Source organism: Acomys minous, assembly GCF_964271855.1.
Source record: "Acomys minous genome assembly, chromosome: 15".
NCBI classification, from domain to species: domain Eukaryota; kingdom Metazoa; phylum Chordata; class Mammalia; order Rodentia; family Muridae; genus Acomys; species Acomys minous.
Window position 1 is genome coordinate 99,474,115 of NC_140497.1, and position 113,028 is coordinate 99,587,142.

The window sequence follows — 113,028 nt, forward strand, 5'->3', positions numbered from 1 at the left end:
AGTTGAAGTGGCTCAGTTGTATAAAAACCTTGTTGGTGTGTGTGTATGTGCGTGTGCGTGTGCGCGCGTGTGTACATGTCCGCATATCCATTGAACTCTTGTCTCTGACCAGTGAGCCTCTAAGGACTGATATGCGGAAGCCACCGTTTCACTAAAGATGTCACCTTCTTGCCTCTAGAGGCTGGGCGTTGGTGTATTTCCTGAGCTTGCAAGATGCTGCAACCGTCAGAGATGACAGTGCCAAACAACTGAGTTAGGAACTCACTGTCATTCTCAGTCCTGGCTCCTACCCAAGCCTCGGCCTCCGTCACCATGGTCCTGAGGCCTCCTATGCAGCTCTGGACTCCTTCCCTTTGGTTCCCTTAAGCGTCAAGGCATGTGAGTGGTGGAAGCCCAGCTCAGTTGATTTCTGGCGGTTAGGACTTGTTTGTCCAAGCCACCACGCTCTTACCCTTGCCCCATAGTGCCTAACTGACCCTAGGCACTGGCCAATTTCTGATGGAAGGCCTCCACCCCCTCCTGCCTTCTCCCATCACCCCGCTCCTCCCCTTGGCTGAAACCTCAACTCCTGCAGCCCAGCTCTCTGATGGCTAGCAGAGGCCGTGACATTGAAAAAAAAAATCAATTTGACCAGGCCTTGGTGTTTCTGTTCAGGGCTGCAGTGGGAGAAAGGACAAGGGTTTGTCTCTTTGTTGTCTGTCTGTCTGTCTGTCTTTTTCCCTGATCAGGATATTGGGAGAAGAAAAGAAAGGCTTGAGAAAGGACTGGGGACGCTATCCAAGGGAAACTAGGGCAGTAAACACACACACACAGATATCTGAGATTTGAACGTCGCTGTTTGCCCTGGAAGATCCTCACACAGTACCCCTGGCCTTTTGCCCCAGTCATCCCTTTCCTCAGGCTGTCAGATTCCCTTTCTCTTGCAAAAGCTACTCCCAGCCCCAACGTTAGAGGCCTCATTGAGAACTCCGTCTGCCTGTGAACGCCGATGGCCTAGAAGATAGCTTGGCTTTCGCTCCACTTGGGGACCTGACTATCACCAGACTGTAGCACTTTTTGTGAAGAAAGGGAGGGAAGTAGGCTAGACCTTCCTGCCCATTCTCCATGGCGCGGGACCTGGACACCACTTCCGTAGATGCACACCTATGAAGGCTGACTGGCTCATTGTACATCTGAGGAGGGGAAAGAGCCTGGGAGAGGAAGAACGACAAGAGTGGTTTAAATATGGAAAGAGGAGTAGAATGGGCTTGGGAGATGTTCTGGAATAAAGGGAGTAGAAGGCCGCTTGGTTTCCCCAGGCAGGCGACAGGCCCACCTTAGTCTCCTTATCCCCGGTCCTGTAGGTGGAGTCTGAGGAAGAACAAATGGGTCGCGAGTAGCGGAGTGAGCTGTGTGGGGAAGGGGCGAGGACACGGTTATCCGCAAGCCTTAAGATCGTGGAACCAGGTGAGCAGAGGCCAAAAACCCCACGACCTTTTGGTGGTCGCTGTCCAGAACATCATCCCCCCCCCCTCCACGCCCCGACCTCCCGCGAAGGAAACCCCGCCCCCGCTGCTCCTGCGCGCCCCGCCCAGGCCCGCAGCGCCGCTGCAGCGCGAGGGGCGGAGAGGCTCTGCGCGGCGAGAGGACCAGACGCCCAGGTCGCCCGCATCCAGTGCCGCAGGAGACCCAGAGTGCACCTTCGCCGGGGCGTCCCAGCTGCTCCCTTGGCCCCAGCGACAGATCACCTGTCCTCCGCCTGGACCCCAGCTCAGCGCTCCCTTTCTCCGGAGCACACGCTACCCCTTGCAGCCGGAGACGCACCCCAAGCCCCTCCCCGGCGACCACCATGGCGGAGACCAACAACGAATGCAGCATCAAGGTGCTTTGCCGATTTCGGCCCCTGAACCAGGCCGAGATTCTGCGCGGGGACAAGTTCATCCCCATTTTCCAAGGGGACGACAGCGTCATTATTGGGGTGAGTGCTTCATCCGAAGGAAATTAGAGGAGGGGTCGGGATGCAAACATCTTTTCACCTCCGAGGCTCAGCCACTCCGCCTGTCATTCTGCAGCGGCTCCGGCTGCTCATCCTCCATCCTCTCCCGCCGCAGCCCCTCCTCTCCCCTGCATCAGGATGGCTGGGTGTGGCCTGCCTAGGCCTGCAGCCAAGTCTCTGCAGAGTGAGAGGGGGCGCCTTCCCCGTCACCAGGAGCCCCAAGTTGTCTTTGCTACTCTCTTGCAATGTTCCCACCCCTTAGAGCCAGCTCCCTGCTTTTGTGATGTTTTTCCCTCTCCCCTAGAGAAAGCGCGTTTTCTCTTTGTTATTGGCTCGCATCAATACCCCAACCTCCACAGAGGGAGGGGAAGGTTAGTGGATGAGCTAGACGTGAAACGGAAAGACTAGGGTCTCTGTGGATGGGGGAGTGGGTTCTAGGACCAGCCCGTCATTCTCGCCTGAAGTAGTTGCTGCCTGAACTTGGAGTGGGGGAAGGGGCACAGGTCTGATGAAAGGTTTTCTGGGAAAGAAATGCATTGATGCCACACCCAACTGGGCAGTTAGCCTCTAGAATCCTAAGGCCATGCCTGCCTTTCTGTCCCAAGTGGATTTCTGACTCCCTAAACCCTCCCAAGACAGAACCCCGTGTTTGTTCATACTTGCTTATTCATCTCGGTCTTAAAGAACTAATACGATGTAATTCTGAAGGCTACCTGGTCACTGCAGCCCTTCCCTGTGGAAATCACCGGAGAAGCAGTACTTGCTGTGTACTTGGCTTTCCGTGCTTAGGACTGAATTCTCAGGACTGCAGTCTGAATTAAGTAGTGTTCGGATTTCCATTCTGCAGATGAGGAGGTTGAGGTCTGAGGAAGTTGAATGACTTTCTCAAGGTCATGCTGAGAATCCATCAACTGGTTCAGTCTCCAGACCTGAAGTGGAGTCTGTGACTCCCAAACTGCCATGTTTTTCCTTTAGGCCACCTTGCCTCGCCAGATTTCTGTTCCAGACCGTTACCTGTGCTGGCCTAAGGGGACTCTAGGTCTTGTCCCTTCTGCCTTTCTTAGGGTGTTATGGACTTTCAGGCTGTGAGTTAGGTGAGAGGTCTGGGGTGGCGTTCTGTAATGCTTTGGGGTACTGAGCTAAGACACCCGTGTTAGTTTCAGAAGGGAGGGGCATCTGTGAGGGCAGTTCTCAAGGTCAGGGTGATTCCTATGTGTCCGTCCACAGTGCTTGGCTTAAAGCAGCTGGAAAGGAGACACCTGGGCCTTCTGAGTTGGGGAAAACAGGACCTTTGGTAAACACACCTTTGAGAAAGCCCCAGGCTCCAACACCCAGCATCTCATGTGGAGAGCTTGGCTGGTGCTTCTGCAGTGTGAAGGAGGGCATCTCTGTTCTGTTTGCCTTAGGGACCCTAGGGACCCCGTTTGGTTAGTGCAGCCAGGCTAAAAGAAAGCCCTGAGCAACCCTGGGGGGGACCCCTCTCCCTTTGAGTAACCTGGCTGGCTGGGTTTATGTGGAGGATTTGCAATTTGAGGCCCCTTTAAGTTATAAAGGCTGAAAACCAGGAGGGGGTGACCACAGGAAGCAAATCCACTAAGGGGTCTGCCTTAAAGCTAAACTTCCTTCTTTTAGATTTTATACAGAAGATGGACTCCTTTTAAGCTCTGTGGACCATCCTGGTGTATGGGATGGGTCCTGGCTGGTGAGACAGCAGAGGAGACAGGGAGAGAGTCGGGGTGAAAAGAAGTCCCTTGTCTGTCCATCCCGGTCCCCTGTCCCCCTCTTCCCCATGCAGACTCTATCTCAGCTCTTATCTGTCCTGCTAGTACTCCTGGGCTACACTTGTCTCGCTCCGGATCTTCCCTTGCCCAAGGCCTCCTGTTAATCTCTTCCGCCAGATGTAAATTCTTACAGGGGCCATTTTGTCTCAGGCAGCATCCTTAAAGCTGGCTGCCTCCTGGACTTTCAGCCTTCGCTCAGGCGACGGATGGCTAGAAGATTTTGAGGAGATCTTTGAAGGTTCCCGTGGGGCAGTGGCAACTCCTGTCTCTTGTTGTCTGCTCCGGCGCTCTTTGGGAGCCAGTGTGTGAGAACTGCCTTGCCGAGCAGTGGAAGCTACCACTGCACAATGTCTGGGAAGATGAGAGAAGACAAGCTGGGGCTGAGTGGCAGATGGCAGCCAGCAGCCCCTGCTCCCTCCTGTCATGGCTCTCCCCTCTCCTCTCAGCACTGGAGTCGCTCTGGCTTCAGAGGCCCTTCTGTTCCTGGGCTGCGTGTGGCTTGCAGAGGGTAGGGCAGCGAGATGGAGAGACAGCTCTGTAGGTCTTGTCTTTTGCCTCAACTCTCTGACTTCTCTCAGAAATGTAAGGGGGTCGGATTCTACAAAGTCAACAGCCTGAGTCATAGCAGAAAGGATGCCTGGGGTGTGGTCTGTGTGTGGTGTTGTCTCGGTTTGCTCTTTTTATTTTACATTTAGAATCTGGTCTGACTTTTTCACTGAACTCATTTAAGTGTTTGTCTTTTCTCATCCATGTTCCGGCCTGGCCCGCTGCTTCTCTGCCAGGTGTCGGGGAGGAGTGACAGCAAGGAATCAATCAAAATCAATCTCTCTCTCTCTCTCTCTCTCTCTCTCTCTCTCCTCCCTTAATCCCTCCATTTCCTTTGCAGCTGTCCAAAGCTTCTTTCCTCAGATCTCCCAAAAGTTAAGTGAATTCTGTTTTTTGGTGTTTTGAGATGGGGTTTCTCAGTGTAGCCCTGGCTGCCCTTGAACTTCCTCTGTAGACCAGGCTGGCCTTGAACTCACTGAAATCCACCTGCTTCTGCCTCCTGAGTTCTGGGATTAAAGGTGTGCGCTACCACTGCCCAGTTTATTATTTTTTTCATGACGTTTATTTATTTGTTTGTGTGATGTGGACGGTGGGTATGCATATGCCACAGCACACGTGTGAGGGCCAGAAGACAGCTGTCAGGAGTCAGTTTCCTGGGACTGAACTAAGGCAGGCTGCACCTTCACCCACAGAACCATCCCTCTGGCCTGGTTCTGTTCTGTTTTTGAGACAGGTCTTCCCAGGGCCTCGGCTAGTCTGCAACTCTGTATTCCAGGCTGGACTCAGGGCCTCTCCTCCTATCTCAGCCTCCTGAGTGCTGGGAGCGCCAGGCATGTGCCACCGTCATGACTTTAAGGGTCCTGTGAGAGCTGAAGGGAAAACAAGAATCTCTTTAGCTTTGAGGGGAGTGATATAAAGGAAAACGCAGGGCCGAGGCAGTGTTCTGTGGCTAGTATCTCTCAAGCGTTACCATGGCAACAATCCCCAAGAGGGTCACCATAGATGAGGGCCTAGTCCTTGAAGTTAGGGTTCTACCAAGTGCTCCCTTGACAACTGAGCAGGTCTCTGGACCCCTAGTCCTGTGCTCCCCACGAGCATCAGCCAGCACAGGTGATGGAAAGCCATAGTGAGGTTGTGAGGCCTTTCCTGAGCCAATGGACAGACTGATAGAAGGAGGCTCAGAGTGGGTTCAAAGACACGGTGGCTCTGGGGCTTCATGGAGAGAGCCTCTGAAGAAGGCTAGAAGCAGTGTGGAACTTGCAGGGCTGGGAGGGAGCATCTCAGACGTGGAGAGATTTGCAGGGGCTTCTTTCTCTCTTTCCTTCTGTCTTTCTTTCTTTCTTTTTTTTTTTTTTTTTTGAGACAGGGTTTCTCTGTATAGCCCTGGCTGTCCTGGACTCACTTTGTAGACCAGGCTGGCCTCGAACTCACAGAGACCCTCCTGCTTCTGCCTCCCCAGTGCTGGGATTAAAGGCGTGCGCCACCATGCCCAGCGCAGGGGCCTTTCTAATGGAACTTCTGCTTCTGAAGCTTTGCTGTTAGCTGGTGTCCCATTCCCTGGGAGAGGAGAGGATGAACCAGTCTCTCTGGAAGGATTCAGGGGAGAACCACCTCTGAAATGGGGGATTGAGGTTAGACAAGAGGCTAGGTCTACTTGAAAACCTTCTGAGACATGCAGAACAAGGAGGCCATGAGGAGGCTAAAGCAGAGCCGCGAGGAGGATCTGATGCAGGGTTGATATGTGCAGTCCCTTGCTCACTTTGGGAATGGGGTTGCAGTCAGGGCCTCTTGGGTTTGAAACTGTGCTCACTGTAGACCACATTTATGACATGAGAACAGTAACACTTAGGCCCTAGGATAGTGCATCCGTTACATGGGATAATGTGTATAGACTGCACCGCAGCGACAGGCAAACAATTACTAATCTTGTTTTTAACTGTTATTTGGGGAGTTCTAGTGCATGTAGTGTATGCATATGTATGTGCACATATGTGTGCGAGAGAGTGAGCCTGCACATATCCCCACATACAGAGGCCAAAGGAGGACGTCTGTGTCTTCTTCTCCTGTTGGCCATTGTTCCCCTGAGACAGCCTCTTACTGAACCTGAAGCTCACTGTTATGGCTCGTCTGGTGGCCAGGGATCCCCTGGAATCCACCTGTGTGTCTGCATCCCAGTACTAAGGTTTCAGGCACACACACACACCCATGCCCAGTTTTTGTATGGGTGCTGGAGACTGGATTCAGGTCCTCATGTGTGCACAGCAAACGCACCTCCCCAGCCTCTGTTTTTATCTTATTTTAAAATCACATTTATGGCCGAGCGTGGTGACGCACGCCTTTAATCCCAGCACTCGGGAGGCAGAGGCAGGCGGATCGCTGTGAGTTCGAGGCCAGCCTGGTCTACAAAGCAAATCCAGGACAGCCAAGGCTACACAGAGAGACCCTGTCTCGGAAAAAAAAAATCACATTTATTTATTTGCTTGTTTGTGGGGGTGAGGCACACATGCCACAGCACAGCAGTATAAGTTAGAGGACAGTTCTTTCCTCCCACCTAACGAGTCCTGCAAACAAGTCAGTCAGCTTGGCCACAGACAACGTTACCTGCTGAGCCATCTCACCAGCCCATGCTCATTATTTTTTTAGACAAGGTTTGGCTGTGTGACCCTGGCTGGCCTATAACTCACTGTGTAGTCCAGGATGGGTCACATTCAAACTTGAGGCAACCTTCACACTTTAGCCTCCTGAGTGGGATTACAGGTGTGTGCCCCACCCCACCCCCACCCCGAGCACCGCCAATCAACTCCCGGTAACAGTTAAGTAAGCTGATTGCTGTGGTGCACACACTGTAAATCCTAGCACTCAGGAAGCTAAGGAAGGGGATTGGTCTTCTCAGAGAGACTATGTCTTTTTTTTTTTTTTTGTAAATTATATTTATTATTTTTAAATAATTTATTCAGATTACATCCCTATTGTTATGCCCTCACTTGTGTCTTCCTGTTCCCCTCTCCCTCCCTCTTTTACTCTATTCCCCTCTCCTAAGCCTGTGACAGAAGAGGACCTCCTCCCCTACCATATGATCACAGATTATCAGGTTTTATCCAGATAACTTGCTTCCCCTTCCTCTGAGAGCCACAGGCCTCCCCACCAAGGGGAAGTGATCAAATAGGGGGCACCAAAGTTCATGTCAGAGGCATTCCTGCTCTCCCCACAACCATGGAGAATGCGCTGTCCGTTGGCTAGATCTGAATTTTTTGGTTTTTCAAGACAGGGTTTCTCTATGTAGCCCAGGCTGTTCTGGACTGGCTTTGTAGACCAGGCTGGCCTACAGAGATTCACAGAGACCCACCACCACACCCGGCTTCAGAGACCATGTCTTAAAAAAAAAAAAAAAGGCGAGGAAGCCAGGTGGTAGTGGGACACGCCTTTAATACTAGCATTTGGGAGGCTGAGGCAGGGGGATTTCTGAGTTTGAGGCCAGCCTGGGCTACACAGAGAGACCCTGTCTCAAAAAACCAAAACAAACAACAAAAAAGTGGGGAAGGGGTTACTGGAGACACGGGTCAGAGGTTAAGAGCACGGCGCTCAGTTCCCAGCACCCTCGTGGGGGTTCGCGGCCATCTGTAACTCTAGTCCCGGACGTCAGCTACCCCCTTCTAGTCTCCACAGGCACTAGGCATGCACGTGGTACACATACATACACACGCATAAAGAAATGCTCACGGGCTGGAGAGATGGCTCAGCGATTAAGAGCACTGGCTGCTCTTCCAGAGGTTCTGAGTTCAATTCCCAGCAACCACATGGTGGCTCACAACCATCTATAACGAGATCTGGTGCCCTCTTGTGGTGTGCAGGTATACATGAAGGTAGAATACTGTATATACACAACAATAAATAAATCTTAAAAAAAAAAAAGAAATGCTCACACACATAACATAAGTAGAAAATGTTACCTTTATACATTTTGTCTCTGAGCAAGTATAATTTGGAAGAGCGAGACACTCGCCCTCTTATTAATGGTTTCATCCAAACCTTAGGCCTCTAGCATCTCTTTCTCATCAGTATGTTTAGTCAACAAACCTGAGGAGGAGCTGTGTTTCGTAGACTCTGGTGTTGGGGGTCTGGAGGGATAGTGTCTTTGGGGGAAATTCTAGTTCTGGGTGGCGATCGCAACTCAAGGAGAAGCCTGGGCAAAGGCAGAAGTGGGCCATCAGACAGAAATGCATTGTCCGGCAGGTCATGGCTGCTATGGTTCCAAGGGCAGCCCTTGGAAGAGTGGAGGTAACAACGAAGACTGGGTCTCAGGCTAGCCTGGGCTACCTAGCAAGGCCTGTGTTAATTTCCTTACCTTCCAAAAGTTATCCTTTATAAGACACTACAAAGCAGGGTATGGCGGGGCACCCCTTTGGTGCCAGCACTCTGGGAGCGGAGACAGGTGATTCTCTGTGAGTTCCAGGCCAGTCAGGGTTACACAGGGAAACCCCCACTTCAAAACAAACAAACAAACAAACAAACAAAAAACGAAAACGAGACCCCGCAACATACAAACAGAACAAAAATGACACGTTGCCTCAGACTGACTTCAGACTCTTGGTGATCCCAACGGTCAGCTGCCTAGGTGCTGAGATCACGGGCGTGTACCACCATGGCTAGCTCATGTGTCTTAGGATACATCATTTAGAAGATGCAGGCAGGGAGATGAGGCTGCTGGCTACACACAAAACGAAACAACCAAGCACAAAACAAAACAAAAAGCTAGAAATTGGACTTGGAGTTGACGGGCCAGCCAAGGATAGGGAAGTAGTGAGGTCAAGAATGGTAACTGCTCCCACTACTTAGCTCTAGAATAGCTTTACCCTCCTCAGAGGCCGAGAGCCCCACCTATCTCCCCACCCGGCTCCACTCCTTCCCAGCCTGGGCTAAAGAAGAAGAGTTCCCAGGCACCCCTTAGCTTCAGCATTTGGAGAGCACCCTCCATTTTAGCCAGCGCTTTCTGGATTCCTCCCACTGGGAATGTTTTGAACTTGAGTGCAGTGCTGTGTGTGTGTGTGTGTGTGTGTGTGTGTGTGTGTGTGTGTAGATTTGGGTGTGTTGGTGCCCTGTTCCCAGGAGGGCAGGCGGGAGGGGCCAGGCTGGCTGGAGAGTTATATTTAACCCCCTCTGGCTGGGTGCCTGGCTCTAGGCGACATGGCTGGAGATCACTGGTAGAGAAAAGAGGAGCATCCTTGGTCTGACGTGCTGTGTTTGTTTCTGTTTCTGGCTGCTGGGTGGAAGAAACATGGCCATGGATTACGGGCTAACGAATTAAGTCCGACTTTTTTTTTTTTTTTTAAATAACATTGGAAACAATATAATTATAAACCTAATACATTTTAATTCTTGGGGAATTAAAGACAAAAGAAAGCACATAAACAGTAACAAAGAATTGTTACTTGGTGTTTGGTGTTTGTTTCTCTTTTTGTTGTTGTTGTTCTTTGTTTCCATGGTAGTGGTGGTGTTTTAGCTTTTTTTTTTTTTTTTTTTTTTTTGAGACAAGGTTTCTCTGTGTAGCCCCAGCGGTTCTGGATTCTCTTTATAGACCAGGCTGGCCTCGATTTCACAGAGATCTGCCTGCCTCTACCTCCTGAGTGCTGGGATCAAAGGCGTATGCCACCATATCCAGTTCATTTTATAGTTGTTAATCTAACCCTTCAGTAAGATCTACAGAAGCATGTAACAAAATTTAAATAATAGAAATTTACAATGAAAAGCAATTTTCCTTCTTTTCCTTAGCTGCTGCTTATCCTCCTCCTCCTCCTCCTCCTCCTCCTCCTCCTCCTCCTCCTCCTCCTTTTCCCTTTCTCAGAAAAACACTATTACCTGTTTCTGTGGCCACTTCCAAAAACATACACACTTACAGTCAAGTACCTACATACATTATATCCACTTAGAGTTAAGTACGTAAGCACAGGCAAACAGTATAAGCATTTACAGCCAAGCACATATGTCCATGCATCCTGTCTGAGTTAGAGTTGCAATTTCTGGGATGAAAAAGCAACTTGGGGAGGAAAGAGTTTATTTGGCTTACACTTCACATCCACAGTCCATCACAGAAGGAAGTCAGGACAGGAACCTGGAGGCAGGAGCCCTTGCAGAGGCCGTGGAGGGTGCTGCTTACTGCCTTGTTCCCCGTGGCTTGCTCAGCATAATTTCTTATGGAACCCAGGAGCACCAGCCCTGGTATGGCTCCACTCAGCATAGGCTGGGCCCTCTCCATCAATCGTTAATTAAGAACATGTCTTACAGGCTTGCCCACAGCTTGCTCTTGTGGAGGCATTTTCTCAGTTGGGGTTCCATCCTCCCAGATGACTATAGCTTGTGTCAAGTTGACATAAAACTGGCCAGCACACATACATTTTTTGAAATATATTGGATTGGGGATTTAGCTCAGTGGTAGAGCACTTGCCTAGGAAGCCCTGGGTTCAGTCCTCAGGTCTGGAGAGAGAGAGAGAGAGAGAGAGAGAGGAAAAAATATATATATATATATATATATATATATATATATATATATATATATATATATATATACTATACATGCTATTTGTGCTTTAAAAAAAATTTCCCTTGCACCTTGGAGACCTTTCTGTATAAGCACATGAAATTCATTTCACCCAGCATGTAAGCATCTGTGTAATTGTCTGTGCTTAGTGTGGGCAGTCTCTCTTCTGTGCACTGATCCCTCTCCTACGATGCAAAACAAGGATATTAATTTCTTTGTTTAAAAACTTCAGATTTTCTGGGCTGGTTGTGGTATATCATGCCTTTAGCTGCAACACTCAGGGTCTTTGAATTCAAGACCAGCCTGGTCTACAGAGTGAATTCCAAGCCACCCAAGACTACTTAAGTGAATGTCTCAAAACAACAACAAAACAAAACAAAAACCAAACTAACTAACCAACGAACACAAAAGAAAACAAACAAGAAAAAAAAACCAGTAGATTTTTCAAAAGAGGCTTTCTTATTTTGAAAAAAGTTGTTATTGTTGCTTAAATAGGGTCTCACTATGTAGAACAGGCTGGTCTAAAACTCACAGAGACCTACCTGCCTCTGCCTCCCCGAGTGCTGGGATTGAAGAGATGGCTCAGATTTAAAGACTAGGCTCACAGCCAAGAAGACAAGACCTGGGTTACCATGGCTGTAAGAAAGTTTTAAGTACAAAACAAAACAATCAAAGCAACATTGTGTCCACCCCTGGAAGCCCCAGGCTTCTGGAGGCTGAGAGGCTGAGGCAGGGGGCTGGGCATGAATTGCTGGTTAGCCTGAGCTACAGTGTGAGGTCCTGTTCCCTAAAAACAGTCAAAGGAAATAAAAAAAACCATACTAACCAAGATAACTACTATTAGCATGTTTTCCATATATATGTGTGTATGTACATATATATCTCCATATATACAGCATTTTTGTTTATACATATATACATTTACAGAAATAGAACCATCCTTGTATACTCTTTATTCTGCAGTAGTAATTTTATTTTCTTTCCTTTTTTTAATTAAAAAAATTTTTTTTTAGTATTTTTACTTTCACATCATACCCTCCCTATTATTTGCCTAGCAGTATTTTGTGCTTCCCTTCTCCCATCACTACATATTCTTCTGTGACGTCACCTATACTACTTTATATTTTTTAATTTAACCTGGACAGTTCACCAGTAACAGTTCCACATCTGGTTCTTTTCTTTCCTCCTTCTCTTCTTCCTCCTTCTGCTCCTCCTCTAGGGACAGGGTCCCCTACAGCCTAGGCCAACCTCGAACATACTATGTAGCTCATGTGAGCCTCGAACAGGCATCCTCCTGCCTCCTCCTCCCCCGGCGCTGGGATCTGTATCTGTTTTCTAAAGCTGCTCTATCCATACACTCCTCACCCCCCAAGAGACCCAGTTTTTATTTCTATACAAAGGGCACAGCCTCCCCACATTTTGTTTTTTCCACCTTCTCTTCCCCGACCTGAACTGAACATGGAGTTCAGGCAGTGGCCAGGAGGCCTTTGTCCTCCCCACCTTGCCCAGGAGCTGATCCCCAGCTCACACACAAGCGCTGGTAGAATTCAGCTTGGTGTAGGAGCCAGGTGCAGAGCTTAGATTTCACCACCAGGAGCAGAGCAAGAGAGCAGTTGCCTCCCGGGGGGACCGGAGCAGATGCCACCTGCCCAATAAAGGTGGCCGGACCAAACTCCGAACTTAACATTCATGAGGGTCGGAGGATTCGGATGACTGTTCTAGAGGATGCTACCAAGGCAGTGAAGCCTGCTAAGATGGAAGCAATGCCTCCAGCCATGGCCCTATGGGTCTTCTTCACTGTGTCCCCCCCCACATCAGGTGCATGTCTCTCACACTGTGGCCACAAGCATTGCCAGGAAGCCTACTCCCTTCTGGGCTCAAGTGGACTTCGTGGCCATCAGCAGGATGTGCAGTTCATCCAGCAGGCGCTCTGAGACACACTCCATCCACGGCCCCTGAACGCAGCCACATATGAGCTCATCTACCATATGTGTTATAAATGTAATCACCATAGACTCTGTGTGTGCGTGCATGCGTGCGGCGTGCATGTGTGCGTGCATGCGTAGGTCAGAGGACAAGTTTTGGGAATCGGTTCTCTCCTTCCACCGGGTGAATCTATCAAGCTTAGGTCAGTTTGGGCAATAAGAAGTTTCACTTGATGAGCCTTCTTGTCAACCTGCCTTTTAAAAAGTTATTACTGGGGGGCTGGAGAGGCAGGTCAGTGGTTACGCGTGCCGCCTGCTCTTCCATAGGTCCTGAGTTCAATTCCCAGCAACCACATAGTGGCTCACAACCATCTATAATGTGATCTGATGCCTTCTCCTGAAGATAAAGCATTCATGTACAGTAGATAAAATAAATCTTTTTTTTTTTTTAAAGGTTTAGTTATTATGAGCCAGGCCATGGTGGCGTATGCTTTTAATCCCAGCACATGGGAGGCAGAGGCAGGCAGATCGCTGTGAGTTCAAGGCCAGCCTGGTCTACAAAGTGAGTCCAGGAAAGCCAAGGCTACACAGAGAAACCCTGTCTCAAAAAACAAAAACAACAACAAAAAAAAAATTAGTTATATGTATACAGTGTTCTGCCTGCATGCACACTTGCACACCTGCAGGCCAGAAGAGGGCACCAGCTCTCATTACAGATGGTTGTGAGCCACCATGTGGTTGCTGGGAATTGAACTCAGGACCTTTGGAAGAGCAGCCAGTGCTCTTAACCTTTGAGCCATCTCTCCAGTCCAATAAATTTTTTTTAAGTTATTGCTGGACTGACAAGATGGTGCAGCAGTTATGAACACTGGCTGGTGTTCCAGAGGTCCTGAGTTCAATTTCCAGCAACCACTTGATGGCTCATGACCATCTGTAAGGAAATCTGATTCCCTCTGGTGTGCATGAAGACAGAGCACTCATATATTAAAAACAAAGAAATAAAATTTCAACAATTATTCCTTTTGCTCTCCCATCCCCATCCCATCTTCTTTCTTTCTGTGCTGAGGCTGATGAAGGCTCAGGGCCCCGAGCATGCTACACACTCACTCTGCGCCACAATCCAACTTGTTTCTGTGGGTGTTTGACTTTGTTCTGGTTTTCCTTAATACTGAAATGAATGTTTTGATATCCATCTTTTATCACTTCAGTAAGTGTTTTTGCCAACTGCACCCTTAGCACCGGGATCTTGGTACAGAGCACAAATATTTAAATACTTAATGAAATAGAATGACTCAGTAAAATAAGCTCACCACACCCTACTAAGGAGTTCCCTCTGCAGCTCCATTGTGAATTCTGTTTCCCCGGCTTTAAGTGTATGTTTTGGTGCTGGGATCAAACCCAGGGTCTTGCCATAGGACAGCAGGTGTTCTGCCACGAGCTTCCCCCTGATCCCAGCCAATTCCTGGGCGTCGGATGCAATGATTATGGAGAGACCAAATAAATACTGCCGTCTGGTTTTAACCAAACGCCTGATTTAATTTAAAAGACATTATTTTGGTCTAGTCTTTGGCCTTGAAGTCCTTGTGCAGCTGAGGGTGGCCTTGGGTTTCCGAGCTTCCGGCCTCCATATCCCCAGGGCTGGGTTTACAGGAATGAGCTGCCACACCTAGTTTATCCAGGATCAAATCCAGGAAACAACAGTACATTTCCAGCCCAATTTGAAATTTAATTTTATGATTTTTCGACATGCATAGGTGTTTTTCTTGCATGCCTGGTGCACACGGAGGCCAGAAGAGGTCATCAGGTCACCTGGATCTCGTGTTACAGATAACCGTGAGCCACCAAATAAATGGGTGATAAACTATCTCTCCAGCCCCAAAGACTGGCCAGGAGTTCACTTTGTAGACCAGGCTGGCCTCGAACTCATAGTATAGCAATCTGCCTGCCTCTGCCTCCCAAGTGCTGAGATTAAAGGTATGCACCACCACCGCTGGGCCTGATTAATTATAAATCTTTACATTAACTGATAACCACCGCAAAAAGAAGACTCCCTGAATAAGGTTGGGGGAAGGCCAGCTCTATAAATACAAATCTTTAGAATGCAGTTGAAGACATCCATTGAATACTCAGGGCCTTATCATGTAGCCCTGACTGCTCTGTTATGTACGCCAGGCTGGGTTTGGAGTGACAGAACTCCACCAGCCTCTGCCTCTGGAGTGCTTGGGTAGCAACGAGCTTTGTTGGTTTGTTTGTTTGTTTTGTTTTGCTTTGTTTGTTATTTCGAGACAGGGATTCTCTGTGTAGCTTTGGCTGTCCAGGACATGCTTTGTAGACCAGGCTGGCCTGAACTCACAGCGATCACCTGCCTCTGCCTCCTGAGTGCTGGCATTAAAGGCGTGCGCCACCCCTGCCCAGCTGCAATGGGCTTTTGATCAGAACTACAGCACCAGGTGTGAAATCTCCTCCTGTGGGGTACCTGATAACAGCTGTGCCATTATTGCCCCAGTAAGCACAGGTCAAATTTGTAACTTTCTGTAACATTGTACAATTGCAACATTGTACAAATACTGGCTAAGACCACTGACTGTTTTTTCTCCCCCAAAAGCAGGAATAGAACCTTCTGGCACTATGCAAGCTAGCTAGCAGGAAGGAAGTTTTCTGGTCAATTTGAGATTGATCTCTCTATGTCCTGCAATCAATGTGAGTGGTGTCTTCAGTAATACAGTCTTAGTGTGTAGTTATGAGACATTAAAACATTTTAAATGAACAGGGCAATGGTGGTGCACACTTTTAATCGCAGCACTCAGGAGGTAGAGGCAGGTGGATTCCTGAGTTCAAAGCCAGCCTGGTCTACAGAGTGAATCCAGGACAGCCAGGGCAACACAGAGAAACCCTGTCTTTCAAAAAACCATATATAGCAGGCTGGAAAGATGGCTCAGTAGTTAAGAGCACTGTCTGCTCTTCCAGAGGCTCTGAGTTCAATTCCCAGCAACTACATGGTGGCTCACAACCATTTATAATGTGTTCTAATGCTCTTTTCTGGCGTTCAGGTGTACATGCAGATACACAAAATTAATAAATCTTTTTTAAAAACATATAAGCTGGGCGTGGTGGCGTATGCCTTTAATCCCAGCACTCGGGAGACAGAGGCAGGTAGATCGTTGTGAGTTCAAGGCCAGCCTGGCCTACAAAGTAAGTCTAGGACAGCCAAGGCTACACAGAGAATCCCTGCCTCGAAAACAAAACAAAACAAAACAAAACAAAACATACATATTATATTATTTAACAATATAATATATATTATATACTGCACACATAATAATATATTATATTATTTAACAATATATATTATGTATATGCACACATACATATATACATAATTTAAAATAAAAATAAATCGTATTTATTGATTTACTTTCAGACAAGGTTCCTCTTTTTATTTTATTTTTTTGGTTTTTCAAGACAAGGTTTCTCTGTGTAGCCTTGGCTGTCCTAGACTCACTTTGTAGACCAGGCTGGCCTCGAACTCATAGGGATCTGCCTGCCTCTGCTTCCCGAGTGCTGGGATTAAAGGCATGCAAACTAAGCCTGGCCAGAGACAAGGTTTTTCTATGTACCTCTAGCTATCCTGGAATCCACACTGTAGAACTCAGAGATCCATCTGCCTTTGCCTCCCTCAAGCTGATAGTAAAGACATATGCTACCACACCCGGCTAAAATAGATCTTTTTAAAAAATAATTTAAATTATTTTGTTTTTATTTATTTTTTATTTTATGTGATGTTTCCTCCAAGTGTATGTCTGGAAAGGGTCAGATCTATTAGAACTGGAGTTACAGGTGCTGGGAATTGAACCCAGGTCCTCTGGAAGAACATCCAGTGTTCTTAACTGTAGAGCCATCTCTCCAACCCCTAAAAAAGAATTTAATCCAGTCCATGCCTTGTAATCCCAACACTTGAAAGGTAGAGGCAGGATTGCTGCAAATTCAAAGCCAGCCTGGTCTACATCATGATTTATAGGCTAGCCAGAGCTTCACAGTAAGACTGTCTCAAAAAATATGTGTCAAGCAGGCGTGGTGGTGCACGCCTTTAATTCCAGCACTCAGGAGGCAGAGGTAGGCAGATCTCTGTGAGTTCAAGGCCAGCCTGGTCTACAAAGCAAGTCTAGGACAGCCAAGGCTACACAGAGAAACAAAAAGTGTCAAAAGCCAAAACAACAAATAAACACTTGATAAAAAGTAACCGGTGCAGGATTCACAATACAAAGTATCATCTTTCCTGGTTTCTCTCTCCAAAGTAACCACTGCTGACACTTGTGAAACTCTTCCTAGACAAATAGTACGGTGCACATGGGGCAGAATTGTGGAAGTGCGCTTAGCACAGCTGCCGTCTAACCCTGGTCAGGTGGACGGGGTGGGGGCTCTCTTTAGTTTTTTAAAGTTCATCTCCCAAGCTCTGCTGTGGGTGGATCCGGAGGCTCATCTTTCAGTTGGACACGTGTGGACTCTAGTGAAATCATTCACAGAATGGTCTGACGGATAGCGAGACACAACCCAGGAATCTGCCACTCACGACAGCGTATTCCCTGGGTCTGATGATCTTTTCTGTTTGCTCTATTGTTGTTTCTGTGCTTGGCTTCCTGCTCGGGAGACAAGTGCTCCCCCACTGAGCAACAGTTCCTTAAGGGGCATCCCCGTTTCTGATTTCATATACTTCTTTCAAACTGAGGGAACTGTGCCAGGGTCTGTGCAATGTCTCTCCATGCCTGATTCCCTCACGCCCCAGGAGCATTCTACACCTGTCACCAATTCTGCATCTTTTAGTAAACACATCTTTTTTTTTTTTTAATTATGTGTAAGAGTGTTTTGTCTGCATGTGAGTGTACTGCATGTGTGCCTGGTGCTGTTAGAGCCCAGAAGGGGACACTGGGTCCTCCGGACCTGGAGTTAAGGGCTCTTCTTTTTGTTGTTGTTTTGAGACAGGGTTTCTCTGTGTAGCCCTGGCTGTCCTGGGCTCACTCTGTAGACCAGGCTGGCCTTGAACTCCCAGAGATTCACCTGCCTCTGTCTCCCAGGTGCTGGGTTTACAGGCATGCGCCACCACACCTGGCAAGTTAAGGACTTGAAAGCTACTATGCGGGTGCTGGGAACTGAACTCAGATCCTCTGCGAGAGCAGTACATGCTCTGGGCTGCGGAGCCACCTACCTCTCTCTCCAGCACCTTTCTTAGTACATCTTAAAGAGGTTCAATACCACTGGGCGGTGGTGGCGCACGCCTTTAATCTCAGCACTCGGGAGGAAAAGGCAGGTGGATCCCTGTCAGTTCAAGGCCAGTCTAGTCTACAGTGCAAGTCCAGGACAGCCAAGGCTACACAGAGAAGCCCTGTTTCGAAAAAACAAAAACAGAAACAAACAAACAAACAAACAAACAAAAAGAGGTTCAATACCTGCCATACAGCTTGGTAGGGGAAAAGATTTTTAAAATTTTTAGGTTCTTTCCACTGTTAATGAATGGTTCCTCGCTTTCTAGTTTTCCTTTGTCTTTTTCTGTCTGGTTTCCCAGGAAGGTGTTTGGGCTTAGCGGAAGAGCTAGAACCTCACACCCAGACGAGGACCCCTTACCAACCTCACTGCGTGACAGTCCTTAGTGACAGTCCACCACAGCACACTCCTGCTGTCAAGCGTAAACTCTGTGGCTCCGGCCAGGCGCCCTCATCTCCCGACCAGCCCATGTGTTTTCAGGGCCCTAGCGTGAGATGCCTTTTGCAGGCTGATGGAAAGATCCGTGGCATTCGTCTTTGTCTCTCACTCCCGGCTGAGGTCTAACCTGTATTCTTTGCCCTCCAGGGAAAGCCATATGTCTTTGACCGCGTGTTCCCCCCCAACACGACTCAGGAGCAGGTTTATCATGCGTGTGCCATGCAGATTGTCAAAGGTAAGAGACTCCTCTTCACAGTGTATTTTCCCATGTTCACCATTACACACACACACACACACACACACACACACACACACACACACACCAGATCTCTTTCTCTGTCTTCTCTTCCAGACGTCCTTGCTGGCTACAACGGCACAATTTTTGCTTATGGACAGACATCCTCAGGGAAAACACATACCATGGAGGTGAGTGCTCTGACCTGGCGGTTGAGGGATTCAAAGACCGTTCGCAGAAGAGCAAAGAATATCCATAGGGGAAACTCCAGGGGTCAGTGCGGGTGGGTCGGGAGCATGGGATGAGGAGCACGGCAGCAGGGGAGGGTGGGATCCCTTTAGCCTGCTCACTTTCCCTCATTGGATCTAGAAAACCAGCAGCAACGGAGGTCCGAACACTGCTGACTTATCAGCTTCCGCTCACAGCAGACATGGCGGGGACCATCTCCTGAGAGCACCCTTAAGTCACTCAGGCCCCTGCCTGCCTGAGTCTCAGCCTTACTCTGCTGTGCCTTCACTCCTCAGGGGAAGTTGCATGACCCTCAGCTGATGGGGATCATCCCTCGGATTGCTCGAGACATCTTCAACCACATCTACTCCATGGATGAGAACCTTGAATTCCACATCAAGGTGACCAGCATATATGGCTTCCGGGGCCTCAGATGGGATCTGAGAAGGAAAGACCTAGAATGAGCCAGCTAAAGCTTTACTCTTCCCTCCAGTCACCTCAGCCTCTCACCAAGATGTCCTTGCTGGCGCTTTCCCAGCCACTGCCCTCCTTGAGCCAGTCCTATTGCTTTGGGATTCCCATGCTAGGTTTAAGATCAGTCTCTTGGGGATGGAGAGAGAGATGGCTCAGAGGTTAAGAGCACTGGCTGCTCTTCCAGAGGACCTGAGTTCAATTCCCAGCACCCACATGGTGGCTCACAACCATCTCTACCTCCAGTTCCAGGGGATCTGCTGGGCTCTTCTTGCCTCTGTGGGCACCATGCATGCACATGATACACACACATTCATATAAACAAAACATTCAGATGCATAAAAATAAATAAAATGAAAACAACAGACCATCTCCTCACATTGTCCCCTTTCTCCCTAACCAGGTCTCTTATTTTGAGATTTACCTGGATAAGATCCGGGACCTTTTGGATGGTGAGTACTTGGATGGTAAAAGCAGGTGTAGAGGCTGAGGACAGAGAGGGACTTTACCCAGAGATTGGTTGCAGCTGAGCATCGGGGGCATGCCTCTTCATACCAGCATCCTCTGGCTCTACTCCCTACAGACCTTGCCTGTAAGCCTAGTGACTTAGAAAGCTGAGGCAGGAGGATTGTGATTTTGAGGTCACCCTAGGCAAGATTGTGTCTCAAAAGGAAAAAAGTAAAAAGGGATGGGGTGGCGGTGAGTGGTAGAGCCTGTTGGGAGTGAGGCCTTGGTCTCAAACCCTAATTAACATGGGGAAAAACAGGGCAAGGAGGAGGAAGAGAGATAGGAAATGTAGGCAGGAGGGGGGTGTGAGGGTCTGGGCTCAGGCTCCAGTGCTGAGTGCTCAGTGCTTCGGAAACAAAAAGGAAAAAAATATCCCCAAGTCTGGAAGAGTCATGGGATGAGCTCAAAGGCTTAGTCCTTACAGAGGCTGAGAACAGCTACAGTCCTGTCAGGGGGGTTGGGGTGGGGCCTTCCTGTGACCGTGGCATTCTGGTCCCCCCCTCCCCCGGAGCCCCTGGGAGTCTCCCTACCCTTGTACTGCAGGGTTCCTAGGGGTGGGAGTACTGTCTCTCTTAGCCTGCTCTATCTTGATTCAGTGACCAAGACAAACCTGTCTGTGCATGAGGACAAAAACCGGGTGCCATTTGTCAAGGTGAGAGTGGGGTGGGTTCTCGTGTGCGGCTGGGGCATCAAGAAGAGTGTGTGTGTGTGTGTGTGTGTGTGTTGGGGCAGGGAAGGGGCAGTGACCCAGAAGGTGGGTGACGGAGATGTGCCAAGAGGGGTTTGGAAGGGACCCCTGGCAGGTCACCTGGGTGGTGTGTGGCCAGCTCAGTCTGAAGATGAACGTTTATGGTGCTGCTGTTTGCCTCCTGCAGGGCTGTACCGAACGCTTTGTGTCCAGCCCAGAGGAGATTTTGGATGTGATCGACGAGGGGAAGTCCAACCGTCACGTGGCTGTCACCAGTGAGTGGGGAGAGAAAGAGCTCCTGGGTCTGGAGGTCTTACCACTCTTCTGTGCCCACTGGGGGACGAGCGACAGAGGAGGAGGGGCCCTTAGGAGATGACACAGTAGGGACGGTCCTGGGTGGAGTGGCAGCTAGCAGGCCGTGCGCCTGAGGACCGCAGCTCTGCAGGGGCTGTAGGTAGAGAGGGCCCTGTCTCCTGCAGATATGAATGAACACAGCTCTCGGAGCCACAGCATCTTCCTCATCAACATCAAGCAGGAGAACATAGAGACCGAGCAGAAGCTCAGCGGGAAGCTGTACCTTGTGGACCTGGCTGGGAGCGAGAAGGTTGGGGATGTTTGGAGCGAGGTGGGGTGGGGGTGGGGGTCAAAAAGTAATCCTTTGGTGGGGGGGGAAGGTTTGCCTTTTTTTTTTTTTTTGGTTTTCCAAGACAGGGTTTCTCTGTGTAGCTTTGACTGTCCTGGACTCCCTTTGTAGTCCAGGCTGGTTTGCCTTTTTAAAAAATTAAATCTGGAAGAAAAAAAAAATAAATCTGGCCCTGTGTTTTGGCAATGCACGGTTCATTCCAGCACTTGGGAGCGGCAGGTGGACAGTGTGAACCCCAATAGTAAGCAAATGTTTCACCATTAAAATAATAATATTGCAGGGAAGTGGTTCAGTAGGGAAAGGATTTGCTGTGCAACGCCCGAGGACCCGAGGTCAGACCTCCAGAAGCCACATAAAACTGGAATATGCTGGTTCGGCCTGTAATTCTAGTGCCCCTACAGCTGGAGGGAGGTGGTGTGAGCGACAGTGAACAACAAAGGGGCCACCCTGAAACAAGGCAGGAGTCGGGGACCAACGTGTGAGGCTGTCTCTGCCCACACACGTGCTATAACATACTCACGCCCTGCCAGCACCTCTCTCTCTCTCTCTCTCTCTCTCTCTCACACACACACACACACACTCACAAGCACACACACTCATGCATATACACACAAACACATACACGCACACACACACACACGCACATACAAACATAGGCACACACGCTCGTGTGCACACACATGCGCATACACACACACTCACACAGACACACACTTATAATCCAAGGTGGGGGACACAACTCATTTGGTTGAGTGCTTACTTAGCAGGTGCGAGAGCCTGGGTTTAATATCCATCTCCCACTGCATGAGCTGGCACATGCCTGTTATCCCAGCACCTGAGAGACGGAGGCAGGAGGGTCAGCCCATTCAAGCTCATCCTTAGCGGCAGAGGGAGTTCAAGGCCAGACTGGACTAGTCACCTTGGAGAGAGACTGGGGGAGAGGAGAGGAGAAGGCTGCACCATGGGTTAGGTGGAGGAGAAGCACGTGGCCGGCATGGATGGAGATTTGGCCCAAAGTATGTGGGATTATGGAAGGGAGGTAGCTTGACAGAAGTTATTAGAAGCAGATGGCATGGGATTGAGGCAGGGATCCCATGCCTGAGGCCCTACTATGAAAAGTAGTTTAGAGGATTGATATCTGCCCTGCCCCAGGATAACTAAGGCTATTTTAAAATATAACAAGTGTCTGTGTCTTGATTGATTGCTAGCCGGGCCTACTGGTAATACAGATAATTTTAAAAACAACAGAGACACTTCCCACCCTTACTCCCAAATAATCCAGTCAATTTAGTTTGTTCCCGAGCTCATACAGGCTCATTACTGCCAGATCCCACTTCCCGCTCTCCCTGCCACCTATCCCCCGGCAACCACAGGCTTACCCTCCGGCGCTGGGTTTGCTAACCAGGGATATGTCATATAAATGATAGGCTATCAAGGGTGGGGGGAGGGAGGGACTTCAGCAAGAACTTTCAGGGCAGTAGGGGAAGGGTCCCCACCCTGGCCAAGCCCCGCTCTGTCCTGTTCCCCGGTCCCTTCAGCCTCCCTGCCATACTTGTCCTGTAATTCTCCGACAGGTCAGCAAGACCGGGGCAGAGGGAGCTGTGCTGGACGAGGCCAAGAATATCAACAAGTCTCTGTCCGCCCTGGGGAACGTGATCTCCGCTCTGGCTGAGGGCACTGTAAGTGTCCCTAGGTCACCCCAGCCTCTTCCCTGCCTCCCCGATTTCTCATTGTCTAGTCTAATCGTTCTAATCAACCCCCCATTGCTATCCTGCGTTACCTGGTTGGCATACTTTTTCTCATTCATGGCCTGCCTCCTAGAAAAGCTACGTGCCATACCGTGACAGCAAAATGACCCGGATTCTCCAGGACTCGCTGGGTGGGAACTGCAGGACCACCATGTTCATCTGCTGCTCGCCGTCCAGCTACAATGACGCAGAGACCAAGTCCACCCTGATGTTTGGGCAGCGGTCAGTGTCACAGTCCCCAGAGGGATTCCGGAAGCCCTGCCCAGTCTCATCCCTTGCTAGTCACATGAACATACGTGTGCACATGCACACACACCACATGCATACACATGCACACACCACATGCATGCACACACACGTACACACACACACACACACACACACACACACGAACACACACACGTATGCCTCATATCAGCAGAGACTGACTCGTGTTTCATCTCTGCTCTTCTTTTCACTCAGGGCAAAGACCATCAAGAACACTGCCTCTGTGAATCTGGAGCTGACTGCCGAGCAATGGAAGAAGAAATATGAGAAGGAGAAGGAGAAGACCAAGGCCCAGAAGGAGACGATTGCGAAGCTGGAGGCTGAGCTGAGCCGGTGGCGCAATGGTTAGAGAAGGACCACTTGGGAGGTCCTGGCTAAGGGATGGCGCCCCAGGTGGATCAGTCTAGAAACCCCCCCACAGATACCCAGAGGTTTGTCTCATAGGTGACACCTGATGCGGTCTTTCCTCCCCTCCGTCAGGAGAGAATGTGCCTGAGACTGAGCGCCTGGCAGGAGAAGACTCAGCTCTGGGAGCCGAGCTCTGTGAGGAGACCCCGGTGAACGACAACTCATCCATTGTGGTCCGCATCGCACCTGAAGAGAGGCAGAAATATGAGGAAGAGATCCGCCGCCTGTACAAACAGCTTGATGACAAGGTGAAGGCAGAGGCTGGGCGGGTGCTGAGGGCTGAGAGGCTGAGGGTACAAAAGCTGGCTTGTGACTGGTGAGCTGGGGGGGCGGGGGGCGGCGGCGGTGGCAGGGGGGCGGGGCTTCCTGCCAAGCCTGACCGCCTGAGTTGCTTCTCCAGGGACCCGTGTGGTGGAAGGAGAGAAGTGACTCCCACACTGTCTTCTGACCGCCACACAAGCACTGTGGCGTGCACATGCACACATCACACAAACACATGCACACTGTCATTTTGTTGTTGTTTGTTTTTTGAGACAGGGTCTCTCTGTGTAGCCTTGGCTGTCCTGGACTCACTCTGTAGACCAGGGTTGGTGTCAAATTCACAGAGGTCCTCTCGCCTCTGCCTCCCGAGTGCTGGCATTAAAGGCCTGCACCACTGCACCCAGCCACGCTGTCATTTTTTTTTAAAGTTGCTTTATATAACCACTATGTTGTGGAAAATAAGTTGTTGGGTTTTTTGGGGTTTTTTTGTTTTTGTTTTTGTTTTTTTTTTTTTTTTGGTTTTTTGAGGCAGGGTTTTCCTGTGTAGCCTTGGCTGTCCTGAACTCCTTTTGTATACCAGGCTGGCCTTGAACTTAGAGAGATCTACCTGCCTCTGCCTCCCGAGTGTCTGGATTACAGGTCTGTGCCACTCGGCCTGGCTTGGAAAGTAAGTTTTAAAAGTAAAAGAACATGAAAGACATCAGTCAAGTGTCACCTAGAGACAACAGTGTTAATATTTTACTGGTTTTTTTTTTTTGGTTTTTTTGTGTGTGTGTGTCATGCAACTGAGGTATACGGTTGAGTAATTTGCATCTGGTTTTTCTTGCTTTTAGATAGTCTCATATTTTAGGGGAGCCTCAGACTCTTGCTTCTCCTGCCACAGGCTCCGAGGTGCTGGGGTGACAAGTGTGGCCACTCTGACCAACTCTAGATTTTTCAGTCAGGGTTACATTACAAGTAGTTTTCCACCTCAGTAACGGCTCTTCGTAAACGTACCTGTTTGGAGCGAAGGCTATAGCTCAGTTGGTAGCGTGCCTGCCTGGCAAGCCCAGGGCGTGTAGTATGATGCAATGGCAGGGATGGGGGCACAGGCCTGGAACCCCAGCACCTCACGTGGAAACGGAAATATTGGAAGCTCAAGGTAGTCCTTAGCTATACAGGAAGTTTGAGCCTGCACACCCTGTCTGGGGGGAAAAATCATTTAAATGGATGTCTGAGAGCTCAATTGTCAAAATGTATTTGGTTGTCATGCACAAGCATTTGCTCTTGAGGCTGGAGAGATGGCTCAGTGGTTACGAGCACCGCATGCTCTTCCAGAGGTCCTGGCCTCCATTCCCAGCACCCAAATGGCGGCTCACAACCACCTGTAACTCCAGTGTTAGGAGATCTGATGCCTCTTCTGGCTCTGAAGGCATCAGGCATACATGTGGCAGAAAGACATATAGGCAGACAAAACATCCATATGCATAAAATAAAAAAATATTTTAAAAGTAAGATATATATATATATATTCTTCCTATAATCCCAGAACATAGAAGGTTGAGTCTAAAGGCTATGGATGTGTAGACCTCTGCTGTATAGTGCCAAGGTTGTCTCAAAGGCATTGAAAAAATGTGTCCCATACCTGTAAGGAAGCCAGGGACAAGCCTCCTTTCAGTGTGTGAGCTTTCCAACCTGAAGCAGCAGTCGGAGTTTGAGGGGATCTGGCTTCTCCCTCAAGTGGGAGAAGTGGCCCCTCAGCACCTCTTCCATCTCTGACAGGATGATGAGATCAACCAGCAGAGCCAGCTCATCGAGAAGCTGAAGCAGCAGATGCTGGACCAGGAAGAGGTAACTGTGGGGGGGGGGGGGGCGGGAAGGGAGCAGCCAGAGGGAGGCAGGGCTCAGCCAGAGGCAGGGCTTCAGCTCCTTCCTTGCAAATAAAAAACCGCTTCTTTAGCCCGGGGTTGGGTGTGGCTGAGGGTGTGGCTGTGTAGGCCGACTGTGAGCCTGGCTGAAGCCCTATGGTTGATCTCTAGCATAGTGTAGCCCAGTTGTGGTGGTGCACACCTGGTGCACACCTGTAATCAGGATGGAAGTCAAAGGTCATTCTTGGCTGCAAAGCCTTGGATACAGGAAACTTCATCTGAAAACAAACAAACAAACAATGGAAGAATGGGCATTCTACTTATCGACCTATGAACACTGTGCAATATGGAAACTTCACTTAGGAGGTTGAGTCGGGAAGAGCAAGAGTTCAAGGCTAAGCTGGGCATGGTGGCACATGCCTTTGATCCCAGCACTCAGGGAAACAGAGGCAGGTGGATCTCTGAGTTTGAGGCCAGCCTGGTCTACAGAGTGAGTTCCAGGACAGCCAGGGCTACACAGAGAAACCCTGTCTCGGAAACTAACTGAAAGAATCCGGCTCTATTTGCCATCAGCCAGGTGTGTCACTATCCAGGCTGCGCAGCAACCAGCTAGGTTGTTCTGAAAGCCCAGGTGATGGAGTCCCGTGCTTTTCCTGCTGGTTAATGTTTGTGTGTGTGCTAGGCGGGTGTCGAGACTTAGCTCACACAGGCCTAGGGGCCAGAGGCGATCATCGCTGACATCCTGCGGTCTCGCATGCCCACCTTTTCCTTGAAGCTGTTAGTGTCCACTCGGGGGGACAACGAAAAGGTCCAGCGGGAGCTGAGCCACCTGCAGTCAGAGAACGATGCCGCGAAGGATGAGGTGAAGGAAGTGTTGCAGGCCCTGGAGGAGCTGGCGGTCAACTACGACCAGAAGTCCCAGGAGGTGGAGGAGAAGAGCCAGCAGAACCAGCTGCTGGTGGACGAGCTGTCCCAGAAAGTGGTAAGCGGCTGGCGAATGTCCCAAGGGCCCCCAACCTCTGCTTCCTGCTGCTGCATACCTCCTGAGCTGACATTCAGTGTGTTGAGACGCCCTGCCCCAGCCTGCCTCTGCAATGTGCCCTTCTTTCTTCCAGAAGCTTCTGCAGGGTCTGTGTTCTGTCCATAGCAGCCCTCAGAGTCTTGCATGACATGAGAGGCTCTGCTCAAGCTGGGAAGGGGAGCAGGAGGTTCAGGAGGCTGGCAATGGGAATGACCCTAGGGGCTGTCCCTAGGCCACCATGCTGTCCCTGGAGTCTGAGCTACAGCGGCTCCAGGAGGTCAGTGGACACCAGCGAAAACGGATCGCTGAGGTACTGAACGGGCTGATGAAGGACCTGAGTGAATTCAGTGTCATTGTGGGCAACGGTGAGATTAAACTGGTAAGTGGGAAGATGGAACAGTGCTGTTCCGGTTATTCCTGCTCTGGGCACTGGAGGGAGATGCATGGTGGGACAGTCCATCCTTTGTGGAAGGAAAGAGGACATCCCTTCCAAGAGCCATATTGGGAGACTAAGGCAGGGGAAAAAACCGAGTTCTAGGCCAGTCTGGCCTACATAGCAATATCCAATTTTTGTTTGTTTCTTTGTTATTTTGTTTTTAAGGTAACAAAAAAGGGATTGTGCCTCAGATTAGACACATAAAAACGTTGAGAATTGCAGGTACAACTAAGAAGACGTGTTCTAAAGGTTTCACACAGGGCTCCAGAAATATTAGTAGCAGGATCTAGAGGTGACACAGGGTAGGAATGACATGCAAATCTATGCATAAGAAAATGACCTATTGTGACTATGAAACAGAACTAGAGTTGCTACAAAGGAAAGCCCTGCTTGCTGTGGAGCTTAGATCGTCCTTGGGAGGCTGAGGCAAGCAAAGCACTTACCCAGGGCTTTGAGACAATGTAGCAAACAGAAGAAAAGACTCATTGATTTTTGTTTTGCTTTGTTTTTGTCTTTTGAGACAGGGTTTTTCTGTGTAGCCTTGGCTCTCCCGGACTAAGTTTGTAGACCAGGCTGGCCTCGAACTCATAGTGATCCTCCTACCTCTGCCTCCCGAGTGCTGAAATTAAAGGCCTGGGCTACCACGCCTGTCAACTCATTGATTTTTAAGATGGAAGGGGAGGACTATCAAAATTTGACATCTGAATGTAAACAGAGGCTTTGAATTGACGTGTTAGTTAAGGTTACCATTGCTGTGAGGAAACACTGTGACCAAGAGCAACTTGGAGAAGGAAAGGGTTTGACTTACATATCGTGAATCACAGTTCACTGAGGGAAGCCAAGGCAGGAACTCAAACCTGGAGGCAGGAGCTGATGCAGAGGCCACGGAGGGTGCTGCTTACTGGCTTCCTCCTCATGGAGTGCTCAGCCTGTTTTCTTATAGTACCCAGGACCACCTGCTCAGGGATGGCACCACCCACCAGGGGTTGGGCCCTATTGCATTGATCACTGATTGAGAACATGTCCTATAGACTTGCCTACACCCCTGATATTATGGAGGCGTTTTCTCAGTTGAGTTTCCCTCCTCTAGTTTGTGTCAATTTGACATAAAACCAGCCAGCACAAGCTGCTAAATTGTTGAGGAATTCCCGGCTTCCTTGAGCTCAGGTGGGGGGTGAGGGGGTATGGACACAAGCTTTCTGCCTCAGAGAAGCAGCCGTTCCTCCTTCTGCCCACACTCAGCCAGTGGAGATCAGTGGGGCTATCGAAGAGGAATTCACAGTGGCCCGGCTCTACATCAGCAAAATCAAGTCGGAGGTCAAGTCCGTGGTTAAGCGGTGCCGGCAGCTGGAGAACCTCCAGGTGGAGTGTCATCGCAAGATGGAGGTGACTGGCCGGGAGCTGTCGTCCTGCCAGCTGCTCATCTCGCAGGTGAGTGTCTGAGGAAGAGAGAGGCGGCTGCTCTTTGGTTATGGATAAACTCCCAACACCCACCTCTAGGTCAGCGCCTTAGGTCAGTGGAGATGAAGGCTTGAAGATGCGGGGTGATACTGGGAGAATCCGGGCCAGAGACAAAGTTCAGGGGTTACTTTAAAGGAAGAATCTCCGTAGGAACAGCCCCTGGCCTTGTCGCCTCATAGAAAGTGCAGCAGGAGGGGAAGGCATGGGGGGGGACAGCTGCAGCACGAGAGCCTTAGCATCCTTTGCTGTCCTCATGCCCACAACCTCCCTTCGCCAGCATGAGGCCAAGATCCGTTCACTCACGGAGTACATGCAGAGTGTGGAGCTGAAGAAACGACACCTGGAAGAGTCCTATGACTCCCTGAGTGATGAGCTCGCCAAGCTTCAGGCGCAGGGTGAGGCCCTCTTCCATCTATCCCAGCCGCCCTCAGATCGAGGTCCCAGAGGGACCAGAAAGGGAAGTCACACGCGTCGGAAGAAATGGCCCGACAGATTGTCGCTTGACACCAGCTTGAGTCCGGTGCGAGCTCACGTGCTGCTGGACGTGTAGCCTGGGTTTCACGCTTAGTTCCTCTTACATGGATCGTGGACCCTGTTGCCCTCTGTCCCTGATGACTCAAATCGGGACTGTCCCGATGCAGAGTGTCCCTGTGCATCCATCCGCCCACCCCACCCCACCCCTCCGACCTGGAGCTCAACGATGTCATGGAAGCTGTCTTCCTCTCTTTTAATTAGAAACTGTGCACGAAGTGGCTCTGAAAGACAAGGAGCCAGATGCACAGGACGCGGAGGAGGTGAAGGTAAGCTGGGAAGGTGTGAGGTGGGTGCTTGGCAGGGCAGGGGCCGGGGGACCTGGCTCTGAGCGCAGGGTTGGGCTGTTTGCAGAAGGCCCTGGAGCTGCAGATGGAGAGCCACCGAGAGGCCCATCACCGGCAGCTGGCCCGCCTCCGGGATGAGATCAATGAGAAACAGAAGACCATTGACGAGCTGAAAGAGTAAGGGCTCGAGGGGGCTCCAGCGTCTCTCCCGTCCTCCCGGCCTGCTGTGGCCACGCCAGTGCTCTTTCTGGATCTTTAATGTCTAAGGTCATGTCCTCAACAATGACACACTTTGAAGCCCAAATTCAAGAGACAGGAGAAGGGCTGGAGAGATGGCTCTGCGGTTGAGAGCACTGGCTGCTCTTCCAGAGGACCTGGGTTTGATTCCCATCACCCACATAGTGGCCCAAAACCATCTGTAACTCCAGACCCAGGGGATCCAATACCCTCTTCTGGACTCCTCGGGTACCAGGCACATGGGGCGCACAGGCACACACGCAGGCAAAACACCATACACATAAAAAATTAATAATTTAGCCAGGTGGTGGCGGCGCATGCCTTTAATCCCAGCACTTGGGAGGCAGAGGCAGTCGAATTGCTGTGAGTTCACGGCCAGCCTGGACTACAAAGTAAGTCCAGGACAGCCAAGGCTACACAGAGAGACCTTGTTTCGAAAAACCAAAAACCAAAAAAAAAAAAAAAAAAAAAAAAAAAAAACAACCCCCCCCAAAAAAAACCAATAATAATAACAATAATTTTTAAAAAAGACACAAGAAGTCCTTGAGACTTATAACTGGAGTACTCAGGGTCCCATCTTGTCATGAAGACGGTAGCCAGTGTTTATCCGTGGTATCTGAAAGCGGACACATCCAGTCTCACTGGGACACACAGAAGACAAGTGTGTGCAGGGAGGGCGGGCTTCCTCTTTCTCCCTTCAGCATCTCTGTCTCTTCGATGCCCCCACCCTCCCCAGCCTGAACCAGAAGCTGCAGTTGGAGCTGGAGAAGCTTCAGGCTGACTATGAGCGGCTGAAGAACGAGGAGCACGAGAAGAGCGCTAAACTCCAGGAGCTGACGTGAGTGACACGTTCCCCGGCAGGCTCAGAGTTGCGGCGCAGACGTGTGTGTGCGTGCGTGCGTGCATGTGTGCATGCATGCGTGCGTATGTGAGTGTGTGTGTGCGCGCGCGCGCGCCTGTGGTGACGATGTTCACAGGAAGCATGAACGGGTAGGGAGAAAGGAAAGGAGACCAGCAGAAATGACTGCCGGGCCGGGCGTGGTGGCGCATGCCTTTGATCCCAGCACTCGGGAGGCAGAAGCAGGCAGATCTCTGTGAGTCCGAGGCCAGCCTGGTCTATATAGTTCTAGGATAGCCAAGGCTATTAAGTACGAACATCAGGCTTGATGTGGCATAGCTGGCATCATGATCCCAAGAAACTCTGTATGTGGCCATGGATGCCCACGGACTAAAGAGTTGGCAAGGGTGCATATCTGGTAGTTTTAGCTGTAAATACTAGAACCATGGTCTTTCCTAAGATTTCCTTTCTGATGCTGCACGGCAGACGTGATGGTAACGTGAAGACAAGAGGAATGGTGGGAAGGAGCATCCCGAGGGGCCTTCCTCATCCCGCATCCTCCTTATTTTTCTTGCTACAGATTTCTGTACGAGAGACACGAGCAATCCAAGCAGGACCTCAAGGGGCTGGAGGAGACAGTTGTGAGTGGCTTCCTTCTGTGCCAGGTTCACAGGGTGGGAGAAGGGCCCCGTCCTCCTCAGCTCCCCCCCTCTACTCTTCCCGGCCTTTTACTGTGAGTCTGCGCCATAGTCAGGCTGAGAGACCCATCGACTAGATAAGCTGAAGGTTTCAAACGCCCGTGGCCGGGGGGAACGGGAGCGGGGAGACCAGATGCCCCCCCAATTCTGCATTACCCTTCGCAGGCCCGGGAACTCCAGACCCTCCACAACCTTCGCAAGCTGTTCGTTCAAGACGTCACGACTCGAGTCAAGAAAGTAAGCGCCGTCCTCAGGTCTCGGCAACCCTGTACTGCCCTCCCTTCTCAGCGTTTCTCCAGCCTGTTGTCCCCCCGTGGGCTCGGTTTGGCCTTGGCACAGCCATGTCTTTTCTCCCTTCTGTCTAAGCAGAGTGCAGAAATGGAGCCCGAGGACAGCGGGGGGAGTCACTCCCAAAAGCAGAAGATCTCCTTTCTTGAGAACAACCTGGAACAGCTTACAAAGGTTCACAAGCAGGTGAGCGTCCAGAAAGGGGTGGCGAGACCCTGAGGCCGGGGCGCTGCGGTACCCAAGGCCCATGGATTCGGGAAGAGCTGGCTGCACGCTGTCCGCAGGCTCCTCTGCTCACTGGTTCCTTCTTTGGTACCTTCTCTGGTTCCATGTGCGCCCTGATCTTTGCTATGAGCCTGTTTTTCCTTCTCAAAAGTTTTTCTTGAGCCTATCTTTACTTAAGGTAGAAGTGCCCAGCCCTGCCTTGGAGGAGGAGGTTGAAATGGAGGAAGGATGTAGAGGCACAAGGGTATAACCACAGAGGCGGGCTAGGTGGCTCAGCGGCAGGCTTGCCTAGGCTGCACCTGGGTGCACCTCTAGCCCTATGTGGCTGTCAGGGGATAATCGTACCAGACTTCAGATAGGGATATAAGAAAAACAAGGGGATTGGGCAACTCCATTTGCTCACCTGGGGCAGGTATGTGGGACGTTGACTAATGTTCTTCGCATGGCCCACCCAGCCCCTAGTGGGGGCCAGTCAAAACCTCTGCGCTGAGCTGCTGCCTCTCTGTCCCTTCTTGCTTTTGCTGCTCTGAAGGTGGAAGCCTGGGTGTCAGAGGTATTGGGCTGGATGGGCGAGAGGGGGCAGTCCAGAGGAATCGGGACAGGAAATGTTTGGTGCGTCCACAGTGGAAGCGTCCTCGTCCACACCAGGGAGCCAGCGCACTCAACAGTCTGGCAGCAGGCTCTGATTGAGTGATGACATAAGCCACAGCCTAAGTTCCATCCCCTTCCTGTCCAGTCTACCTTCGGATTCCGTGGGGACTCATTCTCACTAGCCGTCCCACCTTCTCCTCCCAGCCTGATGGCCGTGTCCTCTGGGAGACTTCCCAAATGCTGGGGTTGTGTCCTTTGGACCTGTTGAGGTGTTAACTAATTATCTTTCCCTCCTTCTGTTATGAAATGGTATAACATCTTAACAGAAAAGCTGGATGACAGGACGTCATAAAAAGAGGAGGAGGGGAGGCAGCTATTGCTAGGGACGTAGCCTGTGCCTCCCTAGTTGGGAGAATACTTGTTGACCGTGAGCAAAGCCCTAGGTTCAACCCCAGTCCACATCAAACTGCAGCCAGGCACGGTGGCATGGGCCTGTGGTCCTAGCACCTGAGAGGCTAGAGTTTGAGGGCAGCAAAGGCAATGTCATGAGTTCTAGGCCAACCTGGGCTACTGAGTAAGACCCTGTCTTCCTTTCTTTGTTCCTTCCTTCCTTTGATTTTTGTCATTTGTTTTGGTGTCGTTGTTTTCGAGTCAGTTTCTCTGTGTAGCTCTGGCTGTCCTGGACTCAGCCTGTAGACCAGGCTGGCCTCGAACTCACAGAGATCCGCCTGCCTCTACCTCCCAAGTGCTGGGATCACAGGTGTGCACCACCACGTCTGGCCTTTGTTTTTTGTTTTTTGAAGCTGCTCCTTTTTTCCCTTCCTCAAACCCTGTGCCTCTGCTCTTAAGGCCTAAACACCAAAGCCTGCTCCCCTAAGGGACGGACAGGATAAGCAAAATGCCCTGCCCAGCAAAGTCTATAAAGGAAATAGAGTTGTAAAAACCCACCAGTTAAGCTCAGCCAGCAGTGCAGCGACACTGGAGGACTCCCTTAGTCGGCTAAGGTTGTAATGCAGGTTCTGGTACCATCTCTTTCCCCAACCGACCGACAGACCGACCGTGTCCTATGCTATGCTGGCCTGCCTGACCGCCCCCAGCCTCCTTCCCTCCTGGCCCCCAGGGCCTTGCACTTGAGCAGTTTCAAGTGCCCCAGTCATTGTGTGGGCCCTGCAAAATGATCCCAGGGCTGTTTTTTGGCTGCAGAGTGGTCGCCATCACACTCTAGCTTAGTTCTATGGGATGGGGGAGGATGGTTTGGAGGTCTTTGGTGAAGGTAACAAGCACAAATGTTTGTGCGATTGCAAACATTTTCTTTCCTTCCTGTGAGGCTCTGTGTGTGGCTGTATGGGGGTCCCCGGTTCCAGCTTCTGCTTCTGCACCGCTCTCAGTTGCACCCCTCTCAGCCCACGTCTGCCCCACTGTCACCTGGTCTTGCTGTCCCACCCTTTGCATGCCCATATAGCCATCTCATCCCCATTGGGGCCCTGGAGCTGTTGTTCTGGCACAGGCTGTGACATACAGTGGAAGGGAGTGTCCAGGTGGATGGGCCCCGAGACGGGGAACTGTTACAAGACCTAAAGGGAGGGAGAAGGCCTCTCAAGAAAATGATACCGTCCTGATTTCCCTTTATTCTCTCTCTCTCTCACTCCCAACCCCCACACTCCGCTGGTGACACTATTTTGGGTCACTGGCTTTTCTTCGGGCTTCTTCTGTTTGGCTCACTCCACAGCTGGTACGTGACAATGCAGATCTGCGTTGTGAGCTTCCTAAATTGGAAAAACGACTTAGGGCTACGGCTGAGAGAGTTAAGGCCCTGGAGGGTGCACTGAAGGAGGCCAAGGAGGGCGCCATGAAGGACAAGCGCCGCTACCAGCAGGAGGTAGACCGCATCAAGGAAGCAGTGCGGTACAAGAGCTCCGGCAAGCGGGGCCATTCCGCCCAGATTGGTGAGTGGTGTCAGTAGGCGAGACCACATCAGCCCCAGGAGCAAAGCCAGCCAGTCCCTGAGTGCCAAACAATTCAATGCTTGCTTTTAGCCCCATCCTTTCCAGCAAAGGATGATGAGGTCATTTTGCTGCGGTTGGCTTGGGGACCAGGGAAACTTGGGGTAACCAATAGCTCTCTCACAGTTGTGTCTTCTCTTCTATAGCTAAGCCTGTAAGGCCTGGCCACTACCCTGCCTCCTCACCCACCAATGCCTACGGCACCCGGAGCCCCGAGTGTATCAGTTACACCAACAACCTCTTCCAGAACTACCAGAACCTGCACCTGCAGGCTGCACCGAGCTCCACCTCAGATCTGTAGTGAGTGAGCGTGACTTGACCTCCTTTTCAGTAGAGTGGCCCGGACGGGTGCGGGCATAGTGGTGTTCAGGGTAGCAATGGTGGGTTCTAGGGGCCGCCTCTCCATTCTGTTTCTTCCAGCTTTGCTAACTCCTGTGCCAGCAATGGGACCACATCTGGTGGCCCCTTGGCTTCCTACCAGAAGGCCAACATGGACAATGGTGAGTGACAAAGATCCAGCCTACAGGATTCCCAGGGGAGATGAGAACTGTCTATGACGGACACTAGCAGAACCTTTCTCCCATGCCAGGGTGTCAAATGCAAAGACAGCATCACAGCCGAGGGCAGGGGCAGAGCCCTTGCCTAGTGTGGCTACTGCCCCGCACTCGGTTCCTGGTACAGGGTGGGGAAGGTCTGGGGAGTGATTCATGTGGCCCACTATCTGAGCCTTAGGCTTACCTAGATCCCCGCCAGACCCACTAGTTTCTTCAGCAGTAGGCTGCCCCTATCGCTGCCGCCCTTCCCCGTCTGTCTCTTCTGAGTGAGCACTTGGAGACTTTCTAAAAGTCTAGCAGTGCAGCCTTGGCTAGGTGAGGGGAGGATGCCTCAGCTTACCAGTTCCTCAGAGGCGTTAGGAGGGGAAGGGTTTGTGAAGACTGTTCCTCACATCAGCCCTTTCCTAACCCTGTGTTCTCAACCGTCACCCCCCCCCCCCCAGGAAATGCCACGGATATCAACGACAACAGGTACCCAGATGCCACCACCCGTGGGTTTGCTAGGTGGGACCAGAAAGAGTCCCATGTTTTTCTCTATTTGGACTTCCCTGGAGTTCTGATGGGAGGGGGGGAGGAAATGAAGCTCACTATGGTTACTTCATGCAGCCAGGGAGCCGGGGCGATCCAGGTACTCCCTGCTCTCTGCCCCTCCCCATTCCAGTCATGGCGCTGCGGGGGAGAGTGCCTGCTGACCTTGGGCCAGGCCTTGGGTTTCCCTGGGAAGCAGGAGTCTTCCCTGTCCCTGCCCCTCGCCCTCCTTCCATTAGCTCCCAGGCATGCTATTGGAGCACTGAGCATGGCAGGATTGGAGCTGACTGAGGTGCGTGTCTTCCTCCAGGAGTGACCTGCCATGCGGCTATGAGGCTGAGGACCAGGCCAAGCTTTTCCCTCTCCACCAAGAGACAGCAGCCAGCTAACTCCCATTCCTGGCTACGAATCTGCACTTTCAGGTAGCTGCAGGCAGCTTTCCTCCCAGGCCCCAACTGCCTCCTATTTGGCCATGGCCTCTTCTGTTTGTGTGTGTGTGCGTATGTGTGCACCTGTGTGTGAACATGTTCATGTGTGCATGCATGTGTGCACGCACACACATCCAGAGGCCAAGGTTGGTGTGGGTGTCTTCTCCTGTCACACCCCACCTTATTTGTTGAGGCGAGATCTCTTGCTGAACCCGGAGCTTGCTGTTCGGTGTAGACTGGCTGACCAGTCACCGCCCTCCCCACACACACCTGCCTGTGTCTGTTCCCCAGTGCTGGGGTAACAGACTGGCTTCTGTGTGCCTGCTGGGATCTGAACATAGACCGCATGTCTGTGCAGTAAGCACTTTATGACTGAGCCAGCTTCACATCTCACTCACTCTCTTCTTTAAACCATTTCAAAACCTTTCATCTCCGGCTTGGCTGGGTATGGTGGCACACACCTGTGATCCCAGATGGAGGCAAGTAGAATCATGAGTTCACAGAAGCCCTGGGTTAGTGAGACCCTGTATCAGAAACAGACAAAACCCTTTGCTAAAAACCCAAATCACATCAATGTGCCCTTTCCCTTTCCCGAGCCAGTATCCAGCCCTGACCAGCCATGGCCCCAAGCTTTCCCTTAGCTGCTGGCGGTAGCCGCAGTGCTGCTTTCCACCACCAGGGGTCGCTGTCACACTAAGGTAGTAGGACAGCTTCGGAGACCATCCCATGGTGCCTCTGCCTTTCGCTACACGGAGTGATGTCTGCTTTATTCTTGTGCTCTCCCTGTATCTGTACATGCTACATAACCTATGATGCTCTCTGACTCTGAGTGCCTCTAGCTAGTGGCAGGCCTCTCCTCACTATTCAGTGAAAATGGAAACCAGTTGCCTCCCCGCCCCCTTTGTTCCTAGTGTCACAAGGTATCTTGTCATGGTTGCTTTAGACTCCATGTGGACAGTGGGATCTATTTCGTTGTCCATGTTAGAAAAGACCCTCTCTCTCTCTCTCTCTGGTTTTCTTTTCTTTTTTTTTCTTTTTTTTTGTTTTGTTTTGTTTTGTGTTGTTGTTGTTTTGTTTTTTGAGACAGTGTCTCTATGTGTAGCCTTGGCTGTCCTGGACTCGCTTTGTAGACTAGGCTGAATTTACAACAATCCGACTGCCTCTGCCTCCTAAATGCTGGGATTAAAGGCGTGTGCCATCACACCCTCACTTTTTTTAGGTGTTCAAGACAGGATTTCTCTGTGTAGCCTGTCCTATCTGTCCTGAACTCACTTTGTAGATCAGGCTGGCCTTGAACTCATAGATCTGCCTGCCTCTGCCTCCCAAGTGCTGGGATTAAAGGCGTGTGTCACCGACGTAGCTGGCCTAAGGCCCAGTCTCTTGCTGGGCTGCACCAGACCACAACCCTCTCAGGCTTTCCCAGGATAGTGGTCCAGGCAGAAAACACCAGAAAGAGAGAGCTGGGAAGAGGGAAGAGGATGCTGGGAAGACTTGGGGTGGAGAAGAGGATGGACTGGCTGCGAGCAGGGATGGGGTCGGCTTGTTGGTGTTAAAGGAACAGAACCAAAGTGTCTGCCTACGCCATCTGCCTCCACAGAGGCCTGCGGCTGCGGGCCGGCTCCTCACACCTTCTTTCTCTTTCTTTCCCAGTTTCTAAGAGGGACTGAGGCCTCTTCTCTCAGCATGCTGCAAAACCTGTGGTCTCTGACACTAACTCCCTCCCCAGCCCGTGTTGTTGGACTGTTGGATGTGTCCTCTTCCTCCGTATCTCTTTGTACTCTGTATCTACATATCGGAAGCTGCTGCTATGTCTCTTCTCTCTCCAGCCCACTCTCTGTCTCTGATGATGTATTTAGCAGTTTTTAAGCATAGTCTCCCCTCCTCAGTTGGCATTAAGGGGGGAGGGGAATGTTTCTTCTTTCTTCCATTTACTCGTTTCTTACACTGAGTGATGTTAGTCACTGAGTAGAGGTCACAAAATGACAAAAGGAAAAATGGGAGCTAGGAGGCTGCCATCCTTCTCTCCCACAAACACACGTGTACATGCACATGTGCGCGCATACACACACACACACACTCACACACACATACACAGTGTACATACAAAGCCTTAAGCAGAAGAATGTCTTAGCATCTACGAAAAGAGAGAACCAGACCCCCCTCTTCACACAGAGCACAGAGGAGGACCCAGTGGAAGGGTTGCTAAGTCACCCTTTGCCACACACACCCCTCACCTGAGTCATGAGACTGCGGGTACTGACTTCCGTCCTACAAGTCTGCCTTTCGCTCCCTTCTTCCCAGTCTGACTGCTCAAGGGACTGTCTCCCTTTCTGGCCCAAGCCTCTTTTGATACTTTCCACCCCAGATATCACAACCAGAACTTTAGAGTTGGCTTAAAAACTATTCTGAAAAGTTGAGGAGGCAGACCTCTGAGAAAAGGCTGCTCGCCTGTCTGTGCCCATAGTTGTAAGCAAGTGGAGTCAGAAAGGTTGGTCTCCTGGGTCTGGGGAGCGAACAGGCTGGGGGAGGGGGGCACTGTGTGCTTTTTTACTGCAGTGCCCTCAGGCTGAAGCTCCAAGCTCATCCTTCCTCCCATATTGGGCTGCCGTGCTTCCCGCCTCCGACTTTGGTTTGGGGCTTCCGGCTCACTGGCATAAGCCGCATCTAGATGCTGCCCTTCAGGCTGGGGTGAAGCCTTGCCCCGTCCACCTCCCTCCTGCATAGAGTTCCTCTGTTACGCTCCATCTGGTCTGGTCCCAAGTACACTTTAAAGACAGGGGTGGGGCAGCAGGATGCAGGTGGTGGCTGGCAGATTCCCTAGCACTGCCAAAGCTGCGTATGGTGGCTGACACTTTTGAATGTTGCTCTCAGGAAGCCAAGGTAGGAAAATTGTTAAATTTAAGGCTAGCCTGGAGTACACAGTTAGTAGTAGTCCAGGACACCTGGAGCTGTCTCAAAACAAAACAAAGTGGAAAAGAAAGGGACAGGCCAGGTTTTTTTTTCAGAGGTGGCAGAGGCTAAGGGCTTGAGCCTAATGCTCTCCCCACAGCCATCCTTAGCCCTGGTCCCCTCCTCTGCAGCAGTCAAGAGGGCGTTGCATTAATTGACATGGGCCTTTCCACCCCTCTACTGAGGCAGTTTTCCAGGTAACTGGAGGGACGAAGGGAAACTTAGCCTAAGCCAAGAAATCCAGCCCAATATCCAGGTACCCAGTCTTACCCATCACGAGGGACCATGACTCCCCAACAGCAAGGCAGCCTGCTGTCCAGATCCTTCTAGATCTCAGAGGAAAACTCCGTGTGGAGGACAGCTGGTAAATACAGGCTGTAGTGACCTGGACTTCTTCAAGGCAAAGCTCCCACTCTTTTTACCTGCTGAGGAATGGTGGAGGTGAAAACAGTATCGGAGTGGTGTGGGGGAAGTCCAAAGTGGCAATTTTCAAACGCTTTTTAAGATAAGTCTTATATAGGATGACATAGGGCTTTGGTGGCAGCCCGGTGATCCTGTGCTTGCCTAGGACAAAGCGTGACAAGTCCAAAGTTCAGTCTATCTCTGGAACTGCAAAAACCAAGAGACAACCAAAATGGTAAAGTAGCTCAGAGCTGGGGAGTTTATCATTTCTTTCTTTTCATACTTTTTTCCCCCAAGTGGAAAGTGTTTAATTAGTTGGAGGGCCCTGAAGCAGTCCTAAGAGCTTACTTGCGAGAGGGGTCCACTCTGGGTCCCCCACCCTAAACCACAACTCAAAAGGAAGGTGGTGGTGCGGGGGACAGGTGAGCCACACTGCCCAGTGGACAAAGAAGAAAGACAGTGCCCCCACATGATGCCACCAGGACGCCTGAGAATCTGAGGGAGTTCGTGTGATCTTGCCACCGAACGATTCTTTCAAAATACAAGCAAGGGAATGTGAAGGTACACAGCGGAGCAGACAAGGAGGGGGGCCACTGAGTGGGCAGCCCTGTCTCCCGCAAGATGGAAGGAAAACCGCCGTTTGCTTATACTAACGAGAACCAGCCCCTCCGCCAGAAGGCTGTCAGTACACCCTCCCTCCTTACACTCACTGCATCCCTCTCAGAGAGCCAGGTCACCACGAGGACCACCTGGCCCGCCCACTCACATCTGCCAAAATGTTGCATGCCATCGTGGAAGACAAACCAAACCGCACAAATCCCAGTGTGTATTTACTTGGTGGACACAGATACCTTTAAAATAAAATACATCCAATGATGACTGTGCTGCTGGGTTTGCTTTATTTAAAAAGGGCTTTGTGTTTGTTTTTATATTTGTTAAGTGTTTAGGCTGCACGTATGTGCGTGTGCCTGGTGCCCTCCAGAGGGAGGAATAGGGCGTCAGAGCCTCTGGAAGTGGAGTCGCAGGTGATTGTGAGCCACCATGATGTGAGGCTCATGCTCTCACACAGGGAACCATTACATGAACCCTGTGTGGTGGTTTGGATGAGAACGGATGGGTCCTTAGAGACTCATTTGTCTGGATACTTGGTCCCCAGTTGGTGGAGCTGTTTGGGAAGGATTAGGAGCCGTGGTCTTGTTGGAGGAGGTGTGTCACTGGGGCCAGCTTTAAGGTTTTAGAGACACGGCATCCCATCAGCTCTCTCTGCCTCAGGCTTGTGGTTCAGATGGAAACCCCCAGCCACTGCTCCAGCACCATGCCTCTCTGCCTGCTGCCACGGCTCCTCGCCATGGTGGTCATGGACTTGAACCCTCTGGAACCATAAGCCACAAGGTAAACGGTTTTTTACAAGTGGCCCTGGTCATGGTGTTTTGTTACAATGATTTTAAAAAGTAACTAAGACGCTCTTTTTATTTATTGAGACAAGGTCTCATATAGCCCAGTGGCCTCAAACTCAGTGTGTAGCAGAATCTGTGCTGAACTCCTGACCCTCCTTGCAAGTACTGACATGATGGGTACCATGCCCCCATGCCCAGTGGAAAGTCTTCCTCCCCCCACCTCCCTCCTTCTTGTAAAAGTATTCCTTTATTCTCCTGAAGTAACTGTCATCTTCAAGGCTTACTGGCCATTTCTGCTAACCTAGGCCCAGCCCTGGAAACTTCTAGCCTCCATATAATCTAATCTAGGCCTAGAATGTTTTCAGCTTCTGAGACTTGCTGCTTAATAAGCTCACCCTTACTTGTTGAGCTCTGGGCTGGCTGGTTCAACTCAGCTGTTCTAGCTCAAGCTCCTCTCCAAGCTGATTGATTTAATCTGGCTTCTCTCAGTTTCTCACTGTAAAACTGCCTCTGAATTCCACAAACTGCACTGCGCGGCCTCTCAATTTACTGACTCAACTGAGCTGCCTGGACAGCGCTGAACAGCACCTAGAGATGTGCATGCCTCTTCCCCTGAGCGCTGGGATTAAAGGCATGCACCACAACCCCTGGACCTAAGCTTTTCTTTACCTGAAATTTGCTCTGTACCAGGCTGGCCTTGAACTCAGAGTGCTTGCATCTGTTTCCTGGGATTAAAGGCGTGTTTGTGTTCCAGCAGGATCATGCAGACCTAGAAGGTCTTTGCATGTGATCTCTTGCCAGAGCAGCCATGTTCTGAACTAAAATTCCTCTATACCTCTCAAATTTAGTAGTTAATATAGATATATTACACACATATATATACACACAAACATATACGTATATATTCACACACATATATGTGTATATATATCGTATGTATGCATGTATCTGAATAAATACACAAATATATATGGATGTTTATATCCTTGAAGATTTTTTCCACATGTTTCTAGAATATGTGAGCATTTCCCCCCTTGACAATGTACTCTGGAGATCTTTTCATGTCCATATATATCTATGTAACTGGTTTTTAAAAAGCATAGAAGCTGGGCGTGGTTGTGCATGCCTTTAATCCCAGCACTCGGGAGGCAGAGGCAGGCAGATCGGTCTGAGTTTGAGGCCAGCCTGGTCTACAAAGCGAGTCCAGGACAGCCAAGATAACATAGAGAAACCCTGTCTCGGGGAGGAAAAAAAAAGTTAAAAAGCATAGAAATACATGTTTATACTATAATTTATTCAACCATCCCACTATTGCTGGACATCTAGGCTGTTTACAAACATTAACAAACTCGCATCCTGTTCTCATCGGTCCACCCAGACCATCACAGCCCCTGCATCAGCTCCTTGGCACCCAGCGTACTCTACCCTTCCCTGGACAACAGCTCAACCAATCCTGCCACTCTAATCAGCTAGCGTCACCCTTCTTCCAACCGCCACTATTGCCTCTGCCCCTCACAATGTGTCAGAATGTCGGGGCCACCGAGGTCTCCCTGTGTTCCCGTTCAGTTCCCCCGCCTGCCTTCCAGAGCACCGGGCTTAGGCCCTGTGTCTCCTAGACCCCTCCCTGCTCTTCCTGGAGATGACTTTACTCCCGATTTAAAGGGAAACTTAAGAGGACCAAGTGTGAAATCCTCTGTTGCGTGACCCTTCCCGAGGAGACATGAACAAATGTCTACTTATCCCACATAGGGAACCAAAGTAGTGACATCACCAGGGTCTGACTTAGCAACCCAATGTGTCCATTGGAGTTACTTCAGGCATGTGGATAAGTGAGGGCTTACAGGAGCAGAAATGACTCAGAGACAGCCGAAGCCCCCCCAGCTCATGAAACCTGGAAGCAGCTCCGCAGGTTGGAGGGTGTTTCTTTCAAGTAGTTCATCTGGACTGAGTCTTTTCAGACAGCTCAGCTGGTCTCAGGGTGTCTCTCAGCCCTCTTACTGCCTATATACGCTTGAGGAGCGAGGCCCTAGGGTATTTGCTGTGTTTGGGTGACTTCTGGAGCCTAACTGGCTTCCCTGCGAGACGGAACGTCTCACCTCCCTTTAAAACGAGCATCCTGTCTTAGGAGCTTTCTTCCCAGCTGGATGGTTTTATCTTGAGGGGGGGGTTGCTCATCTGCGTGCTTATATCTGCTACGGCACGGTCTGGTGCTTTGTATTTGGTAGTTGCTTGCCCCTCCCCGCAAAGATTCTTACTGTTTATGAGCAGACTGGCACGTACCCCAAGTATCTCTATATAGCCTTGCCTCCCTGTTTGACCAGTAAAAGGCCTACACCTGGGCAGAGCGGAGGTTCACGCCGGCCAGGAGAAGAACTCTGAAGTTCCACAGGGAAAGAAGTGGCCCAGGTGAACAACATTAGTAATTTTGGCTTATGGATGGGAAATAGGCCAGACAGAAAGGATGAAGGCAGATAGCTCTGCCTGGGGCTGGGAGATAATGAAAGTAATTTAGGGGTTAATAGCTGCCCAGCTCCAGGTAAAGTACGGCTTATTCTAAAATACAACAGGTGTCTCTGTCTTTATTGATTATGATAGCGGGTTAGATAATACTGCCGTAAAAAATTATAGGTTAATTTTATAATGAACATTATTTGATATTTTTTAAAAATATTTATTTATTTATTTACTTATTATGTATACAGTGTTCTGCTTGAATGTACACCTGCAGGCCAGAAGAGGGCATCAGATCACATTATAGATGCTTCTGAGCCACCATGTGGTTGCTGGGAATTGAACTCAGGACCTCTGGAGGAGCAGTCGGTACCTTTAACCTCTGAGCCATCTCTCCAGCCCTTGATATTTTTTATATCTTCCACAACAGTGTTTTGTTGCTATTTCCTCCAAATTGAGGCACTGTCTCTTTGAGAGAGGAAGGAAGATAAGAATAAGTAATTTATCAGGCGCAGAAAACTATAAGGAAAGCCTGGCACTTGGGAGGCAGAAACAGGAGGATCTCTGTGAGTTCACGGCTAGCCTGGTCTATAAAGTGAGCTCTAGGACAGCCAGGACTGTGGAGAGAGAACCTGCCTCACAACAAACACAAAAACAAAAGAAAAGAAAAGAACAATAAAGAAAACTAAGGGAAGAAAACCCAGGAATCTCAGAAAAACACAAGGGCTGCATGGCTTCTCGCCAAGGTTGTGTCAGCAATAGAGAATTCCCCTGGGAGAGGAGACCAACGACTTGCCTGCAGGGAGCTGCAGGGGTGCAACCTTTGAGCTGTCACTGCTAGACTTTTGGTGATTCATTTGCCCTTGAGTGACTCCTGCAACCCCTCACCTCTGCTTCTGTAAACAACCCCTCACCCCTACTTCTGTAAGCAAGCCCTCACCTCTGCTTCTGTAAGCAAGCCCTCACCTCTGCTTCTGTAAGCAACCCCTCACCTCTGCTTCTGTAAGCAACCCCTCACCCCTACTTCTGTAAGCAACTCCTCACCCCTGCTTTAGTAAGCAACTCCTCACCCCTACTTCTGTAAGCAACTCCTCACCCCTACTTCTGTAAGCAACCCCTCACCTCTGCTTCTGTAAGCAACCCCTCACCTCTGCTTCTGTAAGCAACCCCTCACCCCTGCTTCTGTAAGCAACCCCTCACCCCTACTTCTGTAAGCAACTCCTCACCCCAGCTTCTGTAAGCAACCCCTCACCCCTACTTCTGTAAGCAACTCCTCACCCCAGCTTCTGTAAGCAACCCCTCACCTCTGCTTCTGTAAGCAACTCCTCACCCCTGCTTCTGTAAGCAACCCCTCACCCCTACTTCTGTAAGCAACCCCTTACCCCTACTTCTGTAAGCAACCCCTCACCCCTACTTCTGTAAGCAACCCCTCACCCCTACTTCTGTAAGCAACTCCTCACCTCTGCTTCTGTAAGCAACCCCTCACCCCTGCTTCTGTAAGCAACCCCTCACCCCTACTTCTGTAAGCAACCCCTCACCCCTACTTCTATAAGCAACCCCTCACCCCTGCTTCTGTAAGCAACTCCTCACCCCTACTTCTGTAAGCAACCCCTCACCCCTGCTTCAGTAAGCAACTCCTCACCCCTGCTTCAGTAAGCAACTCCTCACCCCTGCTTTAGTAAGCAACCTCTAACCCTTGCTACTGTAAGCTACACTACACCATCCCTCCAAACTCCCTACACCCAGCAGAATAATTTTTTAATCGATCTAGACTGCACAGGCTTTTGTTCACCTCCTGAAGAGCCACACAGCCAGCACCCAAACAGGGACCAGCAGAGCCAAAGATAAGCTGAGGCCGGGCGGTGGTGGTGGTGGCGGCGGCGGCGGCGCACGCCTTTACTCCCAGTGCTTGGGAGGCAGAGGCAGGAGGAGCTCTGTGAGTTCGAGGCCAGCCTGGTTTTACAAAGCGAGTCCAGGACAGCCAAGGCTACACAGAGAGACCCTGTCTCAAAAAACCAAAACCAAAAACAAAAAAAAACTGAGGTATCACTGGAGGGGGAGGGGGAATCCCAGGGTGGCTATCTTCCTCCTTGACTAGAAGAGTCCTTTGCCTGAGTAGAGGGATTCCCTCAAATGTCTGATGCAACATGTGATTGCAATCTCTAAAGTAGCATTATAGAGCAGAATCAAGCAGGCTGTGAATATGACAGAGAGAGAGAGAGAGAGAGAGAGAGAGAGAGAGAGAGAGAGAGAGAGAGAGAGAGATTGGCTGCAGATGTTAGCTTCCATCGAGCTCTGGTGTGGCAGGGAAAGTCTATAAAGGGAGGATGAGATGGGGGCGTTGGTTGCTATTTCTTATAGAAGGTGGGCTGTAAGGAGAAGGAAAGTACAAATTAAGTCTTCCCTAAAGAGCTTTTCCTGGGATAAACAGTCTTAGAGCCTGTGGGGGTGACTGGGAGAGCCAACAGTGAGGAGGGAGGGTGAGGAGGGAGGGATGCAAGACGTCTCTGGCCAGACACGAAGTGGGGTCCTTAATAACGTCCAGTTCAATAAACTACGGAAACCAGGGAACACTGTGCAACCGAATTGCTGCAATTGGTGCAGACTTGTAAACAGGAAACAAAAACGCGGTTGGTAAAGCTGTGGGACACCTGGGAAAACGCAGCCTGCTGCTGTGGGAGTGACTGTAACTACTCGTGACTACCTGAGACAAAAGCTGCATTATCTGAGGCAACGTGAGAGCAGGCAGCCCCCAGTGCATTGGCTCATATGCACCGTTAGGGACGCCTGGCTATTATCAGCGGAGGTCCCCATGACGGCCATGACCAGATGGCCACGGAGGAAGGACAGACATTCCTGAGAGAAGCGAGCATACGAGAAACAGCAGTTCACATTACACATATGTGTAATAGAAATAGTACACATTTGCATATATAGTGTATATAATATACAAACATACAGTACACATATAGTATATGTTATGTATATTTACTTATGCCTTTTAAGACAGGCTCTCATTGTGTTGCCGTGGGTGACCTGGAACTCTCTTTGTAGACCAGGCTTGAAAGTCACGGAGACCTGCCCGCTTCTGCTTCTTGAGAACTGTGATTGTCATGAGAGATCCAGTGTCTATGAATCGCTTAGACTAGTGTGTAAATTGGGCTTATAAAAGGTGGTGCAGCATTTAATCCCAGCACCTGGGAGACGAGTGGATCTCTGTGAGTTCAAGGCCAACCTGGTCTACGTAGAGCATTCCAGACCATCTAGTGAGACCTATTTCAAAAAGGGGTTGCAGGGGACGTGTGAGAGAAAGAAAAAGTAGACAAGGGAGTGTGTCTTTGTTACTTAGGCAAATGTAGCTAGATTTGTGCGGATCCACAGTTCCTAGGGGGAGTCTGATGAGAAGCCACAGTCAGTCCTGTGAGTCTCTAAGGATTTATGGTGTTGAGAAATTGTTTACCAAAGGGGTGAAAGAAGAAATGAGAAACTGAGCAGTACTGGTGAAAACAGCTTGTCCTAGAGGTGGGCAGGGGAATTCCCGCCATATAAAGCATACATCTCCCCTCGAAAGGATTCGTTCTAAGAATGGGGCCTGTTTGCTAAGCCTGGGGCCCCTTCAGCAGCCAGGTGTGGCTGATGGAGAGGCTGCAGCCACAGTGCTGGAGAGCTAGCTTGGTCCCAGGCATGGCAGCAGCAGTCCTCCAGGATGAGGCCAGATGGCTCATGGGAAAGCACTGGATCATGAAGAGCTAGAAGGAGAAGTGTCCTCCATCCATGCCACTGTACCCAGCACTGCCATTTTGATGAAGACATTTTCACGATATATTGGTCCTTGCTAACATTAAAAAAAAAAAGATTTATTTATGTATTTATGTTATGTATACAGTGTTCTGCCTGCATGTAACACCTGCAGGTCAGAAGAGGGCACCAGATCTCATTATAGATGGTTGTGAGCCACCATGTGGTTGCTGGGTATTGAACTCAGGACCTTTGAAAGAGCAGACAGTGCTCTTAACCTTGGAGCCATCTCTCCAGCCCCCTTGCTAACATTTTTTAAAAAGTATCTCCTTAGGCATCTAAGACCAACCAAGTGGCATTTCTTTGGAACAGATGGTGGTGGCTTACCCTTTTTAGAAAGGTTTCATTATGAAATGCTAACCCTGAGTGTAGTGCCAAGTTGGAAAATCATCTGGAAGAGTTACAACAGCAGTTAAGGAACTTAAAGGAAAGTATCCTGCATGACTGGCGTCTATTGCTGTGATGAAACACCAGCACCAAAAGCAACTTGGGGAGGAAAGGGTTTGACTTACATACCCTGAACCACAGTCCACCTATGGAAGCCAAGGCAGGAACTCAAAACAGGCAGGAACCCGGAGGCAGGAGCTGATGCAGAGGTCATGGAGGGGCGCTGCTTACTGGCTTGCTCATCATGACTTGCTCAGATGCTTTCTTATAGAGTCCAGGACCACCTGCTCAGGGGTGGCCCCAGGCACAGTGGGCTGCCCCTGCTCACTCGTTAGTTAAGAAAATGCTCTACCAGCCTACGGCTGGATATTAGGGAGGCGCTTTCTCAATTGAGGGTCCCTCCTCTCAGATGATTCTAGCTTGTGTCAGACTGACATAAAACCAGGCAGCGTGGGTAGAAAAGGTCCTTCCTAGGATCAATATGTTTATTAAGTAATATCCCAGTGATAGGAATGGGATAAATTGAGGCCCCCAAACTTAAAGGGTATTGCTCCTGCTGCTGACTGCACCCCAGAAGTAGATGGTACGATCCTACTAACAAAGAGTGCGTTGTCTACTGGGGCTGATCAGGAAGCTTCTTCCTGCCAGCTCACTTTTATAGCGCCAAAGGGTGCCATTCACTCTCTGGGGGTATAATTGTTACCGAGCCTTCTGCTCAGTTATGGGTCCTGTGTTCTGCGGTACCCACACACCAGTGAAGGTGTACCAACCGGGACAATAGTGGCATGACTGTTACAGATGCAACTACGTGCTTTCCTATGGAAGGAAATTGACATTGGTAGTGTAAGCAGGGCAAAGAGCTGTGGCGGAAGCTTTCAGGCAGCTCAGAGGGAAACTTCCCCTTCTCCCAGCGATTACTGGAGAGAGTCATAATAGATCAGGCTTTGAGAATAGAACAGAGTGCTAAAATGGCTTTTTTTTTTTTTTTGAGACAGGGTTTCTCTGTGTAGCCTTGGCTGTCTTGCACTCGCTTTGTAGACCAGGCTGGCTTCAAACTCACAGCGATCCACCTGCCTCTGCCTCCCGAGTGCTGGGATTAAAGGCGTGCACCACCACGCCCGGCACCATTTATACTCCTTTAAGTCCCCAGAAAAGTCACACAAGACAGCCTTCCCCTACCTCCTGGCAAATGATGTCTTTCTTCTCTGGACTTGTTTTTTTTTGTTTGTTTGTTTGTTTTGGCTTTTTGTTTTTGTTTTTTGAGACAGGGTCTTAACTGTTTATCCCTGGCTGGCCTAGAATTCCTTATGTAGACCAGGCTAGACTTGAACTTGAAGAGATCCACCTACCTCTGCTTCCTGCTGGAATTAAAGGTGTATGTTAGCACCACATGCCCAGCTGAGCCATCTCCCACCTGCACTTCCTCTTTCTATTCTGAGGACAGGGTGTCTATCTACATGCCTAAGGCTAGCCTAGAAGCCATGACTCCCACGTGCTGGGACTAACGGTTTCTGACCTCTGGCCCCATTTCCTCACTTCCTCCTGTTCATTTCCCAGTCTCCACTGCTCTGGTCTTTCTCTGCCTTATCTGTGTTTTCAAATGCTACATACAGGTTACCAAGTGAAACAGTGGTTCTCAGAATTCCTCATGCCTCCCCTCCTTCCTGTTAAAATTCTACTCCCTAGGTTTTTGCACCTGGCTTTCCCATCTCTGCCCATCCCTTCTGAATCTTTCACCAAACTCATTTTAATTAATTAATTAATTAATTAATTGGCTTTTCGAGACAGGGTTTCTCTGTGTAACACCCTGGCTGTCCTGGACTACTAGCTTTATAGACCAGGCTGGCCTCAATCTTTTTAATTTTTTGTTTTTGTTTTTAGATTTATCTTTACTATTGTGTGAGTGCAGGTGCCCACAGGAGCGAGAGGCACCCGATCCTTCTGCATCAGGAGTCACAGGCGATTGGGAGGTAATTTACTTGGGTGCTGGAAACCGAACTTGGGGCCTCTGGAAGAGCAGTGCATGCTCTTAGCCACCGATCACCTCAGTAGCCCACTAGCCAATTTCCCTCATTTATAGCTCAGACTGTCTTAAACCTGAGATGCTCCTGTCTCTGCCTCCCAAGTGCTGGGATTACAAAATGCCTACCACCGTCCCTAGCCACACCACTTTTTCCCCCTTAATACTTATTTATGTGTATGAATGTTTAGCCTGTAATATAGGTGTTGGGGTTGGTCTGGTGCTGTGTATTCAAATGCTAAATGCTGGTCCCCCGAGATCTGGTTTCAGTCTAGAGGGGCACATTCTCAGGTACACCAGGTGATGCTGTGTGAGCCTTGCACCCCAATTTAAAGTTGGTTGGTTAATAACAATAGCTGCAGGCCTGTGACTGGGCAGGGGAGGAGCGGGCTGGGCTTAGGTTCTTGGCCTTGGGGTCAGCCTGGGGACCAGGAGGAAGCAGAGGAAACTGGAGAGAAGGAAGTCACCAGGGGGCAGTGTTGCAGGGGTTTTTTTTTCCCCTGCCTTATACCCTGAGGGACTTTTCTGGTTTTGCTTTCTTCCCATATTCCATTTTTTTAAAAGATTGGAAGAAAGACTAATGAGATACGAAAATCGGAAGTCTCACTACACTCTATGGTTCTCGAAAAGATTTCAGAGCTGGTGGTGCAGCATGACAGTTTACTGGTAGAGATGGAAGCTCTTGGGAGGCAAATAGCACCATTGATAAAAGAGGGAAAAAAAAGTGTTCAGACTTGGTGGTAACTAAAAAACAAAAACAAGGGGCTGGAGAGATGGCTCAGTGGTTAAGAGTACTGCCTGCTCTTCCAAAGGACCCGGGTTCAATTCCCAGCACCCACATGGCAGCTCACAACTGTCTGTAACTCTAAGATCTGACACCCTCACACCAATGCACATAAATTAAATAAAATATTTTAAAAAACAAAAAACAAAAACAAACAAACAAAAAAAGGAGTTCTCTGCTCTTGCTGCCCCACCTTGTCCTATAACCAGGTGTTCAGAGCACCTGTGCGTGGAAGGGGGCAGGGAAGAACGGGAAGGCAGACAGGGGAAAAGGGCTTTGGAGACACGTGCTCCACTAGAGGAATTCTCTAGGGCCACACGGACACCATCAGCTTTTCCAGTCTTTGTGCAACATCTCCCTGCTAATGATTATGGTGAGGCTTATGATGAGATGGCATGGCGTCCCGTAGATATGCTAGATTTAAAGCGTTTTAAGGAATCTATTGTATGCTATGGAATGCAATCATCTTTTGTTAAACAGATGTTAAGTAACTGGGCTATGCAGCATGGACTTATTCCCCAAGATTGGAAGGGGTTGGTGTCAGCTGTGTCAGAAGCTGCTCAACAGTTACAGTGGTTATCATGGTGGAGAAATGAAGCCTCGAGAACAGAACAACAAAATATTACAAGGGGGAATAAATGCTGTTAAAGATCAATTACTTGGTGAAGGCGTTATGCTGGCTTAAGAGAGCAAACCCGATCTGAAGATGTAGTAATTGAACAATGTCGTGTTGCAGGCTTAAGAGCTTGGGACATGGCTGAGGAGCCTGGTAAGACAACCGCTTCGTTCACTAAGGTAATTCAAGACCCTGGAGAAGACCTCACAGAATTCTTACAGAGATTGGGCTCAGCTCTAGATAGAGCCATGCCAGACCCTGAGACCAATAGACATTGACACTGATCATGGCATATAAAAATGCAAATACTGAATGTAAGAGAGCAATTAGACCATTAAAAGCACAAGAAGACCATTAGATGAAGGGATAAGAGAGACAGCTACTATTGGCTCTCAGCAGTATCGAGCCAATATCAAAAGACAAGCCAGAACTAGAAGTCTCAGATATCAACACACCAATGCTTTAATTGTGGTAAATTTGGTCATTTACAAAGAAATTATCAAGTTAAAAGCTCCAGACCTCAAAATAACAGGCACATTATTTCTGGAGAAAACAGTATTTGTGGAAGAGAACAAGGGAACAATGGTATGCCAAGATTTCTAGAGTATTCTACCTGCTGTGGGAAGGGAAAATATTGGTCTAGGGATTGCCAATCTGAGACATACGAGGTAATCTCTTGCTATTGAGGAACCAAAGGAAGGGCCTGTTAGCTCGAGCCCCCATAGCAAACAATCCCAGCCATCTTTCTTTTGATGACTTAATGCATGCTACTGAAGGAAGCGTGGCTTTGGATCTGGCCTCAGATAAATCTCTTACACTAACCCCACAGGTTGCAGGTACAGGTTGAATTGCTTGGAAAGCAAAAAGCACAGTTGGTAAAGGGAACATACCCGGTAACACAGAGCCAGCGTTTCCCACAGTTCCCTTGCCCTACTCCAAGCACTTTCAGTGTTCAGTTCCCACAGCCTCTGGGTGGGCTGGGAAGCCAGAAGGAGCAGAAGGCTGTATGGGGTGCAAGTGTTAAAGAGAAAGATCCCGCTTCACGTACTAAGGTTAATCCTGAACTAACTGTGCTGCCAAAGGAGCAGCCCCAGCCTGCTTCAAGTAACGTTTAAAAACAGAAACTGGAAAATATGGAAGTTTTGGATTATATGTAAACATGCTTTTGTTTTGATCCCAGGTGTGGGATTTGGGGGCTGCTCCAGTTTGTCCACAGCTGATAACTGCCTCCTGAGAGGACACGTGATGTTTGCCAGCTGTGGACTACTTCATGTGCGGGCGTGGTCTTTGTCAGTGGGGATAAAAGTCAGCCCCAGAGAGCATCTCAGGGATCAGAGGAAGAAGGCTGCTTGCTGGTGCTTCCCCCTGCTGCTCCTGGTTGCTGTTGATGCAGTTTGACGAGAAGTCAGAGATATCCCTAAAACAAAGATTGGACTTGCCCCAAGGAACCCCACAACCCTAAACAGCAGGAAGCAGCTAAGGAAAACCACCACCCCTCTCCCCACTAATCTGTCTTCCCTACCAGGTGTTGGGATGGTGGGAGGGATTGGGGTGGAAAAGGAAGAGATAAAAGGAACCCAAAATAAAAACAGTTGGTTAAAAGTACGCCAACAGGGCAATGTGGACCATGAGGGCTGAGCTGATGGAACAGAAGCAGCCCAGGCAGGAACAATTATGGCAAGTAACTTGGGGTTTGTAGCTGGGAAATAGCAAACTAGCTTAGAGGGTTGATACCTGCCCAGTTATGGTGCCTTAAAGCTTATTATAAATCTGGCTGGAGAGATGGCTCAGAGGTCAAGAGCGCCGGCTACTCTTCCAGGGGTCCTGAGTTCAATTCCCAGCAACCATATGGTGGCTCACAACCATCTATAATGAGATCTGGTGCCTTCTTCTGGCCTGCAGGTGTACATGCAGGCAGAGCACTGTATACATAATAATAAATAAATAAATCTTTTTTTAAAAAAGCTTATTATAAATCTAAAAAAAGTCTCTGCATCTTTTATTCAGGAATGGAACAGTCTGAAGTCGGGTAGAAAACCCAAATAGTTATTTACAGGCAAAGGGGGCATATCAACCCTCCTGAAAAAACAGTTGTTTATTTTGTCTGTTATGCGTGTCACATGTATGCCTGGTGCCTGAGGAGACCAGAGGGAAGCATCAGATCCTGTGGGGAGCGAGCAGGTGAAGTCCTGAGTGGATGTGTGTTGTTGACATGGGTACAACCCTGTCATTCCAGGACTCCAATGCCTTGGGCTCCTGGAAATGGCAAAAAACTTGCCTGGGTGAGGCTCAAAAGCAGGACAAAGCCTTCCTTTGGTCTAAGTTTATAAATTATTTATAAATTATTGACCAATGTGTGCAAAAACCAGCAGCTGCAGCCCCTCCTCCTGGAACTAGCTCACTCTAGTGAGCTATGTGCTCTTTCTGCTGCACATAATAAATGTTTGCGTTACCATGCATCACAAAGTGCGCAGCGCACCTGACCCCAGCGGGTGTCTATAGTTTCCTCAATGTCTGTCATTTCTTCATTCCCACAGCATCCCAGGCGGGTTTCCAGGACTAAGTTGTGCAGGATAAGGAGGCAGGCTCCTTGGCAACTGGAGTTACAAGTGGTTGTGAGCCACTGTGTGGACGATAGGAACTGAACCCAAGTCCTCTGGAAGAGCCATTAGTCTCTTAACTGCCAAGCCATCTCTCCAGCCCTCTTTTTGTTGTTGTTGTTGTTTTGTTCTTTTGTTTTGTTTTGTTTTGAGACAGTTTCTCTGTGTAGCCTTGGTTGTCCTGGAACTTGATCTGTAGAGGAGGCTGGCCTCCAACTCACAGAGATCCACTTGCCTCTGCCTCTGCCTCCCGAGGGATTAAAGGCATGCACCACCACACCTCTACATAGGCCTCTTAAATGATGCTCTGTCTGTCCCAGGGTCCTGCTCTTGGCCCTTTGCTTGTTCTGAGAAATGTCACTCGTGACCAGATTCTAGCCCAGATTACTCTGCTAAATGGCAGGCCCCTGTGTCCAGCTGCGGTCCTTCCCCAGGCTCCAGCCACCACAATCTCTCAGTGTAGCCACACAGCCTCCGCTCTCAACAGCCTTCTTTCCTTCAAATCTCACATCCTCGGTGAATTTTCCAAATTGGCCTTGAGCAGTATTTATTTATTCATGTGTTTGTTTATTCAATGCGGCACCCACACCATAGCACATGCTAGGCAGACACTGTACCACCAAAGGACACTTCCAGCCCCAAACTGTGTATCTGTAGATGCCGTCTCCTCCTCACTGCTTTAGTTCACAAATCTCTGAAACGTTTGTCACCCATGGGAATGTCTGAACAAACACACCAGCAGTGTAAAACACAAAAGCTCTCCTGTGCCCACTTCCCATCTCTAACCTTATGTCTGCGTCTGCCCACGGAGTCGCTTTACTAACAACACAAGCTAGGCTCCTTTTGGTCTTCATCTTTGTGCGCTGTTGTCCGTCTGGGAAGCCTTTTAACATCTAGCTCTGAACTTACCTTTCTTTCTACTTATTTTGGTTTTTTGAGACAGGGTTTCTCTGTGTAGCCCTGGCTGTCCTGGAACTGAGACATCTGCTTGCTTCTGCCTCCCAGAGTGCTGGGATTAAGGGCTTGCAGCACGATGCCCAGCTGGATTTAGCATGCTATGCCTAATAATAGCCTTGGATCCTCTTGGAAGGAACCCTAACCAATCAGCGTTCCTTTCTTTGTGACTAGCACTACCCAGCACATTGCTATAGCGTGTGCGTCCTTATCTCTTAGTACAGCAACCTTCTCCTTGGCTCCGTCAGTGTCTTTAGACTTTTAATTCCTCTAGGGTGGGGATTTTTCTTTGCTTCAACCAGAGGAGAACCAGCCTGAAGGACGTCAGTGTGTTCAGGTTAATTCAATAAATATTTGTTAAACAGATGAATTAATGAACGACTTCAAAAGAAACTTGTGGCCATGAGTAAAAATTCCAAGAGATCAAGAGATGACTTAAGGGTTAAGAGCACTGGCTGCTCTTCCAGAGGAGCAGGTTCGATTCCCAGCACCCACATGGTGGCTCACAACCATCCACAACTTCAGTTCCGGGGATCTGATGCTCTCCTCTGGCGACTGACCAAACACCTATATGCACAACACAGAATAATTAAAAAATACACACTAAATTTGCCATGTCCATTCCTTCCCAATCTCAACTTGATGGAGGGCCAACACACACCTCCGTAATACCCACAACTCGGTATGAAGATGAGGCAGGGGCATGGCAAGTTTGAAGCCAACTTGGACTAGGCAAGGAGACCCGGTCTCCAAAGAGAGAGCCTCGGCGGCCGTGTGTGGCTCAGAGCTCACTCACCGGACACTGGAAAGAACCGGAAAGGGGGAAGAAGCGCCGCCCTGCGTAGCACCAAGCCCGCACCGCGGCGAGCGCCACCCGCGCCAGGTGACCACCGCGCTGAGGGCCGAGGGGGGCGGAGCCACTCTCCGGCCCCGCCCCTCCCCGTTCGCGCGCCCGCGGGCGGGCGGGCCTCCGGTCACGTGACGGCGGCGCAGGTGAGCACCGCTTCCGGGTCGGGCTTCCGAGTCGCGGCCGGCATCCCGCTTCCACTCGCTCGGGTGCGCGGGAGACTATGGCGTCCTCCTCCGTCCCTGCCGCCACCGCACCCGCGGCAGCTGGAGGCCCCGGCCCGGGATTCGGCTTCGCCTCCAAAACCAAGAAGAAGCATTTCGTGCAGCAGAAAGTGAAGGTGTTCCGGGCCGCCGACCCGCTGGTGGGCGTGTTCCTGTGGGGCGTCGCCCACTCGGTGAGACCGGGCCCCGCACCCCGGCCCCGGCCCCGGCCCCGGCCCCGGCCCCGGCCCCTCGCCCTCAGGGTCTTCCGGGCCCCGCGTCCGAAGCTCCTCGCGCTGCCACCTCTTCGCCCACCCCCACCCCACGCCCGGCCTGGCTCCCGGCGCGCCATTCCCGGGTGCCCCTCGGGCTGGCGTCCGGCCGTAGGCTCGTCACCCTCTCCCAGAGTTCCATCTTCTCCACCTGAAATCCACCTCTGTGCCTTGACTCCTTCCTGCCGGGTCCAGCCCCAGGCTACAGACTCTGGCCAGGATCAGGCTCCAGCCTGAGGGACATTAAGGGGGGAGTGGCTCTAAAGGGTTACTGGTGAGGTCTGGGTGCGAGAGTGCGTGAAGCGTGTCGGGGTGCTAATGCCTGGCGAAGGAAGTAGTTTGATTTCCTCTCCACCTTGTTTTCTAGCCCCAGTCCTTGACTTTGGAGTCTTAGCTTTGTCCCGGGAGAGCGCTAGCCTTTTTGGGTCTTTTAACCCCGCTTGCCCTTTGCAGAGACACGGCATTACAGAGAGAAGCTACCCAACTGACCGTGGGGTATGCACTCTCTCAAGTAGCTAACACTTGCCTTTAGTCTTAGCTGTGCCTCCCTGTTGGCTGGAGCGATGGTATTTGGTGTAGAGGGTGAGGAGTTGTTGTGGTCCCAGGGATGCTATTGGTGAACTTTTAGAGGCAGGAAAGGGCTTGGAAGGGTGCAGCTGACGCCATGGGTCCAAAGTGTACCTCCTTTCCTGAGGGCATCTTGGTGGAGGCGAAGCTACTGAGGCAGAGCTGGTTTTCTCCTTCCTCAGATCCGGAGTAGGAGGGATGCAGTGGCCTTAAGCATGAAGGGAGATCTTTTGGTTATCAACTCATTTGAGTTATGGGGGTGATGGAGTTGGGGAGGTGTAAGGGGGCAAGGGAAGGTCGCAGCTTTACTTCGTGGTTGGAACATCACCAGTGGGATGAGATTCCCTCAGTGGTAACAGTATCTTTAGTGAGTATTCCAGTTAAGGTGCTTGATGTGGGCTAGACTGCTCCTACCTTCTGGTGACCTACCCCGTCCCTGGGGAACACGTACAGGGGAGGGGTTCCTTCGGTAAGAACTGGAGGAATTACCTGTAAGACCTGCCTCGCGCTCTGTAGGGTAAAAAATACTTTAGCTTTCCAGGCCAGCACCCATGTGCCTCAAGTGTGTAGAACAGAGAAATTACGGGAGCATATGTCTTAGCCATGATTCAGCCTGCTGAGCAGGTGGTGAGGAGTGGGCAGGAAGCGCTATTGCTGAATTTCAGGCTGGGAATCTCAGTGGCCTTTTTTTCTTTTTTCTTTTTTTTTTTTTCTGGAGGAATATATTCTGTCCTCTTTTTTCTGAGGACAGGAGCTGTTGCATGTGGGATTCAGGTTAGACTGCAGTCTGTAACCTTTGTCAAACGATCAAATAAGGACAGGCAAGACATTCATCTATTCATGTAATAACCAGTTCGGGGGCCCCTGTGTGCCGGGCGGGCTACATCTGAAAGGTGCTTGTCCTTGAAGAGCTGGGACCCAGGGGGGAAGGACTTAATATAAGCTGGGGATTAGAGTCCTGTGGCAGATGCACTATTGGAGGAGGGGGGCAGGAACCTGTAGTAACACCAAGGAGAAAGAACGGGCAGGATTCTGCCCTGAATTAGTGGGCTGCAAGGACAGAAGGGAGCCTATGCTGCCTGCTTCCTTCCTGTTGATGGAGCCGCACTGAGGGAGCAGACATGAGTGATGAGTGTATGAACTGCAGCAGTGTTTGCTTTCTCAGAGAAGAGCCATTCTCCCTTGATTTTTTTTGCCTCGGCAGGTGGCACCTATTGCAGAGAACTGGGTCAGTGATCTGGGGTGTCCTCTTTGTAAGCAGTTACTCAGTGTAGAGACATTTCATTCTCTGCTGCTGTTGAGCCCCTCAGAGCCCCACTGACTCTCCGCACTTTTAAAGCACCTTCTCTTTCCCCTAACAAAGCACGTGTGTGACTGTCTTGGGTTTTTTCCTTTCTTTCTTTTAATTTTAATTTTATTTTATTTTTCTAGAATTTCTCACAGCTTTAAAAATAGTCCCAAGTTGCTTGCAAGGCTTGCCAAATATAAAGTGGCTGTTGGGAGCATGAAGTTCCGTGGGGGGCGGGAGCGTGAGGAGCCGCGTGAGGGTGGCTGACAGCAGTTCTTGGGCAGCAGATGGGGTAGGACACCTCTCTCACTTTGTGCAGTTTGTGCAGTCGGTCTTGTTGAGGGGGGGGGCCTGTGTTGCTCTTTCTTGACTCCAGTCTGCCCCCCTTGTCTTTGGCTCACCAGATCAATGAGCTCAGCCAGGTCCCGCCCCCTGTCATGCTGCTGCCAGATGACTTCAAGGCTAGCTCCAAGATCAAGGTCAACAATCATCTGTTCCACCGGTGAGTGCTCTTCACTCTTCCCTCAGAAATCTAGAAAAAAGAACAGCAGGCGACCAGTGAGGTGGCTCAGTGGGTAGGGAGATCACTGCCAAGCCTGAGGAGAAGGCCCACAATGCCTGGAACCCACATGGTAGGGGAAAACTGATGCCCACAGCATGACCTCTGACCTCCAGATGAGCCTTGTAGTACACACCTACCCACATGCACACAAACTAAGGGTTTAAAGAAAGAAAACGAAACAGGGCCAGGCATGGTGGCCTTTGATGTCAGCACTCAGGAGAAAGAGGCAGGCACATCTCTGTTAGTCCAGCCAGGGCTGCACAGTGAGACTCTTTCTCAAAAATGAAAGAGAACAGCAAATAGTCTTAAAATATTAAATGAGTTGAAAGTTTTAGGTATAGAAGTCAATTTACAAGTTTATGGCCTAACATCCATTCTGATGCAAAAAATAAGTTTTGTGAAAAAACAAACAAAAAACCATCTAAGGGCCAGCAAGGTGGCTCAGTAGGGAGTGGCTCTTGCTTTCAAGCCTGACAGCCTGAATTCAGTCTCTAGGACGCACATGGCTGGGGGAGAACCAGTTCCTGCAACATGTCTTCTGACCTCCATGCATATGCCTTGGCATACACAAACACACACACAGACACAGCACACACATACAATAAGATACACACAACATACATACAACCCTTCCCACAAATACACATAGACACAAACATACACACACTATACACTGAACACAATACACATACAACCCCCCCCAAACACACAGATACAGACAAACACACATACACAATACACACACAACATACACATACACAATACACACTGGCACAACACATAGACATAACACACACAACATACAAACACATACCTGCCCCATACACACACATAATAAATAGCAGGATGTGGTGGCACATACCTTTAATCCCAGCACTTGGGAGGCAGAGGCAGGTGGATGTCTATTCTGAGTTCCAGGCCAGCCTGGTCTACATATCTAACTACAGGGCAGCCAGAACTACATAAAGAGACCATGTCTCAAAAATAAACAATAAATAAATTAACTAAAATTTTAAATATTTCTAAAGTTATTATATTCTTATATTATATGCCTGCTATTTTTCTTCTAGTCTGTTCAATAAATACATTTAAAATCTTTGTCATTAGCTTTTTTTTTTTAAGATGTATTATTTATTATGTATACAGTGTTCTGCTTGCATATACTCCTGCACACCAGAAGAGGGCACCAGATTTCATTATAGATGGTTATGAGTCATCATGTGGTTGCTGGGAATTGAACTAAGGACCTTTGGAAGAGCAGCCAGTGCTCTTAACCTCTGAGCCATCTCTTCTGCCCTGTCATTAGCTTTTGATAGGGATTCTGTGACAAAAGTAATTGAACCTCTAGTCCTCCTTTAGTAAAAATATCAGTAAATACTGTTAATTTTTATACTTGTTTGGTTGGTTCTTTATTGTGTATCTCTGGCTGCCCTAGAACTTACTCTGTAGACCAGGCTGGCCTCGAACTCAGAGATCTGCCTTCCAGTCCTGGAGTTAAAGGAGTGTGCCACCACCACCTGGCAGCCTTAGGAATATTTCTGCTGGGCTTGAGATTTAAGAAATGCTATTGTGGGCTGGAGAGATGGCTCAGGGGTTAAGAGCTCTTCCAAAGGCTCTGAGTTCAATTCCTAGCAACCACATGGTAGTTTACAACCATCTGTAATGAGATCTGGTGCCTTCTTGTAGTGGTGGGCAGGCACACATATGCGCAGAATACTGTATAAATAATAAATAAGTCTTTAAAAAAGAAAGAAAGAAATGCTATTGCTTGGGCGTGGAGTAAGCCCCTGCTTTACTTACATCATTTACCAGTCAGGTGACTTAGGCAGGTCGCTTGCTCACTCTGAGACTGTTGCCCTTTCTATAAAATGGTAACAGCATACTTATTTATTTATTTATTTATTTATTTATTTTGGTTTTTCGAGACAGGGTTTCTCTGTGTAGCCTTGGCTGTCCTGGACTCACTTTGTAGACCAGGCTGGCCTCGAACTCACAGGGATCTACCTGCCTCTGCCTCCCAAGTGCTGGGATTAAGGGCGTGCGCCACCACCGCCTGGCTAACTATACTTTTTAAGGTGATAAAAAGAGTTGAGGCAGGAGCATCAGGATTCAAGGCCAACTCTGTTGCATAACATTTCGATGCTAACCCGGGGCTGAATAAGACCCTGTCTCAAAAACCTCAAACAACAACAAATAAAGTTGGGGCTGAAGAGATGGCTCAGTATTGAAGAACATTTGTACAGCAAGCGTTGAGACTTCATCTCCAGTAGACATATAAAGCTAGGCATGGTTGTGTGTGTCTGTAATTCCAGCTCTGGAGCAGGCAGAGGCAGTGGATTCTGGGAACTTGCTGGCCAGTCAGCTCAGCAGAAACAGTGGGCTTTGGATTTAGTCTCAAAAGCAATGAGGTAGGGGCAGTAAAGGAAGACACTAGGCGTCCTCCTGTGGCCTCCAGATTTGAGCACACACTGCACCCAAATAAAGGCAGTAAGTGAGTACTTCACAGGGTTTGTGAGAATTAGACCAGAAAGTCATGCAAGACTATTTTATAACAGATCTGCTTCCTAAAGTGATACTGTTTTCTTGAAAAACTGTATTTCAGAGAAAATCTTCCCAGTCATTTCAAGTTTAAGGAATATTGTCCCCAGGTCTTCAGGAATCTCCGTGATCGATTTGGCATCGATGATCAGGATTACTTGGTGAGAGTCTATTGTGGGGTGCGGGTAGTTCAACTAGAAAGTCTGTCAGACAATTATGTTTAGAGAACTGAGAGCCTTGGTTAATGCCGGGCGTGGGCGTGGGTGGGCGTGGGCGGCCGTGGGGATTTGAAAATGGGCATCTTTGAAAATGTAATGAAATTAATCAAGCTATACGTACATTAAGAGTTAACCAAAAAAAAGTTTACATTCCCTTTCATTCAGTCATGTGTGGTAATCATATTAAATTAGGAACCCCTGTTAAATATCCTCTCCCCCCTCCCCCCCCTGTTTATTATATTTTATTTATTTGCTGTGGGTGTTGATGGCTTAGTGGATATTGCATGTGTGGGAGTCACAGGAAACCTTTCTGGAATTGGTTCTTTTCTTCTACCACGTGGGTCCCAGAGATTTAATTCTGGTCTTCAGGCTTGGGGGCACTGTTCTCACTGAACCATCCCAACTGTCTGTATTGCAGTCGATTGGCCATTAACCTCGTATCTCTATATAAGACAGCAAGGAAAAGCTCTCCTAGCCTGTTCTTTGCCTCCAGGTGTCCCTTACTCGAAGCCCCCCAAGTGAAAGTGAAGGCAGTGATGGTCGCTTCCTTATCTCCTATGATCGAACTCTAGTCATCAAAGAAGTGTCCAGCGAAGACATTGCTGACATGCATAGCAACCTCTCCAACTACCACCAGGTCTGGCCCCGCAGCTCTCCTTCTCTCCGCCCTGTCATGCGCAGTTCAGTGCCAGCGCACACACAGGCCTCCTGTTCTGTTTCCATAAGCTGTGTCTCCCCAGAGCACTGTATATCTTCTTTTTGAAAACTTAAAGATATAGCCAGGCGCAGTGGCACACACCTGAAGAGGCAGGAGGTTTTCTGTGAGTTCAAGGTTAGCCTGGTCTACAAAGCAAGTTTAGGGCAGCCAAGGCTACAAAAATTCTGTGGCAAAACAAAACAAACAAACAAACAAACAAAAGTTGCAGGAACAGAAAAAAAAAAAAGGCCTCTGCATGCCTGCTCATGTTTGGCTTAACAGGGGGCTGTGGCATGTCTCTTCCCATTGGCGCCCCTCATCTAAAGCCACGGCCTCTCTGTTTATTCTGTGTGCATGAGCATGGCCGTCAGAGAACATCTTTCTGAAATTGGTCATCCTTTCACTATGTGGGTACCAGGGATCAAACTCAGGCTGTCACCCTTGGTGGCAAATGTTTATACCCACTGAACCATCTAGAAATTGATGTTATTTTAAAACTTATTATTACTCATGTTTATTGGTGTTTTGCCTGCATATTTGTCGGTGCACCGTATGTGTGCCTGGTGCCTTCAGAGGCCTGAAGAAGCATCGGATTCCCTGGAACTGTAGTTAGAGATGGTTGTGATCTGCCTTATATGTGCTGGGGATCAACCCATGCCCTCCCAAGAGAAGCCAGTGCTCTAGACCCTGATTTTTTTTTTAATTAAAATTTTTATTTTAAGCTGGGCGCGGTGGTACATGCCTGTAATCCCAACACTCGAGAGGCAGAGGCAGGTGGATAACTGGTCTACACAGTAAGTTCCAGGACAGCCAAGGCTACACAGAGGAACCTTGTCTCGAAAAGCCAATGTGTATGTGTGTGTAGTTACATGTGTTTGCTTATGGTAGGGGGGTGGATGCATGCGCCTGTGCTCATGGAGATGGGGTGTAGCTCAGGGAGTCGAGTTTCTCTTTCATCATCTGAGGCTCTGGTGAGTGAGCTTAAGCTGGCAGGCTTGGAGACAAGCGCTTGTAGCTGCAGAGACAGTGTCGGCGCTGGAGCTAGTTTCGAGTCGTGGAAGTAGAGGGTAATCATTGGGCACGGCGCAGAGAGAGTTGTAGGCAAAGGGAAATAGTGGGGTTTTGTTTGGTTGGGTTTTTTTTTAGATTTATTTATTATGTATACAGTGTTCTGCCTGAATGCACACCTGCAGGCCAGAAGAGGGCCTGCATTACATTACAGATGGCTGTGAGCCACCATGTGGTTGCTGGGAATTGAACTCAGGACCTCTGGAAGAGCGGTCAGTGCTCTTAACCTCTGAGCCATCTCCAGCCCAAAAGTAGTGATTTTTAAAAGCAAGGAACCATGAAGGTGTTTGGTACTAGGAAATGGCAGAAGTCCTAGCGTAGCTGTGTGTGTGGTGCTAGGGAAACTAAGGCAGAGCCAGATAATGAAAGGACCTATAGGCTGCAGGAAACCCTAGCTTTATCCTGAAGATAGTTTCAAGAACCCTAGCATACTATTTAGAAAGAAGGTCAGGACGTGCATCTCACACCTAGCATGTGTGAGACCTTAAGCTCTTCATGGCCACCATAAGCAAAAGAAGACAAAAAAGTCTAGGGACAACCAGCTGACAGCGAATAGAGAATGGGTGGGAGAGGGTGCACGTGAGGACAGAGGCCTGAGTTAATTTTAATAGTGTGGTGAGAATGAGGGGCGTCTGGATGAGCAGTGTGAGGTGGCCATGCAGCCCGGGAGGACTCTGGTAGTGAAGGCAAAGGAGCCGGTTTCTAGAGGAAGAGTGTGCAGAATTGGACATTGCTTCATCGGTGCATGCGATGGCTGGGGTGTTTGTGGGCAGAGAATTCAGGAAAGAATAGACTCGGAGAGCCATTTTAGAAATTGTATGTTGGGCTGGAGAGATGGCTCAGCAGTTAAAAGCACTGACTGCTCTTCCAAAGGACCCAGGTTCAAATCCAAGCACCCATATGGCTGTAACTCCAAGATCTGACACTCTCACACAGACATACATGCAGACAAAACACCAATGCACATAAAATTTAAAAACAAAAACAAGAAATTGTACGTCAGTAAGTGCTCACTAGAACCATTTGTTGCCACTTAGAATCACTAAGGAAGACTGTGGAGACATCCGCAAATAAATAGAAACAAAATCTTTCTTAAAAATAAAAGTTTTAAGCAGGGTGTGGTGGCCATACCTTTAATCTCAGCACTCAGGAGGCCAAGGCAGGTGGACCTCTGTGATTTCGAGGACAGCCTGGTCTACAGAGTGAGTTCCAGGATAGCCAAGGCTACACAGAAACCCTGTCTTGGAAAACCTTAAAAAATTTTTAATTAAAAAATGTATGTGGGTGTTTTGCCTGCATACAGACATGTACCACTTCTGTGCCTGGTTCTCTTGAAGGCCAGAAGATAACAGATACTTGTAAATGCTGGGTTGGTGCTGGGAATAGAACCTGCGTCCTCTGGAAGAACAGCCAGTGCTCTTAACCACTGAGCCATCTCTCTAGCTCTTTGTTGACTACTTTTCTAAGGTTATCTTTCGAGAAAAGTAGGCAGAGAGAGGTTTTGTTTGAGATGGGGGATGTCTCATGTAGCCCTGGATGGCTTTGGACTCACTGTGTAGCTGAAGACAACATTGGACCTCAGATCCCACGACTTCTGCCTCCTGGGATTGCCAGCTGGGCCATATCCCCAGCCCAAGAAAGGGTCTCAGGATGACCTTGAACTTACGCCTCTCCTCATTGGCCCCTAACCCCCCAGTGCTGGAATTACAGACATGCATCATCATACCCAGATGAGGAATTCAGACTGTGGGCAGGGAATGTAGCTTACCTGGTAGAGTGTTTGCCTATGTGCATGAAAACCAGCAACATAGAGACAAGCATGGCACCACGTGACTGCAATCCCACACCCAGGGCAGGACAAGCATGGCGCCACGTGCCTGCAATCCCACACTCAGGGCAGGGAGGCCGAGGTTCAGAAGCTCAAGGTCACCATTGGCTACATAGTGAGTTTAAAAGCAGCCTGGCCTACCTGAGACCCTGTGACAAAAAGAAGATAAAAGAATTCAAATTGAGAGCCAGGTTCCTTTAATGCCAGCACTTAGAGGATGGAGTAAGGAGGACCAAGTGCTTATTTGATTTATTTTTAATAATTTAACAGTTATTAACATTTTATTGCTGTATCTGTTGGGGGCTGTTTTGCCTGCATGTATGTCTGTGCACCATATGCATGCTGGTGCCTGTAGAGGTCAGCAAAGACCTTCCAGTTTCCTGGAACTGGAGTCATACGTGCTTGTGAGCCACCATACGGGTACTGGGAATCGAACCCAGGTTCTCTGAAGGAGCCATCTCTCTGCTCCAAGAGTTTATAGTAAGCTTTATTTGAGGCCAGCCTGGCGACATCTGACTCCAACTCAGAAAACAAAACAAAAATGGGCTAGAGAGGACTCAGTGGTGATCACTTCCTGTTCGTCTGAGGACCTGAGTTTGAGACATGTCAAGTGGCTCACAGCTGCCTGTAACTCTCGTTCCGAGGGATCCTCTCCTGGCCTCCTGGGCATTCACACAGACACACAAAGATTTTCAGACATAAGTCTTTGCCGGATGTGGTAGCACACATCTTTAATCCCAACACTTGGCCAACCTGGTCTACAGAGTGAGTTCCAAGACAGCCAGGACAAGACAGTGAAAATTTGTCTCAAACAAAGCAAAAAAGCCAGAACAAATCAAATTCATTGCAGATCTCCTTGTAGACATTTATAGTGCAGGAACCTAGCCCACCAAGAAGCACTGGTTTAGATTAAATCATTTCATTGATAAGTAAATCTTAAATTTAGCCCTGCTTCTGTGACTATTTACACAGAGCCTAAACAAGAATATGCTTCCGTTCCTTGAGAAATTATCAAAGTAGCCAGGGAAAATGGCTCATTCTTAAAGTCAACACTTAGAAAGTAGAGCAGGAAGATGAGGAGTTCAAGACCAACCCCAGCCATGTGAGACTCAAACAAGAAAGAAATGAAAATGCTGAAATGAGAATCAGTACTTTAACATTAAGAGATAATTGCAGGGGCAGGCGAGATGGCTCAGAGGTTAAGAGCACTGACTGCTCTTCTGGAGGTCCTGAGTTCAATTCTCAGCAAACACATGGTGGCTCACAACTGTCTGTAATAAGATCTAATGATCTCTTTTGGCCTGCAGGCATATATGCAGGCAAAATATTGTATAGTAAATAAATAAATTAAAAAAAAAAAAGAGGTAATTGTAAAAAGAAGTCAGGAGGTTGGTTTCATTACTGGGTGACCAGGCTCTTGACTTTACAACCTTTGTGCTTGAGGCTTTTGCCTGACTCTCAGTGGCAGTGCTTGGATTCCTGTCCCTCAGCTGTCAGTGCGTCTCCCACCCTGCCTTTCTTATCCCTTCCTCGTTTTCTTCCCCAGTACATAGTGAAGTGTCATGGCAACACACTCCTGCCCCAGTTTCTGGGCATGTACAGAGTCAGCGTAGAAAATGAAGACAGCTACATGCTTGTGATGCGCAACATGTTCAGCCATCGCCTTCCTGTGCATAGGAAGTACGACCTCAAGGTGAGGAGGAGGTAACCTGGGCTAAGGGGTACGACCTCAAGGTGAGGAGGAGATAACCTGGGCTAAGGGGAAGGCTGCTTGTGGCCTGAGACTGGGGAAGGCTTGGCTGGGCTGTGACAGGCGGGGTGCGCATTTGACTGTTCACCTCAGGATCCCGGCTTCCAGCGGCTCCTGTAGTCCTTTCTTCTGACCAAGTCTGCTCTCTCCGTAGGGCTCTCTAGTGTCCCGGGAAGCCAGCGACAAGGAAAAGGTAATATTCCTGTGAGGGGTAGGGGGAGTGAAAGGGGTCTCCTTGGGAGTGACCTGGGGGTGCAGCAGGGGCGGCTGTGTTGATGCTAGCCTAGGTTACTCCATATTGAAGGTTTGGATTGGTGGCAACGCCAGGCTTGAAAAACAAAATGCTCCTTTCCCACACCTCATTCTGGCTCGTGTGTCCAAGTTGCTGTTTTTACGGAAGGAGGAGGAAGAAAAGTCAGCGTGGAGGGTATTAACTGTGGTCCATAGCAGACCGCGGTGGGTGTGATGTAGGCTCAGACTGCTGCTGTCTTTGAAGCCTCTGAGGTAGAGAGCCCTGATGGCGCAGGGTCCCTCTGCTAGGGACACACTCCCAAGACTCTCTCTCTCCTGTGCTAGGTTAAGGAGCTGCCCACTCTGAAGGACATGGACTTCCTGAACAAGAACCAGAAAGTCTACATTGGTGAGGAGGAGAAGAAGGTGTTTCTGGAGAAGCTGAAGCGAGACGTAGAGGTGGGTGGGCCGGGTGCCTGTGTGGGGGTGAGGGGAGGAAGTGCAGCTTGTCCTCTAGTGCTCTGCCTTGAAGTCCTCTTCCACCCAAGCAGGCGGCCCTTCTTGCATTTGGGGTTTTTTTGTTTTGTTTTTGTTTTTGTGTTTTGGTTTTCTAAATGCAGGGTTGAGGATGAAATAGGAGAAACCCCTGGGCCGGTTGGTGGGGTGAGGGTGGGTGGGTCAAAGGGTGCCCCTCTTAGATGCTAGGACTCAGGCCCTTGCTCACTGGCATGCTGTGACCTCAGTGTCTGCACCCCTTTCCTGGGTGGGGCCTGGAGTGGTGGGAGATGGGGATTTCTGATGTGTCCGTGGGTCTCAGTTTCTAGTGCAGCTGAAGATAATGGACTACAGTCTTCTGCTGGGCATCCATGACATCATCCGTGGCTCTGAACCCGAGGAAGAGGGGCCCATGCGGGAGGACGAGGCCGAGTGGGATGGGGACTGTAACCTGGCTGGCCCTCCTGCCCTGGTGGGCTCCTATGGCACCTCCCCTGAGGGCATTGGAGGCTACATCCACTCCCACCGGCCCCTGGGCCCTGGAGAGTTTGAGTCCTTCATCGATGTCTATGCCATCCGGAGTGCGGAGGGTGAGAGAGAACCTGTAAACATAAGGGGGTGATGGGGATCTTGGGGGACAGAGACCAGGGTGGTGGATGGAGGAGCCACTTAGCTTTTCACAGTGAAACTGGCTCCAGGGGAACAGGAACTGGGACTGTGTGTGCCCTTTCCTCATTGTTAGTCTCTCCCCAGGGGCCCCCCAGAAGGAGGTGTATTTCATGGGCCTCATTGACATTCTCACACAGTATGATGCCAAGAAGAAAGCAGCTCATGCAGCCAAAACCGTCAAGCATGGGGTGAGAGTCCCCCAAAGCCATTCCTTCCGGGCTTGACTCTTGTCTGGAAAAAGTCTCTGGGGTCAGAGCAGTGGGGGTGGGGGGTGGAGAGAGGCTGAGGGGAAGAGGCTGAGGGAGCCGAGCAGGGAGGTGGGAGGGGAACCTGACGCGTTGCTCCATGCTTCTCACAGGCAGGAGCAGAGATCTCCACTGTCCATCCAGAACAGTATGCCAAGCGATTCCTGGATTTTATTGCCAACATCTTTGCCTAAGAGGGGGCCTGGCTCCGCGGTGATTGCTGCTTTATGTTGAAGGTGGCGGGTTCTGAGAGGCTTAGGGGAGCTGGATTTGGCCACTACTTCTCCTTGCTAAATTCAGGCTGCAGGCTCCTTCCATCCAAATAACTTCATCTTGGTGGATAGGCTTTTCCTGCCCCAGAAATACGCTCTCCTTTCTCCCCTTGTCCGTTTTCCTTGCCTCCCATAAGCCCTCTTGCTTCATTAGAGTGTTACTGTTGACTCTCCTAAGTGCCTTGATCTTTGAAAATATCTTGTTTCTATGAACTAGGAGGACCTGGGGGTAGGGGTTGTTTGCCATCCTCGAGACCTGACTGGACAGTGGACATGGCTCAAGCAACTGCCCTGGATGCACTTTGCTGTGTGGAGGGAACTGAGTGACTGGATTTTGCTGGTACCTGTATAGGGCTCTTTGTGGCGTGCTTCCTTCCTGGTAGGCCCTGGAATGGAGGGCTTTCAGGAAACTCCAGATGTGGGTGCAGGCATGCCCACATGGACGATCTGGCGGAGGTGAGGTGGAGCATGGTCAGCAGCCTGGTGCCTCACAGAGGTGGGACCTAAGCGGACTTTTGTGACTATGCAGAGAATGGAGAAGGTTCCTGCATTGACGACTCTCCGTTCTCTTCTTCCACCCCACCCCACTTTCACTCTACCCATGAATACTTGTGGATGCAGGAGCCCAGAGGGGGCCAGCATAGGTGCAGGCGTGAGGCTTTCCAGAACCCTTCACCGTTGCTGGAGATGGGGGAGAGCAGTGGAGGCTGCAAGGGCAGGTGGGAGGGCAGGTTCACTCCCTGTGTGAGGTTCTTTTTCTGTCCAGTTCCTCCCAAAGTTCCTTCCTACAGAAGGGAATAGCTCTGCCTGGGTCAGTTTCCATAATTTCAAGAGCACAGCAATCGTGAGTGTGGGAACCTCCCCATCCCCTGGACATACATGCACAGCACACTTCCTACTCCTTCTCAAACCCTTTTCTAGTTGGATTTATTATTCTGTTCCCTTCTGTCCCCCTTAAACTGCTCATGTGTCTCCCAGGGGACAGATGGCCTTCCTTGTCATCTTCACTTTCCACCCCCAGAGAGGAGTCAGAGCCATAACTCAATCACCCAGTCCCCTCCAAAGATAGATGAATCAGCGCATGAGATCCTCAGAATGCAGAGGAGCTGCTAGGCATGGTAGCTAGGAGGTGAGTCAGAGTCAGAGTTCAGGGCCAGCCTGGGCTACAGAGGGAGACCTGGTCAGCTGATCTGGGTTTGAGCACTGGAAGCTAACTCAGTTGGTAGAGTGCTTGCCTAGCAAGTACAGAGCTCTGGGCTCCGGCCGCAGCACCACGTGAACCCAGTGTGAACCCAGTGTGGCGGTGAGATCTAGCACTTGGGCAATAGTGGCAAGCAGGATCAGGCATTCAAGGTCGTCCTCAGTTACAGGCAAGTCTGAGGCCAGCCAAGGATACATGAGACTATCTTGGGGAAAAAAGATGCTAAGATGAGATAGTCTTTGTCCCTGGCCAGAGCCTTTGGAACAGAGACACTCATCCTGGAGGTAGGGGGTAGGCACTGAGGGCACAAAGCTGCTTTGCTGTGTAACTGGCCATGAGTTGCTCAGGGAGAAGCTCACCCTTTCACCTTTGCACCAAGGAGGCAGCAGGAGGAGGGGCCTGGTAGGTCTCTTCCATCCTGCAACCAACCTTTCCCATTGAATGCAATAAAGTGACACCAGCAGCCGTGTTTATGGATTATCTGACCATGAGGTTGTGTATCATGGGCAGGGTGGTCATCTTCATTTATTGCTTGTTTTCCATCAGTTTGTTTTATTTAATAAAACATCTGTATTCACTCCCAATATCACAATAAAATAAATTATTTGATCCAAATAATTCTCAGAATGTTCTATTTTTTTCCCCTCTGAAAACTGAGAAATCCTGTGATTAAGAGATACAGAGACCAAGGGGAAAAAAAAAGATACAGAGACTAACTGAAGACTATTGGTCTTCAAGGTGTTGGGGCCCTGAGTGTGCATGTGTGTGTGCATGTGTGTTTCTAAGATGGCTGTGGACTTAAAGGTGGGTGGAAAACATTGGTCAGCTTCGTGGGAACTGAGCACTAATGGTGGCCAGGGAGGAGTAGGATGAAGCGTCCCTCTCCCCCCCATGCTCTTTACTCCATCTCTCCAGTGGGCCTGCGAGTGAGCGAAGGAATTCTGTTCACCCAGGCTTCCTGGGAAAGCTATCTGCTTAGAGGGCAGGAAGAGTACAGCGGGGTCCTGGGAAAAGTGAAGCCGTGACCAGTCCTCCAGTTCACGGGGGGAGGGGATGGAGGGGGCTAGGTGACGTGGTGGTTGCTAGTCTGGGAGATTCAGTCCTGCCTAAGGAGGTCCTTGGCTGGTGGAAAAACCTGGCTGGCTGTGGCCCCAGGGAAGAGAGCTGGAGGAGGCGGAGACAGCTCTGATGGCCAGCCAAGTTTTTTTCTTTGGGAATTTTTAACTCTATTTGAGCCACATACTTGACACCAACACCAAGCCATTTTAAAGGATCTATCCGGTTTTTGCATTCCGCACCGACCTGTGTGTCCCTATCTGGCAACAGGCTGTGGGGGGTCACCGGAGGTAACACTGTAGGAAGGGCATTGAAGTAGTTTAGGCAGGGTTTGTTTTGTAGTACCGACACTAAAACTCTTCCCACCCAACGTATTCCTTTAAAGCTCTTTCAGCGTAAGATTTCAAAACTGCCCTCCCCTCCAAATCCACCTACCCACCGACACTGCCATCCCTGCCAGTTCCCAAAGGTGCCACGCAGCTAGCTGGGAAAGAAAAGGGGAGAGGGCTCTTCCGGGAGGAGGAAGCCAAAAGGCTGGCCTTTCTAAGGGATTTCACCTCCTACCCTTGGTTACATGACGCCACCCCTCCCTCCAAAGACTGGAACTGCGCCTCCATTTTTGTTTTGGGGCAGAGAGGCAGGGGCTCCTGGGAAGGAGGGGTCAAAGGAAACGGTGATTGTCACCCGCAAAGGAGAAAGGGGTGCTGTCCTCCCTCCTTCCCTTCAGTCTGCACCCCGGCATTCCCTTCCACCTTCTCGGGGTCTCCCCCCACCCTACCCCCCCGCCCCTTGTTGCTAAGGCCCGGACCGTCATCCCAGCAACAGCCTCAGTCATGTGACCGGCAATGGCGGCGCTGACGAGAGGTAGGTGAGCCCGGCGCCCCCACACCCACCGCGTGCCACCCCAAGGCCGGGTCCGCACCCTCCCAAGCCCCCCTGCTTTCCTCCGCCCCCTCCTCCGCCTTTGACCCCCACGCGCGCGCGGCGTGGGGGAGGGGGCACCCCCGGGGCCGGGCCCATCATCTTTCCGCCACCTCCAGCCCTGGCCTCCATTTGGGGGTTCTGAGGGCCGCAGTCGGGTGGACACACGCCCTCACCAAGCGGCGGGGCTCCGGAGCTTCCTCCAGTAGGAATGCGGGAGTTGGTCTCGGGTTGGATGGATCTGGGAGCAGGTCTTGGGGAGAAGGGTGGCGGTGCCTCAGTGGACACCCCCCCCCCCAGGGGACCCTTGCCCTTTCTCGCCGTCCCTGCCAGTAGCTGCTGTCTGGGCTGAGAGTCTGGTCTAGTGTCCGGCCTGGCTTGCCCCAGAGGAATGCTAGACCCAGACTAAACTGTGGCCCCGCCTCCCTGTGCTGTGCCAGCAGGACTTGGAGCTAGGACACCTAGCTCCTGGGTCCTCTCTACTGGGGAGGGGGGCATTTGAGCATGCACAAGACCATGCAGGCCGAGACGCTAGGTTTTGATGTTAAGGACACTATAATGAAGGCACAAACGGGACAGCAGCTTCTTTTTGGATCAGTCAAGGAATTGAGGTCACATTAACGGCCCCTCTTCCTAATTGAGCTGCACTTTGGAGCTGAATGTGGCTGGGCTCACGGGGAAAACCTCCGGGTCCCACTAGCCCTCGAGCCCCGCGCCTCCTAAATGCAGCCTCAGGAGCTTCGGGCTAGGGCTTTAAAGGTGATGAGGAGAAACTTTGTTATCGCAAGGCCCCTATCACTTTTAGCTGGCATCCCTAACAGACTTCAAGGAAAGGTCCCCGTCAACAGCAGGGACTTGAATTGTTTGAAAATGTGGAGTGAAGAAATGAGTTGAACATAGGACTGTTTCTGTCAGTGTAATCTGAGGGAGGCGGCAGGTACGACCTTCATCCTGTGAGGGCCGGTTTGTTTTTGGTTTTTGGGGGTTTCCCCCCCTTTCTTCCTGTCTTTATCTGCACCTGGGATCTCCCTCTGCACTGGGGACCTAGCCTGATAAAGTTCCACAAGTAACTTGGAGAGAATTCTGCAGGGGAGGAGAGGAAATAGGAGAGTGTTTCGTTTCGGGGCTGGTGGGGGAAATGCTATGGTAACTCTTTACCTTCCTGGTCCCCAGCTCTGGTCAGCTGAATGTGGAAGAAGAGAGACACCTGCAGCCATCATCTTCCATGGTCTTCTCAGGTACCTGCGCCCCAAGGAACCTCAGCCCTCAAGTTCCTCCCATGTTCATAGTAATCCCCGTTGCCTTGGCCCTCCCTACCCAGGCTCCTGTCAGTTTCAAGGGCTCCAGGAGTTGGGGCCCGCAGGTGTTGGGCAATCAGTTTCTTATTTCTTTTTCTTTGCCCATCCCACCAGGCCACACGATCTCCAAGTAGCAGGGAAAAAGACAGTGAGCCTGCATGCCAATTCTAAGCTCTTCCGGATCAAAGTGAGCAAAAAGTGGGGGTGGGAGGTCTCCCTCCCCTTTTGAAGAGCTTTTTATTTATTTATTTATTTATTTACTTATTTATTTATTTATTTTTCTTTTCCCCCACCCTGAGGGGAAGGGGCAGGTTGTTGTGGTCAGGGGAGAAATGGAAGAAGTTAGCAAGGCTGGCGCTTGCCTTAGACAAGGACGGAAACATGGAAACTCTTGTTTCCCAGCAGGTGCTGGGACTACGGGAGAGAAGGGGAGATAGAAAACCTGTTTGCAGGAAATGTTGGGGGTTGGCTTTGAGGGAAAACAGAGGTAATGTGGGGTCTGCAAGGAAGCTGAAAGTAGGGGCACTTATATGTGTCAAATGGGGACTCCCCACTCTGAGTCCTTTTCACCCTGGGGGCAGTGTCGTTCGTCCTGTCCAGAATGGCAGCCTGTGGAGGCACCTGCAAGAACAAAGTGACTGTCCCCAAGCCTGTGTGGGACTTCCTGAGCAAGGAGACCCCAGCCCGGCTGGCCCGGCTTCGGGAGGAACACCAAGTGTCCATCCTCATAGATGGCGAGACTTCTGACATCTATGTGCTCCAGCTGTCCCCACAGGGTCCTCCCCCGGCCCCTCCCAATGGGCTCTACCTGGCCCGGAAGGCTCTCAAGGGGCTCCTGAAAGAGGCAGAGAAAGAGCTGAAGAAAGCTCAGAGGCAGGGGGAGCTCATGGGCTGCCTGGCTTTGGGGGGTGGCGGGGAACACCCTGAGCTGCACCGCCCAGGCCCACCTCCTCTCCGAGCAGCCCCGCTCCTGCCCCCAGGAGCAAGAGGGCTCCCCCCTCCTCCCCCCCTGCCCCCTCCACTCCCTCCTCGACTCCGGGAGGAGGCGGACGAGCAGGAGAGAACCTGCCCCATTTGCCTGGGGGAGATCCAGAATGCCAAGACACTGGAGAAGTGCAGGCACTCCTTCTGCGAGGGCTGCATCACCCGGGCCCTGCAGGTGAAGAAAGCCTGCCCCATGTGTGGCCGATTCTATGGGCAGCTGGTGGGTAACCAGCCCCAGAACGGGCGGATGCTGGTCTCCAAGGACGCCACCCTCCTGCTGCCCAGCTACGAGAAGTATGGCACCATTGTTATCCAGTACGTCTTCCCGCCCGGCGTCCAGGGGGTAAGAACACAGACCTCCCTCCCTGCCTGTTCATTTTCTCCAGGTTCACCCTCCGACCTAAGGATAGGTGACGTGGGGAGTCTGCTGTTAGGCATCATGCACTCTTGCTGTCTCCCACAGTGCTTGATGACTTGGTGCTCTGGAGCTGGGTTGGGCGGGGGTGGGGTGGGGTGGGGTGGGGTATCTCCTTGAGGCCCAACTGTTTGATCGTCATGACCCAAAGACATGTAAAACTCAGGCATGAGGGCTAGACTATAGCTCAGTGGTAGGGCACACACCTATCCTTTGAGGAGCCTTGAGTTCAGTCCCTGGCCCCAAGAAAACCAAATCAAGTAAGGGAATAAATCCCTTAAAACCAGGTATGACAGGAAGGGCTTGAGGACTGTTACCCTGACCTGCGGTTATGACAGTCTTGGTAGAGGCAAAGTCTGGAGTTCGTGACCCAGGTGAAGGGACCTGGCCATTCTAAAGCTAGGGGTGTTAACTGTGTTCTAGATTAGGAGACAATAAAAGCTTAAGGAGTGCTGAAGGTAAACTTCAACTCTTTCTCTTCCTGCTGGACAAAGAGCCTAGAGTCCAGCCGGTTCACAGAGGGACAGGGGAACTCTGAAACAAAGAAATAAAAAGAAATGGAAACATAAGTTGGTGACAGAAGCATTAGTATTTTAGGTTGGAGGTAGGGGGGATGGTGCCAAAAGATAAAACTTGTCTTAGTTGTCACATTTTTGCTGAGTTATCTGGAAAGTAACGTCAGCCACTTCTGAGAGCCCACATGTTCCTGAATTGAGACTTGAGGGGTTAACAGTAAGAGTTGTGTCCAGAAACAGGCTCCTACTGCCTACGGCCCAGTGCCACCCTTTCCCTGGAAGGCTGGCAATCTGTTGGGAATGCATGGACAAAGGGCAGGCCAGACTGACCACCCCGCCCCCCACATCAGTCTCCAGGCCTGTGAGACAGCCAGCGGCTCTCTGCTTCCTCTTCCTCTCAGGCTGAACACCCCAACCCAGGGGTTCGGTACCCTGGTACCACACGGGTGGCCTACCTCCCGGACTGCCCCGAGGGCAACAAGGTGCTGACCCTGTTCCGAAAGGCATTTGACCAGCGTCTCACCTTCACTATCGGCACGTCCATGACCACAGGAAGACCCAATGTCATCACGTGGAACGACATCCACCACAAGACCAGCTGCACAGGGGGACCCCAGCTGTGCGACTTCCCCTCATCTCCCTCCCCTTGGCTCCTCCCCTTGTCTCCATTTCCCTCCCTAGGCTCCTCCCCTTGTCTCCATCGACCTCCCTCTGGCTCCTCCCCTTGTCTCTGTCTGCCTCCCCTGACTCCTCCCCTTGTCTCCATCGCCCTCCCTCTGGCTCCTCCCCTTGTCTCTATCTCCCTCCCCTGGCTCCTCCCCTTGTCTCCATCACCCTCCCTCTGGCTCCTCCCCTTGTCTCCATCACCCTCCCTCTGGCTCCTCCCCTTGTCTCTATCTCCCTCCCCTGACTCCTCCTTTGTCTCCATCGCCCTCCCTCTGGCTCCTCCCCTTGTCTCTATCTCCCTCCCCTGACTCCTCCTTTGTCTCCATCGCCCTCCCTCTGGCTCCTCCCCTTGTCTCTATCTCCCTCCCCTGACTCCTCCCCTTGTCTCCATCTCCCTCCCCTGGCTCCTCCCTTTGTCTCCATTTTCCCTCTCTCCCCTCTGGGAGTCTCCTAACTGGAGAAGACCACCCCACACCGTTCTGCCACCAGTCTGTTTTCATCTTGGTCCTGATGTGTTCAGCTTAAGAACAACAACAACGGGAGGGGTCTGAATTTGGCCTCTACTGAGTCACTCAGAGTGAGGGTAGGTAAGAAAGAACAATTCAAAAGAGCTAACGCTGACCCTCAATTTCTCTTCGCCCCAGGTTTGGGTATCCGGACCCCACCTACCTGACTAGGGTGCAAGAGGAACTAAGAGCGAAGGGCATCACAGATGACTGAAGGACCTCCTTTTGCCAAGGCCCCTGCTCGCCTCTTCTAGGGTCCAACGGAAGCCTCTGTACTCCTCTCTCTCTGCCCCCTACACCACCCACAAGGGGACTTGTCTGACTGGGGTGGGAGTTCCGTGGGGAAGGGGACAGCCTCTAACCCTGCCCCCCACTGGCCGAGTGCTTCGGTGTCCTTTGAGCCACTCCCCTCTGGCAGAGGCTGTTTCCAAGGCCCCCACCCCCCCTGCACTCCGTGTACATACTCTCTATGCCCCTGCTCCTCCAGGGTCCTTGGCTTTTCCTGGTATGTACCGTGCTCCAGTGACTGAGCTGAGAAAGGACCTGGGTAGGGAAGACAGGGGTCTCTTGAACTCCAGCGCCTAAATACTGTCTCACCTTGGACTGATAATAGCCGCCTCCCCCCCCCCCCCAGCCAGCTGTGTGTTAAGATAACAGTAGTCCTACCTTAAGGGATCCTTTCTCTCCTGTGTCTGTCTCTGTCAGTCTGTCTTTCTCTCGCTCTTCTCTGCCCTATAAGGAGCCTCCTCCTCACCCTGATCTGGAATTGCTGCCAGACTGTAGCTTTTAATTTAATAAAAATAAAGTAAAATATGCAACTCTATGCCACACCCGTTTTTCTGTTCCTTGGACAGAGTGGGGGCGGGGTGGGGAGCAGGACCCGCCTAGAAGGAGATGGGGTGATGCCTGAATCCCTTTGCTTCCTAAGGACCCTGGGAAACAGGGTGGGAGTAGTCCTGGGCGCAGCAATAACCCTGCAAAGCCCTAGGCCACCCTTCGGTTGATGGAATCGGGATCGAGAGGGGTTTGTTTGTCGTTCAACTACGTTTGTGGAGAAAGGAACAGCCCTACCCCTTTTGCGAAGTTTTGGCTGCGGTGGGAGTCGGGGCGGAGCCGGGCAGGGGGGCGGATTCGGCAAGTAGCAACTCCCCGGACGCACGCAGGCCTCAGAGCCCCCCAACTTCCGTGGCCCCTCAGCCCTGAAACCTGAAGCAGGGTAGGGGTCCAGCATGAAGCCCCCGGAACGCCCCACCCCTGGCCGCACTGACCGGATACTGGGGGTCATGGGGGGCATGCTGCGCGCATGCGCCGTACCCGGGCAGGAGGGGGTAAGAAGGAGGGACCGCGAATGGGGTCGGGGGTCTTTCGGGGGACTTCAGGAGAATTGCACTTCACGACTCAGTTTACCCGCAAACAAAAGTTACATAGAGCAGTCGCAGGGATCTCTAAATTCAGTTATGAGGGCCTTAGGCCAATTTCTTACTGACCCTTTCAGAATGATGTGCATTTTGACAGGAGGGTGAGGGAAACGGGGAGGTCAAGGCAGCCTAGGAGGGGGTTCCTTCAGTGACTCTGTCCCGGCAGCCCCCGACGAGAGATCCCTTAGGGCCTGGGAGTACCAAGACAGAGAATGGTTGTTCGGAGTTGGATCAGCCAGGGGAGCGCGAACGTGAGGTCCTCGTCTGGGCTCCGCAGCCCGGTAAGAGCTTGGGTGGGGCACAATTTGCCATCCTGCGCAAAGTGGTGAGTTCAGATAGATTCTGTTCATATTAACATAAAGGTTTGCACCTAATTTGCATGGGACCATGAAATCGCAGACACCACGCTTCTCTTCGCCTTCTAGCACGATGTGTGTCCTCACTTCGGCGGGTCCCAAGCCCCCGAAGGCTGAGTGGAGTGTCCCCGCGCCCCACCCCTGGCTCTCGGCCAGCTCAGGCGCCCGGACTTCGCCTTAATTGGTGATTAGTTTTAGCTGGAGTGCTGGGGCCTGGAGGAAAGAAGGGTCGGGGGAGAGGGCGGCACCTGGGCTGTGCTCCCCACAAAGTGTTCCCCATACACGCATGCCCTACATAGGGCGGCGGGGGAGGGGGGGAGACAGCCAGAACCCCCAGGACGTTTCACAAGCCAAGGCCCCATCCAGCGAACCCTTCATCTCCGAGGCAGACCCCACCTCTAGGCTTCTCGCCTAGCCCAGGGCCCCGCAGTCGCAGCTGGGATGCCAGCTGGAGCACGATCTTGGACCCGGGAGCCCAGGCGGGGGAGGAGGGGCGGAGGTCTCGGGACCTGGGGTGGGAGCATGATGGTGCCTGGGGGAGGGGGCTGGGGGAGCGCGGGAGAGGCGGAGCCGGGCCGCAGAGGCCCCTCCCCGCGGCAGCACCGCGGCCCGGCCTGTTATTCCGCTCGCCGCTCGGCCCGGACCCGCGCCGCTCCGGGAGTTGGTCCCCGCACCTCCCAGCTCGGGCCTACAGCCACCTCTAAGCCGAGGCCGGAGACAGAGCTGGAGTGGCTGTCGCATCCCGGCCGGGCCTCCCCCACTGTCCCTTCCTCTGGCTGGACATCTGGACCCCGGGCCCCGCACCGCCAGGGTTCCGGAAACCCTCCCCGCCCAACTCCGCCGCCCAGCCCCGCACGGCCCTCCATCCAGACTCCCCTGCCTCGACTTCCGTCTACTCCTGGACCCCCGCTTCCCATCCCTTCCCTCCCCCCCCTTTCCCAAGCCTGGACCCCGGAGAGAGGGAGGGGGGTGTGCGCCCTGCGCCGTCCCCGCCCCGCCCCCCGTGATTCCCCCTGCATGGCCGGCCCGGGTGGGGGGGCCCGGGCGCCATGCGGGGGGGTCACAAAGGGGGTCGCTGTGCCTGTCCCCGTGTGATTCGAAAAGTGCTGGCAAAATGCGGCTGCTGCTTCACCCGGGGGGGACGTGGTGAGTGCGAAATCTGGTGGGGGCCAGCATTGAGTTGGGGGGCAGCTTGAGCTGGGGTTTAGGGCATATGCTTGCTCTGACCCTACGGATTTAGGGCTGGAGACTGTACGTGTGTTTTCCAGGAAAGTGATTTAACAGAAAATTTCTAAGGTCCTTTCTACCTCTAGATTTAATTCTGATTCAAGCTGAGGAAATTGAGGAAGGGTCTGAGGAGTCATTTCTTTCCTATAACCTACTAGCTAGGAGGAGAAATTCACTCACCATCTTCTCAGGCCCAGCACCTTGTGTCTTCTCTTAACCCACTTGGCCAGAAGTCTACCGGAAAGGGGAGCAGTGCATGATGAACTGGGGTGGGGTGAGGGGGTATCTCTCTGTGAGGGGTTTTATAAGAACTCAAACTGCAGCTCTTTTCAGTTGCTAGCCAAAGATAACCCTTCCAGCTGTCCTCACTGCCCCCTGTTTTGGGGGATGTGCGTGTGCTGGAGAGGTGGGCTGTCCAAAACTGTGTGTGTGTGTGTGTATGTGTGTGAATATATATATATATATATATATATATATATATATATATATATATATATATATATATATATATTTACTGCAGTGGGAGGGGTAAGGGTTTGGGGGTGGCAGACAGCAAAGTTCTTTTGTTCTCACCCCTCTCTGAGAGAGTGGTCTGTACCTATTGGGAGGGGGAGGTGTTGGAGGAAAGCAGATGGCTACCCCCAGTTTCCAGTATCTGCCCAGATGGCTGCCCCCACCCCCATATCTGTGTTATGCTCGGGGTATAGGGAACCTCCACATGGAACTGAGGAGTACAGGCCCAGGAGCCAGGTGTTTACTGTCCTTCCTCCCCAGGGTGCCATCGCAGAGATTTCTATCCTGGCCAACTCCAATAAGGGTGGCCAAAGAGGGAACCCTGGGAGACAGGGTCTGAATACCACAGGGAGGAAAGCCTGGGAGTCCCTCTAGGACCCCAGGAAGTCTGGAGCTGGGACACTGTCCGTCAAGTCTGTTCTTTTCCCTCTCATTAGAGTCCTATTCAGTTGCTGGTAGTGAGGGGAGCATGTCAGCATCCGCCCTGTCTGGCCCCAGCTCTGGCCTCAGCTCTCACCCTTGCTCTCCGGTCCCCCCTGGACCAGTAACTGGCCTGAGGAGATGGTTGGATCACTCCAAACATTGTCTCAGTGTGGAAACCGAGGCAGACAGTGGTCAAACGGAACAATATGAGGTGAGCAGGGAAAGCCACAGAAGACGGACGTTCATGAAGGACACTGGGAAAGAAGGCAGGTGGGGGTGGGGGTCGCTGGTCATTCGGGAGGCCTGGCTACTTTTCGTGACCTGAGTCACTCCATCTTTGTCTGGCCTTGATTTCTCTCCATCCAGAACTGGATGCTGGAGCCAACTCTAGCCACAGGGGAAGAGTTGCCAGAACTGACCTTGTTGAGTTCATTGTTGGAGAGACCTGGAGATAAGGCACAGGTAGGAGGAAGTAGACCTGGCCAACCTCAGCCGCAAATCAAGTTCCAGGCTCTCCTGTGCTATATGACGTCACGTTTCAAAGTCAGTCGGACAAGGACTGGAGACAAGGCTCAGTGTCTTAAGCACATCTGCTCCTCTTCCAGAGGACCCAACAGTTAGGTCCTAGCACCCAGGTCATGTGACTCACAACTGCCTGCATCTCCAGCTCCAAAAATACTTAGCGCCCCCTTCTGGTCTCTGTGGGTACCTGCACACACAGACACACATACCTATGACGATGATGATGATGATGATGATGATGATGATGATGATGAATCTTAAGCCAGGTGTGCTGACCCACACCTTCAGTCTCAGCACTCCAAAGGCAGAGGCAGGTGGGTCTCTGTAGGTTCAAGGCCAGCCTACTCTATATAGCAAGTCCCAGAACAGCCAGAACCATGTAGAGAGAGACCCTGTCTCAAAACAAACAAATCTTAAAAAACAGTCGAATGAATACAGATCTGAGAAGGCTCTCCTCACTGAAAAGGTCTCCTGTGTTTGTCCTGGGGTGCTCTTCCTTCCAGGCACCTGAGGAGGAAATTTTGTCTCAAGCACCCGAGAATGAGGAAGAACAGAAGAGAGCAGCCCTGGAAAGGAGTATGTAAGTCCGCGGACACGCTCTGCTTGCCGAACTTCTTCCATAAGGTCCTCACATTTTACATCCCTCCGAGGCGGTACTGCTGGAAGATCTGGCTACACGGAGAGTGTGACAGCATCCTTTTATCCCTTGTTCTCCCTAGGTTTGTCCTGAGCGAGCTGGTAGAAACAGAAAAAATGTATGTGGAAGACTTGGGGCAGGTTGTAGAGGTAGCTTTCTCTTGTCCTACCTGGCTACAGCCCACCTCCTACCCTTCTTCCCCTCTGCCTGGGCATATTTTCAAGAGCCGGTCCTCAGGGGCCACCTTTCTTGGCTCACGATACTTCTAGACTCTGCGGGGGGCTTACCCAGCGCTGACTTTACATGCTCAGTGTCCCTCTCACCCTTCCCACAGGGTTACATGGCTACCATGGCTACTCAGGGGGTCCCTGAGAGCCTTCGAGGGCGTGACAGGATTGTGTTTGGGAACATTCAGCAAATCTTTGAGTGGCACCGAGAGTGAGTGTGGGCCCCCCCCCCCCCCCCGGGGCCAGGCTCTGGGGAAGGGCGTTCATCTTATAGTCTCTCTAGCCTAGACTCTCTGTGGGAACCATGGGTCCACCTTGGCTCAAGGAGCCTCTGGAGTCTTGTTGTAGGGAGAGTGGCCAGGGTGTGTAACCGAGAATCCTGGGTGTAGGGTGCTCTGAGGAGTGTTTGAGGTGCTCTCTCTCTCTCCCTCTCTCACAACTCTTCCAGCTATTTCCTGCAGGAGCTTCAGCAGTGTTTGAAAGATCCTGATTGGTTGGCTCAGCTGTTCATCAAACACGTGAGGCTGGGCTCTAAGGGGCGGGGTGGGGGGGGAGGGCTGGGCTGGGCCTGGGCCCTCTTTTGTCATCCTCCACTTTGCTTTCTTCAACACAATCCCTGCTAGGAGCGCCGGCTGCATATGTATGTGGTATACTGTCAGAATAAACCAAAGTCGGAACATGTGGTGTCAGAGTTTGGGGACAGCTACTTTGAGGTCAGTGGCTGACGGGCCTGTGTGGGGAAGAAAGACAGAATTAGCATGGACAGGCTTTTCGGGCTACATAAACTAACTTGTCCCTGTCCCCAGGAGCTCAGGCAGCAGCTGGGGCACCGTCTGCAGCTCAATGACCTTCTCATTAAACCCGTGCAGAGAATTATGAAGTACCAGCTGCTGCTCAAGGTCAGGACCACCCTAGTCCCTGGGGGCACAGCTGGCTGGGACAGACATTTTCCTCAGGCATCTTCAGGGTTCTGAAGGGTCCACAGAGGTCCTCTCCTGTGTCCTCAGGGCTGGATGTGGGCACAACACCCCCAGCCCCCTAAGCATTTCCCCTTGATGTTGCAGGATTTTCTAAAGTATTACAGAAGAGCTGGGATGGCTATTGAAGAGCTGGAGGTGAGATGCCCAGGACACGGTATCCGCCTTATCCTCTTTATCTTATGGGTGCCCAGTCTCTCTCTGCATGGTTCAGGGATGTCTGGCCTTTAGGGAGAGACCCCTGGGGTAGTGATAAGTGAAGAAGCAGTTGTCTGGCTTTCCCAAAAAGAGACCTCTTTGCCAGTAATGACTGTTTGTCTAGCATTGCCCCTCTTCACACACACACGTGTGTGTGTATATATATATATATTTATATTTATATATTTATATATTTATATTTCCCAGCAAGCTGTGGAGGTCATGTGCTTCGTACCCAAGCGCTGCAATGATATGATGTCCCTGGGGAGACTTCAGGGATTTGAGGTACAAGATTGGGATGGGATACAGCAGTGAAGTATCCTCTGGATCCTCATAAGTAACTTCCTTTCTTTCCTGGCAACCTCCCCCCCACCCCAGCCCACCCCCACCCCCACCCCCACCCTCCCACAACCCAAGGTTATGGAGAACTGGGGTTGGGGGAGAAGCTGGTGCTCTTTTCAAACTCTTCTTGTGGTTTCTCAGAGGCCATGTCCTTTGGTTCCAGGGAAAACTGACCGCTCAGGGGAAGCTCTTGGGCCAGGACACATTCTTGGTTACAGAGCCTGAGGCTGGGGGTCTGCTTTCTTCCCGGGGTCGAGAGAGGCGTGTCTTCCTGTTTGAGCAAATCGTCATCTTCAGCGAGGCCCTGGGTGGAGGAGGTCGAGGCGGCACGCAGCCTGGCTACGTGTACAAGAGCAGTATCAAGGTTGGGAGGGGCAGCAGGGAGGAAGCAGACAGGAAAGGGGCGAGGCTCTTGGGGTTGGTGGAGGGGCCCTGCAGAATCTGAGGACTGTCTCCTGCCGATCCAGGTGAGCTGCCTGGGACTGGAGGGAAACCTCCAAGGCAACCCTTGCCGTTTTGCGCTGACCTCTAGGGGGCCGGAAGGCGGGATACAGCGCTATGTCCTGCAGGCTGCAGATCCTGCAGTCAGCCAGGCATGGATCAAGCAAGTGGCCCAGATCCTGGAAAGCCAGCGTGACTTTCTCAACGGTGAAGCTCCCATCCTCCCTCTGCCATAGGCTCCCAAAGCCATTTGACCTCCTGAACACCTCCCCGCCTGCTCAGTCTCCAACTCTTGCACCCAGGAGCCTGACTTCTCTCCATTCTCCACCTACCCAGAGTCCTCTACACTTCCGAGCACAGGACACTGGATAATTTAGGAGGGCAAACAAATGGGAGGAAGGGAAAAGCAAGGAAGTGGTCTGTCTCTGCTTTAATACGTTTCTATCCCTTGCCTGGTCCCAGCATTGCAGTCTCCCATTGAGTACCAGAGACGTGAGAGCCAGACCAACAGCCTGGGGAGGCCAGGATGGCCAGGGGTAGGGAGCCCTGGGAGAATGCGGCCTGGAGACCTGGCCCAGGTCAGCATGCACACACCCATCAATGGCTCTCTCCCCTCCCTGCTGCTTTTGCCCAAAGGGGAGGTGCCCAGAGCGCCCTTGCTCCTTGACACACAGGTATGAGGGCTGCTTACCTTCTTCTGTTTAATTCTGGGGCAAGAGGAGATGGCCTGGTGAAGGGCTGTGGCTGGAAAGCAGAGTGAGGGAAGGTTGGTGGCCTTTGCTGGTCCTCTGACTCGAGTCCTCCCTCAGGCTGTCGGTGATATCCTGCAGACTCCTTGTGACTCTCCAGCCCTCCCGACTGTGAGCACTCCTCCCTGCCAGGCCAGGCTTGCCAAGCTGGATGAAGATGAGCTGTAATGGGGGAAGACCTCGGGAGCCGCTGTGCTGACTCAGCCTCTGATTCCTCAAGGAATTTTGGGGGGAAAATCCTGGCGATGTGCCAGAATCCCTTCCTCCTGGTGTATGGAGGAGGGGAGGCAACATGGAGAGGAACATCTAGACCTGAGGGGACTCGGAACACCGGGTCCGCCAGCCCCACTCCATGCATGCACCACGACCCCCTCAAATGGAGGCTATTGTAAGGGGCTTGGAGGCAGGGCTAGGGCAGGGACCAGATAGGAATTACTGGTCTCGGTTGTGACTTTGGTTTTCCAGTTTCCTGTGAATAAAAGTTTTGCTATATCACTGAGGTGGCTGTTGTCCTGGTCGGGAGATGGCGAGCAGTGGGAATGGGTAGAGAAATGTCGGAGGGATCTGCTGGGCCCGGGTTGGTTGAAGAGAGAGGCCTGATGATAAGAAAAGGGTAGAAGCCAGGCGTGGCGGCGGCGCACACGCCTGTAATCCCAGCACTGGGAGAGGCAGAGGCAGGTGGATCTCTATGAGTTGGAGGTAGGCCTGGTCTACGGAGTGAGACCCTGTCTCCAAAGCAAAGAACAAAACAAGAAAGGGGTAGCAGGTGAGAAGACACCTCTACCTTGGCCCCGCACTTTGCAATTACAGCATCTCTCACTCTAGACCTGGGTTTAGCATCTTAATGTATCCTCCCCTTTATTCGGGCTTTCTGGGTTCTAAATTCACCCTTTGGGTCAAACCCCACCAGAAGACTCAATGTACTATGACTCCCTACTGCACGCCCCAACATCTAGGTCCAAAAGTACAAAACACCCCGCGTACCTTTCCTCTGGGGATTCCATGTTCTGCTGAAGAGTGGGAGGTGAAGATGATCCGGGGTGTCTCTGCCACCTCCAGGGGGAAGGGGTAAAGTTGGTCCACTAAAGGCAGAGAGCTGAAGATGTCTTTGCCCCTCCCAACTTCTGGAACAGGGACAGCCAAGCGTGTATGTGGAGATCCATATGCCGGCCTCTGGGTCCCTATGTGTCTGTGTGTCCTCTGTGTCCATCAGTCCCCTGGGCCCAGTCACATGCACTGGGGCTTCCTCAGCAGACAATAGACTGATGGGGTGGGTGGGTGAGGAGATGCAAGAGGCTCCCTATGGGCCCCAGGTCCCTTTGCCTGACAATGAGGGGAGGGATCTATAAGGGGGGGGGACAGGACGTGAGGCCCAGATAAGATTTCTGGGGAACAATAGGAGGAATTGAAGAGGAGAGGCCCACCCTTTCTGTACCCCACCCTGGGCTTTGGGGTCAGGGACCGGGGAGCCAGAAAGTGATGGAGGGGGGCTGTCTAAGTATCTTTGAATGGACAGGGTATGACAGCAAAGAGCAGAATCCTGGGGCTCACATCCTTTGTGTCTCTTCAGAGACCACAGGGGTACATGAGGTGGGTGGGTGGCCTCTTTGTGCCCCTGGGGCAGCCAGGCCCACCAGTGCCAGCTGTAATGGGATAGCCAAGGCAGCAGGGCATCAGTCCCAGCAGCACACTCCGTGCCCTTAGTTTAAACGCGTGTGCTTTTGAGCGCCAACTTTGAGGATAAAACTGGATCCAGGGAACAGTATTTTAGGACTTTTGGGCTTCTAACAAGTAAAATAAAACTTTCCTTGTTAGTTCAATCTGTCCCCTAAACCAGGCCCAGCCATCTCTGTTAGAGGGGTCTCTGTCCCTGCTCACTATGTAATAGTTTATAAAACTGCTGATGTCACTAAAGCTTCATACTTCCCTTGGGGCAAGCTTGGCACATGAGGAATGGGATTTGGGTGGGAAATCCCAACTTTGCTTTCCAGCCGTGGAGGGAATGCAAAGTTTTTTTGGGGGGAGGGGGGTGGTCCGCAGGTGACCTGTGACCTGTGACTCAAGCAAGGAACCAGCTCTATCTTTGCTCAAAGTACAAATGAGGAAAGTCGTCGTCGTCGTCGCCCCCGCCCCCCACCAGCCCTACACCTACACCCCATCGAGGTGAGGATCATTGGAAATGACTGTGGGCCTTTTATTCTCAACACCCTCATAGCAGGCCCCTAGGCTCTCAGGCAGTCAGATCCGGCTAAGGATGTCTGAGGAAATGCCTAACACAGGGACTTTTTCCACCCAAGCCTGACCCAAGGAGGTCCTCTGGAGAGTACTCCAGGGTCCGGATTGGACCCTGCTTTATGGAGGCGGGCTCAGGGCTGCTGGGGGGCAGAGGGGTATTTAAGACCCGAGGATGCTGCAGGGGGCACGGACAAAATGAGTGGGCCACTTGTCTCTGAGACCTGCTCAGGTCTGGAAGAGGCTTCTGACTCTAAGTCTCCGCTGAGCTCAAGGTTCAGGGAACCGCTCACCCACGCTCGGTTCCAGGAGCTCTTCGGAGGCGCAGAGCAGGAGCCGGAGCTACCAGCCGAGCCCTGCTTACCCTGGCTGTGCAGGCTGTGGAGGAGGCGAACCTGCGCCTGTTCTGGGCCGGGGGCGTGGCGCGTGCTGCTGGCGCGGCTGCCCCCGCTGCGCTGGCTGCCCCACTACCGCTGGCGAGCCTGGCTGCTCGGAGATGCTGTGGCTGGAGTGACAGTGGGCGTCGTGCACGTGCCCCAGGGTGAGAGGCCCCCAACTCCAACCTGTCGGGGTTCCAAGTTATGGGGGCCTTCCAGGGAGGAGCCCTGGGGAGTAATGGGGTTTTGAGTTAGTGTCCCTGCAGGGGGGAGGATCAGAGAGAGGGAGCTTGAGGTTCAGTTTAGGAGGAGGACTGTCGGGACTCCATCACAATTCCCCACCCCCCTACCCCCTCAGCTGTGCAACCCTGTGGGGGGCATCTTGGACTCCGTCTTGCCTCAAAGGCTTGGAGAGAGGCGCAAAACCTGCTACCCAGGACGTGGGCAGGGATCTGTGACCGACCTTGCCAGCCTCGCGATCCCCCACTGAGACCCATTAACCTCTCAGCTCCCGCAGGGCGCGCGGGTGTCAGGATTTAGTCTCTGATGGCCAAGAGTGTGGGGAAAGGCAATACCAGGAGGTTGTGGACGCCCCCCCCCCCCCACTCCTTCACTCACACACTTTTCCTTCTACTTATCTCCCCCCACGCCCACCCTCAGGCATGGCTTTTGCCCTCCTGGCCTCGGTGCCCCCGGTGTTCGGACTCTACACTTCTTTCTTTCCTGTCCTCATCTACAGTTTGCTGGGCACTGGGAGACACCTGTCCACGGGTGAGTGGCCAGGCTGCCTATGACTTCTCTTTGGGATGAAAATAGGAGGTGTTTGTTTGTTTTGAGAGGGTCTTACTGAACAGTCTTGGCTTGCCTGAAGCGCTTCACAGGCCAGGCTGTCTCAAACTCTGAGATCCACCAACCTTTGCCCTCTCCTGTGCTAGCGTTAAAAGCTGAGAGCCAAACAGACCCTGGCAAGGCTGCTACTTGGAAGTTTTGGGGGTTCTATTCCCCTCTGCCACCTTCCTTCAGCTACTTGCCACCCCTCTTGGGATCCCCAACCCATTTCCCCCCTTTGCACAGAACTCTGTGCCCCTGCCCCCCAAGGCTTGCATGAGTGGGTCCAGAGGCTGGATGGAGTTCACATAGATCTCCTTGTTCCCGGTGAAATTTGGTTAAAAGAAACAAACAACTCCAGGCCTTGAAGGGAAAGAGGTGCACACTTAGCATACAGTCTGCTGAGAGCCTGAGGTGGGGACACTTTTTGCAAGTGGGTGCGCTTTCCCTCCCTGCCCACTGGTTCCCGGCTGCTGCACCAGCTTGTGACCCCAGGGTCTTCAAGTAGGCAGCTAAGAGAGCGGATCGGACAGCCACACCCAGGCTCCAGAACTGTTCCTCTGCCTCAGGCCTGCGCGACTGCTAATCTCTGCATTTGGCCCATGGCTGCAGGAACTTTCGCAGTACTCAGCCTAATGACCGGTTCAGTAGTTGAGAGGCTGGTGCCCGAACCCCTCGCGGGGAACCTCAGTGCAATCGAAAGGGAGCAATTGGAAGCTCAGAGAGTTGGGGCAGCAGCCGCTGTGGCCTTCGGGAGTGGAATGCTGATGGTAAGGGAGCACCTCGTGAGGACCCGAGAGGATGGATCCACTGAAGAGGACCAGAACAGATGGGGTGGGGAAGTGGGGAGGTTAGGAACAGCCTTGGGCTCAGGTCCTGAGGAGCAGATGTGCGGTGGGGAAGCTGGTGCATTGCAGCCGGCTGGTCTGTTGGAGATTTCACATCCCCTGTCTCACCTCCCCCCACCGCCTTCTCTACAGCTGGGGATGTTCATGCTGCAGCTTGGTGTCCTGTCCACATTTTTATCCGAGCCTGTGGTCAAGGCGCTGACCAGCGGGGCCGCGCTGCACGTGCTGGTGTCCCAGCTGCCAAGCCTCTTAGGATTGTCTCTCCCACGCCAGATCGGCTGCTTTTCCCTCTTCAAGGTGGATGTGGGAAAAGAGGTTTCTAGAAGTCACTGGAAAAGGGTAACTGGAAAGAGGATGGCGGGATAGAGTAAGCAACAAGGAAGGAACGTGTGTGAGGGAGCCAGAGAGGTAGATGCCTTGATGGATTAGTGTTGAGTCTGGCGGGGTCGATTAATGCTGACATCCGGCCTCTGCTCACGGTCCCTGCTCGCAGACGCTGGCTGCGGTGCTCACGGCACTGCCTTGGAGCAGTCCTGCGGAACTGACCATCTCGGCGCTCAGCCTGACATTGCTAGTACCGGTCAAGGAGCTGAACGTGCGATTCCGGGACAGGCTACCCACTCCGATCCCAGGAGAAGTTGTCATGGTGAGGGTGGCCCTAGCTCCCTGGGCCCAGCTGTGTCCCATCCCTTCCTGTCCTGTAGGATCTGAAGGCTGCTGCCCCCTTGTGGAATGCACAAAAGTCAGAAGTGAGAGGTCTCGTTGGCCCGCGTACTTACCCAACGATTACTCGATTCCTGTGTAATCCCCAAGATTACTCTATTCCTGTGTAAATGAGTGTCAGAGCTTCCCACTGGTAACTCAAACAGGCTCAGATACAGTCCAGTGTCTTCATTTAGAACGGCTCAAGTGTCCGTCGATCCCAAAGGTTTCTGCCCACCTCCCTTTGCCTATCTCTCCAGGCCAACGCTGTGCCTCTTACCGCACTGTGGCCTCAGCCGCTGGTACCACCTTGAGATCACCCGGACCCGTACTGGGATTCTCTTTCACATTAAACCTCTCCTAGCCTCCGCTAAAGGCTCCACCCCCGCCACCCCTGACACGCCCCCTCAGCCCCCCCACCCCCATAACCCCCGCCTGCCCCTTTCTAGGCTCTACTGTGTTACTTTCTTCAGGTGCTTCTGGCTTCCGTGCTGTGTTTCACCTCTTCTCTAGACACAAGATACAACGTCAAGGTGGTGGGGCTGTTGCCTAGAGGGTGAGAGAAAGAAGACGCCAGCTTTTTCTTCCCCCACCTCTCCCACAGATCCCCTCCCTTGGCCTGCCCCATCCTATTTCCCTGTAATACCCAACCACACCCTTACGGTGGATCCCTCCCTCTCTCTCTCTAGATTTCCCCGGCCCCTCCCCCCGACCCTGGATGAGCTGCCCAGGATACTGGCCGACTCGCTGCCCATTGCCTTGGTTACTTTTGCTGTGTCCACCTCCCTAGCCTCCATCTATGCAGACAAGTATAGCTATGCTATAGACCCTAACCAGGTGTGACTCTTGACTGTGTCAGAATTAACCCCCTCCTTAGCCTTACTACCCACAATGCCTCTGTCTTCTTTCTCTTCATCCCACTGCTCTTCCTTCTAGGAACTCTTGGCCCACGGTGTCTCCAACCTCATTTCCTCTCTCTTCTCTTGCTTTCCCAACTCGGCCACACTGGCTACAACCAGCTTATTAGTGGATGCTGGTGGGAATACGCAGGTAAGACGACATCCTTCCCTGAGGAGAAAGGAGGGACCATTCAGACAGGGGAGACAGCAGAGGGTGGAGAAACAGGTGGATAGCCATAGCATCTGGCGTTGGAGGATGGGAATGAGAGAAAGGAGTATACAGAGGAGGCTTAAGACGGTAGTGGAGTTCCACAAGGAACTGACAAAAGCTATGACATCAGGCTGGAGAGATGGCTTAGTGGTTAGGAGCACTGTCTACTCTTCTAGAGGTCCTGAGTTCAATTCCCAGCAACCACATGGTGGCTCACAACCATCTATAATGTGATCTGATGCCCTCTTCTGACATGCAGGTGTACATACATACATACACATAAAATAAATAAATTAATTAATTAATTAAAAAGAAGAAGAAGAGGAAGAGGAAGAAAGAAAAAAGCTATGACATCCCAGATGTAATTAAAAACAACAATAGAATTCTGAAGTAGGAAGGCTGACTGAGGCCAGGGGGCTCTTGTGGGGCTCAAGGCAGGCTGGTGTACAGAGAACTGCTGGGCTGGGACATTGGCTCCGTGGATATAAAGCGCTGCACGAGGCCAGGAGTTCAATTCTCCAGCTCTATGGGCACGTGGACCTGTCTGGAAGACAGAGATGCTGGGGCCAGGGGACTAGCTAGGCTGCCCTGTGTCACCAAGCTCTCTGGGTTTGACTGAGAGGACCCTGCCTCAGTGAGAAAGGTGGAGGGTGACAGAGGAAACGTCCCTGTGTGGAACTCTACAAGAACTGTGACGCAGGTGTATTGTCCCTACACACACTTGTACTTCTACCCACACTCAAATATGAACGCGCGCGTACACGCGCACACACACACATCTATAAATGTAAGAGATAGAATCCTGATGTTTCCCATAAAGATCTCTTTAAAAGGGAAAGGAGTATTACCCCCCGCACTTTGTTGGTTTCCTTAGCAGATGTTAGGCTGCTTGTCATCCGTACCAAAAAGACCTTTTCAGATGGAGGCGGGCTACAAGAAGAGTGAGGATATAGCCGGGCGTGGTGGCTCACGCCTTTAATCCCAGCACTTGAGAGGCAGAGGCAGGCGAATCGTTGTGAGTTCGAGGCCAGCCTGGTCTACAAAGTGAGTCCAGGACAGCCAAAGCTACACAGAGAAACCCCCGTCTCGAAAAACAAAACAAAACAAAAGAATAGGGAGGGTGAACTGCATACACCTGGAAGAGACTGGCAAATGACAGGCACTTGGCCAGGGGAGGGGCTAAGTGTGACTGACAGCATCAAGAAGAGGGTGAGGAGGCCACCTGTTTGCGTGGAAGGAGGTTTGGGAGGAGGGAGACTTGGGGGCGGGGATTCTGAAGAAGATGAGACGAGCTGCGAGACCGGCTCCCACCCAGGTGGGGCTGGAGGAGGTTCTCCTGTCTTTCCTTCTCTGCAGCTGGCGGGCCTCTTCTCCTGCACTGTGGTCCTGTCAGTGCTGCTGTGGCTGGGGCCCTTCTTCTACTATCTGCCCAAGGTAGGCGGGGTGGGGTGGGGGTGGGGGGTTGGCGGTGGGGTGGGGGGGGAGGGGGAAGCACAGGCACTTGAGTGGGAGTGGGTGTGCTTGAGTCTGGATTCCAGAACCTTTGTCCTGATGACGGCCTGGCTTCTCTATCTCCAGGCTGTCCTGGCTTGCATCAATATCTCCAGCATGCGCCAGATGCTCTTCCAGACGCAGGAACTTCCACGGCTATGGCGCGTCAGCCGCGTGGACTTTGTGAGAAATGGCGTTATCCCTGGTTGCCGCCCCCAAGCATCCCCTGCCTCTGCCATGGACCAAAGCTGATCATCCCAAGTTCTTTAACACCCATGCAACCTCCAACACACACACAAGCTCATCCATAGGTCGGAAGAGGAAAGGAGGGTGGGGTGTGAGTGTTGGTTTGGGGGTATTTTGGGTGGTTCTGAAGATTGAACCCAGAGTTCACAAATATTAGCAGAGTTCCCTGCCATGGACGTCCCAACTGGCATAGGGTCTGATGCTGTATTTGGTGTGCATACTCGTGAGCGAGCTATCCACCATGCTTCCGGTCTCCTGGGTCATCCTCACTCTTATTTGTCCCTGAACCCGTTTCTTCTGGGAAATACACCCATATCCATGTCCTTCAGGCTGTGTGGATGGTCACGTGGTTGGCTGTAGTGACCCTGAACGTGGACCTGGGCCTGGCTGTGGGTGTGGTCATCTCTATGATGACCGTGATCTGCCGAACTCAGAGGTGAGCAGGGAGATGGGGAGCGGCATAGATATTCTGGGGTGACTTGGGCCAGGCCACCCTAGGCTGGGACTCTAACCCTAGCTTCTTCCCTAGGGTGCAGTGCCTGGCCCTTGGACTGGCTGAGGGGACGGAGCTCTACAGGCCACTCAGAGAGAGCCATAAGGTGGGTGGGGCTGCCGCCGAAGGAGGAAGAGGTGATCCAGCAGGGCATTCCTGACTGTCTTACTCCTTAGCTCCTCCAGGTTCCTGGCCTCTGTATCCTGAGCTATCCAGCACCGCTCTACTTTGCAACCCGTGGGCAGTTCCGCCGCATTGTGGAGTGGCACCTGGGGCTTGGAGAAAGATGCGTGGTGAGGGTTTGGGTCAAGGAGTAGGGTGGACCTTCCGGGTTTGGGAGGCCCGTACATTTTGAGTACGGTACCCGTGATCTTCTTGGTTTTCTCTATTTATAGCCAGGTAGTCTACCTGACAAAGGTGAGATGGGATGACGGAGAGGGAGATTTGGCCGTGAAGCACAGACTGGTCTGGGTACCCGTGCCTCCTCCCATCGTAGGTGCGGAGCCCATCAGAGTGGTGGTCCTCGACTTCAGTGGCGTCCCCTTTGCAGATGCTGCAGGGGCCGGGGAAGTGGTCCAGGTGAGGGAGTAGTGAAGCTAAGGAAAAACTCCTCATCCCTCTGACGCCCTTGACTGGGTTTAACCCCTTTGTCTGATTCCTCCAGCTCACCAGGCGATGCCAGGACGCTGGGATCTGCCTTCTCCTGGCTCAGTGTAATGGTGTGTGTGTGTGTGAGCAACAGAGGTGCAGGAGGTGGGGGGGCCGACTGGCCGTGTGGGAGGATGGATTCAGGGGGCCCGGCGCCTGACACTCTTCCCACACAGCCTTGGTGCTGGAGACCTTGACCCGGGCGGGACTCCTGGAGAGAATGACTCCAGAACAGCTCTTTGTGAGTGTCCAGGATGCAGCTGCGCATGCCCTGGAGCGGCTGGTAAGGGCAGTAGCATGGAGAGTGGGAGCCAGGAGGTGCTGGGCTAGGGTGAGGGTTAGGAGGACTGCCTGGGTGGATGGGAACCCGGGAAGAGGGGCTTGGAGATGGGACTGAGGGAGATGAAGAGGGAAGTGGGCGGGGCTACCTAGCAGACTGGAGGGCAGGGGCACCCGTAACCTCCACATGGGAGGCAGAGGCAGGAAGATTTCTTTGGATTCGAGATCAACCTGGTCTACATATTGAGTTCTAGAACAACCAGAGGTACATAGAGAATCCCTACCTCAAAAAAACAACCAACCAACCAACCAAAAAACCAGCCAAGTTTGGGAGTCTGGACCACCCTTTACCAAGGGTGAAGAACTGAACCAAGGTTTCCAAAGGAGTGATATATCTCCAGGGCACCGATAAGTCGCAGAGAATGTGACCGCTAATATCCCAAACCGTCCCATTTCTTCTCCAGAAACCTACGGGCCCAAAGATTTGCACGGTGTGGGTCTGACCAGGGCCACTTGGAGTGTGAGAGGCCCCGACAGCATGTGTGTGAGGAAGGCCACGGTCCGTGAGACCCCCTGGTGTAACCAATAAGATGAAGCTGCGAGTACCTGCAGCCCACGATGTGGGTCTTGGCAATCTGCTCTTCCCCACCCCACCCCCCACCTCCCGCCCAGGCCCCGAGTGCCCAAAGTACTGCAGAGACACAAGTAAAAATGGCTTTCGCCGTGTGTTCACCAGCCCCACAGAACTCCAGTCACAGTGCTTTCTGTGGGGGAATGTCAGAGCCGGTACACACGGTTCTGGATCCAGAGCTGGGGTGGGGTGCATGTCCCAGGGGTTGCACATTGGGAGTTTTCCTGCCCCTCAGGAGGTGAGAGTTTCCACACGAGGGTCTCAGAGTCCTTCTGGGCTCTTTGGCACTTGGATTGTGAAACACCCCCCCACCCCATTTCCTGCCTCATAGGAATGGGGTCGGGGGAGGACTTGGCACTGGCTGTGGGGGAGGGTATGGCCTCTGGTCACTCAACAGAAAGGAAGGGTGTCACCAGGACAAACCCGTTAGGGATCGGATTGGTGGAAAGATGGTCAGGAAGTCGGGGTGCTCATTAACGGGGTGCTCAGGGGTGGGAGGGGTTCCTGGGGCCCCTGGCAGGAAGGGACAAGGAGGCAGGCCCAGCCTGACAGTTGGAAGGCCCGAATCAGTCACTCGGAGGTCATGCACTGCAGCCGGTGTTTGAAGAACAGCAGGCGAGTTTTGGCCACTTGACTTTGGTCCAGTGATCCCGGGTAACGGTAGCGGGCGTAAGTTTCAGCCCCTGCACCCTTTGATATCCATGGCAGCTTCACCTTCGATGCATGATCCACAACCACATCAGAGCAGGAGCCAACACGAAGGGAACCAAGTCCATCCAGGAAGAATTCTGGGGTTGGAGGTGGGGAGAGCAAACAGTTAGGGCTCCTGAGGGTGGAGAAAGCCATTTCCTAGGGAGAACTGAAATCTAGGGCTTGGAGGGCAGCTACACAAAACCAGCTTATTTTGGTTTCTTTTTTTGTTTGTTTTTTGTTGTTTTTGTTTATTGTTTGCTTTTGTTGTTGTTCGTTTTGTTTTTGTTTTTCGAGGCAGGGTTTCTCTGTATAGCCTTGGCTGTCCTGGACTCGGTTTGTAGACCAGGCTGGCCTCCAACTCACAGAGATCCGCCTGCCTCTGCCTCCGGAGTGCTGGGATTAAAGGCGTGCGCCACCACACCCAGCCACTTCGGTTTGTTTCACTCTTGTGTAAAGTGGAGTTCATTTCATAGCTACCGATTCACTCCTCTAAGTAGGGTCTGAACCTGGGGAAGCAGCTGGCAGTAGGGTGACCTTTGCAGTGGAGGGGGAGTTCAAGGCCGACCAGCAGCTGTGCTGTCTGACGTGTAAATGGGATGACAGGCCGAAGTTGGAGATTTCGATTTAGCTCAGGTGCAGCCCTGGTAACCTCGGGCAGAACTACCAAAGGGAGGGCGGTGGGAGGGCGTGAGTGGCAGCCGACCCCGCCAGGAGCTGCACCTGGGCCTTCCCACGCCTCGCCAGGAGAGGGCGCCACTCACCCAGGTGTGCCACCCGGTTGAGGCGCGGGTCAAATCCCACCTCGCGCACTTTGTCTGTGCGCGCCAGGAAGAAGTTGGCCACGCCGTCGGTGACCACGCAGCTTGGGAAGCCGACGAGCTCGTGGTGGTAGCCGCGCTTTTGCCGGAGGCAGTCCCCAAGGCCTGGGGCGCCTGGCTCCAAGCTCAGCAGGTGCCGGTAGGTGGTAGCGTAGCCTGAGATCTCCCGCACCGCGCCCCCTACCTGCGGGGAGCCAGCGGATGCTCCAGTTAGGACAAGGTCCCCGAGAGTAGGGCGCTCCCTAGCTGCGCCCCCTAGGCTTCAGCACCGCAGGGACCCAGACTATCTCCCGGGGTGGCGTCACATGTTAAGGCCCTTCTCCCCTCCCACCTTCCGCTCCCCTCCCCTACCAGGTCCAGGGGCGTCCTCTCTAGCACGTCCACAAGCTTCTCTAGCCGGGTGCGTGCCGTGAAGACAAAGTCGTCGTCCGCCCACAGCACGTATTTGGTGGTTACCTGGGACACGGCAAGGTTCCGACCAGCGAACCAACCCTAGGAGAGTTGTATACGGTTGGGGAGTCTGTAGAAAACAGGGAAACCTCTAACATCTTTCCCCCCTCCCCCGCTCCCTCCCCCTCTTCCTTGACCCCTCGAATCAGTCTGTGCTGATCTCTAGAAGTTTGAGTGCTTTCCGATGACCGGAAACTGTGGTTTTAAAAACCCGAAGGTTCCCAATCCTCTTCCTAGGGATCTTGAGTCTTTTGGAGAAGGGTGTTGAGATGTGTTTTTTTGCTTCGTGCATCCGTTCATGCTGTAACCGTAGGTATTAAGCACCATTTCAAGAATGCAGAACGTATGACATAGGCAGAATTCGTGATTCCAGGAACCCTTAAAAAAGGGCACACACTTGTTTCTGAGGCAGGTGGTCCGTTATCACTACCCTGGAAGCTGCTATCGGAGGGCAACGCCCCCTTCCCAGAGTCCCCTAGCGCCTCCGACCCCCCCACCCCGACCGGCGCTCAGATTCAGCTTTGCGGGCTGCGCACCTTGGCGAAGGGCATGAAATAGTGCTCCACGTAGGGATCGCTAATGCGCTCCGGTTTGTCGCTGTCGTCAGCGATGACTATGGTGACAGTAGGGTAAAAGCGTCGGATGCTGGCAATGAGTGTCCGCAGCCGATCATAACGAAGAAAGGTCTTGGTGGCAATGGTGACTAGAGCGCTAATGTTGTACTGGGCTGAAAGCAAGATGCAGGGTCGAGTGCGGAGGGTGGGGGTGGGGGTTGGGGGGGGAGGGGGGAGTGAGAAAGAGAAATGGGAAAGCAGCCTCTCCCGGGGCCAACCCCCTCTTTAATTCCCTAATCCCTCAGCCTCACCTCCCTGGGGTAGAGATGAAGGTGGGTACAGCCGCGGGTTGGGAGGATGTCTTATGCGGATGGTGAAGGCAACTTCATGTCCCTTGGTGGAGAACCGGACTGGGAAGAAAGGATGTGGAATTGGGCCCTTAAGGCTAAAAGAACGGTCTCTTCAGCGGGCCAATATTTAAATTACTAGTCTGTATTCTGCCTTTCCAGACCTTGGTGGGCAAGAACATACAGTTCTGATTTCTGTGAAACTTACGTTTGGTTGGTGCTGGGGTTTGAATTTACAGTTTAAGACACATGTTTCTGGCTAACGCTCTACCACCGAGCTATAATCCCAGCCCTATTTTTGTTCCAGGGTATGACCTGAAACTTCCGGTTCTATTGAGTGAGACTGTAGGCATCTCCTGAGGAGACACCATGAGGTGTTCTGAGCAGTGCCTGGAAGTGAGCCCACGGTCTCGTGCATGCACAATACCCATCTTCTCCACAGAAACTAGCAGCTCAGGGCATGGGACAAAGACAGTGCACCCCCTCTCCACACACACCTTTTGGCTTTTTACGTAGCCTTGGTTGGTTTGGTAGCTGTTGCATGGCCCAGGCTCTCATCAACACCAAGGCAATTCTCCCTGCCTCAGTTTCCTGAGTGCTGGGATTATAGGTGAGCATTACCACAAGTAGGTAAAAGCTAACTTTAAAAAATGTTAGTCTTGGGTTGGAGAGATGGCTCAGAGGTTAAAAGCACTGTCTGCTCTTCCAGAGGTCCTGAGTTCAATTCCCAGCAACCACATGGTGGCTCATGACCATCTATAATGAGATCTGGTGCCCTCTTCTGGTGTGCTGAGAATACTGTGTAAATAATAAGTCTTTTTTTAAAAAAATGTTAGTCTTTCCTGAGCATTTACTACATGCCATAGAGATATATATGTGCACATACATGCACACACGTATACATATATATACACACATACACATATATGACAGGGTCTTGCTATGGAGTCTAGGCTACCCTTGTTTCTCCTGCTGTAGCTTCCCAAGTACTAACGTTATAGGCTTGAACCACTGTACTTTGCTCTGTGCTACCTACATGGCTTTAAGAATTTCTGTAAATTGGGTGTGGTGTGGCCTCCACTTGTCATCGTGGGAGGCAGGAACTTGAGGCCCAGGAGTCAAGGTCGCCTGGATAGTGAACTTGAAGCCAGCCAGAGCTGCATGAGATGGGATGGCTTCAGAAATAAAACAAGAAATTGAAAAATGCATTTAAAAGGGATGAAGCCATTTAATCTTCCCTGCGATCTTATTAAATAAGTTCCTAATACAGGAAGTGCAGCTCTGGCACAGAAAAGTAAATGGCCCCCACTGCACACAGCAGAGCTCTGGGGATGTCATTATTCTGGTCTTAGGCTAAGTCAATAAGAAAAGTCTAGTGTTACACTGTGGCATTAAATAAAAACAGAGGCAAGGAACTCAGATTGCCTCAAGCAAAGAGGACACATTGGAGCACAAGTATCAACATCAAAAAGGAGCGGCCTGGTCTGCAAAGAGTCCAGGACAGCTGGGGCTGTCACACAGAGAAACCCTGTCTCAGAAAGCCAAAGGAGAAATAAAAAATAAATAAATAAAAATAAAAACACTAACTCTAACCTCAGCACCAAAAAATGATGGAGCTGGGTGAGGTGGTGCACGCTTTAATCCCAGTTAGAGGCAGGCGGATCAATGTGAGTTCGAGGCCAGGCCTGGTCTACAAATCGAGTCCAGGATAGCCAAGGGCTACACAGAGAAAACCCTGTCTTGAAAAACAAAAACAAAGAAGGAGTCAGTCATGAAAAGATCTTGGAGGAGAACATTCCAGAAGGAGGGCAGATGCAAAGGCCCTAAGGTAGAAGCAGACTCAGTGAAGCAAGCTTTGGAGAGAAAGCAAGCTTGGCAAGGTGAGTGCCAGGCTAGGAACAGCACCTGAAACTTGTGGCTCCGCTGCCGCTGCCCGCTGCCCGGGGAGTGATGATGGGCAGAGTGGAAACACACCCAAGGCTCTGGTTTCCCCTGGCCTGTTTTGGCCGCAAACAAACAAAGGCTCCTCTCACTCCAGGCCCTGCTGGCCCACTTGTAACATTCATTGTGTGTCTAAGCAGTTCTGGCCACTGCCTCGGGCCTCTCACACCCTCTACCGTTTGCTTCCTGGGTTCTCTCTGTTCTTTCCCTCCCCACCCCCACCCCCCAGGTCTCCCACCTGTGTCTGCAGTGTTGGCCTGGTAGCTTCGGCTGTTGTATGTGACCAGTTGCAGCTGCCGGTTGAGTTTATCCAGACTCGAGCTGGCAAGGGTGAGATTTGGCTGCCCCTCTCCAGTGAGAGTTACTCCTGTCACTTCCCCTGCTACATCCCAGGTGCCCAGGGAAGCGGCCAGGCTCACCTGGCGGAGGGCAAGAGAGAGCAGGGTTAGTCCCCTGACCCACCCCTCGCCTGTTCGATCCTTGCATACCTCTTGGTGGATCTGTCATCCTCCAAGCATTCTCCAGGCCCACAGGGCCTCTTTGCTGTTTTCTCTCACCTGATAGACCTCCTGAATAGAAAGTTCCTGTAGGCTTAGCCCTGGAAGAATGGGGAGGCAGAATTACACACAGTCTTGGCTCGCTTTCCCCCACACACCACCATACAGAACTTCATGTTCATCCCTCCCAGGGAGGCCACAGCAGTGCACAACCCACCCTGGAGGGACCACTTTTTTGTTTGTTTGTTTGTTTTTGGTTCGAGATAGGGTTTCTCTGTGTATCCTTGGCTGTCCTGGACTCACTTTGTAGACCAGGCTGACGTTGAACTCACAGCGATCCGCCTGCCTCTGCCTCTGCCTCTCAAGTGCTGGGATTAAAGGCACGTGCCACCATGCCTGGCATGGGACCACTTTTTAAGTCCTCCTGGTCCTCTCTTCTTCCGTGGTTTGCCCTGCCTACCCAGATATCAAAGAGGGGACCCTCTCCACAAACCTCTCAGGGGCTTTGTAATCCCTGACAACTTTAGATTCCCTTCTGCCCCCCACCTGCCACCTCCCAAGCCCCCTCTGGCAGAGGTCCCCACTTTTCATTCCATGCTTCCCTCACTTTTCTCTTTTGAGCCAGTAGCTCTGCCAACCCCTCCCCCGCCACCTTCCTTACCTGGCACCAGGATGCTCCTGAGGGGCTGAACCTCCACACCCTGCAGGGGATACTGTAAGGGGGAATTGGCAGGGGCGATGAGCAGCTGCTCAGCCAGGGACTGGCTCCTGGAGTGCAGAGGGAAGGACAAAGGAGTCAGAGGAGAAGAGATCTTTCTTCCAAAAGGGCCAGTATGGGACCGCCACTGCCCTCCCTGGGAACAAGAGCTGGAGCCTCCTTTCTCACTGGTACCTTGCAAGGAAGGCCTGGTATTCTTGCTCCCTGAGGACAGAAACAGCCCTCAGCTCCTCAGGGTCGAAGGCTTTAGAGAGGTCAACCGCTCGAATCTGTCTCTGGAAAGGCAAGGCAAAGCGCCCTCCCCTGGACTCACAGCTGCAGTTGTTCTGAGTCAGGCGCCTGAAGTGGGGAGAAGGGTCTTTAGAATCCAGCTCCCTAAGCTCTGGTTACCTCATTAGCATCCCACACGTCGATCCTTCCACTCTGCCCACAGACGGCTTTCTAGAGGGGTGGAGTAGGAACCAGTTACTGGGATGTCTACGTAGCCGCCGCTCAGGAACCGTTCTAGAATCACAAGTCTACATTAAGACAGCGGGCAGTCTCTGGGCGCTCTAATGCCCGCACATCCTCCCACACCCTAGCGGAGGTGACAAGGACAACAGATTTGCCATCTCGCCCACCCTTCCCCAAGTCAAGCCTTGGTAACCCTCTCCACCCGCCTCTTCACTGCACCCAACCCGGTCAGCTGAAAGCAGCTTCTGAGTCCAGCACTGGAGGAAACAAAAGCTCCCCAGCCACCCACTCCAGCATGCTCGGCGGGCGTTGTCGCCGCTTCGCCGAGGTCTGCACTCACCCCACCACTTGCTCCTTGATCCTGACAGGAATGTGTGCGTAGCGGGGCTCAGGGGCAAGGTCTAGCGGATCGAGCCTCGGGGGACCTTGTGGGGGCGACCACAATGCCAGAGGGCTCGGGAGACCTGGCGCGTCTCGAGTGCGGGCGTACAAGAGCCCCAGCGAGGCACAGGCGAGCAGCAGTACTAGCGCATACAGGGCCCGGTGGCCCAGCCGCATCCTGAGAAGGGGGGAGGGTGACAAGTGACTCGGGGCTGAGGGAAGATGAGGGCTGGGGCTTTGGATCTCGCCGCCTTAGAGGGGCGCGCAGGTTCCCAAGGCCATCCATCTCCTCTCGGCACGGCGCGTACCCCCAGGTCTTCCTATTTTCTAACGCGCCTCTCCCCCCCCCCTTCTCTCTCTCTCTTCTCTCTCTCTTCTCTCTCTCTCTCTCTCTCTCTCTCTCTCTCTCTCTCTCTCTCTCTCTCTCTCTCTCTCTCTCTCTCTCTCTCTCTCTCTCTCTCTCTCTCTCTCTCTCTCTCTCTCACAATTAGTCACATTTAGGTTCCCGCACACAGCCCAGGCCCGGCATCGAGACGTGCAGCACCTTGGGGACCCGGTCCTCCAGGTCCCCACCCCCACCCCACCCGTATCACGGGGACCCGGGTGCTGCAGAAGGGCGGTGTACAACACCTGGCCTGTCAAGGAAGGCACGGTTTCGCGCCCGCGCCTGCGGGTGCCCGGCCGAGGTGACCCCCTCGGGTGGCTTCCGTGCGCCACGGGGACGTTGCGCGGGGCCCGGTGTTCCTGCCCACACCTCGGCCGCCGGGAGCGCGAGCGCACTGACCTGTCTAACGCTCTAGGGCCGCGGCAAGATCGCGGTCCGGGCGGTGCCCGGCTCTCCGCCCTGGCCGGGGGTTCCTCATGAGGCCGGGACGGCCTGATGCGGGAGCTAGGCGGGAGCCTGACAGCGCGGGGGGCTCCGACTCCTCCCGCCTACGGACTCCCGGGCTTTGTAGACTGCGCGGTGGGGGTGGTTCTGGACGTTTCCTCCTGGGGAGAACTGAATCGTAGATCCGCCGCGCCCCAGCCCCAGCTTGCAACAAAGCTGGGGAGCTCTGGCACCGAGTGAGGGCTCAGGCCCCCGCCCGGCTCTCACACCGCAGCGCCGCTCCCGGGCTGGATGCGGCAGAGGCTCCCGGGCTGCGCGGGGATGGCGAGCGCCCCGGCGCCTTCTGGCGGGCGCACAGAAGATTGCTCAGGCGAGGAGCCCTCGCGGGAAGGTCCCCTTCTCTTCTTGGTCCCGCTACCTTTCGTCCCCAAGCCGCGGTGACTCGGAGGCGGCTCAACATCCCCGCCATTTCTCCATTCACTCAACGTGTAGCCCAAGAAAGGCAGTTGGGTGTAGTTGGTAGGAGGCCCGCCCGAGTGTGGTCTAAGCTCAGTGCAAGGAAAACTTGAGTGGTAGGACGAGATAAAGAAAACCAGCCAGCCCTGGACATAAACACTGCCTAGGGAGCAACAAAGGCGCAGCCTCCCTCTGGCCTTGTCTCCGAGTTCCAGCCGAGGCAAGCCGTTACTCAGTGGCCTACTTCCCCTAACTGCTTCTTGGTACAGATTTGCAGAGAACAACCGAAAGTGGTTCTTTCAAATGTAGGCAATAAATAGGGGGCTTGATTCCTGCCACTGACCAGAATTAAAGTCCTATGGTTCTCAGAAGGATCCAAATGTAATATAATAGTAATAAAAACACGCAGAACGTGATTTTAAAAATGTGTATGAAGCGAAGATAGGGACTATCGAGAGGAAGCGAAGATAGGGACTATCGAGAGGACACTGTGTGTGTGTGTCTCCCCCGGGCGGGGGAGGGGAGTCCCACCCTTTTTAAACCAAGAGTTCCAGATCAAACATTAAAAGTAAAATCAGAAAAACTTTAAAAACCAACGGCTTTTTTTGTTGTTGCTTACAATTGGAAGAGATGCATAAGCAAGAGATAAGGGGAAATATTAACAAACCTGCCTATATAAAAACGCTTGATAGTTGGCAGGTGAGAGAGCCAACGTTATGGGATTGGGGAGGGTTTGGTTTTTTCTGCTTCACTCCCACCCCCGCCCGGGTTCTCGGCTCTCCCGATGCAACAGAGTCATACTCCATTTGTTGCTTTTCCAAGGAAGAAGAAGCCAAAGTTATGTTTTAAATTTTTTTTTAAGGTTTTTTTGAGACAGGGTTTCTCTGTGTAACAGTCCTGGCTATCCTGGACTCGCTTTTGTAGACCAACTTGGCCTCGGACTCAGCACTCAGCGATCTGCCTGCCTCTGCCTCCCAAGTGCTGGGATTAAAGGGGTACACCACCAAGCCCGGCTTAAGTTTTAATTATTGTGCCTAAGAAAGCCATAAAACAAAAATGCCTGTAACCTGTGAGCCCCTTACCCAAGAACAGATTCTTCCTGAGATATTTTCTGAGGAGGCTATGGTCTAGATATGATAAGCCCCACACGTTCACTTCCAGACGCAACTGCACCAGATGTACTTGATGAAAGGTAGGTGGGAGGTGTGAAGGCAGGAAGTGCCCCAGGAATGTAAGCTTGCCCTGTGTGACCAAGGCTTAAAGTACGCAGCCCTGTGGGTTTGCCTTTATAAGCATCTGGCCAATGTAGCTCATGGCTATTTCTGGGAACCCAGGAACGGAGCTGGCCAGTATTTATTTAATTAATGCTTGCTTCATATTTGGCTCAAAAGTTGGGGTAGTGGTCTTACTGATACCCCATGAGATTAACAGACTTGGTGCTGCGTGCTTATAATCCTAGTACTGTGGAGGCAGAAGCTGTAGAATGGGAAGGTTTAAGTTTGGTTTCGGCTACACTAGTGAGACCCTGTCAGAAAACCAATGGTTTTAAGAGCCTTTTGTTCTCTTCCAGAGGACCCAAGTTTGATTCCCAGCATCCATGTTGGGTGGCTCACAAGTGCCTGTTAACTCTAACACCAGGAGATTTGGTGCCTCTTCTGGTCTCCTCAGGCGCACACACACACACACACACACACACACACACACACACTTGCACATACATGTACACAAGTGTTGAGGCTTAAGCTCAGTGATAGAGTGCTTGTTCTTTTTGATATTTGTCATAATAGTTTCTCTACATATGAAAATCTCATCTAAAACACACATAACATATGTTCTCTTTATATGTACGCACACATATGCATACATGTGTCCATGTTTATGTGTCAGAACAGTCTGTTAGGAGGTGATGCTTTGGATGAAGAATGCCTCCCAATCAGCTGAGGTAGTTGAACACATGGTCTCTACATGGGGACACTGCGGAGTGCAGCTTTGCTGGAGAAGGCACCACATTAGGGGCAGGCTTTGGGGGTTCATAGCCTCACCCCATTTCCTGTTCACTCCCTCCACTTGATTTCTGTTGATTAAGGTGTGATCTCTCACTTCCCGGCTCCCGTTGTCATCCATGCCTCCCGCCACAGTGGACTCCCTGAAACACAAGCCCAAACAAACTTCCTTCTTTCAGTTGTCTTTAGTCATGTTATTATTATCACCGCAACGGGAAAAGTAACAAGTCCACAGGCTGTGCCCAGAGTCAGGAAGTCATTAAATGCCACCTTTTGGGCCGAAAAGATAGCTTGGCCAGGAAAAGCAATTGCTACTCAAGTTTGTCTCCCTGAGTTAGACCCCCCATGTGTTCTCACACAAACACACAAATAATAAACTCCTTGATCAGTGTGGTCGCAAAGACTTTGTGATAATTTCTAACCCTTCATTATCACTGATGACCAAAATCTTAAAAAACAACAACAACAAAAAACAAACAAACAAAAAACCCTTAGTTTGTTCTTTTAGAAAGTATTATGGACTGGATGTAAATATGCTTTTGTTTTGATCTCAAGTGTGGGATGGGAAACAGCCTTGTGAGAGAACAGGTGATGTTTTATCCACTAGAAGAGGGACCACCTCTGTCAGGGGCTTGGCAAAGAACACCGCAGGAGGACGGACACCGAGAGGAGATAGTTATGAGCCAGAACAAGCGGCTGGGCCTTTTGCTCTTGGCCTCGTTTCCTACTGTTTGGTTGTTCACTGCTTAGAAAGACCCACTCCAGAGAACACTTTCAGGTTCCTGGTTCTGGCTGCTGCTCTGGCTTCCCGCAGCTTCGGTTGGTTGCAGTCCCCTTTGCTGAATTACCGGTCTGCTGGAATCCTGCCCACTACGCCAGTGGAATCGCTCCCAGGAACTGAGTGTAAAAGGCCTACTTCTCCTGTTCCCATTCACCTCTTTTCTCTCCTATCTAGGGTAGGTGGGTTGAAGGGACGTATAAGCACTAAAGAAGCCCAAATAAGTGGATCTGGAAAAAGTTCAAGTTACAGTATTATATATTTATATTTTGTACTTATATATATGAAAATGCTTTAGTGTTATCAAATTACGTGCTTCATTGCATTCTGTAATAAAGTGAGGAATAAAATAATAAAAGATGCCCTGAGCCTGATGTCACTGGCCTGTGACACCAGCACCCTGGGAGCTGAAGCAAGGCGATCGGAATTTTTAGGGTACCTTCGGCTGATGAGCAGGTTTAAGGCCAGCCTGGGCAGTGAAGGAAGACCCTTTATTTATTTATTTATTTATTTATTTATTTATTTATTTATTTTACATTTTTTTGAGACAGGGTTTCTCTGTGTAGCCTTGGCTGTCCTGGACTCACTTTGTAGACCAGGCTGGCCTCGAACTCACAGCTATCTGCCTGCCTCTGCCTCCCGAGTGCTGGGTTAAAGGCGTGAGCCACCATGCCTGGCTTGAGACCCTTTCTTTAAAATAAAGAGAGCTGAGGATGTAGCTCTACGAGAGCCCCTGCTGGGGCTAGAGAGGTGGGCCCAGTGGCTGAGAGTGTTTGTGGCTCCCCAGAGGGATGGTACACGCCTCTGAGCCAAGCACTCAGGAGGCGGAGGCAGGAGCATCTCTGGTAATCCAAACAAGAAAGAGTGCAAGTGGCTCTCACAGAGAACCCGCGTTTGCTCCCCAACACCCACGGGGTGTTCCTCACACCTGCCTGGAATTCTAGTCCCAGGGGATCCAGTGCCGCCTTTCACGCGTGCACACACCCACACACAGACCCACGGAGAGACAGAGAACACACGAACACACACCCACACAACACACACGACAACAACCAGTTGTCACTTTCCCTGTGCCAATCGTTAGAAGCGCTGAGCATACAGTTATTCATTGAAGACCGTCTAATAATCCCACAATGCACGTGCCCTCTTGTCGTTCCCTACGTGAGCAAACACCAACCCCTCAGCTGAGAAAGGGCAAAATTAAGATGAAAACTTGGCAGCGTCTTTCCACATAACCAGTGCACTATGTTGCCTCCAGGTCATACACCCCACAGATGGCTATGATTGTTGTCCAAAACAAAACCCTAAGCTTAATTAAAACATATGTTTTGATTTTTTTCCTTTTAACGCAAGTATGAACTTTATAGAAAACAATGTTAAAAAGTTGGACTTATCTCTCCAGATGAAACCCTCAGCCATAAAATGTAATTCATTATCAAAGACAATAGAGACTACATTTTAAATTTCACTATAAAAATGCTCTTAGTTGGGGGTAGTGGTGTTTGTATTCTGAGCTATGCAAGAGGTACCTCAGGAGGATCACTTGAGTCTGAGAGTTTGAAACAGCCTAGGCAAATCTATGTTTTTTTTTAATGCTTTGGTTGGAGAGATGGCTCAGAGGTTAAATGCACTGGCTGCTTTTCCAAAGATCCTGAGTTCAATTCCCAGCAACCATGGTGGCTCACAACCATATATAATGTGATCTGATGCCCTCTTCTGCTGTGCAGGTGTATGTGTAGTTAGAACACTGTATACAGCCGGGCGTGGTGGCGCACGCCTTTAATCCCAGCACTCGGGAGGCAGAGGCAGGCGGATCGCTGTGAGTTCGAGGCCAGCCTGGTCTACAAAGTGAGTCCAGGACAACCAAGGCTACACAGAGAAACCCTGTCTCAAAAAACCAAAAAAAAAAAAAAAAAAAAAAAAAAAAGAACACTGTATACATAATAAATAAATAGATCTTTTAAAAAATGCTCTTGAGGGGGCTGAGAAGATGGCTCGGCAATTATGATCACTGGCTGATCTCCCAGAGGACATGGGTTCAATTCCCAGAACCCATTTGGCCTTTTATAACTCTCTGTAGCTCCAGTCCTGGGAGACCCAATACCCTCTTCTGAGCTCCTCAGGTACGTCACACATGTAGGCAGATCACTCACGCACATAAGACAAAATTAGTCCTTTTTTAAAAGGATAGATTTTGTATTAAAGAAATTTCTTATAAAATAAAAAAATAAGAGAGACAGTGGAAGATATTTGTTCTTCAGGAAACACAGTTGTTCTCACTCTTCCTGGCAATCACTTGACTTGTAGGCTTCTGTGGTATAAGGGATATTGAAGCTGGTAATAGTAAATCCGAGTTACACGCACAGCTTTCCTTTACAAGTGAGCTGAATCAAGCAGTGGTCTCTGCACTAAAAATTTAGTAATACAGAGAGAGCACTATTTGAACTAGATAAATGTAAGGCTGGACTTGAGGTTATAAAGGCTGATGTTTTAACTCTTAAACTGACTTCTGTATGTGATAAATTGTCATAAATAGTGTGCCTGTGTGTGCACACGTGTGCACTCACTATGAGAGTGCTATAACTGCAGTGTGGAGATCAGAGGACACATTGACAATGTCTGTATTTCTTTTCTTTTCTTTTCTCCTTCTTCTTCTTCTTCTTCTTCTTCTTCTTCTTCTTCTTCTTCTTCCTTCTTCTTCTTCTTCTTCTTCTTCTTCTTCTTCTTCTTCTTCTTCTTCTTCTTCTTCTTCTTCTTCTTCTTCAAGTTCCTGGATGAAACTCAGACTTCCAGGCTTGGCAGCAAGTGCCTTTTCCTAATGACCCATTTCATTAGTCTAATCGGTTTTATTTCACTTTAGTGTTCAGATTTGTGTGTGTGTGTGTGTGTGTGTGTGTGTGTGTGTGTGTGTTTTAGTTTTTTCAAAACAGGGTTTCTCTGTGTAGCCTTGGCTGTCCTGGACTCATTTTGTAGACCAGCCTAGCCTTGAACTCACAGTGATCTGCCTGCCTCTGCCTCCAGTGCTGGGATTAAAGGTGTGCACCACGGTGCCAGCATTTGTGTATGTTTTAGTGTAATGTTTTGCTTGCATGTATATTTGTTTGCTCCAGGTGTCCCTGTGGAGACCAGAAGGTTTCAGAGACCCTGGAACTGGAGTTAGAGACAGACAGTTGTGAGCCACCATCTGGGTGCTGGGAACCAAACCATCTCTCCAGTCCTTGGTTTATCTTTCTCATAAAGACAAACAAGCTTTTTGGGCTCATTTCAGACTTTAGTCAAAAGTTAGGACAGAAAAAGTTAAAAATGAACCTAGAATTCCAGAAAGTAATAATTAACTGGTTAAAACGAGAGGAGACTTGGGAGATAAGAGCACTTGCTGCTTGTGAACTTTTATTCGCCTGTTTCTGTTGTTGTCTCTGAGGCTTCCTGCCTCTGTCTGCTAACCAAGGCCTAGAATGTTTTCAGCCTCTGAGACTTACTGCTTAATAAGATCACCCTTACTTGTTACTGAGCTCTGGGCTGGCTGGTTTAACTCATCAGTTCTGGCTCAAATTCCTCTCCAAACTGACTGATTCAATCTGGCTTCTCTCTCAGCCCAGAATTGCTATGCTTGGCCTCAAACTAACTCAGCAGTCTGCTCTAATCTTCTGGCTTTTTCTCATTTTCTGGCTCATCTGTCTTCATCTGAGTTTTCTCTCTGCATCCCATTTCTTTATTACTGTCCTGGTAAAACTGCCTCCTCTCTCTGCAAATCTGTCTCTTAAGTAGCTTCCCTTTCCTCTCTCTTCTCATGAGAGTTGGGCATATCCTATTCTGTCAAATCCTCTCTGATTCGGCACCTTTTCTGCTACTCAGTTAGACATCACTTTCAAACATGGGCGCTTCTTTCTACAAACTAACTTTACCTTCATTGTTTGGGATTAAAGGCGTGTACCACCATGCCTGGATCTAAGCTTTTCTTTACTTGAAACTTGCTCTATACCAGGCTGGCCAGTCTCTTGGATTAAAGGCATGTTTGTATTCCAGCTGGATCACATAGATCTAGAAGGTTCCTCTTGCAGAGAACCCAGGGTTGGTTCCCACTGAGTTATCATCTGTAACTCTACTTCCGGGGGGGGGGGTGTCTCATGCTTGCTTCTGACCTCCATGACACCAGGCATGTGCATGTGGGTGCACGTACATGTGTGCAAACAAGCACTTATACATACAAAACAATTCTTTGGAAAAGGAAGAAGATAGGTTGGCCTAGTGAGATGTGAGATGGCTTCGTGGGCTAACTTTAGTTTGACGTCCAGTGGCGGAAGGAGAGAACCAAATCCTGCAAGTGGTCCTCTGACCTCCACACAAGCTTGGGAACACACACACACACACACACACACACACACACACACACACACACACACACAATGTAAATTTAAGAACCTTTAAAAGAATTTTTAGAAAACAAAACAAGGGCTGGAGGGATGGCTCAGCGGTTAAGAGCACTGGTTGTTCTTCCAGAGGACCCGGGTTCAATGTTCAATTCCCAGCACCCACATGGCACTTAACAGTTTTCTGTAACTCTAGTTTTAGGTGATCTAACTCTCTCACACATGCAGGCAAAATACCAATATACATAAAACAAAAGAAATAAGCAACTTATCTTTTAAAAAACAATACAATACAATACAATAGGAGGAGCTAGAAAGCTAGCTCGAGGGTAAGAGGACTGGCTGCTCTTCTAGAGGACGTCAGTTCGGTCCCTGGCACCCACATGGCAGGTAGCCATGGCTCTAGGGGATCTGACAACAACTTTCAGCCTCCAAGGACACTAGGCATGCAAGCAAAACAAAACAAAACATAAATGTGACCTTCATTTGAATCCTGGTCCTCATTCAGAGAAAATGGCTATAATGAAAACTTTGAGGGGATCTGACAAAGCAGGAAAGAGGATGGTAGGTTAGTGAAAGTTAATGTTTCATTTGGTTAAAAGATAAACATTAAAAGGTAAATGTTAAGTTTCTTAAAGTTGATAACTGCTATCTAAGAAAAGCTTGTTTTTTAAAGGTATATTCTAAAGCACAAAGCGGCAAGGCTGCTTGATGTTCGCATCCTGCTCTCAGGCTGTTCTGCAAAGGGTTGGGGACTGGCTCAGAAGTTCAGAGCCCTGGGGTCAGTTCCCAGCACCCACTTGGCGGCTCCCAACTGTCTGTAACTCCAGTCCCAGGAACCCAATGCCCTCTTCTGGTCTCTGAGGGCTCCAGGCACACAAGTACTACATAGACATTCAGGTGAAAAATCCATATACATCAAAATAAATTTAAAAGTTGTTCAGAAAAAAACAGCAATATATATGTGAAGTGGATAATATAAGCATATCGACTAAAACAGACACATTTCATTTGGTTTTTTGTTTTTGTTTTTGTTTTTCGAGACAAGGTTTCTCTGTGTAACCTTGGCTGTCCTGGACTCACTATGTAGACCAGGCTGGCCCTCGAACTCACAGAGATCCACCTGCCTCTGCCTTTCCAGTGCTGGGATTACAAGCGTGTGCCACCACACCTGGCCAGACATATTTTATTTTTTATTGTGAACTGAATGACTGTTAAAATAATATTGCACTATACATTATACACAATTTAAAATTATTGAGAAGATGATAAAAACAAATGTGAGAGATGGTTGAAAAAAATAATAAAGCTAGTGGAACTAGATAGAAGTAGAGGGATTAACAACATAAAGAAATTCATTGAAGGCTGGTGGATGTGTTTCAAGAGGATGTGGCCGTCACCAGCTGGATTTGAACTTGCTACAGTGCCAAGAAAGGTAGACAAGTGCCACAGAGCTTCTGGTAAACTGCACAGGACCTCCCCCTGCAGCTGCTGAGTGGGATAGCAGGATGTGGTTTAAGCTTCTAAAAAACCCTTACTTTAAACACTTGGTGCTACACTTGGGTCCCCACCACCGGACTGTAGCCCCAGCAGGCTGGAATAAAGGCTTTCTATAAAGTGTGTCATCTCTGGTAGGCTCCCTGTCACAACAGCCCTCCCGGCCCCGCCTCCCTCAAGGTGTTTCACTGAAGGCTATGCTCCTGCCTTAGCCTGCAAGGGTAACTACAGGCCTTTCTCCATCCTACCTGTGTGCCATGATCTGCCCATCACACAGCCGCAGGCCTAGGTCTGTTGCTGTCCATCCAGGCTGCCACAGGCCTTCCCACTTCAGGTACATGCCTCTAGGGTAACTGACTGCCCATCACCTCTGCCCTGGGGGGGGTGGAAGCCAGGGTGGCCATCTTGCACAGAAATAGCATTCTACACACGCTGGCGCTCACCAAGGAGCTGAGTCCTTTGGTACCCTCTTGCCTCCCTTAGACTAGCCTTTCAACACCACCTACCTCAGTGTGTGGGTGATCCTTGAGTGGGATCAAATGACCCTTTCACAGAGGCGTGGAGGAATGCTGAGTAAATGTATCAATCGTCAATAAACTGTTTAGCCAATCAGCTGGGCAGAAGGACAGGAAGTGGAAGGCGGGACTTCCGGGGAGAGGAGACAAAAAAGTGGGAGTGTGAGGACGAGGAGAGAAATTGCCTAGCACTACCATAGTGGCAAGTGCGTGGGGTATATGTACGTTAAGAGGTTTTGAGTGGTTGTTTATTTTACGGGTAGATTTGTTTTAGTTAGTTTCTGCCCAGCACGTAGTGCTGACAGTTTAAAAGTACGCTTCAGACTCCTTGTCAGTATTCAGCCTTCTTAGGCCTAACCGATACCAATTTATTGTAACACAGAGGCCACCTAAAACCATTGAAAAGCATAAATATTTACTTATGATTCATAACAGAAGCAAAAATGACAGTTATGAAGTAGCAACAAAAATAATTTTCTGGTTGGAGGGTCACTATATCACGAGGAACTGTATAAGGGTTCGCAGCATTAGGAAGGCTGAGCGCTACTGCCTTGGACCTAGGCCACCTCAGCCTTAGGCCCCCCCACCCCCCCCTGCCCCCACAAAACCTGTGTTGCCCATTCCAGGCTCATATGGCTGGTGGGTTAAAAGCGGGTTCAGTTTATAGCGTCCAGGACCAACTTCTCAGGAGCGGCACCCACCCGTAACGGGCTGGGCCCCCCCAACATTAATCATTAATTAAGAAAATGTTTCACAGACAGACACGCAGGCTAGTCACGTGAAGCCAATTCCTCACCTGAGACTCTCTCTCCTCAGATAACTCTAGTTTGTGTCGCATTGATAAAACAAAATAAAAGCAAAACAAAAACGGTCTTAAAGCAAGCAAGCTCTGGTTGCCAAGGGCCTTTACTTTCCTGATTAGATTTATTCTTAGTTACCACCCCACTTTGGTGAATGGGTTACTTATTTTTCTGTTCTGATTTCTCACTCGGCGACTTTGCTATTGGTATATGGAAGACCCGTTGCCTACTTTCTGTGTGTGCTGGTCATGTATCTGCCACTTGGCTGGAAGTATTTATCAGGGTCTAAGACTTTCCTGGTGGAATTTTTAAGAGTTTGTGAGTATATGACCTCACTGTCTACACAGAGGGGCGGTTTGGCTTCCCTTCTCCTATTTTGTATCACTTCCCTTTATTTCTTTAGGCTTATAGCTCTAGATCAGCCCCCGGCCACTATATTGAATGAAAGTTGGGGAGAGAGAGAACACCGTCTTGTTCCGAGTTTTAGAGGAAATCCTGTATCGAGTATTTTTTGTTTGTTTTTTGAGACAGGGTTTCTCTGTGTAACAGCCCTGGCTGTCCTGGACTCACTTTGTAGACCAGGCTGGCCTTGAACTCACAGTGATCCACCTGCCTCTGCCTCCCGTGTGCTGGGATCAAAGGTGTGCACCACAATGCCCAGCTCAAGTCTTTTTTTTTTTAATCCATGTTATTTGATTGAGGTTCTAATGCCTCTTTCTCCCTTCTCCATCCCAATCCCTTCCAGCACCCCAACACCAGGCAAGAGAGAAAGAAGGTTAGTGAGGAGAGGGGGTGTAGGTTTCTTAGCTACTTCCTGCTGTTTACGGTATTTGGGTCCTGGGGGCAAGGGCCGTCCTTCATTTTAGATCTCCAGATTCTCTGCCTGCTCAGCCATCTTGTCAGCTCTCATCTTCTTTCAAAATAATTTTTTTTAGGTTTATTTATGTTATGTTTTACTTCATGTATGTATGTGCACGACATGTATGTGTGCCTAGTGCCCTCAGAAGTTGGAAGGCTTCAGATCCCCTGCATTTGGAGTTATGGATGGTCATGAGCCATCACAAGGGCGGGAGCCTGTACCCTCTTATAAGAGCAGTTAAGTGCTTTCAAATGCTGAACCATTTTTCCTGTCCTGGCTCTTATCTCCTTAATATAATTTTCAGCAAGGCACAGTGGCACAGGCCTCTAATCCCAGCACTCAGGGAAGTAGAGGCAGGTGGATCTCTGTAAGTTTGAGGGCCAGACTGGTCTACAAAGAGAGTCCAGGACAGCTAAGGCTAACACAGAGAGACCCTGTCTTGAAAAACCAAAAACAACAACAACAAAAAAAAACCCCAAAACACACACACACACATTCTTCATTTCTTTTCCTTTTTAAAAAGTAGGTTTTTGGTGAGCACACAGAGTAATGAGTCCTTTAAGCGTTTGCACTATGCTTTAGCCTCAGTCCACCTG

General features: G+C 51.0%; 6 protein-coding genes across 15 annotated transcripts; 5 read left to right on the top strand and 1 right to left on the bottom strand.

The window, feature by feature from the left end:
* Positions 1 to 1,577: 1,577 nt before the first annotated feature.
* On the top strand, positions 1,578 to 40,118 carry KIF5A (kinesin family member 5A). Its single transcript, XM_084759602.1, has 29 exons — positions 1,578 to 1,957; positions 18,607 to 18,694; positions 18,812 to 18,885; positions 19,219 to 19,323; positions 19,797 to 19,845; positions 20,497 to 20,552; positions 20,776 to 20,863; positions 21,068 to 21,192; positions 22,806 to 22,910; positions 23,053 to 23,201; positions 23,442 to 23,590; positions 23,727 to 23,902; positions 25,677 to 25,745; positions 26,538 to 26,744; positions 27,016 to 27,162; positions 28,462 to 28,650; positions 28,958 to 29,075; positions 29,416 to 29,480; positions 29,566 to 29,675; positions 30,472 to 30,573; positions 31,154 to 31,214; positions 31,437 to 31,508; positions 31,641 to 31,745; positions 34,105 to 34,321; positions 34,525 to 34,678; positions 34,799 to 34,878; positions 35,376 to 35,403; positions 35,771 to 35,882; positions 37,539 to 40,118. Exons 1-28 carry the CDS (start codon positions 1,829 to 1,831, stop codon positions 35,847 to 35,849), a joined length of 3,096 nt encoding a protein of 1,031 aa, XP_084615728.1. The 5' UTR covers positions 1,578 to 1,828; the 3' UTR covers positions 35,850 to 35,882; positions 37,539 to 40,118.
* A 15,094-nt stretch (positions 40,119 to 55,212) lies between these two features.
* Positions 55,213 to 69,815, top strand: PIP4K2C (phosphatidylinositol-5-phosphate 4-kinase type 2 gamma). 2 transcript variants are annotated; one of them, XM_084758060.1, is made up of 10 exons: positions 55,213 to 55,490; positions 57,828 to 57,925; positions 60,588 to 60,684; positions 61,235 to 61,378; positions 65,881 to 66,027; positions 66,239 to 66,277; positions 66,661 to 66,774; positions 67,133 to 67,400; positions 67,564 to 67,667; positions 67,838 to 69,815. In XM_084758060.1, the coding sequence occupies exons 1-10, from the start codon at positions 55,317 to 55,319 to the stop codon at positions 67,916 to 67,918; spliced, it is 1,266 nt and encodes a 421-aa protein (XP_084614186.1). In that variant the 5' UTR covers positions 55,213 to 55,316; the 3' UTR covers positions 67,919 to 69,815. The 2 variants fall into 2 exon arrangements, with proteins under 2 accessions (XP_084614186.1, XP_084614187.1); XM_084758061.1 differs by having other exon boundaries at positions 67,617 to 67,667; positions 67,838 to 67,910.
* An 869-nt stretch (positions 69,816 to 70,684) lies between these two features.
* On the top strand, positions 70,685 to 76,381 carry DTX3 (deltex E3 ubiquitin ligase 3). 6 transcript variants are annotated; one of them, XM_084758064.1, is made up of 6 exons: positions 70,685 to 71,117; positions 72,348 to 72,412; positions 72,587 to 72,659; positions 73,073 to 73,799; positions 74,788 to 75,005; positions 75,697 to 76,381. In XM_084758064.1, exons 3-6 carry the CDS (start codon positions 72,631 to 72,633, stop codon positions 75,770 to 75,772), a joined length of 1,050 nt encoding a protein of 349 aa, XP_084614190.1. In that variant the 5' UTR covers positions 70,685 to 71,117; positions 72,348 to 72,412; positions 72,587 to 72,630; the 3' UTR covers positions 75,773 to 76,381. The 6 variants fall into 6 exon arrangements, with proteins under 6 accessions (XP_084614190.1, XP_084614193.1, XP_084614192.1 ...); XM_084758067.1 differs by having other exon boundaries at positions 70,687 to 71,117; positions 73,054 to 73,799; XM_084758066.1 differs by lacking the exon at positions 70,685 to 71,117 and adding an exon at positions 71,192 to 71,379.
* A 325-nt stretch (positions 76,382 to 76,706) lies between these two features.
* Positions 76,707 to 84,087, top strand: ARHGEF25 (Rho guanine nucleotide exchange factor 25). 4 transcript variants are annotated; one of them, XM_084758056.1, is made up of 16 exons: positions 76,707 to 76,886; positions 77,143 to 77,257; positions 79,510 to 79,706; positions 79,862 to 79,957; positions 80,521 to 80,597; positions 80,737 to 80,803; positions 80,989 to 81,092; positions 81,330 to 81,399; positions 81,505 to 81,594; positions 81,688 to 81,780; positions 81,946 to 81,996; positions 82,264 to 82,341; positions 82,562 to 82,762; positions 82,866 to 83,046; positions 83,302 to 83,417; positions 83,649 to 84,087. In XM_084758056.1, exons 1-16 carry the CDS (start codon positions 76,788 to 76,790, stop codon positions 83,754 to 83,756), a joined length of 1,743 nt encoding a protein of 580 aa, XP_084614182.1. In that variant the 5' UTR covers positions 76,707 to 76,787; the 3' UTR covers positions 83,757 to 84,087. The 4 variants fall into 4 exon arrangements, with proteins under 4 accessions (XP_084614182.1, XP_084614181.1, XP_084614184.1 ...); XM_084758055.1 differs by having other exon boundaries at positions 76,708 to 76,886; positions 83,302 to 83,513; XM_084758058.1 differs by lacking the exon at positions 77,143 to 77,257 and having other exon boundaries at positions 76,729 to 76,886; positions 83,302 to 83,513.
* Positions 84,088 to 86,010: 1,923 nt separating this feature from the next.
* Positions 86,011 to 93,439, top strand: LOC311584024 (solute carrier family 26 member 10-like). The gene is given in 18 exon segments (XM_084758054.1): positions 86,011 to 86,361; positions 86,858 to 86,968; positions 87,638 to 87,795; positions 88,006 to 88,170; positions 88,367 to 88,519; positions 89,049 to 89,131; positions 89,265 to 89,412; positions 89,512 to 89,625; positions 91,042 to 91,119; positions 91,264 to 91,359; positions 91,752 to 91,858; positions 91,952 to 92,021; positions 92,092 to 92,208; positions 92,311 to 92,340; positions 92,342 to 92,494; positions 92,580 to 92,634; positions 92,740 to 92,846; positions 93,307 to 93,439. Coding segments are annotated over 18 exon segments (2,127 nt in total). The 5' UTR covers positions 86,011 to 86,018; the 3' UTR covers positions 93,346 to 93,439.
* A 109-nt stretch (positions 93,440 to 93,548) lies between these two features.
* On the bottom strand, positions 93,549 to 101,064 carry B4GALNT1 (beta-1,4-N-acetyl-galactosaminyltransferase 1). Its single transcript, XM_084758059.1, is given in 12 exon segments — positions 93,549 to 94,261; positions 94,928 to 95,168; positions 95,336 to 95,477; positions 95,479 to 95,504; positions 95,971 to 96,161; positions 96,300 to 96,398; positions 98,515 to 98,695; positions 98,834 to 98,874; positions 99,435 to 99,541; positions 99,666 to 99,830; positions 100,285 to 100,503; positions 100,956 to 101,064. Coding segments are annotated over 11 exon segments (1,629 nt in total). The 5' UTR covers position 100,503; positions 100,956 to 101,064; the 3' UTR covers positions 93,549 to 94,043.
* Positions 101,065 to 113,028: the final 11,964 nt, after the last annotated feature.

Excerpts from the sequence above, each read along its gene's own strand:
- KIF5A (XM_084759602.1), top strand. The coding sequence starts at position 1,829 with ATGGCGGAGACCAACAACGAATGCAGCATCAAGGTGCTTTGCCGATTT. Across the intron at positions 20,553-20,775 it reads ACCGGGTGCCATTTGTCAAG|GGCTGTACCGAACGCTTTGT; the intron begins GTGAGAGTGGGG and ends TGCCTCCTGCAG. Across the intron at positions 34,679-34,798 it reads AGCTCCACCTCAGATCTGTA|CTTTGCTAACTCCTGTGCCA; the intron begins GTGAGTGAGCGT and ends TGTTTCTTCCAG.
- PIP4K2C (XM_084758060.1), top strand. The coding sequence starts at position 55,317 with ATGGCGTCCTCCTCCGTCCCTGCCGCCACCGCACCCGCGGCAGCTGGA. Across the intron at positions 55,491-57,827 it reads TGTGGGGCGTCGCCCACTCG|ATCAATGAGCTCAGCCAGGT; the intron begins GTGAGACCGGGC and ends TTGGCTCACCAG. Across the intron at positions 57,926-60,587 it reads AACAATCATCTGTTCCACCG|AGAAAATCTTCCCAGTCATT; the intron begins GTGAGTGCTCTT and ends ACTGTATTTCAG.
- DTX3 (XM_084758062.1), top strand. The coding sequence starts at position 72,928 with ATGTTGGGGGTTGGCTTTGAGGGAAAACAGAG. Across the intron at positions 72,960-73,072 it reads GGCTTTGAGGGAAAACAGAG|AATGGCAGCCTGTGGAGGCA; the intron begins GTAATGTGGGGT and ends CGTCCTGTCCAG. Across the intron at positions 73,800-74,787 it reads TCCCGCCCGGCGTCCAGGGG|GCTGAACACCCCAACCCAGG; the intron begins GTAAGAACACAG and ends TCTTCCTCTCAG.
- ARHGEF25 (XM_084758055.1), top strand. The coding sequence starts at position 76,788 with ATGAAGCCCCCGGAACGCCCCACCCCTGGCCGCACTGACCGGATACTG. Across the intron at positions 79,958-80,520 it reads GACCTGGAGATAAGGCACAG|GCACCTGAGGAGGAAATTTT; the intron begins GTAGGAGGAAGT and ends TCTTCCTTCCAG. Across the intron at positions 80,804-80,988 it reads ACTTGGGGCAGGTTGTAGAG|GGTTACATGGCTACCATGGC; the intron begins GTAGCTTTCTCT and ends CCCTTCCCACAG.